This window comes from Amblyomma maculatum, chromosome 4, assembly GCF_055883805.1.
Source record: "Amblyomma maculatum isolate TAMU_Amacu chromosome 4, ASM5588380v1, whole genome shotgun sequence".
Taxonomy (NCBI): Eukaryota; Metazoa; Arthropoda; class Arachnida; order Ixodida; family Ixodidae; genus Amblyomma; species Amblyomma maculatum.
In genome coordinates, this window is record NC_139347.1 from 145,474,375 (window position 1) to 145,612,764 (window position 138,390).

Below are 138,390 nucleotides of genomic sequence, written 5' to 3' on the forward strand. Positions count from 1 at the left end.
TTGATAGAAGAGCCAATAACATTGGTTGGCATATATCTTGGCTCTTCGTGCGCCCCAATCAGACGCCAATATTGACCAATATTGGGACCAATATATCCCAATATTGGACCAGTGGCGGTCCATTGACGGCGTGCTGCTTGGGGAAGCTGATCCATGGCGGATTATGATTGACATTCAATGATGTATTTGCATTATTAGTGGAGTCTTTGCCATCATTAAGTTTTTAGGGCTTATTTTCACTGTGTTGTTGCTAAGCATGAGCTAAGTGTGCACCGTTAATATGTACTCTTATATAACATGAACGAGCACGGAACTGCATGCTGCTGAATGTGGCCAATAGTTCATTACAATTGTAGAAACAAGTTGCGCACAAAAGGACACACACAGGAAAAATAAACACAAGTAGGCAGAAAGACACAAGGCAGAAACACAGGTAGGCATGTTTATTTTTCCTGTGTGTGTCCTTCTGTGCGCAGCTTCTTTCTACAATAGTATGCACCAACTCGCGCAACAAGAAGTTCTTCTAAAGTTGATTACAAGTAAGATCAAAAATTCATAACGAAATTGTTACATCATGCTCTTATCATTGGTGCCTAAAACTACTTAAAAACATGGGTCAGCATGAACAGTATACGCTAATTCTTCGTGAACGTTGAAAACTGACAACAAAAAGCATATAGAAAAAGTAGCACAAAAAGTCTATTGGGCAGAACACAATGCAAATTCTGTTGGCCCTGTAAAGATTGCACTCAGCTAGGGTTGAATGTCTATCGAAATTCAATAAATTCAAAAGGCGGTCAATAGTCCCACCATAGAGTTTCAAAACTCATTTTTGTAAGGGAGAACAAATCTTGGTTAGGAACTTTTACTGGGTGTTTTCCTGCGTTTGGCTTTCTGACAATTTAATTACGTGGTAACGTTCGTTTTCGATAGGGTGCATACGGGAAGCATTAATAGTTCCTGACAGAAACTATCCCTGCAAAAAGAATGTGCTCCACTAGGTATATAATTGCATCGGTTCTGTGCGGTATGCTGTGTGGTGCATATACTCATCACAATATCACGAAACAGAGGCTGATACTAAAGTGACACTTCTGAGGAATGTGTTACGCAAAAATGTCTGTTTTATTCACCGTCCGATACATTTTTACTCAGCTGAGAAATTTTCAAGAAAGCTCTCTTTCTTTTGCAGCCGTATGACAGCGTTTGGGTGGACGTCAATGAATAATTACTTGTTTTTTACACATCTACTCTGCCTTTGGGTATTTTCTTAAATATTCTATCGTCAAAATGATCATGTGCTTTCAATATACTCAAATACATTACTTTTGCACAGACATTTCGTGCGTAGAGGCCTAAACTGCGGGTACGCACAACTGAAACGATCCGGAGAAGCTCCAGCCTTACAGCTGCCCTGGTTGTGACGCGCGAATATTCCTGCAAATACATCTGATGTGCCTTCCTGTAGTCGCGCTATCGAGGGCAAGAAGGCGTCTTTCTGAAGACCTGCGTTTGTTCGTTTTAGTTTTCGGTTTTCTACTCGATGCTGTTGGATTGTTTGAGGCAGCGGCGGCAGGCTGATTCTTCCCATTTATATCAGCGTGTTCTGCGATGCGGTCGACGTGCCGGTGCTTGGACTGCTCAAGTGTCCAGGAAAGGGCTTACGGCGCTAAGATTTTTGCCTAAAGTTCATGGTGTATGTCCTTTCCTTGCCCCTCATCCGACTTCTGATGTATTTAATTTTTGTTTTCGTTCGCTGGTGGCGGGAGCACGGGTGCAGTGGAGGCCGGAAGAGGATACTGGCCTCTAAAGACATGCCGTCTTTCCCGCACCCAGACGCCGTGTATTATCTCGCGGTGGTTACAAACGCGACCGCCTTGCCTAGCAATGTTCATGCACCTATGTCGTTGCGCCCAGTTGGTGGCTTTTAGTAAGGGTAAAAGACAGTTGCTGCGTTCGGTAAAAAGTCAGCAACACACATTGCATTCATTATGGCTGAGAAAGGTTTCTCAGAACCTTGTAAACGTGGTGTTGAAATTGAAAATGATTGATTCCTCCTAGATTCAAGGGGCTGAAAATAGAGGCTGTAAAAGAAGAAGCATGGCAAGGGCATCCACACAAGTTCAACTTGTATGTTCATTTCAAGATGCTAATAATAACAGCTCTTGGTAGCAAACACTTAAAAAAAAATTGGCGACGATTACGTTACTTCCTAATGCGAAATTTGAGCGCAGCTCATCAGATGTGTCACCTTTTCGATAGACAATGTTTTTAATTTTCACACATATTCCTTCAAGAAACACTCCGATAACAGTTCGTGACTGTCATGAAGGAAAATTTGTGGTCGGAAGAGAGCATTTAGGTTATCGGGAGGTCATGGGAGGCAGCGCGGCGTCAGCGACTCACTGATGCCGCTGACGCTGCTGGCGAGTCAAGTTAACGTGGCTCTCCATTTCGGCTTGAGATGTACGCACAGTGATCAGCTTATGCCGAGCCGGCGCTTCGGCAACCGGAGAACACTATCGCTTTCGCGTAGGAAGAAGGGGTAGGGTACACGCAGCAGCAAACGGTGGCGGCATGAGTGACTGCAGCAACCGCAGAATTCGAGGAGGGGGGGAACGCAGTGACGAAAGGTGGAGGCAGAGCCGCAGGAGCGCGGGCTGCCATGGCTGCGAGCTGGTTACGAGCGAAAACGCCGACTGCGAAGGCGACGACGACGCGACGCGCATGAACGGGGCCAAAGAGTTGCGCTTTAAAACGCGTAATACAGCCGCAATCCCATCTTGGGCTCGCGCGCCCAGAATGCCTGTGCCGCTGTTTTCATTCGAGACGTACCCTCAGTTAGCCTTTGAGCCTATGCGTTCCGGGCAAGCCTCGCTTCCTCTGTAGCTTTCTGGCGCCGTCAGAGAGCTTTATTTCGTGTCGTTAGAGACTTCAATTGTAGCGGCGGCTGTGTGAGACCTGAGCGTGTGATCTTGTGCGATGGAATGCATCATGTGCGAGCGAACTGGGAGTCGGGGTAAGGGGACGTATCGGCGGACTGCTTGATGTGATGTACTTGCAACCATTGGCTAAAATGTCGTGTCGTTTAAACGTCGGAAAAAGCCGATTACGCAAACATCTGAAGTTGGAAGAGCAGAACTTCGGAGGCCTAAAACCCTCTGCCGCCCCTTGGAATCCTTTGTCTTCCCAGCTTAACTTGACTAGGAACAATTTGAGGTAATACTGACGTGAAACCTATGAGGCTGACTCGCTCACTCATTTTTATTTCTTGTTTTTATTTTTCTAAATTTCCTAAACGTGCAAGCAACATATGACTTTATTGTCAGTTAATCAAAGAGTTCAACTACAGTGCGTTTCTGCCATTTATCATTTGAGGGCAACGACGGTTTGCTTTTCTTGAATCGTGTAAAAATCGCAAATCTTTCACGCCAATCCTGCAGAAAAGTTGGTATTTGTGTGCACGTGTTGGAAAACTCATTACGAGCGCCTCAATCAATAGAAGCGTTTGACACGTGCTCGCAGCAGTGCCGTACTACAGACGTTTTATTCGCAACGTTCGAAAAAATTCTTTGCACTTAATGGCTTGGCCAGTTGGTTACCATGCTTCTAATAGGCGCAGGTTTTTATGCTTTAGGTTAACACTGATGGCAAAACGAGGGAGAAGGTCGGACAAGCACAAACAGATTACGCGTGCACTGTGCAATGAACATAACATGAGGATCAAAGCTCATGGCGCCGAGTAATTTGGTGACTTGTAACGGTGCATCGGATATTTCTTCTGGTGACAGTTTTTAATGTAGGGAAAATATGCCTCCCGCACATTTGTGAGAACCTCATAATGAGTACGCAAAATCTTTTCAAGACCAAAATATTCGCTTTATTCCCGTCAATTATATAGTTTTGGTTTTGGCCATATACAAGCAATACCGGCATCATGCTTTGAGATATAGTTTTCAGAACATTCCATTTGATAGTGCTGTGAGAAGAGCTTGTGGTGTCCACAGGGATTGAACAAAGATTTCAATGAGTATGTTGACGTACTCGATGAAGGCAGCGTCAGTCTTGCCAAACAAGAGGCTTGGCTATGTTTAATTGCTCAGAAAATATTCATGACATTCTCAGTGAAAATGATTGAGCTAATTATAAACACAGTAGTAGCATTGCTAAATGTACTAGCTTCTCTCTGAAGCAAAGCTGCCGCAACAAGCAATCTGAATTGTTCACTTACATGACTGCAGGCATGTAGCCTGAATATTAAGCGCAAAATTTGCTTTTGCAAGTAATATAGCATTCAGATGTAAGTGCATATATTGTCCACAAAATCCAAAGCTTGAGCCTTTGCAGCATTTTTGCTTTGTATGCTCTTTCCCTATCGTGTTTGGCGCAGCATAGCCTATGTTGCTTTTGTGCCAGAAAGCCCAATATAACTAACTAAATCTTTTCTTAAAGGAAATTAACAAAATTTTGTCCAATTTTGTTTTATGCATAAGTGTCCTAATTTAAATTCTTATTATGAAGGGGCTCTGATAATTTAACATGAAAAGTATTACCTAATATTGTTATACTAGATGATCAATTCCATGTCTTTGAACATGAACGTACACAAGATTACCATTACATTGTCTCTGTAATTACATATAATGAAGCCAAATATATACAGCTCTGCAGTCTTGGCCTTCATATGGTTTTGCGTACCATGCTTATTGCAGTCAGCATATTAGGCGCAAATTATGTGGTTACTTATGTACTACTGTGAAGTCATAATTTGTACGTATTTATATGAGAAGCAGAGAAGGTTGCAAATGTTAAAGAAAACCTGAGACAATGCATTGCAACATGCAGGTTATATCCAGATAATTTTACTTATTTACGAGGGCGAGTCAGGTGAAACCGGCGAACCGGGTCATGTCTATCGGCGCTGTCCCTACCGTCGACTGGGCCTCGAAGGCTTTTCCGCCGATTCTCCGCGGCCTCGCTACGGCGAACGGCCCCGAGCCGTTGAAGATTTCGTCAATGACCAGCGCCGTGGTGTTCCGTCTCATCTGCGGCAATCTCAATCACTGTGGCCCAGGGCTTTCCCTTCGCCATCTCCTGCGAGGTCCTCATGGGAAGCGCAGGGCCGATTGCCCAGCCCCCAGCGGGAAAACTGAAACCAGCGACCTTCGGGGGTAGGGTCGCTGGACATCGCTGCGCGGCAGATCCCCCATCGACGCGGACAAGGAAAGACTACGTATCGACATTGGAAAAGTCCGCGGTTGCCGATTATAACGCTACCTCGACGCCACCACGACGCACCCGCAACGACGACGAATTGCCGGTGGAACCGACGACGCACCAACGCACCCGCCACAACGACGAATTGCCGGTGAAACAGACGACGCAACGATGCACCCGCAACAACGACGAATTGCCGGTGGAACAGATGACGCGACAACGCACCCGCAACGATGGCGAATTGCCGATGGAACGGACACCGCAACAACGCGCCTGCAAGAACGACGAATTGCAGGTGAAGCATACCACGTACACCGACGCAGAGCACTCAAACACTCAGAAGCCTGATGTTCGCGAGCAGCATTCCTTGGACATACCAGTAATACTGGATGGTCGCCATGTTCGAGCTTTGTTGGATACTGGCGCTGATTATTCTATTTTGAGCAGCCAGTTTGCCGCGATTCTCAAGAAGGTTTTGACTCCGTGGGGTGGCACACACGTTCGCACTGCGGGTGGTCATCTGGTTACTCCTCTAGGCATGTGCACGGCAAGGGTTCAAATTCAAGAGTCGACATTTGTGGTAAGCTGCCTCGTTCTGAAAAGCTGCTCACGTGACCTAATTCTGGGCGTAGATTTTCTTCGTGAATATGGCGCAATTATTGACCTCCGGGATTTTAAGGTCTCGTTTTCTACTGAGAAAACAGTGGCCTTCAGCAGTACACAGCGACCACTCAATGTGCTTCGAGTTTATGCGGACAGTGTCACGCTGCCACCCCGAACCAGCACCTTCGTTAATGTCAAATGCAATGCACTTCACGATGGTGATGCACTAGCCGAAACTAACCTCTCGTTACTGTTGACGCCGGGAGTATGCGTGGCTCGCAGTTTGATCCATCTTAACTGTGGTCAGTCCAAGGTACTTGTTACCAATGTTTCTCACGAGTATCGACACATTTTTCGGAATACTTCCGTAGCTTTCGCGGAACGCATATCTGAAGTCTCCGAGTGCTTGTCCACAAAAACCGTGCCACCGCCCACATCCCTCGACAACCTCGATATTTGCTCAGAGCTATCGGTGAGCCAGCATGAACAGCTGTTTTCATTGTTACTCGAATTCAGAGAGTGTTTTGCATCATCCTTAAAAGTACAACAGACTCCCATTGCCAAGCACCAGATCGTGACGTTCGATGACATGCGCCCAATTCACCAGCACCCCTACCGCGTCTCTTCGACCGAGCGCGAAGTTATTAACTCAATTTAAACCAATGCTCGAAGATGATGAATAACTTCGCTGGCCGGCGACCAACCTGGGCTACCACAGCCAACAGTAGCCGAATTTGTTCCACTGCCTGCCATTCGGTGGCACATTCTTAGGTCATGTCCCACTAAATGGCCGTTCTGTACATAATTCAACTGTACATAGTCCATCTTAGCACGTTCATTCAAATATGTAAATTGTTCACTGTGTTTGCGTATTTAAGTGTTATATATTGTTTATTGTGTTTGCTCGAAGATGATGTTATCCAGCCTTCAAATAGCCCATGGTCCTTCCCAGTCGTTCTAGTTAAAAAGAAAGACGGCACGTTACGTTTTGGCGTCGATTACCGCAAGCTGAACGCCGTAACCAAGAAGGATGTTTACCCCTTGCCGCGGATTGACGACTCTCTCTACCGCCTTCGGCGTGCGATGTACTTTTCGTCAATCGATCTGAAAAGTGGCTACTGGCAGATTGAGGTAGATGAGCGAGATCGTGAAAAGACGGCCTTTGTTACACCCGACGGACTTTGCGAATTTAAAGTTCTACCTTTCGGACTTTGTTCCGCGCCGGTCACATTTCAGCGGCTGATGGACACTGTCCTCGCCGGGCTTAAATGGCAGTGTTGCCTAGTCTACCTAGATGACGTGGTGGTCTTCGCAGAATCTCCTAACTTGACACTTAAGCCACATAAATGTCACTTTGGCTACCGAGAGCTTAAATTCCTCGGTCCTGTCGTAAGCGCTGCCGGCGTGAAGCCCGACCCTGACAAGCTTACTGCTGTTGCGGAATTTCCGATTCCACGTGACAAGAAAGCTGTTCGCAGATTTCTCGGCTTGTGCAGTTATTACCGCCGTGTTATCGATAACGTCGCTGATCTTGCTGAACCGCTGACTCGGCTCACCCGGGGAGACACCCCTTTTGTTTCTAGTCACGATCAAGAAGCTGCTTTTACCGAGTTGCGCCTCCGTCTCCAATCGCCGCCTATTCTAGTCCATTTCGATGATCACGGTGAGACAGAAATCCACACTGACGCCAGTAACATTGGCCTTGGGGCGGTTCTCGTGCAACGTCAAGAGGGTGTGCAACGAGTCGTCGCCTATGCCAGCCCGCGCCGAGATGTACTATTCAACTACTGAGAATGAATGCCTCGCCATTATTTGGGCTGCTGCAAAATTTCGCCCCTACCTTTATTTTCGCCCATTTAAAGTGGTCACTGACCACCATTCCTTGAGTTGGCTGGACAACCTGCGTGACCCATGCGGCCGCCTGGCGCGATGGAGCCTTCGCCTACAGGAGTTTGACCTCACTATAGTTTATAAGTCTGGACATAAGCATGAAGATGCTGACGCGCTCTCACGTGCGTCCGTCGAGCTCGCTTCACCACACATGGGTGACTGGCAGTTTCCTCGGAGCTGTTGATGCTTCAGATATGTCTCATCAGCAGCGTGCTGATCCAGAGTTACGAGCCCTGATCGATTATTTAGAAGGTCAGCCAGCCACAATACCTAAGTGCTTTTTTCGGAGCCTCTCAACTTTCTGCCTGAGAAGTGGTGTACTCTATAAGCACAGCTCCAGATCCGAGTCGAGAACCTACCTCCTCGTGGTACCCGCAGCTCTGCGAGAGGAAATCCTTTCCGCGTGCCACGATGAACCCACGTCTGACCACTTGGGCTATACTCGCACACTTGCTAGAATACGAAAAACATTCTACTGGCCCAGCCTTGGCACTATTGTTAAGCGCTATGTTAAGAGCTGTCGGCAATGTCAGCGTCGGAAGGTTCCGCAATCAAAGCCTGCAGGCCTCCTGGTGCCCATAATACCACCACGCGCACCGTTTGATCAAGTCGGCATGGACCTTCTCGGTCTTTTCCCTCGATCCTCCGGGGGCAACCGCTGGATAATCATCGCCACAGACTACCTGACTCGATATGCGGAGACCAAAGCATTACCTAGTGGTACATCATCTGAAGTTGCCCTTTGTACACCAGATCATGCTGCGGCACGGTGCTCTGACCTGTATTATTACTGACAGAGGGACTGCCGCTACTTCACAAATGATGGCCGAAGTTTTTCATCTCAGCGGTACGGCGCATCGAAAAGCTACTGCTTACCATCCGCAGACAAACGGGCTGACGGAAAGGCTTAATAAGACCATTGCGGACATGCTGGCGATGTATGTCGACTCGCAGCACAAGAGTTGGGATGCTATCCTACCATATGTGACATTCGCGTACAATACGGCAGTTCAAGAGACGACACGCTTCACGCCGTTTCACCTAGTTTACGGTAGGGAGTTTCGGACGATGCTGGACGCAATGCTTCCTTGCGAAACAGATACCGAGCTTTCCACCGACGCCGAACACATTGCCCAAGATGCTGAGCAAGCACGCCAACTAGCACGTGTCCACATCGCCCAGCAACAGGACAAGGATTCACGCCGGTACAACCTCCGCCACAAACAAGCTTCTACAACACCGGGGACCAGGTGTGGGTGTGGACTCCTGTTCAACGCCGTGGCCTATCAGAAAAGCTGATTTGCCGTTACTTCGGGCCATATAAAATCTTGCGGCGCCCTCAGCGACGTTAACTATGAGGTCCTCCCAGATGGCTCAGAGCAGAGAGGCTGTCGGCTACCTCGTCCAGAGACAGTTCATGTCCTACGCATGAATCCGTATTTTACGCGGTAACTGAAGGACGGCATCGGTAAACTTTTTTTTTCGTTTGCTTTTGTCCACCAGTGTGCGCGTTTGCCGTGTGCGTCATGCTTAAGGAGGGAGGAATGCCAGGGGGCGCTCGGAGCGAAAGACGTTGAAGTGGCGCTCGGAGAAAAAAAGGACGAAGTGAATCTGCTCTGGACTCGCAGGACGTACCAAAAGCTTGGACCGTGTAATTCCACCTGCACCGGCTCTGATAACCTAGCCCTAGTCGCCAATGCCGTGACAATATGCCAAAGCACCCCGCGCAATATTGGTTCGGTCCATTTTCTGCAGGCATCCGCTTAGCACACAAGCATTTCTCATTTACGAATGTGACACACAAGTGTTAGGTAACACGGCGGCAAAGCTCACAGTGGAAACATCCGAATTCACCGCCACGAAAGAAAGGAAAGGCAGTTGGTTCCGCCGGAAAGGGGCTGTTTACTTTTTTTCGATCGTCAGGGGCCATTACAGATCGAATTTGCTAAGCCTGAAGAGCCGATCAATCGTTTCCGATATTGTAAAACGCTGGATCGCTTCGTGTCGGAATCAAGAACAAACGACGTGGAAATTTGAAGGGGTCGTCTTACTCTACGACAGTGCCCGTCCCCACACCGCTGATGTGGCCAACACAAAACTAGAAATGTTCAAGCAGGAAACGCTGCAAGATACGCCATAAAGGCCAGACCTATCGCCTTGCGACTTCCACATTTTCGGGTAATCGAAAAAATAGCTCGAGGGAACCAGAGCATCCGATAAAGACGTGAAAGAGCCAGTTACAGTCAATTTTGAAGCGGAATCCAAGGGGTATTATAGGACGAAAATAACACGAGTCGTTAGTCAGTGGGAAAAAGGGACAAATGTCTAAATGGTCATGGAGACTACTTTTAAATAAAATACCTCATTTGTCACATATATTCGCGTCTGCTCACTTTCATTTCCCTCGCCCTCATATGTGATCTGCAATAGCTTGCTATACTTGCTTGTGAGGTATTTGATCTCAACTTTAATGCAATGTTCAGGATGCAGGGTGAAGGGAAGCCAGTGATTCTGTGCGTGGTGTTCGCCAACAAGCTCGAACATCGTTCTATGTCCGCCCATACAAGTAATGGTTTGGTTCATGTATATAGAATTCAGCACCCCTAAGAAACTGGGGCTCTGAGAGACACCTTAGGGTAGAGCTCCTGAAAGTTCAACCACACATTTTTTTTTAAACTGCACTGACGTCGCACAGAACAGGGCCGGCTGCTTTTCGCCTGTATATAAGATTGCAGGAACGGCCGAGTTCCGATCCCTCATCCTTGAGTGCAGCAGTTAGCGCCCTAACCACAGCACCACCATGGCAGGGTCATAAAATTAACGTAATTACGGACATTTCCTAAAAGGAAAGGATGTTGTATGTTATTACACATTCAGGCTATTCTTTAGTTTAGATGTGTGCGAATGTATTACATCATACACAGGGTACTTTACAAATGTATGTTTCGAATGGGCTATATGTACTCCGGGAGTGCTATGGCAGGTTGCACAGCCGCCGCAAACGTCCAGATTAGTAGACTGTCTAAAAAGCTAGCACTCAGGGAGGAACCGGTCCAAATAGCGAGATGCTTCCCCGCAGTAACCATTCCTCCGGCTGAGCCAGACAATACTGTTGTAGAAGGAGAAGCTACAATTAAAATTCTCCGCGAACCAGTATATAGGGTTTTTTCAACTCACGGGAAAATACTGAGAAAAGCGCTCTATTGCCTCAGTCTTCATTTTGTAATGATATAATAGACTGTGAGGGCATAAATTATCTGTGTATCGTGGTAAATCTAAGGAAGGCTTGCCACAGCAATTCCATTTAGGTCTGCAGATTTCGGTCCGGGATGCCGCTTGGAATCGGCGGGGTGAATGCTTTCGCAAGAAAGACCAGAAGCCACGTTGTCATGTTGATGGATGCCAGTTTATTTGCCTTCAATGTTTGTTTAGCGAAGCCATTACGTGGCTGTTCTAAGAAGCTAAAAAGGAAGCCATATGTTTAATGTCCAGAATTTTCTTCCGCGGTTAAAAAGCTAGTTGAACAATGTGTCAACACGCCAATTTCTGCGTGAATATGGGTGCTAATGAGTGCTTTCCTAATCAGTCCTGCGTGGCTTTTTGCCCAAATGACGTGCGATGCCGTTCCCCTCTTAATACATGCCGCCATTGGCGCTTTTGACCACATTTAATCGCCTTCATCATCCTTGTCTTCGTCATCCATGATCTCGCTGATCTTGAGGAAGGAACGGATGTGAGCCAGCATGTAGGGGCCAAGTTCGTCCAGCTGGGGAGGCTGCCCAGAACACACGGTACTATCTTCAGGTTGGGGTGAAGGATTGCAGACAAGTTGCTTGCGTACAATGCCAGCCAGACTCCAAAACTATGTGACCAGAAGAAAAAATGACACTATATAAGCAATCATATGTCCAAGCGTCTGTTGCATTCACAGGAAAACAATATACGAATAACATTATAACGGGCCCAGATAGTTCTCGCTAGCATGCCTTAAAAGAGTTCAGCGTACCGCGTTACATGCCGCTGGCCGGGTGCTAAATGTGACGATGTTAATAGATATCTTATGTGGTTTGCATGTTTTACTATATGGGAATGTATTAAACTGATGGTAAGGTCAGAATTAGATCTTGGCAGAAGCATATAACACAAATTATAATCCTTAAGACATGCCAAGTCAGTGACTTCAAAACATTACAAGCCAATCATCTCGCAGTTCTTTGCATACATTGATTGCTTTGGATGATTACGTGTTTTAACATGCCTTGGAGACTCATAAAGGTCGTTGTAGTGCAGGGCTTGGATGCTTCGGACTACCTGGCGTTCTGTAATACGCACTGACATACACTGGCGTCCTGCGTGCACCTTCACGAAATTACAGCTGCCGCGACACGGATCGAAGAGTGTTCCCCCGGCTCAAGAGTCCATCGTGCTTACCACTGAGCAATCGAAGCGGAATTCACGTACATATTTGCCACAAATATCTCTGACAGTTTCAGGACCTCATATGGCTTCAATAACCGATGCCAATTTGGTTTTAAATAAATGTTTGGAATAAAAACCTACCTCGGAATGTCGACTTAAGAGATTAGGAATAAACCGTTAACCCCTTGCTGCATGAAGTTTTTTTCTGCTCTGAAAATTACAGTGTGCTACATTCATAATGCAAGTGCCTATATCAACCTTTGTTTTGACACAAACTCGTGAATCATATATGGTACACCACAGATAAGGGGTATTTTTGGTGAAAATATTAAATTGCCCATAGGCGGATCGAACTGAACGAGTATTACATTATTGATTACCAAACGGCAATTTCATGACAAAACATTTTAAGAGTCCCAAACAGACTGTATCTAAGAAAAGTATGACTGTAGCAGATGGCGGCCATCTTCAACTGTGGCATTTCCTGCAAAGCTTTTTCAAAGGAAGAACTTAGCGATTTTTTAACAAAGGACAAAGCGCTAACGACACATTCACAAGAAAGAAGACACGGACAAGCGCTAGCCCAACAAAAAGTCCTTCTTGAATACCTTAGCGATATGTTTATTCTTTCTACCAACTAGAAATTGTTGTCTTCTTCCTTGGTACTGAGTGCACTTTATAGTGATCTCTAGTGTAGTTTCTCTGCGGCTACCACAGGGTGATGAGTGAGCGATGATCCTACTTTCGGGACTGCCATGCAATGAATACCACAAATGTGACCAGAATCAGTAACCAAATATGAAGGGGAAGTATATCTGAACTCTATAAAGTATGCAAAATCATTTAAGTGCAGGGAATAGATTTCTCGCTTAAGAAATTATGGAACATCATAAAGTGACAAAAATTACCCCTAAACGCATACTGTATCATATCTGATACGCCAGCAAATACCCTTACTGAATATCATTTTTAATGATTATTGTACTGATTATGCTGTATAAAGACAAAGTAAAACCCAATGTTATCCTAATTTTTTACTAAAGCGCTGCTTCCAGTCAGAAAGTAGAAATGTTCCGACTATGTATTTAATTCTGCAAAAAATAAAAAAATGCTATCTCCTTGCACATTTGTAGTTAAAGCATGTAAACACTACATTGTGAAGACTCACGTACTGCACACATGGGTTCCAGACATTAGAACTCTGTGGTACTAATAGCCATCATTTCTTTTGTTGCTGTTCAGAACACTTTGGCACAAATGTACATATATGATACACTATGCGGTAAGGTGTTAACTTGGTCGTAACATGGACAGGTACTGCAGAGTTGTTTAAGTATGGAACGTGGATTAGACTAGAGAAACTGATTCTATAATCGCCTTGCCCCTCGACCTAGCTCATACTGAAATGTTACAGACGTGCTAAAATCATCTTTGTCTGTAAAGAAGAATTCCAATGACTCATATGTTAGCACATAGAAGAGCATATTGACTGTTACAAATAGGGCCTTTACGATGAAGATGGGTATCACAAGATGACAAATAAAATGCAGTATTTTAGTAGTGCTTTCATATAGGCTACACTCTACCGGAATAATTAATTTTATCAATCAAGCAATAAAACAATCGCGCAACATAGGAAACTTCATGCACAGCTTTCACAGAACCGTTTGTTATGCACAGCGTTCGCAGGACACAGCCAGAGGAGGTGCTGACAAAGAATGGAGTCTTTTTCCTACGCCCTCTCTCATCTGTCAGCTTACATGAGAAACGAGGGCAAAGTTAGAAAGGCTCCTAACTCTGTGTTCGGTCGTCCTGTTTGCCTGTTTTTTGTATCCTGTCTCCTGCGCAGTTTTATGTCTTCAGTTAATTGCCTTGCCAACTAGCTCCTCGTAATAACGATAGGTGGCCTTAACTCGTTCGAAACATTATTCGCATTCTGAGAAGCTTTCTGCAGTTGGGAGGTAATTCCTGTTGCAAGGATCATTCAGATTTCTTCCTTTTCGGTTTCTTTGGGCGTTCGTTTGTGTCAGGAGAGTTTCGGCGACAGCTATAACGAGCGACTAAGGGTAGACCGAAAGTATAATTTCCAAGCCGTTCTGAAAGCTGGTCAGCATTCCTTGAAGGAGAACTGTAGGCAGATATGGGAATGAGACATTTCAGACAGAATTAGAAGTTTTCCTTCAACTCCTTTAAATTCAAATTCTACGCTTTCCTTCCCTTGGAATCCAGTTTGTTACCCTAAGCGACCATCGGTTATCCTCTCTTCGCACTACATGTCCTGCCCATGTCCCTTTCTTCTTAATTTCCACTAGAATGTCGGTAACTCGAGTTATTTCTCTGACCAACTCGGCACGCTTCCTATCTCCTAAAGTTGCCCCTACTATTTTTCGTTCCATAGCCCTGTGAGTTGTCCTAAACTTAAGTAGAACCCTTTTGGTTAGCCTCCACGTTTCAGCCCCATAAGTGAGTACAGGTAAGATGCAACTGTTGTATACTTTCCTCTTGAGTGATTCCGGTAAGCTGCAAGTCATAATCTGCGAGTGCTTGCCAAATGCGCTCCATCCCAATGTTATTCTTCTTGTTATTTTCTTTTCATGGTCCAGATCTGCGGTTACTACCTGTCCTAAGTAGACATATTCGCCTACTACTTCCAGCGCTTCGCTATCTAATGTCAACTGCTGTTCCTTCCCGAGGCTGTTAGTCTTCTGCATATTGATTTTCAAGCCTACCTTTCTACTTTCCTGTCTAGGTCACCAATCATTATTTGCAGTTGCTTAGCAAGTTAATGCCATCAGCAAATCGCAGCTTACTGTGGTATTCTCCATCTACCCTTATTCCTAACTGTTCCCAATCCAAGTCTCTGAATACTTCCTCTAAGCAGCTGTGAATAGTACTGGGGAGATTGTGTCTCCTTACCTAACACCTTTCTTTATGGGAATTTTGCTACTGTTTTTATGCAGAACTATGGTTGCTGTGCATGGTTGCAGCCACTATATATATCTTCCAGCACTTTCACATACGGCTCGTCTACCCCCTTATTTCGCAATGCCTGCATCACCGCAAAGGTTTCAACTGAGTCAAATGCTTTTTCGTAATCAATAAATGCTATGTATAAGGGCTGTTTATATTCCGAGCATTTCTCTGTCACCTGATTGATGGTATGGATATGATCGATAGTAGAGTACTGTTTCCGAAAACCTGCTTGATCTTTTGCGTGATTGCAGTCTAAGGTTGTCCGGATTCTGTTAGCGATTACCTTAGTAAATACCCTATACGTAACAGACAGTAAGCTGATTGGTCTGCAATTTTTAAGGCCCTTAGAGTCCCCTTTCTTATGAATGAGGATAATGTTTGCATTCTTCCATGGTTCCGGTACCGTCGATGACACCAGGCACTGCGCATACTGTGTGGCCACTTTTTCAAACACAATATCCCCCCAGTCCTTCAGCAAATCTATAGTTATCTGATCTTATCTAGCTGATTTCCCCCTTTTCATAGTTTCTAATGCTTTCTTGACCTCGTTTTTCGTCACTAGTGGAACGTCTGACTGTTTTTCTCTACCGCCAATCTCTTTACGGTCCTGACTACTTTGGCTACTGCAGAGATCTGTATAGAACTCCTCGGCTACTTTGACTATCTTGTCCATATTCGTGATGACGTTGCCCGCCTTGTCCCTTATCGCATACATCTGGTTTTTGCCTATGCCCAATTTCTCTTTACCGCTTTAAAGCTTCCCCCGTTCTTTACAGCATGCTCAATTTTCTCCGTGTTATACTTCCTTATATCGGCCACCTTGCACTTATTGATTAGCTTTGATATCTCGGCCAATTCGATCTGGTCTGTTGGATTGGAAGCTTTCATACTCTGGCGTTTCTTAATCAAATCTTTCGTCTCCTTAGACTGCTTACCGGTATCTTATCTAATTATCCTACCGCCTACTTCTACCGCGCACTCAGTAATGATATCTCTGAAATTATTGTTCCTTGCCTCTAGGGGCAAGGAACAATATCAATGGGGCATGAATCATCTATAACACGCGACAACACTTCACCACTTCTCTATCTGCTCCAGGGACGGCACAATCTTTCATGTAACATACACATTTAAAGTCTCCCATTAGCCCAACATTCTTATCGCAATCTAGGAGGTTTGCATTGCCTTCGAACATATCAACACGCTCAGCTGCACTATTGAAGGCATAAATATTGATAAGTCTCCATGGCTTCTTGTGGAGCAAACACTCCCGGCTTATTAGCCGCCCTTCAGAGTCCGAATAGTAAGATAACGCGGAATAAGGGAGAACCTTTCGCAAAAACAAGAAGCAACCCACCGAAAAACACAAACCGCATGCGTCAAAATAACATTGTAATCAGACAAAAAGGGTCCTAGTGCCCTCTCTGTATCCTGTTCACTCTCAATCTTTGTTTCCTGGACGGCGACAAAATGAAGCCGCCTGGTGCTGAAAAGTCGGCGAAGTTGTACCTGCTTCTGATTAAATCTAAGGCCTCACAGATTCAGCGTTCCAAACACTAGCTCCTCAGGGGTCGCCATGGTAACCACGCAAATGCTAACTAGGCTTGTATTTATCTCTCCGGAGACTGAGACGCACCCGGCGGACCTCCGCCACGACTGCGGAAACGAGTACGTTGGCACTTCGCCTTATCTTTCGACTTACGCCGGCGGCGGCGATGCTTCACGCTTACCGGATCACCATCTTCAGTTCAGTCAGATGCGCAATGTGCCCGGCGCTATGAAGATGCTCTATAACCTGGGGGATGGCCTCAGTTGCAGGCAGAGTGGCCTGAGGTAGAGTGGCATGACCAGCAAGCTCTTCATCAGCATTGACCTTAGGGGCTGGAGTAACAGGGGCGGCGTCTTTGGTAGAATCGGAGCAGGTGGCAGGCTCCCTACCGTGAGCTGGATTTGCCGTCTCATATTGAGGTAGGGTCTCACGTTCTTCCACTTTCTCCTCGTTGTCCTTTGAGCCAGCCTGAGGAACAACCGATGTGTTAGCTGTGGAATCCGTGTCCACAGTAGCGGCTGAAAGGACACCAGCCGCGTCAAGTACTTTCGTGGTGCCCATTATGTGCTTTTGTAGAGCGTCGTTGGGAGGTCACACACGATGCAGCAGCTTATTCGCATAGGTAACGACGCACTCTTCTGTGGTGTGACCGATATGTCGGCAGTCCTCACAATGCCGCATACGGCAGTGCCTACGAATGCGGCTAACACGGCTACACCCAAGGCATAGCGGTGGCCTGCATGGTTTTAAAACAAGGCTCTGATACCACAAATAGACAGCACATGGAGGACGTCGCCAACTCCGACTCATTTAGTGAGAGACACAACATTCCGGTTTAGCGTTCTCAAATCTTCCATTTGCGCCACTTTCTAGTTTTCCGTCGAAATCGAAGTGACCTTCACGTACGCCTGCAGTGCCTCACGTATAAAGGCGCCTTCCAAAAGCTTATTAAGCCACAGAAGTTCGTGTTCTGATGTTCATGATATAATACAAGAAGTTGCTACTAAGGTAGTTCCAAAGCAAAAGAAATGCAAAAAAGCAAACTGGTTATCTGAAGAGGCTTTGCAAATAGCTGAGGAAAGGAGGATGGCAAAAGGTATGGGGGAAAGAGAAAGATACAAGGTTCTCAATGCGGATTTTCAGAAAATAGCAAGGAGAGATAAGAATGCCTTCTTGAACATACAGTGTCAAGCAGTTGAGGACAACAGCCAATTAAGGAACACAAGAGCTCTGTACAAGACAATCAAAGATATCAAAGGAAGCTTCTGTGCTAAGCTGGGCGTGATAAAGGACAAACGAGGCAAGGACCTCACTGAAGCCTCAGAGATAAAGAAGAGGTGGCAGGAATACACAGAAGAACTGTACAAGAAGGACCCGGATGTGCAAACCCAACATAGGACGGTTGTGATTACTGATCTCGAGCCGGGCATCCTGAAGAGTGAAGTTGAATGGGCCTTAGCCAGCCTTGCTAAGAACAAAGCTAGCGGAATTGATGGTATTCCAGCTGAGTTGCTTCAAAACCTCAACCACGACGCTGTTAACACACTGCATACATTATGTCAAAAGATTTGGAAACCCTGCAGTGGCCACAAGATTGGAGGAGGTCAGTTTACATCCCCATTCCAAAGAAAGGCAGTGCCAAAGATTGTTCCAACTACCGCACGATCGCGCTTATTTCGCATGCTAGCAAGGTGATGTTAAAAATCCTGCAAGGTATGCTGCAGCAGTATGTGGATCGGGAGCTTCCGGACGTGCAAGCTGGGTTTCGCAAGGGCAGAGGAACTAGAGACCAAATTGCCAACCTTCGCTGGATCATGGAAAAAGCAAGAGAGTTCCAGAAACCAATTTACTTCTGCTTTATTGATTATGCGAAAGCGTTTGACTGCGTAGATCACAGCAGATTGTGGCAAGCTCTCCAAGAGATGGGAGTTCCAATTCACCTCATCTGTCTCCTCAGGAACCTTTATGAAGGGCAAGAGGCCACAGTCAGAACTGGGCATGGTCTTACTGATTGGTTTCCGATTGAGAAAGGGGCGAGGCAAGGCTGCATACTGTCGCCCTGCCTATTTAACCTATATGCAGAGTGCATCATGAGGAAGGCCGGTCTGGACGAGTCTTCAGCTGGAGTGAAGATCGCTGGAAAACGCATCAACAACCTTAGATATGCGGATGATACCACTTTAATGGCAGAAAGTGAATTGGATCTCAAGAGACTTCTGATGCGCGTACAAGAAGAGAGTGAGAAGTTTGGGCTTAAACTGAACATTAAAAAGACGAAGATCATGGCGTCTTGCCCTGTCAAGTCCTGGAGCATCAATGGACAAGAAGTGGAAGCTGTGACAGATTTTCTGTTCTTGGGCGCCAAGATTACCTCGGAAGGAGACTGCAGCCATGAAATTAGGAGACGCCTGCTTCTGGGAAAGAGAGCAATGGTTAGCCTTGACCGCCTAGTAAAGAGCAGAGACATTAGTCTGCCAACCAAGATCCGTATAACCCGTGCTATGGTCTTTCCAGTTGTGATGTATGGATGCGAGAGTTGGACTGTGAAAAAGGCTGACCGCCGAAGAATTGACGCGTTTGAAATGTGGTGCTGGCGAAGACTCTTAAGAGTTCCTTGGACTGCCAGAAGATCAAATCAGTCGATATTGTCGACCATAAACCCTGACTGCTCATTGGAGGGTCAAATTCTAAAGTTAAAGCTCAGCTACTTTGGTCATCTGATGAGAAGAGAGGAGTCGCTGGAGAAAGATTTGATGTTGGGAAAGGTTGAGGGTCGCCGGAGAAGGGGTAGGCAGCGAACGCGATGGTTAGATGGCATTCTCGAGGCATTGCAGATGAAGCTATGTGATGTTAAGAAGATAGTGAGAGACCGGAAAGTGTGGCGTGACATGGTCCATAGGGTCACGAAGAGTCGGACACGACTGAACGCCTGAACTGACCACGACGCCACAGCGACGGTCCTTAAAGGGCCACTGTCTAGAGAAGCACCTTCTAAGCAATGGAGCCCAGTGTTTCTATCAGGTACCGGAGATAGTCTGTGGAAAATGTTACAGTGACACGCGTGCTGCAAAGCAATGAAAATACAAATCAAAGCTCTCTCATGTTCTCCTTCGGGAAGCCAGCTTCCTTCTTCCATGCGCTGGCTCGTCGATTGATTAAAATTTAATTTCCACCGAATTAGGAGGCCCCCTACTCCCCGCTCCTGGCACGCAGGCCTGAGGAACGGGGGTTGGAACCTCCGCGACTAAAGATTGGCGAATATACATTGGTTATTCGCGGCCTCAGCCGCAAGGCGGACGGGTATTTGCATGTCAGCGGAGACGTCGCTTCGCAGCAGGGTTACTCAGGCTTCTCTACTTTTAATGTTGTCCCTAGCGCCCGGAGACTGAGGGCATTACCAAAGTATATGGCCGAGGGTCCCCTTCGCTTCGCAGGCTTTACATTTATCATTTTTGTTCTCATCTATCTTGGTGTGAAGCAACCAGACAGGGTTCGGGAAATTTCCGGCTTGTAATCGCCGCCAGACTATGGCCTCTTTATTATTTAAGCTAGGATCCGGTGACGGCATCAGACGTCTTCTTAATCTATAATTTTCGATTATTTATTTATAGGTTTGCAAACGTTCGTCCATCGCCTGGCAGTCGGGTGGCTTCGCGTTTGCCTGGAAGTAAAGATCTCGGGCTAAATCATGGGCCGCCTCGTTGCCGGGGACGGACGTGTGTGCTGGGACCCAAATTAGGATGATTTTGCGATCGATTTTAGCTACAGCTGTTAGAATTCGGGCGGCTTCTTGCGAGATCCTGCCTTTTCCGATATTCCAGAGAGCAGTTTTACTGTCGCTAAAGATCAATCTAGCCTTCGTTTCGACACAAGCGAGTGCTATTGCGACCTCTTCTGCCGGTTCTATGTTTCTGCTTCGGATGGTGGCGGAGACGATTGGTGCGCCGCTACCATCGACTACCGCGGCAACTGCCGCCCCTGATCAGCCGCTTGCAGCATCTACGTAGGCAACTTCTTTTACTCTGAATTCTTTTGCTCTTTTAATCAGTGTTTTTGCCCTCTTCTCCCGTCTCTCCTTGTGGTATTTTGGGTGCATGTTGCGGGGGAGAGGACGGACATTGATGTTCGTCGGGCCGCAGCTACGACATATTTGTCGAAAACGACGTCCATTGGTCCGTCTCGCTGTCTAAGGGTGAAGGATGGGTGCCTATCGCTCGCTGAGCGCTTTTCCCTCGTCACGGCCGGACTGAATCCAACGGCGCGTGGCAGGCGGAGTGCACGCGCCATCTCCCGCCAAACGCGGAGGAGGAAGGGGAATTTGTCTTGCGGAGGCTAGGCGGCAGGGCAGTAGAGTGAAAAACCTTTGCGAGGAAACGGGAGGAGAGAAACACGACAGAATCGGGAGGTTGCGGTGGCTGTAACTGCGGTATTAGTAACTCTTTTCAAAAACATTTTGCGGCCTTCTGTTCTGAGGGCGATCAAGAACCTCAAGTTCTGTTCTGAGGGCGACGTTTCACAGACACCGAGGAAGAAAATCTTTTCGACCGGAGGGTGGACAGTGGGCCTTTCTCTTTTGATTGTGCCACCAATTTCTCTTTTGATTGTGTCGATTTGCAGGTGACCATGAATACAAGGGCATTTGAATTTGGCCAATTGAACCAATTTTCTTGAAGTCACAATCTTCCGAATGAAGTCTCCGAAGTCTTGTGCCCGGTACGGACGCCTGACAAGCTTCGCATGCCAGCAAACGGAGTCCGCGACCTGCTTATCAGTTGGGAGACGGGAAAAAAACAATACAGTAGTCATTACTGCTGAAATTAGGTTGAGAAGTAACTCGGCCAGAGGCCGATTGAAGCCTTTGTTCGGAGAACATTGAGAAACGCAACCGCTGGGAACAGCGTCTTTGTCCCCACGCCACGCCCCGGATCGTGAAACGCTCTTCATAATTCGTCTTGTCTACAGTGAGAATGAAAGCCGGATTCCGCGATTGACGGATACTGCGCCTTTTCTTTCCTGTAGACGAATTATAGAACGCCGGTGAACTTTAATGCGTTCAATGAGATGCTGGTTGTGTTCGACAGGGGGCGCGCGATGTACCGTCACAAGACGCTTTCCCAGAGCGGCCGCGAAAGAGGCTCGGAAGGCTGAATCTTCCTAGAGAGCACTGCCGCGGGCGCTATACGCTTTATGCTACGTATATTTAGACATAGTAGAGCTAGGAGACTGCCCATTGTTTTATAAATATCTATAAAATACGACGTATTTTTATATTTTTCTTTTGTGTGAGATATTCTTGTAATATATGCTCATGTGGTGTGTGTACTTTCTGGAATTGCGTTAGTGTGAGATCGAAAACTGCTGGGAGGGTTACCATAGTGGTAGCGATTGATTCCTCGTGGCAATGCGTGGCATTTGACTCATTATGTCCAGGTGACGGTATTTTTCTTTGAATCGCAGGGGCATGTTTTTTAGCGTGGGGCTTGTTACCTAAAAGAATTCAGGATGGGCATTTTGTAGCTATAAAGTGAAAAAGATGTCTAGACTAAGAGCTGATTTGGAGGATGTATGTACAAGGTAGTGCCTTTCTTCAACCATCTAAGGAGGATTCATTGGCCTCTGCATAGAGGCTGCTAGTGCGGGCTTTCTGTACGCACCGGATGATAACCGTAAACAGAGATTAGAAACTGGATCTGGTCGGTTTGAGTTGGATGGTCTTGCCGAGCCGTATACTATGCCACCGCAGTCCATCTTATAGCGTAATAAAGAACAACAAATTTGTAACAGACATGCCCTATCGGACTATCGGCGATTTCTTACGAGCAGTTTCAAAACATACATTTGTAACAGACATGCCCTATCAGACCATCCGCGTTTTCTTTAGAGCAGTTTCAAAACATCGAGGGCCTGGGATACTATTCTCGTCATTTGTTTATATGTGTTAAAAAATTATTATTTTTTAAAAATGCCTGCTAAAAAATTAGGTTCTTGTTTGAGAGGTAGTGCGGTTTGCTTCAAGTAAAATGTAGGATCAGTTTGTAAACCTCGGTTTAGTGAGAACAGAACGGCGACCGCTTTTTGTCGAGAGAATTTGAATCCGTTTTAACGCGGTAGCGTTAAGGAGCTCGTGTCGCAGAAAAGCCGGTGTCGTCGGTGGTGTTGGCAGTGAGCGATAAATCCCGGCATGCACTACATAAATAAAAAGAAACTTCCCTGTGCGGCGCTGCCCCGACACGTGGCGCGCCACTCGCCCCTGACGTTTCGCCGTGCACCCTCATGGGTTGTAAAATCAAGCGTCTTTCCTTTCTTTAGATCACTATCTTTGCTCACCCGCTTCTCCCCTTCGGGCCGCGCGGGTACCGGTGCGAGGATGCCCCAATACCCTTGCGTTTAATAAGTTTTCCCGCTCTCTCCCCTTCCAACATCCAGCGTGCGTCACTCGACCAGCGGTGTTTAGGCGACGCGGCTCCTCTTGCCGCTCACAGCGCGATTGCTAGGTGCAGCGTCTGATGCCGGACGCCTCTGACGTGATCGCTGCGCCGTGGCGCTTCTGCTGGGAAAGCGTCCCCTGCGATGTAATAACGCTATCGCGTTCCACTCTTGAAGGCGAAGCTTAAGCGTCCTCCAAATTTTTTTTTTGTCCTCCCATGTGGATAGCTTGTTTATAGTCACTGTATTTGTCGCTTGCAGAGGAAGCACATGCTATTTGGAGACCATCTACAAAGAAGGAATACAATATGGAGTTCGGAATTACTTTAGCTATGGAATTAATGCATCTTGGGGTACAAAGTTCTGTTGCCTGAATGGCATGAAGAATGTTGTGCCTAGAGAAACTATATATATGTACGGATAGCTATGAAATCGCCAAAGCAGTTCAGCATCCTGCCATGGATACCTAGCTGTGCTAGATCTCAGAGAGTACCGAACCTCTATGTAGTATTGTAGGCCTTCTCTAGATCGAAGAAGACTCTGATACAATGCGATTTGTTGATGAACACTTCCCTGACTGTGTTCTCAAGGCAGACCAGGTGATCAGCAGGCGATCAGTTGTTGAAGGTGCCATTTGAAACCTGCACTGATGTACATACAGCAGTTGAACTGACTGAAGAACGAAGGTGAGTAGGCAGTTTGCTCCGCTTTTAAAAGAGTTTGTTATGCAGCTAGTTAAGGCCATTGGCATGTAATAGCCAGGGTTTGTAGGGGGTTTTCGAGGTTTCAAAAAGGGTACTATAGTGATTTTGTCATGCGTCAGGTATGACTCCAGTTGTGCGTATTTGAATATAAAACAATCAGCAGGGCCTCTACGGCATTTTCAGACATAGAGCAAGCATAACCTAATGTACGTTGTCTGGGCCTGGTGCAGTATTTTTACTATAGGATAACACTCCATTTAATTCTTGTAATGCAATTGGCTTGTTGTATTCTTAATTTTTGATTGCACGAAAACAAAGTTTCTGTTTTTCCGCCAATGTCTTGCATTTTTAAATATGAAAAGCTCGAAACTTTAGAGAAATGTTCACCTAAAATGTTTGTCTGATCTATTGTTGCTTGTACATCGAGCGTCGTCATCCTAAAAAGCGCGACTTGGGTATAATTGCCACTGAACTTTCGGACCTGTTCCCGCATCTTCTTTGAGGATATAGAGCTGGAAAATACATCTTTATGGCATGATATTTTTTATTTGCTCCTCCGGACGTATATCGCTCTAGCTCTAGCCTTTCTAAATTTGATCAGGTTTTCTGCAGTGGGATATCTGCGGTGGATGCCACATGTCTTGTTCGGTATCTTTTTTCCTGCTTTACATTCCACCGTTCAACGTGCCTTGTGCTTTTTGTTTGTGTGTGTGCTCGGTGGATTGGCTACTAAAGCTGCTGATATTGTGCATGTACAAAACCTTTCATTTATTCCTTCTATAGTTAATTCTCTAGAGTACTGTTCTCCTAATGTGGAATTTGGTTTTTAAACTGCCCCATCAATGAGGTGAAGCTTCAATCATCATGGCCTCCTTGAGATGATGGGTATAGATGATTACTCTTAAATGGAAGGTAAATGGTCACTCCCCTTAAGGTCATCTAAAACATCCGATTTAAAATAGTTAAAAATGGATGGTGGTAAGAAGGCTAGATCAAGACAGCTTCTTTTGACTGGGCTGGGGCAGCCATATGTGGCCTTGCCTATGTTTCAAAGACATGTGTCATTTGATATTATAAAATCCCCCATAATTTGACCTCTTGTGCCAATGTGTTCACTCCCCCAGAAGAGAGAAGAGCTTTAGAATCCCCATTCATCACATATCTCTCCGGTTACTGTTTAGTGAGGCATTCAAAATCGTGAATGGTTACATTGAGGAGGGGGGGGGGGGTGTTTAGTGAGGCATTCAAAATCGTGAATGTTTACACTGAGGGGGGGGGGGGCGGGGTTATATGCACAGAAAATATGGATAGTGCTTTATAATTTATGATGTTTACTACTACACGTTCAAAGTTTGATTTCAGGGATATTTCAGTGGCAGGGACGTCGCTTTGTGTTATTACTGCGACGCCTCCTGACAGTCTGCTGGCCTGGACTATCCGTTCGGAAGGTGTTATATGTTGTACGGATGTTTGTGTGTGGTTGCCGAAGGTTTGTGGCTCTCAATGTGGTGGTGACTTACGTGAAAAACCGCAAATAGCGTTCATAGAAGAAGTGTATCGCCATGCAACTGTCGCGCGGGAAATTGTTTTTGGTAATGTACATGATGATGCGTTTGTGCACGTGTCGCTATTTATATGCAACCGCCGGTAAGATTTGTGAGAGATAAATTGATATGCACTCTATTAATTCAATCATTATTTTCCGCGTTGCCATATGTTCACGATCCCGTCCTCTGGCTGCTGTGTTTTAAAGGAGGGGAAAAGAAGAGGCGTCCGTGTGGTGTGCGATGTCAGGGCACGTTAAAGATCCCCTGGTGGTCGAAATTACTCCGTAGCCCTGCACTGTGGCTTCTCTCCCTCTTTAAACTTTCTCTACATTCTCCTCCCCTCCCTTTCGGCGGAGTCTAGGTGTCCAGAGAAGCAAGTGTGATAGATATTCCGCCTTTCTTTCCAGGAGCTATTTGTCATGAGGTTACACTGAGCCATAGGCGCCGCAATTCACTTCATGTTTTTCCTTACGCTGTTGCTTGGGTGTTCCCGCTGTACCTTTTTTATTAGTTTAATTACTAATAAAGCAGAGGTTGAAAGAAATGGTATAACGTATGAGAGCTGAAGGTAACGAATCGTTACCACGAAAATTTCAAAGTTTATCGACGCAACTGGAGGAACCCAGGCACAACAGTTAAATAATAAAAACGATTTTGTCAAGCTGCAGGGCAATTAAAAAAGTAGAGAAACTTCCAGCAGAAGCTTAACTTTTTCATTCTTATCCAATTTCTTCATTTATTATGCAAATGTGTTGTGCTAATCAGTCATCTCAAGGAAACAGGCTGCTTAATTTTGTATCATAACACAGAACTGTATTCCAAAACAGCCACCATATATGGCGACATAGATTTCAGAACCGAGAACCTTGTGAACCGAAAGAAAATATTCCTGAGCAGCGACGATGGGTAAATTGCTGTCCGCTACATAGATGAGGTAACTATTGTAGCACCGTACGCGAGGTAGAATGAATTTTGTCAGTAGACAGGTGGTCTTGTGGTCAGACGAAGAGAATTAGTGTTGTAAATTGAAACTTTATTGCTGGTGCAGTATAAACTGACGAAAACAAATGTTACTACGGAGTGAAAATATTTGGGGAAGAACTTATGAAATGCAATAAACGTCAATGAAAGAAAACAAAGGGCCTCTCTGGACTGAAAGTAGCCTAGTTGAATAAGGGAAGTGTAATGCTGAACGTTCATGCATTTTTTTAGTTTCGACAAATATGCCTATTATCATAATTCTATGAACGTTTTCAACACAATTATGGCCTCATAGCTCCACGAATATGAACGCCATTTATCTGGAGGACTTATTCTAACAAACTCGTTTTTGCCTGCCTTATGCATTTGCCCTAGAACAAGGTGAACGATATATGATGGTTACCTCCTTATAACGTAATTAAGATTATATAATATTCAGGTACTGGATATGCTTAAGCGATAGCGGTGACGGTTAAGTACAGACCGCACCAGAGGATTCGTGACAGAAGCTGTGTAACAGTACCGACACCATATCATCTTGTTAAAGGTTTCTTAAGGGTAAATCTCCAGAAACTTGAAGCTGTGCTAGTCTTTACATCAGATATTCTTGGTTAATATTTAGCGACAGTAAATCTCACAAGATACTTCAGGCCGTGTAACAGTCGTGGCAGCATATTTCTAGGTCGACGTTTAGTTAGACAAAACTCCCCCCACTTTTGATGTTGCACAGCCGTATAACGCTATATTTGACATAACGGCTACTGACTGACATCCAGAAGCACATTTATTGCAGAATTCTTACCTCATTGCGAACGCGGCTCACGCTTTCGTGAATGCGGTCCCTGGCACCACTTTCATCCACAGATCCAATGCGCTGCACTTCACTTGGAAGAAGCGGATGCATTGACACCATTTCGAAAGATGCCGCTGCACGCTTGACTGAGTTGCCGAGAGCAAAATGAGCTGCGCTCTGCAATAGCCCGTAGTTGCGCCGCACCTGCACAGAATGCGTCTGTTTTAGATGCAGGCTCAAACTCGGAACGCTACACCATTGTTGGCGGTAAATTTTTATCTTAAGGCAGCAAGCACGCTATTGTGCTGGGGTCCTGCACGGGAAAATTGACGCTGAGTGAGTAGGTAAAGGATAGCACATGGCAACTCAAACGTAATCATTTTCCATAATATTCCAAGGGCAAGTTTCTGATGTATTCAAAACAATTTAAAGCTTCAACTCCTACGTGCAAGCCATGGGATTGTCACTAGATTTTGAACCGTTATTCTGCTACTCGTGCGTTCGAATCCTTTGGCTATGATTACTGTTACTCAACACTTTATGGGAAACGAGTTGTGCATTTGCGAGTAAAAGTGCGATACTCAAAAGTACAGCAAACCTTGGTGATAAACAATACAATAATGTCTTCTCAGAATGCGCCACGCACGTTATTATGTATATTATGAGGAATGAGGAACACTTCAAAAATTATTACAAGAAAGAGTGAAGGGATGAACAGTGTCGAAATAGCAGATCTATGTTATGTAGACTGCATTATCAACCGCAAATATTTTTTTTTTTCATTTTGGTGGTGCTTACTTCTGACCCGAGACGCAACCATATGTCAGTATTGAAACACGATTGCAAATAAATTTTTTTAAATTTTGAGACAGCACATTCAAATTTGCACTGCAAGACTTGCGAGCTCAGTGAAGACAGTACCAGGCACTTTTCTGGGCCAATTTTGATTATATCTTCTCAATTTATGAGGTTTTTCTAGTAGCATTGCTCTAAGCCATGATGTCGTGGTGACTGCAGCATAGCAGCAAGAGGTACTGGAGGCTTTCTCAGGTACTTTGTTTGAACTTGCCTTACGTTCGCACGCAGGCACTACTAGCAAACACTGATTAACAGAAAGGCAAAATGCATCACAAAGTAGGACAATGACAATCGCAATGATCTTACCGAATCATTCTCTTTTTATTTTTAGTTTTGACTACTGTCAGGTTTGTAAGAATCGATTAGGTACACATTTTGCTTAAAACGTGGATGGTGTCTAAAACTTTTGTTAAAGGTCAAAGGGTGCATAGTTTTAAGGTGTTAATTTTATATGCAACCACTGCTTTATTACAGGTAAAATAGGTTATTAAAGCTAACCTTTCTTGCAGCAGCTGTGATAGAATCCCCGGACCTGAGGTGATTATTAATTACTAATAGGCTACGCCTTAAACGTATTCAGAGAACGTCGCCCACTTACAAGGTTGACGACATGCTGCCCTTGTGCACAATTCAAGAAACTCTCATCCACGGTGAACGATGTGAGCGTGTAGTTGGAGTCCATATGAGGTGACAATTTTTCCACAACATTTATTTCCTCTCCTTCTCTCAGATTCAAGTTCACACGATGCACCTGCCGGCTGCTTGCCACCCAGCGAGAAAGTACCTCCGCATCTTCTTCGTGCAGAGAGAAGCCTGAAAAGACGCCACAGAAAAGGGATTGGACATTGTTAAAATGTTGCCAAGCTCATATTTGTGTGTCGCCGGTGCGCAAGATTTGATGTGCAAGGAGTCTCAACAGAAATAATATATTCCTTTGCACGATACGACAAATGAAATGCTCGCTATTCAGAGCCGGTAGTACGTATGAATCCCTGGTACCGGATTCCAGGTGGCAAGGGAACAGAAATCTTGACATTATTATGCCTTTTTTCGTTACTCTTCTGGCAAGCGCCTTAAATTTATGGATACAGCACTGCCCCTTGAAGAACAGTATCTTCAAGGGGTATGTTGTTTTCATTGGTGCTGTGTGCTGAGGTGCTTCCAGAATTCATATGACAGGTCGAAAAAGGTGGCGCATGCAAATCAAAACAACGTTCGATTTGTGTACGCAGTGCGGCAGTTGGGGAAAGGACATGCACATAAGTCAAAATTCTGTAAGGTGATGGACATGCCTCCCACTCTGCGTCTTTCCTCCTACGAGATAATATCATCTCGGCTCGCATCCATAGCTCCCACAGTAGTGTCTGAATTAACGGTTGTAGCTGCTGCAGTAGTTCGTAGTGTGGTGGGAAGCGACGATGTGTGTGATTTCTGATGACACGGAAAAGGTATTGATTTAGAGCACTCTACATCCCCTCCAATGCCTATAAATCCAAAAGTAGCTTAAGTCCAAAAAGTGTTTCATTCCGGGAACGAAAGCCAGGAATACCTCATCGCATGTTAACCGCAAATGTAGTGCAAGTATTAGGAGATGATTGGCTTGTGCAAGATATTTGAGAGGTCGCAACCACCAATATGCTTGAAGCACCTAGGCAACTACGGCGATGCCCATGCCAGGATATATGACACCACAAATATATATATATATAGATAACACCGTCATAAAGCTTGAATACATTGGGCATGTACCGAAGCGTGTAGGCTGAGGACACAAGAAAGGAGTCTATGGACTTGGTTGTAGAGGAAAGCTAACCGATATCCCTAATCGAGCGCCTTCAAAACTATTATCGAGATTGTCATAAAGGCTATAGTGGCAGATCTTCCCGCAATTAAACAAGCTTCATTCTTTGCAGTTCTACTGATGAGCAGCGAAATCAAGGCCTGTGCCCACGTGTACCAAACAGCTGGTGCGGGTACAAACGGGTTGTATCAGTCGGTCAAGAGAACTATGTGCACAAGGTGGACTGAAATTTTGTATTAAGCAGAGTGAAAGCTATGTACAGTGATCTGAAACAATTGACTCCTAGAAAATAAACTGAACTAATTTCAGTTCTTTACAAACATAGATAAGTTGGCAAAAGCATGCCTAATCAGAGCAACAAGCTTTAATGATTATTGTTTAATGAGGAGTCCTGGCCCCTGATTAAATACAGGTTTCCTAGTTTTCCCGCACAGGTTTGTTGTAGGACCACTTTAGGCTTATTATTTTTAGAAATACAATTTGTGCATGTATATTGTTTACATTGATAACGTTCAAGAATGTTTTATACAAAGCTGTTACTAATCCTGCTGACCGTGACGGCCTGCAGTATGACACTGGCAGGATTATTGACTCGTGTGATAAATGGGACATGAATGCTGAACTCCGCAAGTTTGCCCATGTATCTTGTAGTAAAAAATGACACCTTGTGAATTTCTTTATAGCATTAGCCCAGTTGATTTGTTTTATGTCACTGACTGCAAATACCTTTTTGCTTGCTTAACTAGTGAACAGAGTTGACCTAAGCAAAATAAACGCATACCTGCAAAAGCAGTTCTTGCGTTATTGGGTAGTATTTATTTATTTATTTGCAAGTACTGTTAGCCCTTCCGGGCTGTTACAGGGTGGGTAACGTACATTTAAGCGGCACAACAGATTTTCAACTCTTTTTAAAATGTTTCTAAACAACAAAATTTTTCAAATACGCTTCGGTCAAGGTTGTTCCATTCAATGATTGTTTTAGGCAGAAACGAAAATTTAAATACATCAACTCTTGGCACGTACGACATCACTGCAAAGGAATGATTAGTGCGAGATGACAGTCTCCCGGGCGGCCGCAAGTACAAGCCACATGAATGCCGACTGTTTTCTTTAAAGACCGGAGGTTTGTTACATACAACTAACTTAAATCTTATACCAGAGTAGGCATATATATTCTACGATCCGAGAGCAATAAAATTAAATATTAAGCGGTAGCTTAGTCGAAATGCTGGCAACTGAGTTGGCACCGAGTGTCAGAACTAATCATGGGTTGCGTAAAAACATCTGATCATGATAATTTTTCGTTGTATTGACTGTCGACTGATTTCTGTATGATAGGCGATAAGGACGTAATTAAACCATTGCAATCATTTTATTCATTTAGGAAATAAAATGGTTATTAGGTATTCCTGGTTTGTCCCTAAGCGGCTCAGGTGATGAGACGCCGTAGCGGAGGGCTCCAGATCCTGGCCCCCAAAAATGAAAGAAACAAAAATATTAAAAAAGAGTGTAGTTGAGTCAGAATGGTGATATTGAAAAGGCAATGCTTGCTGGTGTCAATTTGAAAATGTTAGATCATGTAATTGGTATAATATAAATTGCATTATTTAAAAATAAAATTTAAAATACGTTCAAAGGTGTTAAACTTAGCAGAATGGAAAGAAAAAAATTTTAGTTGTTCAAGTATCGTTGAATACAAAATATGAATATAAAGTGGATAAGCAAAATAACAAGAAATTAAGAAGTGCGAACATGTCCGAGTGTGTGAAACGCTATTAAGTCATACCCTCTGTGAGAGTACCGCAATTGTTTACAAATTTGATAAGGTCCGGAACCTAGATTTTCTTTAAGTTTAAAATAATTGCAGCTGCATTAAATTGTGTCAACCGCTTAAAAATGGTATCAGAATGAGGTTCGCAACAGAAACGGCGTTGGGCTGAAATCCTTCAATGCTGCATTCTAAATCCGGGACTGACGGTGTGAAGACTATAAATCAGCAAGAAAGCACCATATTTACAAAGTAAAACAGATAAAATGCCGGGCACAATTACTAAAAATTATTTTTTTGCAAAACCAACATAGTTTAGAATACATTGCGATATATTATGTTTCAAGAAAATGATAATGAAGTGTTAGACGTACTATTGTGATATTTACACAAGCTTTTGTTGGTACGAAATTGTGCTGCATTATAGGTCATTGCTATTTTTATATTTTCCTGCCACTATGTCAGTGAATACATTGTTACGAAGAAGCAATTGGCAAAACTAATTCATTTACAGGCTATGAGGACGTCGCTGAATGGTAAGCGAGCGGTCAGCTTCGCGGATCGTGTGCCTCTGCTCATCCATCTTTTCATCTTCATCCCGCTGCCAATGAGCGCAAGGCATCAATATTGTACCTCACACTGCGTCTCTAATACCAAAAGGCGCTATGAGGTGTGTAAATAATGCACAAAGAGGTTCTTTGCAAATGCAGGTGGCTTATCCGCGTTCGCAGTTTAAAAACAATTCTCATTCTCAGGACGGAAGCGCGCTGGACGACCGCGGTTAGCTTTTATGTCATACCTTCAAGGCGAAGCTTCACAGTCCGCTTATTTCTGCCTTATCAAACACACCAATGCTGCGAGAGATTCGCAATGTAATTTTTGTTCTCTCCGTTCTTGCGCTCATATAGATAGCTTATTTCTCAACCTATAGCTGCTTGCTCATTTCTTCTCCTCGCCCTAGAACAAATTTTTAGCAACATGGTCTTTAGAAGCTTACTATCCTTTACATACAATATATTTACTAATGTAATCGCTAATAGGATCTGGCCAACTTCAAAGAACCAAATCATCAGACGAGTTGTAGGAAGCGGTACTCTATCATCGATCATATCCATACTATCAACCATGTGATAGGAAAGTGTTCGGAATAAGCAGCCCCACCGCATAGCATTTATTGACTACGAGAAAGCATTAGACTAAGCCGAAACGTCCCCAGTCCTGAAGGCATTGCGAGATCGGGTCTAAGTAAGCCATATGTGAAAGTACTGGAAGATGGCTTTGTTAGCTGTACAGAAACCACAGGTCTGTATAAGGAAAGTAATGAAGTTCAAATGAACAACTGCCTTTAAAGGATCATGAGCTGAAAATAGGTAGTTAAGTGTCTGAAGTGGCAAGCAAATATATTTATTTAGGACAGGTGGTAAGTACCCGCAGATCAAGACGACGAAAGAGAAATAACAGGGATGATAAGATTTGGATGGAGCGTTTGCTAGGTACTTGCAAATTATGACTAGCAGCTTACCGGCATCGCTCAAGAGCAAAATTTATAACAACTGCATCTTACCGGTACCCAATATGGAGCCGAAACATGGAGTTTAACGAAAAAGTTTCCGCTTAAGTCGAAGACATCGGAGAGGGCGATGGGACGGAAATTGGCAGGTACAGCATTAAGGGTCAGGAAGCGTGCAGAGTGAGTAGGAGAAACAACTCGAGTTAATAATTAGTCGAACTAAAAAAAAAGACTGGGACAGGACATGTAGTGCGAAGCGATGATAAGTAAGGGGTGTAAGAGTTGCCAAATGGATTCGAATGGGAGCGAAGCATAGCAGGGGGCGACAGAAAAGTAGGTGGATGCATGAGGTTAGAAGTTTATCAGGGCCAAGTGAATATAGCTAACATAAAACAGAGTTAATTGTGGGAAATGGGAGAGGCCTTCACTTTACAGTGGCTATAGTCTGGCTGATGATGATGATGACGATTTAGAAATGACACCAATGTATAATACTCCTTTGTTCCTCTTCCATCCGACCAGATCCCTGCTATTGCAAGCGGATTTTAGGACAAGGATGCTCAATAGCAATTAGGACCTGTAGCAGCATTCAGAGATTTGCCATTTTTTGCAGTGAAAATGCCAAACGATGCAGTGATTTTGCCAAACGACATTTTTGCAGTGAAAATGCTATTGGTAAACTGCGAGCTCACATTAATGAAATGTCTCAAATGACAGGCTCCAAGAAAGGATCCAAGAAGAATAGTACGTTGCTAACAGAAAGCGTGCAGGCTAACAAGCGGCTTGGTTCTGCGAATACCAGGTTTAAACAATACTTGCAGCGGGAGAGATACTAGCGGCAACCCGCACCTCTTCGTTTTGCTAACTCCTCCCAAAGTGAGTAAGAGCTTGACTATCTCGCCTACAATGGCAAATATCTTCTGTCACTCCTTAAACAAATATGCGCATTTCATATAACAATATAGTATATATATATATATATATATATATATATATATATATATATATATATATATATATATATATATATATATATATATGGGTACACACGCACCTTGCGCCTTGCCTTGGTGTGCATGTCCAGATTAGGGATCGATGCCCTGTCTACTGAGACACCACAAGGGGGTTGCGGTATGCTGACACTGCTAGTCACAACAGCAAATGCATCCCCATCCCGTTGCACAGCAAGCTCTCGCACATCAGAAAGACCAAACCATTGGCGCAGTTCACAGGCATGCAGGCTTAGGTAGTCTTTGTAGAAAAATTGCGTTCATTTTTCAACTTGTGCATCACATGTATAGGTTTAAGAGTCTTCAGACAGGTTTGCTTGGAACTTACCGATTATTTCGACCTCCTGGATCGTGCTGTTCGATACCAGACCGATTATGACTTCATGAGCCGAGGAGGCTGATGCTGAAAACATCACTTCGAAGCGCTTCAGGTGGGGTGCGACGGTAAGATATGCTCCCAAAGCTCTCGCTACTTCACTTTCGTTGTCTCCATTCAAACCAATTAGCTGTAGCGATGTAAGCCAGTCCCCTCGGAGATTTAGGAGTGGGTTGCAATGGCTGAGGGGTGCAGAGAGGATGCCTAGTAAGGCTACAGGATGTGCCCTGATGACTTCATGCTGGACTTGAGCCTTGCGGAGCAGCGATAAGCTCTGGCGTGGTCCACACCTGCACAACAATGTAAGCGTACTCCAAAGAAATTCCGCCGAACATGCCTGTGTGTTAGATTAGATATCGTTAGCTACACTGATAGAAGAATGAATATTAAGATGTCGCGAATTCGGCGCACATTTTCGTCGAGTCAGCGCTGTGCACGCGCGGAATATACGCAAAACATTCTAGAGGATTGGAGAAACGTGTCCTTGTCTTTGCGAGGAGAGCTCGTAGCCCTTGCGCGCATCGGTGTCGCACCCTTCGCATCACTCGGCGGCATCGATGCGATGACTCACCAGGCCGAGAAGGTGCCGGATTTCACAAGAATGCTCTACCGCGCCTAGCCAGTAACGACCCGCGTCTTAGCCGGGGAGGAGATCTATGCAAAGAAAAATTTACGTGCATGCACCCGCAAGCTTTGCCTTGTTCTAACAGGCAAAGGTGGAGATCCCTGATTTTGAGGTCGCGTTGTTTGAATCAGCCCACCAGTGTTAGAGCAAGTGTTGAAAAGAGTATAGCAGTGCTACCGCTCGGCTCCCGGGTTCAACCCGCTGTTCGGAACCTGCGAGACCTGCTAGGCAGCAACGCTCGTGTACAGCACGGCAACATCATGATCTCAAGACATCGGTCTGCGACAGTGCCCGGTGAAAATTTGCTCTTATTTGTTCTTACTATTTCGTGTAGGGGTAATTCTTGTGCAGCTTTAGTTTATTGAAAGCCTCATTAGTTGCATGCTTTGCAATGCCTTACTGTGTGCCGCTTGTTTGTGTATTTTAAGTGTTAGTGTGTATTGTGTGTTCCTTTGTATCGTGTCTTACTGTATGAAGTTTGTTTTGCTTGTTAATTCTGACCAAATTCTGTTAATTCTGGCACCAAACGACCACCCCTTCTGTCACTACTTTGAAACCGGAACAGCTACCTCCACTCTCTCTTTAGGGTGTCTGGGAGTGTGCAAACCAATATTGGTGCATATCTTTAATAACTTATGATTATTAACGGGTGGCATGAGATCATGCCTATTAAAACTGGGGGGTGGCAATTTCCAAAATGGTCGCCTTTGTTTACTGATATCTTGAATCTTGTTACAAATCCGTCTATTATTTCCGCATATCAGTTAACAATCTTTTTCTACCCTTAAACCTGACGGCTTCGCTCTGGATTTCAAAACCCAATCCTCTAATTACGTTTGCTAATTTGCACCGCAGATTCATTCACTGATCACTGGTGTCTCTAAACCCTAGGGCCCGAGGAAGGTTGACTGCGCCTGCATTGACACCGGCTGGATATCATAACACTCGAATATACGATGCTGAATCGTTTCTACTTATCTGTGCCATATTGTTGGTTAAATTTCGTTTTGTAGCTGCGTGTTCTAGGTAGCCAGATATAGCGCAAAAAATTAGCGCGCTGCCACGGGAGATTTAAGCTGCACCATCTACTTTAGAGATATCATACTACTATTGATAATTACAGCCACCTTAGCTATATCAGGTAAATTTCTTCATTATATTAGTTATTAAATTTTATAAAGGTGTGCACAGCAACGTGTCGAATCGTTTGACATTAACCAGAACCCCATCCGACTTGCGGTTTGGCCGTAATATCCGTAGTAAGCTTTAGTAATAGCGGCAATGTCATCGGTCTGAATGCCACACATATTCTGAGCTTCATCTCAATTAGTAGTTCTATAGTAAACATGTTACATCATATGACACACTTCGAACATTTCGAATGAAACTAAAAACATATTTTCTACCACAGAAGCAGTGCCGTCTGTTGCATGAATTGGATGCTAATACTGCGAATTACAGGCACATTCTATATATCTAAAACGTTTATTTACTACGCCAAGTATGACATCGTATAAACATGTACATCTCAACGATAGAGATCGTTTGACACCTTCTGAAACGCTACGTGACAAATAGATCAGCCGTAATAGCTACCCAGTGATCCGCCATAGTAACGGCCTCGCAGCCGAGAGATATTCAGGGACACTCTCCACATATTTTATAAATCCTTTCCATAAGCGATTTTATTCTCGGGAAGGTATTGAATCATATGATCCCAGCTTGGATGTTCTGAGTCAAATTAGAGGTCACGAATTCGATCTAAATGGTGGTCCTGGGAGTGGTCCTCTTATGATTATTGATATATGGTACATATATGAGGAACGGAAGGTATGGTTATCAGTCGAATCACTGTGCGCTCACTGTTGCTATCGAGCTTACAGTATGATCACTTAAGGCGACCTCGGAAATAGAATGTGGTAAGAGCTAACGCTGTTCAACAATATGACTGCACAGCTTAATTTGTGATCTGTATTTTGGTGTGTCACAAGTATGCGCTGGAGATATTTATATTAGCAGGCAAAATGTTCCTTTGCTTTTTGAACTTACGTAATGCACACATTCAGATGCCGTATCCGCTGTGGGTCAAGGTGACATTCCTTAGCATACATGTATCGCCCCTTCCCCTCCCAAAACGCCACATATCGTTCTTACTGGGCCCATGGCATCATTATATCAAGGCCTAAAACTGCAAACCGCTATAACTTCTCCAGTGGGGTAGGCTTAAGTGTCAGCGCATGGGGCGCCATATAGTGTTTTCTTTCTTGGGCAGGTATGCTTAAGGCGATAGCGTTTAATGGCGCGTGGTCACGGATCGTGTCCGTCCGTCCGTAACGCTTTCGTTACATGGGAGCCGGTAGGTGACACCTGACATGACTGAGAACTAACTGGACGTAGGAGTTCGTGACATGACATTTGGCAGAGCTTCCAACTCGAGCCTCTCCTTTCATATGAGATGATGATATCAGAATCAGCCTGCCAAGACCCTTGCATTCATGTTGCCCATATGCCAGGCTGGCACGTTAATATGGCTCGATTAAAGCGCGGCTTTATTGTTGGCTAGTAGCTTAGGCTATCGCGTCACCGCGAAGGTGGGAGTGGAAACAGAAAGAGGTGCCGTAGTAGATGCCTTCGCACCACCACGCGATCAAAGCTTTCGCCTGATCGCAATTTGGTAATCCAAAGTACCCGTCATAAGTTTTTGGCGTTTGTTTATTGGCGTTTGTTTTGACATTTTCTGACTGCTGCTGGTCCCTTTCCCATCGGATATTGTCTCATTATGTTCAATTACATTCTTTGGCCTTTATCGACTCGCGGTAAATGGCAATGTGGAGCGTACATCCCACGTCTGCCTAAACTACATAGATCTGCGAATATGCCTAAGAGCACTTGATGCGGTTCTAGTTGGTTTTGTTTCATAATTAAATAGTTTAACGGCGCAAAAAATTGAGAACACACATAGGACCTGTCACCTACCTATGTGTCTAAATCAATCCGATGGTCCTGTAACGCGCTCTAGAATTGAACCACACCCTGTGCCTCCGAAGGTCACATTACTTCAGCACGTGTACTAGTCCAGAAATATGAAAACAGATTCCAGAATAAATGCACTTGCAGTGCATATACCCCGCGCCCCAGCTCACAACATTCCTTGATACGCTACAAGCTGGAATTTGTATTTTAGACCGAACATATCCGGTATCTAAAATGATGAATTTGAGCATGGCCATTACATTATCCTCCTCGGTCTCACTAAGGATGCTAATGAGAGCAGCAGACTTATTTAGGAAACGTCTTCTACACTTGTCGGAAAGTTTGTGTCGATTACCTGCGTATAGAACACTGTCACGGTATTGGTCGACAACGAGCCGCTTCTTCACGTTCCGCTACGATAAAGTCTCTATACTACTCGTTAAGCTACAGATTCTCATAACCGCCTTCAATATAAGGAAACGAACTTGTTTTGAGGGGGTATTTATGCATGCTGAAAAATTTATCTGAATTTATTTCTAGTTCTGCTAGCTGATCACTAAGTGCGGGATATTTTTTAGCAAGGGCTTTTCTAGTTCCCCACGAACTCTACAGAGCATTTACCCAAATTAAGTATAATGCTTAAAATTTTATTATGCGGCTGTAGAAAAGTGTTGGGCGTTTAATAAATTCACAATGCTTACGCGCCCCATACATCGAAGGGCAAGAGGATGGGCAGGCGCTATTCCTCCTCACCGAAGGCACAAAGGCAGTCCGGCCAGCTCCGCATTATGGGAGGGGGATGACAGATGCAATATGACCACGTCTTTATCAGCGGCATCCTTTAAAACTGGGCAATGAATCCAATGCACTTATGGAGTCCTTCGTTTCCGTCGACATAGCAATTTTGCCACCTTTTCTTGTTTCATACTCCGACTTACAGCCAGCACATTGTGCTGACAATCTGTCCGCCCTAAATCTCAATAACAGATGTCCTGTAAATACATTTCCGTCTTTTGTTTCTATGATCTCATCTCAGCATTCAGGTGTATTAACTTTTAAATACGTCGTAATATGCCGCATTAATGATTCAGAAATCCTTCCTCTAGGTTCTGTATTGGTAACAGCTGACCACCAGGAGTGTAAAGGCTATTAGATCGCTTTTTTTGGGGGGGTGAAAACCTGCACCTTTACCTTCGCGCTACATTTCGGATGCCGAAACAGACTGGTGTGCAAACTAAACATGCAATACATGAAATGGGAGCACTAACGGTAGCCACCCGCTATTTAGGTCCGCGCCATTGAAACGAACCCTGGTTAAAACGGAGAACGCGAACCTTGTGAACACCGAAGCCAATCCATCTGTTTTTCCGCAAAGCTCTGGCAGACGTTTGGCGGAGCTTTGAATGCCCGATAATCATCATCATCATCAGCCTGACTATACCCACTGCAGGGCGAAGGCTTCTCCCATATTGCCCCAATTAACTCGGTTCTGTGCCAGCTGCATCCACTTGACCCCTGCGAACTTCTTAACCTCATTCGCCCATCTAAGTTTCTGCTGCCCCCTGCAATGCTTTTCTTCCCTTGAAATCCAGTTTGTTACACTAATCAATCATCGGTTATCCTCTCTTCGCACTACATGTCCTACCTATGCCGATTTGTTCTTGATTTCCACTAGAATGTCAATAACGTGAGTTATTTCTCTGATCTACTCTGCACGCTTCCTATCTCTTAATGTTAGCCCTACTATTTTTCGTTCCATAGCCCTCTGCGTTGTCCTAAACGTAATTAGAACCCTCATGGTTAGCCTCCACGTTTCAGTCCTATAGGTGAGGAGAGGTAAGGTGCAACTGTTGTATACTTTCCTCTTGAGCGATACTGGTAAGCTGCTAGTCATAATCTGCGAGTGCTTGCCAAATGCGCTCTATCTTAACAGCAGGTATATTGTAAAATTCCCATAAAGAAAGGTGTTAGGCAAGGAGACACGATCTCCCCAGTACTATTCTCATCTTGCTTTGAGGAAGTATTCAGAGATTTGGAATGGGAGCAGTTAGGGATAAGGGTAGATGGAGAATATCTCAGTAATCTGCGATTTGCTGATGACATTGCCTTGCTAAGTAACTTAGGAGATGAACTGCAAATAATGATTGGCGACCTAGACAGGAAAAGTAGAAAGGTAGGCTTGAAAATCAATGTGCAGAAGAGTAAGGTAATGTTCAACAGCCTTGGGAAGAAACAGCAGTTTACGTTAGGTAGCAAAGAACTGGAAGTAGTAGGCTAATATGACTACTTAGGACAGGTAGTAACCGCAGATCCGGATCATGAAAAGGAAATAACAAGAAGGATAAAATTAGGATGGAGCGCATTTGCCCGATTATAACGGTGCATAAAAAAATAACGTATGCCAATTGAGATCGAGAAAGGCCGAAGTGACGCTGTGTTCCGAGAGTACATGCTTGTTGAAAGTGCGCTTCTTTTCAAATTTGTTTTAGCACTTTAGTTTTCAAAGCGACAAGTTTTGTTCTCAGCGACCAATGAACTCAACAGCAGATGGCGCAAGGATCGCGCTGCATGCCGAGTGAGGTCGATGGTGCAAGAAGCAACAGCCCTTCTTAAAGGTAGCCCTAACATCTGGAATTGCGCCGCTGAATGGTGCCCGGCTGGCTGCACGGTTTGACTGCGGCCTCTGTTCAAGCAGTTATGTGCAACGCCTTCGTAGTTTAATTCAACGAGTTCGACGAGAGACAGAGTGCAAAGACGCCTGAATCAGTGACGTTAAAGATCAGGTTGCATCGAGTGAAGGGGACGCTGCGTAGGCCTAACAATCTCAAGTTGCTTTTCCATGGCGAGCTCGGTTAACCGTCCGAATTCTCTGCCGCCACAGTTGAAATGAATACATGAGCGGCGGCACCTTCGAGGCAGCCTCCAATGGCTTCCAAGCGCGACTGAGAATGAAAGGATGCCATTGCGAGTTGTTCACTTGAGTGGACGTTGTGAACGGTGTGTTCGCTTTTACTTCGCTCTGCCTCGACGTCGTTGTGTGCCCACTGGTATAAGTTTTTGTGCGTGCTTTGTCGCGCTCGTGACCTGTGGAATATTTCTGCCTTGATATGGCAGCCCTGAAGGATACGCTTAAAATCCAGTCTTGTGCCTTTTTTGGCGGAAAATATCGTGTTTTTTATTCATTCGTTTGGGCGAAAAATGTCACTTTATTTCTTTATGTTTTGCATCTTAATCGCGCCGAGCTGGCAGTTAAGAGCGCTTGAAGGTACTGCAGAACAGAGGTGGTATTAGAGCAGGTATATTGTTTTAGGGACTCGTCGCTTTGGTCATTTGCATGATTTGTCTGCGTTCAAACGACGCATGTTTGTGCATTGTCTGCGAAGTTCCTGTGGTAAATTTCGCCACGCCCAGATTTCGCGAGATTCAATTAGGCAATCTCAGGAGTAATTATTTTTTTCTTGCATATATATATGCAATATCTGCAGCAACTTGCAACCTTCTTCCCTGATGGCCTACCTGCATGGATGCACGCACCTGCTAGAACTTATTGATTTGAACTGATCTATTTTTTTTAAGCCAGCCTCCGGGGATAAAGTATCTTCAGTGTGCGTTACACGAACTTCTATTGTCTCGACAGATGTTTCTGAAGCGTGTTTTTGTGTCTTTCACGCATAAACTGCCATGCACACTTGCGGTCAGAAATTCAATTAGCTTTTCATTCGCCATAGTTTCAAGTTGACAGTTTCCTGTGGAAAATTGATTTTGTGAATTACACATCACTGTCATAATTGAAAATTATCAATGTCTTAGTTTTCTATGAAATGAAATTACATTTTTGGCTCTGCCTCTAGTTCACGCTCATTCCTTTTCCCTGTTAGCTTATTGTATTTGGGCATTGCGCGTTGATTCCTTTCCTTAAATGCGAGTCCACAGTTCTCGAGTATAACATTGGGGAATGCGTGTTAGCTAGCAAACAGTTATGCCTTAGCGAATTAAATATAGGAAGCACTTCATACTTTTGTTATCTCATGCCATTTGCGCGTTTGCGCGTGGCACTGAAGAACCGTCGAATTTTTTTGTGCGGAATGCATGAGAAAGTTTCGAATGCTGAAGCATGGTGTCTAAAATTTTCGCCACAACTTTTTAATGTTTGCGTGTGCTTTCATTAATTCTTTTGTTCAATTTTTGTATTATTATTACTTATAGGTATTATGTATGGTGTTTTAATGTAAAGCAAATCGGTCTTTTTGGGTCGAGAAAACTTATGCTGAGCCCGGACCTGCACTTATTCTGTGTGGTAGTTATTGTTTTTCATTTCTTGAGAATTCAGGTTTAAATAAAAATACTTTTAACATGGTTTCTAATGCGATTTCCTCTGTTCCTTGTATGGTTTGTGTAATATTTCTCAGCCGGGCAGTAAGCTAGGTAGAGCAGGGTCGAGGGTTGATATAGGATGTTTAGAGAGCAGCCATTGCCACTGCTGTTAGGTTCGATCAAATTTCCTATTTACAAGGCGTGAACTACCACCACGTGCCTAGTTTTGTTTCCGCAGAATAAGGTGATAGGCTGCGCTTGGCTGCGATGTCCTGGCAACACAGTGCAGCAAAATAGGCATTTACTAGGATGCAAAGGCAGCGATCCAATGTGCTTTTGTTTTGACATCTTTTCATTGTTCCTGGATGCACTACTTCTTAAAGATGTGGGTAGAATATTTCAAGTTCATATACCGCATCTTCTAGGTTCTTTTGCGCTTACAGATTCTTAATAGCACACTTCCCCCTGTAATTTACAAACCCGGTGAGAACGCCAAAGGTCAATAATATAGCATCACTACCTTTACCTCTGTGAGGACGACGCTGGGGCGAGATCGTGTTACCATGCACATACACGAAGCCGCCATATACATCATATCCCTTACTTGACAGAGTTGAACCGTTAGACAGGACGGCGGTAAGCGCTCTGTAATTGCGAAATTGAATCCAACCAAATAGAATTGTAGAGGTTGAGGTTAAAACGTCTCATATTAGCTGAAAATTAACGTATTTTTGCGATTAGCATCTGCTGCCTACACCAACCTTAAGTGCTCCGCATATTTTGGAGTGAAAATCTACCCCATATCACCTCCTGCTGAATGCTGTAACTGGTCCGTTATTGGGAGAGTGAAAATATACTCCCAATGAACTCCCGCGGCCACCCTCAAGTGCCTTGGGGTAAAATGTTACCACAAATGTATTGTTCTCAATCGCACCTCGCTTAGGGAGACCGTTAGAGGACAAGCCGTTTACATCGGTCTGGGTGGATTCGTGTTTATTGTGTAGACATTACATAAAAATATTGTTAAGAGGAGTCTTCCACCCTCCTCCAAGTACTTCTGTAGACCCACTATATATCTTCACCAAGTTCGTACAGAAGCAAATCATGACACGACTACATAATTCTCATGGGATATTTGAGTTTGCCATAATTCATTAGCCATAACTATTATCTTACCGTATTCTATTTTGGACTAGACGTGTTACCTTTTGTTAGCTCTGGCCATGTTAATAAACTTTCTACATGCAGCGCAAAGGGGGGGGGGGGGGGGGAGGAGCCAGAAGATAAGGCTGTTCTGATACGTTTCGTGAGTGCAAAAGTGCTGTGGAGATTTTTATGACAGCCAGGTTAGCTCAGTCATTTGATGAGAGTACTGCACTAATGCTCAAACTGTTATGCAATCGTTAAAACAGGCATGTATTGCTTTGTACTCGTCAAGATGAAAACAAAATTGTGTGCGCGTCGTGCACCACCTCTTATGGGACAGACGCACGGCCGCTCCAGTTGCCATGCCGAGCCGTGCGCTCCTCGGAACTGGACCGTCGTCGGAACATGCGCGCGATCAAGGCACGAGGAGCAACCTCTTCTTTACAAACGCTCGTGCTTCCCTTTCCTTCTTTTCTACTCTCTCCGAAAGGCGCATTAAATGCAGTCTCTACCCAGCAACCGAATTGAGAGGTTCCTCGCTCACGGGGCTTCCGATGCCCTAAACATAACAATTACAAAAGTTTCATGGTTGAATAGTGATATTCTGCAACTTTAGGCCGTTTGTAGACACAGATACACGAAACGTTACGACGACTCTGCCAGCCTCACATGAATCCACCGCGCAAAAAAAAAAAGATGAGTCTGAAAATCAAGTAAAACTCTTATGCAAAGGGCGCATTACGTCGCGTAGAACTGCAGCACTTAATAGAAATTGCCGAATGGGAAGGGTTATGCTGCCCAATAGCATGTCCCAGAATTCATTTATAACGACATTCTAAATACCAGTCCCCTCAATTCTACCACCGTCTTGAATACTTACCTTCAGTATATAATTACTAGGCATGGTTCCACGTTTAAAATTAAATGCGCTTTTTTATCGCATATACGAGATGAAATCGCGCTAGATGGAGAGTTAAACCTTATATCCAGCTCGTACAGAAACGTTTGCTGGCCGTAATAATATGCCCATATCTATTCGCTTTGCTACGCGTTAGGGACACCCGCTACCTTACTTTTCTGAAAAATCGCGGTCTTAATGCCCTTTCCATGGAATATACCCGATGAACTATTCATACATGCATCCGGTGACAAGCATGACTTGTTCAATTAGGTGCACGCCCGTCTGGCTAGCATTTCAGTGCTGTAAACTCTTGAAGGGTGTTTGTTGTGCGTACATACATGCCTGAATCCTTGAATGTAATTATATATTATGTAATGTTGAAAACAATTTCAGACAAGGTTCAGACCAGGAACATAAATATTAGTGCTCGAGCTCAACATCTCATAATGCCTCTATCTCTGCGCCAAGGTTGACGCCATATTTAGCAATCTGTATAAAGCATTTCACATAGTACCTCATTATAAACGTCTAGAAACCTTCAACGTAATTTAAGTAATGCTCGCCCAAATGATTGGATTTCCTATGTCCTAAAGCAACGTTCACGGTTCATTGTATTTAGCAGTGCTGCATACTTAGCCATCCATGTCACTTATGGAGTTCGTGTTTTCCAATTAACAATCATCAGAAACACAACCGAACTCAACTTTTCCTGCTGAGGAAGCATGTGTTATTAAGCTTTCAGAAAACTTGTCTTCACCAAGAATTAGCACATCTTCAGTCATTATATACTCTGTAAACGGTTAATTACTAAAAAATGTTTAATTTTTTTGCCTTGCAGTAACTTTTAAGAGCAATATGTGGTTTTCTGAGCACATTGAATAAATCCACGGCAAGCCCTCGAAAAAATTTTACGTCTCCATGGTACGTTATATTAGGCTTCTAGAAGGTAAACTTTCTATGTATAAATATACAGTCTACTATCTTTTTGAGTAAGCGCCCGTGGTCTGCAGCCCGAAATCGTCAGCCTAAATCTGGAGGCTTGAGGCTGTTCATCTTTCGCTGATAGGACCGTAGCTTTTCTGGCTCTTCCTAAATTTTTGTTGTTGTTGTACGGGTTGTTTATTGTATATACAAAAGGAAGGATATCTGATATCTGAAGACTGTACGCACCGTTCCGCACCCGAGAATCTCGCAATACCTGACGCCTGTTTTCCTGTTGCCTGACCCACTGCGGCTTGGTCCTCTGCAAGTCTTGGACTCTTCTGATTGTGAACTGGTGAGGCCGTTCCGCGAGTGGGGGATTTTGCCAGGTTTCCCCTTTGTGGTTTAGGTCCCATGCCTAGCTAGGGCTACGGCCATGACATTGTCTTCGCCGGGCTCAGGTCCGGCAAAATGCTTCGCCAGTTTGCCGGCAGATAACCTACCTCTAAAATGCTTTTCTGCAAATGGTGTCAAACATATCCCCATGGCACCTATCCCTGTTGGAGATGGATTAATTAAAATAAAAAAAAATCCTCGTCTAATCCAAGATCAACTGAAAGCTGCAACCAGCAGATACCTGCAGATTTCGGAAGTGAGAGCTTTTGGTAGAAGAGGTTTATTATGCAAATCTAATGACTTGAACTGCGTTGCTGACCTACTGCATTGCACTACATTTGCCTCATTGCCGGTGAAGGCATTCATTCAAGAACAGCTTGCATGCGTGAAGGGAATAATCCGCGGGGTTGATTCATCCGCTACGCAAGCAGAGATTCTTGAGGACCTTTATAAGGCTGGTGTTGGTATCATGTCAGTGTACCGTTGTAGCAGACAGGCTGGAGGCTCACGCGTACCTACGGATTCAGCAATTGCCACATTTGCAGGGTCCTCTTGTCCAAGTGAAATTAAAGTTTGGCCAATTATATACCGTGGTGACCCTTTGCATCCTCGGCCATTACAATGCAAAAATTTCTGGCGTTGTGGGCACAGTGCCAAAGGGAGCAAGTCGGCAACGCGCTGCCGCGTTTGCAGCGGTGATCATGCTTCAGATCAATGCACATCTGAATCTATTAACTGCTGCCTTTGCCAATGCAGTCACGCAGCGGATGATCCCACTTGTCCAAAGAGGGCCGATGAGCAGAGTGTCCTAGACATTATTCAACGCGACAGGTGCTCGCGCGCCGAAGCTTACGCCCTAGTAGCAAAAAAAAAAAAAAAACAGAGTGCATACGCAAATGTTGTCCGCACCTCAACTCCTGATGTTGAAGCAAGCTTAACAAAGTCGGCTGTCGCTGTAGTAGAGGAGGCTGTTGCTGGGGTGATTGATCGATTGATTAATACATTAAGCGATGCTTTGCAGCAAGTAATTTCCGCGCAGGCTGCATCGCCTTCCTTAGATACTCTAACCCCGTCTATCTGCTCAAATTCATATAAAACATTAGATAACATTCAACCTACCTCCTCTTCTGCTTCCACGCATGTGGAAGCAAACGATACTGACTCAATCTCTGTTTCTACCGCATGTCAGTCAGATGTTGAGATGGCCTGCCCTTCTCAGAAGCGTCGTGCTTCCTCTTCTCCTAATAAATCGGACCATCCGCATGTCAAATCTAAGAAAGGTACTCAAGGAATTGCAAAGAAAGCGGTTGTGTTGAAAGAGGCTGTTGCTGCCTCATTTTTAAAGCAATAATCATGGCGGGAATCTCTTTACTCCAGTGGAATTGTCGCTCTATCTTATCTTCTTTCGACGACCTACAGCACCTTATTCTTGAAATTACCCCGGATATTATGTTACTACATGAAACTTGGCTCTCTCCTAATCGTCCCTTCACAGTTAAAAATTACCGTGTTTTTAGAGCTGATCGCCCACACGGCAGGGGCGGAGGCTTGTTAACATTGATTTCAACAAGTCTAGTTCATCGTGCTAAAGTGGTTCATGAATTTATTGGGCCTGATTGTGAGATACTTGCCGTTGAGTTAATTGTCCCGCAGTGTGTCCCGGTCATAATTGCAAATATCTACTTTCCCACAGGCGTCCGTAAGACAGATTGTTTGGAAGCTTTGCTGAAAATTAATTCCAATGTAGTTTTGGCTGGAGACTTCAATTCCCATCATGTCGACTATAGCGGGCAGTTACTTTGGTCTTGGTTGTCTAGAAATGATATTCAATGTTATAATAGTCGCGCTTATAATTATATGAGAGCAAAGTCTCATTCAGCTATTGATTTAACATTAGCTACATATGGTGTTGGAGTATCATCGAGGTCTACAATAGACTCCGGTACGTCAAGTGACCACTACCCTATCAATTTCAACATTGCATGTAATCCGATTAGGTCAACTGGTGCATCGTGTAAATTTGTCAACATTACCCTGTTCACGAAATGTCTAGGAGAGGCGTTCAGGTCACCTGCCCCGTCTAATAAATCGAATCGCGGTCCTGAAGTATTGTCTTCAGTTTTAGACGCAACTCGGCGATCAGTGTTTACAGTTCAGTCATTAAAAACAAGACTCCTTCGAGCTGGTGGAATGAAGGTTGCGAAAAAGCCTAGCGCCAGAGGAAAGCCGCATGGAAGCGCCTAGCCCATAATCAGTGCCCAAACAACTGGATTAATTACAAATTCTTTGCAGCTTCGTTTAAAAGAGCAATGTCCAAGGCTAAGGAAGAATATAACGCGAATCTGAACACATATTTGTCTAACCCAGTCAACCGGAAATCTCTCTATAGATACATGGAACGTACAAAAGTTTTGCCCTTTTTTCATACCACCCAGTCCACTGTTTTGTCTAAAAAAGATGAATTAGATCAATTGGAATCAATTGCCCAAGGCCTTGCGGCGCGCTGTCAAGCTTGCACTACCTTTTCTTCAAACCCATTGCAGTTTCGTATAAACTTCACTGAGGTAACTATATCTGAATTAATGTCTGTAGTTAATTGCCTGCAATCGGCTGCCCCTGGAGTTGACAGAATATCTGTTGCCATGCTGAAAATACTATTCAAAGACTTTGTCTCGGACTTATTGCAAATTTTGAATTGGTCTTTGGAAAAAGCTTGGATTCCACAAGCTTGGAAAACATCGAAAATCATTTTATTCCTTAAAGACCAGGGGAAAGGGTTTGATCTCGACAACATTCGGCCGATTGCTATCACTTCAAATTTAGTTAAGCTTATAGAACGGATAGTCTGCTCTCGTCTCACGGATCGTGTTCTATCCTTCCAAGGCTTTAGCGAGGCTCAGATTGGATTCCGACAGGGATGCTCGATTGGGAACGCACACGTAGACTTGGAGAGTCGTATTAGGGTTGCCATGAGGCGAAAAGAGATTTCAGATCTAGTTATTTAGGTATTGCCAAGGCGTACGACCGCGTAGAATACAGCATTTTGCTTCATAAGCTAGCTGATCTACATCCTCCATTATACATCTTTGCGTGGATTAGGGAATTTTTAAAGGATAGATCATTCTTCTGCACAAGGCATGAATTAACAGCCAGTCAAGAGGTGTACCCCAGGGAGCAGTCCTGTCCCCATTATTGTTCAATATATTATTGCGTGACATTCCTATTCATCCGGCCGTCAAAGTTTGTGTATGCAGACGATATAGCTTTTTTTGCTTCTGCCACAAATATTCAAACCCTATATCAAATGTTGCAAGATTATCTAAATGCCCTGGAGGAATCGCTAGACAGCCTAAGGCTAACTTTAAATGTCGACAAATGTGCCGTCCTAGTATTCCCACAGACATCCCCCGTTAACATTTCCTTGTATTATCATCCTGTCCTAGTCCCGCAGGTATAATTTTATTAAATATTTGGGTGTATTATACGACCGACAGTTAGACTGGAGGCCTCAAATTAGAAGCCTTGTGCTTAAAGGTGAACGTGCCCTTGGCCGTTTGATAGGAATCAGAAATAAGAAATATGGTATGCGTCGGGACACTTCGCTCTTGCTTTATAAGACCTACGTACGACCAATACTTGAATTCGGCTCCATTCTCTTTTCTGGGTGCCCAAGGTACAGGCTTGAGCCCCTGTTTGTTTTAGAACGACGAGCTCTGCGCCTTTGTTTAGGTCTGCCCAAATCAGTGGCCAATGCATTGCTATACTTGGAAGCTCAGATACCTAATCTAAATTCGCGGTTTCAGCTTCTAACTGTGCGAACATATTTAAGGTCTTTGGAGCCAGTCCCTGGAGTGACTAACCCCATGTTTACTTCGATCCCATCATACTGTTTTGATATTTGGCCTAGGTATAAGCTCCCTCAAGTTGTGTTTACTAATTCCCTGCTGTCCAAACTTTCAGTATCAGCCCAGTCGGAAAAAACTACAAAAAATTTTCTGATGTTACGAAAGAATTTCTGTACGGTTTTTGACGGGAAACCTGTTAAGACAACAGAAAACTCTGTAGTAACATCAGAAATATCTGTAGTTACAACAGAAAAGTGCTACAGAACTACAGACAACAGAAATATACTACAGAAAATCTACAGAACTACAGAAACGTACTACAGAACTACAGAAAAATCTGATGGTTACGACAGAACTGCAGGATATTTTGTCGTATTTTTGACACAGTTCTGTAGTTTTTTTCGACTGGGAGTAACCTCTTTAGCACAAGTTGAACACCGGCAGCCTGATACTATAATTTCATTTGATGACACCCTCCCAAGGAATGCTAAGCATTTGCCTGCCAATGTATTAAATGCCCTTATAGAGGATTACCTAGACAATTTTCCGAGCCATATTGGCATTTTTACAGATGCGTCTCAGCAGGAGAAAAAAGCAGCTATTGGCACATACTCTCCGGCTCTTGACTGGAGTTATTCATTTCGGGTCTCAGACTATGCGCCAATTTTCGCTGCTGAGTTTCTGGCCATTGCGTTGGCCTTGACTAAAATCCCTAGTAATATTTCTAAGGTTATTTTTCTTTCTGGCAGCCTATCCGTGCTGTTATCGCTCGAAAATTCGAAGGACACTCTGCTTTGCCATTCACTTTATTTTTTCCTTCCTCCTCACATTTCAGATTTGCGATTTCAATGGGTCCTAGGCCACTGTGGTATTACATATAATGAAAGGGCGGATTGTTTAGCAAAATCCGCTCTTAGTGGACCTCTTGTTCTATTCATACCTAACACCGTTTACCTAACTTTAGCACGATTTCAAAAATTCCAACGCCTTCATCACCTCAGTAACGAGCCTCTACGTTCTGCACCAGATTACCAGCACCTCCGATGGCCTTGGCGTGGCCGCATGTGTGTTTCAAGGATATGTGAAGTGTCTATGACTCTCTTGCGCTGCAGATTACCGCAACTAAATCTGTATTTATGTCGTTCGGGGCTATCCGCTACTAACCTCTGTGAGTCTTGTAAAGAAATTGAATCCATCGATTATTTTTTTCTCTTCTGCCGGAGGTTCGCATCTCTCCGCAAAATTTACTTAGCAACTCCCCTTTCGAGATTAAGCCTTCCACTAACCATTCCAGTTCTCCTCTCCTTCGGAGCAAGCGTCAAGGGATATGCCTTAAAACCACTTTGCGATTGCATTCATGATTACATAATTTCAACAGGTAGACTCCTATGTTAGGTACGATTTCATCATTTCTTTTCCTTTTTATTTTTTCCAAATTCTAGTTAAAGATCCATATTTATCTAAATACTCCAGTCCTTGAACATAATTATTTACAAACTACAATGCACCCTGGCCAATCCCCCGCCGTGGGTTATGCCATTTTGTCTCAGGTCATCATCATCATCATCATCTGAAGCACCTGAACAAGGGCGGCGGAAATAAGGGGATAGCAAGGAATAGGTAGAAGAAGTTATAGAGGTGCGCGATAGGGAGAAAGAAAGGGTAGGTAAAAATAAAAGAAATATATTTACACGGCAAATTGTAAAGGGGACTGCAAGTTTTAAAAGTGTACATTGCAGTCGTAGTAATCGCAATATTCCAATGAAAATAACACCGAAAATAACATTGGGATATAGTGCATTTCAACAAGTGCGTGCAGATCATGTTGGCAACTTAGAAGTATTTGTCAAGAGGAAGATATAAAAGTTACATCTCAGCAGTACTCACTTATTATGGGCCTGAGACGTGGAGGCGAAAGTTGAGTACAACGTAGAAATATCTTAACCAAACATTTCGGACGTAACTTTAATAGGAAGCGTGTCGAGTGGGTGTGAGAAATAAGTCGAAATAAAGACGAAGCAATTGCAAGGGTAGGACATGAAATGTGATAGGATAACAATTAAGGGTCGCTTAGGGTAACAAATTGGATTCCTCGCAAAGGAAAGCTTAGCAGGGAGGGGCTGGAAATTATGTGCGCGGATGAGGTTAAGGCGTTTGCTTAGTTCAAGTTAGTGCAGCTATAGCAGAAACGGATTGTTTGGAGAAATATTGGAGAGTCCTTCGCCCTGCAGTGGGTATGCTCCCTATAGTAATGATGATGATGACGATGATGATAAATCCTTCCTGTCGCCTCTTGCAGTCGACATACTTAACGTTCTCACTAAAGGAGTATAGACATCTAATGCTTGGGTTGAGGTTTTATCCTTTGTAATGATGTCTGAGGCATTATTGTACATGGATCATCAGGTCACACTCCCCTACGGCTGCTGAATAATTTATAATTGACTTTGTTCTCACCTGTTTTGATCTCGGTTTCAAAGGCCGATTGATGGCTGTTACCTCAACGGGAAGTCTAGGTACCGTGAGGGCTTAGAATACAGCGATATAATCACTCCTGTGTCGTTTGAATTCACTACAATGATGAAGCCAGCCTGCCTCAAGAAAAGGAATCGCTACAAGTGAAGAATCAGCGAATATTTCATTGTTTTCTTTCCGCACGTCACAGCTTGACTGTGACGTCACAGCCAACTCTATGCTGCTGATACGGAAATTGGTGAGAAAAGAAAATTTGGTTATAAATTACTCAGCGGTCGTAGCTAAAACCTACGTTCGGATCAAAATAAAGGAATGGCTTACGCATAATTGAAAAGAAGAAAAATGCTACCAAAATTTCGTGGCTGTAGTCCTTTACGAAGTTGCCACGAAGTAAACATTTCAAGTTTCTAAATCAGGGCAAACATATTTAAAAAATTTCTAGAGGGCAATTTCGGCCACTACAGAGCGATGAGGCGAAAGCCATTATAGCATGGTGGACCTTAGCCCTCCAATGTGGCCCCTATATCTCCCTCTCGTTTTACACTCTCACCTTCTCCCTTTCCTTTACAGCATGGTAAATGGGCCCGCAGAGAACTGTGACACATACTGCGACGTTTTTATGCTGTAAATGTATTTCAAACGCCGCAGATGCCTTCTGTTCTGACGCGTCCTGGAGATCTGTGTGTGCTTCTGTTTGCTGTGGGGTGCGGCATTCGAGGAAGTGGCAAATGAACGACGCCGCAAGGTCGCCTGGATCGGACGCCCGGCGGGGTCAGCTTCGTATATGCAGGAATCGCCTAGTGACACCATCACATGTCAGGACGGTACAACGCGCGCCCCTTGTAGAACACAACCATCATTTCATTGAACGCATCAATGTTCACTGGCGTTCTATAATTCGTTTACAGGAAAGGAAAGGCGCCGTATTTGGTACTCGCGGAATCCCGCTATCATCCTCAAGGTAGACAAGGGGAATTATGAAGAGCGTTTCACGATCCGGGGCGTTGCGAAGTAGGTGAAGCGCTGGGCTGGGGGGGATCCAAGGGATGGAGGTTTGATTCCCGACGGAGACAAGGCTTAATAATTTATTTTTAACTCTCGCTCTCGAAACCGTGACACCACTCGTGACAACCTTCTGTCGACAACGATGAGGCATTAAAGGCGTTCACCTTAATAGTGTTTTTTCTTCGAACAACAGGTGACGAACACGAGATACGGCAGCACAGGGAAACTTCCTCTGAATGAATTTCTTGGTCACATAAAACTAGTTATTGTACTGTACGAATGTCTGTGAGGGTGTTCGGTGTAGCACACGTGTACAGTACCTGCTTATTTCTTTCTTATATTTGTTATTGCTTTAAGGTGTATATGGTGCTGTGTATTGTTTATGCCCTTGGTGCAATAGGCTAAAAAGGCAGCAGTCTGCAAATAAAGAAACTTCTGCAATTTTGCCCGAGCCGTTTTTAAAAAGTTGCGACTATAGGCCATAAAGAAAGTAAATACCTTCTTAGGAGTCTAGGTTAAACGTGCATAATTGAAAAATAAATTGCTGCTTAGCCTAGGAATACGTACCACACGCTAACCTCCTTTTTTCGTTTCTCGTGGTCAAAGCTGTGATTGAGTGGTAATAAAACAAGTTGAAGTCAGTTTGTGTTCAAAATGCCATCGTTAGAGTGACACTAAAGGCAATCTTTATGTCTCTAAGCTCTTGTGTTTCGTTCTCGTGATAATGCTACGTTGCTCAAAAATAAGTATGAAGTCTGAGCTGCATAAACCCAAGGCTTTAAGACCATTTTACTGACCAATTACTCCCAACTAATGTAAATGACAACATATGATGAGCACACGTTCTCTGCTTACAAACTGGTTCTCAGTGAGCGGTGAAAACACAAAGTTGAAAGCTTCAAATGCTCCTTATATTGACGGACTGTCTGAAGACTGCGTACTAAAGAGGTATTTCAAAGACCAATTAAATTATGCTTAGCTCTGTTCCGGAGCCTGCCTCTTTTAGCTTCAAAAAGCCATGTGCTCTGGTGAAAGATCAACTATAGATCATTGCAGTGGCATATGCACAAAGGATTTGAGTGCACTGTCCGAGGGGCTGGATTGGTTCCAGTTCACAGTAAACACATGTCTCTCACTCCAAAATGCAGATACACAAGTCTGCTGTTCGTACTCACCGAATGTCACCAGATGAATGAAATTATTCAGAGCCCTGCACTGTAACATATCATTAGCCGAGCGCGTCGTCACTCAGGATGTATTAACAGACTTCCCTTATTCTGCCAGTTTCCATCTATATGGCGCGTATTTCAAGGCGCCTAAAACATACCCTTTCGAGTATTAAATATGCCCTTCCCGGACACTATTAGCGAACTTGAAAGAGCCACATTCTCATGGAAAACATGCAGATATATACAAGTATTAGAGGACACAGCATACTTTACGGTCTAGAGAGAATGCACTTGGTGAGTGGTATTTTGTTTTGGTCCAACGTAATTGCGCTAACCTCATGCTAAATTAAACTCCTCATCTCTCATTCAAGGCATTATCAATGGGCTTAGCTGGCGGGATGACATCTGAGCGCAATATAAGAGAGCAAATTTATGACCAAGCAAAAGCAGAATTCTGATACAAAATATGCTCCAGAATATGTGAATGATTTATGACCGTGGTAATAAAAGACATCGTAATCATTACCTTGCTTGCCTTTACAAAGTCCAAAGAGAGTTCTTATGCAGCACTGCACCTACATTGCCAAGCAGTAATTTCTATATTCAACAGATCTTACGAAGCGTCTCTTAATCGTAAAAGCACTGACCTCTAAAAGTGAAAAAAAGAACGTAATACTTACATGCCAATAGTCACCTTTCTGAACATTTCCGGTGGTAATATGTTATTACCCCAGCCTAACATGCTTTCGTAGTAAAGGCGAGGAAAGTGGAGCTCCTGGAGCGAGAGGCATCCGTTGGCAGCCGCCAGAAGCAAAAACAGTTCCCATCGAGAGAAACAGAAGTCTACCGCCAGGCGCTGCAATGAGTTAGTAGTCAGGAGGAGGCGAACCAGTTGATGGGTGTGCCCCCTCAGTCCCATTTCGTCTGCCTGCAAATAGTTTCATGGTTTTATACCGCAGTCGGAGTATTATTCTTAAATATACCTGACACGATGTTTACCTTTACGAAGTAGTGGCGACGGAAAAATGCCACATAAAACGAAACCGATTACTACCAATGCCGAATTTATACATCTTGTGTTTACATTCGCGATTCAATTTTTTCTGGCTTCTACCTACCTTGAGGATGTCGATTCTGTTTTGTATTTGCATAAAAATAGACCAGAAGTAGTCTATGATGGAAGAAATGCTGCGCCGCTAAAAGCCGATTGCATATATTTTTTCGCCGATTGGCGCACATCTGCAACAGCGAGCTTGATTGTGGCGTCTTTCCTGACAATATGAAAAAATACCCGTGTTGCATTAACACAAAGCAGGAACATATACTGACATAAAAAGATATAGTGTAATTTAGATACTGCCTCGTTGCTCCAATGTAGCGCAGTGAGTCGGTCTAAATAAATGTCGAACTAAAAATGGCTGTTGCAATCCAAAGATGGAGGTATAAAAAACGTCACCAACACGTTTACCCAGCTGGAACTTCCTTAGGCTGTCGCAAAGCGTTCATCACATATAAAGAAGCTTAACCTTCGTGGTCATAGGAGTACGTTATTAGATCTTATTCATAACTACCTCAGCTACACATTCGGTTTGGTGCAGCAGATGGCTTTCAGTGTGACGTTAAGCTGATTAAATATGGAGCAGTACAACAATCATTACAAGGTCCATCGTTGTTAATGTTATAGATTAGGATATAGTTACATGCATTCGAAAGACAAAACCGATCGAATTGTACGCTGACGACACAATGTTCTTTTTTTCTCTGCCGCTAACCGCAAACTCAATACAAGGTCAGATAACTGGTTGGAAGAACTTTACATTTGGCTCACGTGTAACCAGCTTCGTCTTAATACAAAAGAAGCAAAATGCACACTCTTGCGTGCCAGACAAAAAGCCAATTGAACACGATGCCATTATGCAACGTTTCGGCAATTTTGGGACAAGTTTAAAGGCGTTAATTTTTAGGTTGTGTTTTTCCATCAAATTTGACATCCATGAAATTTGACAAATTTGACAAATTTGACTAATAACAGAAAGTACTCATAAATGCAGTTCGATCCACTGGCCTGATTTATCAACTTCAGCATCTTCTACCAATCTGCTTCAAAAAATAAACTGTAGTAAAACAAATCTTTCATATATTTTTTATATAAGTTTCAGCTGTTACTAACGCTTGTCCTTCCATCTCTACTTTGTCCCCGGTCGTAGTGCTTGTAAAGTCACCGAAGATGTACCGCTTCAAGAAACAACAGTGTGTTTCAGCAGTTTACTCATATTTTAGCTGTTTGCACCGCCGAAGCCTATATTGAATTGAGACCTAATGGAACACTTTGCTATACAACTCGTTAAACTTTTCTAACGCTTAAGCTGTTTTTAGTACTCACAAAAGTTACAGAAAATTACCGTACCAACTAAAATCTACCTTAGCGAAGATACTACTCCTTTCTCGCGGCATATCTCAGTTCAAGTAACCAACTTTGGAAAGCAAACCGTGAATTATAAATTCTTACTAGTAGTGCCCACCCTCAACTAATTGTTACAGCGCTGAAAATTAAAATAGGTTGAAAATTCAAACATAAACGTTTTACCTTTTATATTACTGCATGCTTGATTGTGCCTTTCCCCTGATTTTCTCAATACTCACATATTTTGTGTATTTGCAAAAAAGCATTGCGTTCCCTGTTTTAACAATTGTTTTGCCTGTTGCACAGCCTAACGGCAGATGTCCAAACCGACTGGCGTTTTCTAAGGTGGATTGACATCATGCAGCACACGGGCGCCTAGCTTCTCGTCTCCGCCGAAGAGCAGACGCCGTAGCAGGTATTGGATACCGTGTACTTGGGCAGAGCAGTAGGGCACCCTAACGACTGCTCCCCCAAAGCTTAATTAATTGAGGATTTAGAGTTGCCTTTACGTTTTTTTATGCACATCTAGATTAAAATCAAGTTTTGTTTATTGTTCTCGTTCTTGTTTGAGAAACTGCTGATGAAGCCGTAGCCGCTTCATCTTTGTTGGTCTCTGAGGTAAGGGCCCTGTTGGGAGAACATGCTCCCTCCTATTATTCTGCCTCGCGAGCAAACATTGTATACTACATCCATTTTGAAGAAAATAAATGTATAACACAAATGAAACATAAGTAATAAGTGCAAACCTAATAGTTAACGTCATTTGTATGTCTCAAAATCTTTGCTTAGCGCCACATAACCAGCTGTAATCGAACGTGATTATTAGAAGCCAAGTCGATGATGCGATACCGACCACCTAGTTATACCATTGCACCGTGGTGCTAAAGTATGGCTTCACAAAAAAAATTTCAATGAAATGTGCCGAAAATAAATCTTTATCGGCGTAAACTACAGAAACAAAACGCCAACAGCGCATCGAAATAAAACTAGCGAATGCAGCGACATACTTACCGTTAGTTGGCCCATGTCCCAAGAGCAATGGGCACAGTCGAAATCTAGTATATTCCTGTTCCTCCTGAGAAGCACAGACAGTGACCGGGCGTCTAGCAAGCCTAACGTGAAGCCTTTTAGGCGGAGCTTGGTGACGGTTTGGTTTTCTGCTAGTGCATTCCACACGAGTGCCGTGTTTTGGAGGCCATCACGGTAGCTAAGATACAGCACAGTCAGATCGGCCGGAGCCAATGGGCGAGCAAGTACACTCTTGAATTTCGTCCCGCCTCTGTAGCTGGAAAATGTGGAGTCGAGGACCAGAGATGACAAAGTGGTCATGTGGGACAGGGCATGGAGAACTCTTCTGATGAATTCTCGAGCCGAAGGTTTCTGCATCAGAGGGAGGTGAAGGAAATGAGTAAACACATACTAGATGTTGTGAAGTCATTTCGGTTATGGCATTATCTCTGTCTACTCGCGTGCTGAAATAAGAATCAGTGCTTCCCACAAAGTTATTTTGGTGAAAATAATACCCGTCGTAATAAGAATCGAAAATATGAAAATATTTCAGGGTTACAGAGCAGTACGCGTCACCGTGTTCTGTGGAAGACGAAGACGTGAACGCTGCATTCACAATAAGACATGATAAATATAAAAAAGGCAAATGTTTGATGCGGACAAAGAAATTCTCATTTAACACTCGCATTTGTCTATATACTCCTCTTCTTGTCTACATATATTAGTATCTGAAATCTACTCTGGCCAATCCCCCGCCGTGGGTCTGTGCCATTTTAGCCAAGGTAATCATCACCATCATCCGCCGCCTGCTTGTTTCACGATTCAAACTACACCGCTTGATCTGCAACCGAGACAACTGTGTTACAGTATAGTGACTAGAATATATTGGCTAGTGTGCTGACCGAGGCCTCCTGGGTGGTACCGAGAGCGATGAATGCCGGCGGCCGCCGCCAGGAGCGCTGTAAACTGGGTGGGTACCAGCCACGCTGTCTGCTGCCTACCGTGCTCTCGCATCTTCGGCAAGAGGGCTGCTTGCACTGCATTTCAGCTATCATTAAGTCGCAACAGACCTCAGCTATAACTGAAGCCGCTGACTACAAGTTTCAGGCTGTGTGTTTTGTCTTGGACTGGAAGCGGCGCACGTATTTAACGCTTCTTGCTTGCGAAGGCTTTTGAGCATCTTAGTCCCGGACATCCCGTGCTCACAAAGGGAAACCCGAAATTTCTCTTAACAATTAAAGCATAGGCATTTATTGATATAAAATATATTTGTAATGTTTGGAACAAAGTGAAATGCTTCATTTTTATTGACATGCATATATGGTTCTTTCTGTGCACTGTACACTTGCTGACAAGTAAACACGTACGCGCAGTTTTATTTATATAATGTATATGCGAACAACACAGGAAACAAATTCATGCAACACTCCTCTTATGTATATGTAATAACAAACACAGGCATACGTGGCAGAATCGCATGAACAGCAGAGCACAATACGAGGAACCTTTACTTACAGCGGCTAAGGTACATCGCGGCCTGTGATTGTACACAACGTTTTGCCATATTGACCATCTTTTTAATGAAGAAGCTGATGAAGATTTTTTTTTCTCAGATACACAATAGGCACGAGACGCGGCCGGTTCATCGCGAGGAAGCTCGTTGGTAATGCCGCCCTTACAATGAAACATGCGCCCAATATATAACTGCATCCATATGACATATTTGTAGCGCAAAAGGACGATCGTGGGACACAGAAAAAGTACACAACACAGGTGCTGCCCGTAGCGTCTGATTGTGTATACTTTGTGCTACACACTGTCATAGCTAGAACACCGTATACCGACTCGCCCAAGTTTCTATCCTTGTGAATATGACTGCATGCCCTAAAAATGTTTCTCGCAAACAAAAGCAGTTGCCGTTTACCTTCTGTTCTTTCTATCGATGCTTTGTTCCCATTCTACAGAATGCGTACTTACGTAGCATCAGATAGCGCAGTAATACGTACGGTCCAATTGTTCTAGCGGTAGCCCCGTTTCCCAAGAAAGCAAGTCTTCTCTGTGCACCACCACTTTCTCTTAAGCATTTTTTTCTGCAGTTTAGTGAGAGGCACTAGGGAAACAACAATCAGGAACTGCGCTTCACCACTGGCGACACAGTAAAAAAAGAAGAAGGGATACATGGCGAGCACAGAACGCGCGCACAAAACGCGAAAAAAAAAAAGCCCGATGCAATCGTCGCCGAGCTGGTAGAAGTGCGGAACGACTCGCATGAGCAAACACCTACACCGTAAATGAACTGCTCCACCTTCGTGAAAGCAAAAGACGCTCAGAAGCTGGTTTCACACGCACGCACGACACCAACAGATTGCCGTATTCCGAAGCGAGAAAACTGCGTCATGTGCTCAAGTGGTACCCTCCCGACAAGCAGCGCCCTCTGCCGCTAACAATTGGCTTTCATTGGAAACAGCGCCATCCTCGCCGATAGGGAAGCGCTCGTCACACTAGCCAGTATATTCTAGGTACTGTAGTTACGGTAATGAAGGACACCATGGTCCTTAGTTGTCACGTGAAAACGCCGTGACTGTTTTTCATAGAAAGGTATGGTGCGCAGTTTTACAAGCTTCCTCGCCGTGAGCCGGTTTGCTTGTTAACATCCATCGGCGTCTTTTAGACTGGCATAGCACGCATTACCTTCCACTTCAGAGATCTCAAATGCACCTAAGGTACTGACACTTCAATACATGTGTACGCAAGCCATTGCAGTAGCCTTCAAAGACATCAGCAACTTCAGCCAGCACGTCTTTTGGTTGTGCGCCTGGAAATTTCTACGGAAGGGAGCTGTGAAGCGGCTCATCTCTATATTAGTCTCTATGCCGCCTTTCACTTCTGATGTGGGCTTGCGCTAGGTCGTGTTTGTCATTCCTTAGCTCATGGTACTGTACTTACAGTCACAAAGGGGGGATTGGCCACGGCTCAGTAAGGGGAGCTAAAGGTAATCAATATACTCTATACAGGCTAATGGGAATGCTTAATGTAAAACGTCATTAAAAATAAAGAGCGGGAAAAAGTGGCAGTGAAGATCGTAACACTGAAAGAAAATGATGATACAGAGTGAATGGTGGATTTGGTTTGGTTTGTGGGGTTTAACATCCCAAAGCGACTCAGGCTACACAGGTCTTGTGGAGGACTCCGAAACTTTCGACCACCTAGGGTTCTTTAACGTGCACTGACATCGAACTGCACTCGGATGCCTTGCTTTTCGCCTCCACTGAAAGGCGGCCGCCGAGGCTGTGATTCGATCCCGAGAGAGGGCTGGAGTAACAGACCAAAAAGAAGGAAGTATTTGTTGACACCGGCCCGCCGACCTGGTCGCCTCGTGCGCATCACTCCTCATTTAGCCTGTAAAGGATAAAACTTCCGTCTACCTGCATACGATTACGACCTGCATTTTACATAATTTTGCATGCGACTTGATTCTAAAACTCGATTTCTGTTTCCGTCCTAGGCAAGGCTTTCTCCTGCGTTAAATTTTCTCTTAAATTAAGAGTGGTCGGTACAGTGACTCCAAATTACGTGCAAATTTTGGGCTGATGTCAATACTGTACACGCATCTACCAGAATTGTGAGTAATAGGTGTCATCTAGAGTCGGCTAAGTTAACATGTCTACGTTTAGATGTCAAGTGAATTTTAGGTTGATTCAAACAGCGCAAAATTTTCACTTAAGAGTCTTCATCCAGATTCCAAATACTGGAAATAAATGAAGTTGAACTGGTTTTTGTTGCTTTTATCTATACAACGCCATCAAGCACTGCACACTCGACCAGATTGCTAACTATGCAAAAGGTTGTTCTGCGTACATGAAATGAGCATTATTTCATTGCGGACACTGTCTCCCGTTAGGTTCGAACGCATTCGGACCCACCCAGTCACCGATATCTTCCACACGCTCATGAAATCGACTCTGTCCGACATCGTGGGGATATCCTATCCGATCATGTCCACATCACTTTGAAAATGGCGTCCTATCTGGGAGAACAATTATTGAACCAAATTCAGCATAACTTCGAAATCTAGCTCCGGAAGACCACCGCTCTCGGAAGCTATAATTTTCTACTTATTCATACCTATGAGCTCGTAAAGGGCTCATGGAGTAGCTGCTGTGGTGTTGAAATAGAGTGTGAGCGCAAGAACAATCTCACTTGTGAACTGTTATGAAAGTCCGAGCTTTTGTGCAATCCTAACTTCAAAATACTATTTTGAGAAACCATACACTCAATGCTGTATCAGATATACTATGGTTAGACGTTTAGGATGATTGTCGGGGGGACATGTAGGTCGCATCGCTATTTCTTCTGGCTAATGAGAATTGACAAGATTGGGTAGAACATCGCATTTAACTTCCTAAAGAGATATGAGCCATGGGCACAGCATAGACCTGTGATTGCTTTCGACAAATGGTGTTCGTGAACTGCACATATATGACACAGCACGCTGACGTTATTTTGTTTCACCTCCATCGAAACGCGGCCATCGCAATCGAGTTTCAACACGCGTCCTAGGTTCCATCAGAGAGGCGTCTTAAATTCATACCGAGAAAGCTACTACAAAGGGTACTAGGTGTTTCAAACTTCAGCACCTGGATGGTCCGTGCACTTCAGCGCTCCGGAACAAATATATTATCGCTCAGGCCGGCCTGTATGCGCAGATATCACTTCAGAAAACTTGATAGTCTTCAACAGGTCACAAAGACCTGTATATATATATACGTCCGCCGCTATGGTTGAGGGTGGCGCTAGTGAACGCTCTCAAGGTTCGTATACACACAACATTAATACCCAAGGAAGTAGCAGGGGGGACAGCGGCCGATGTAGCTTATTTGGAAGAGCACCGGACGCGATATTCGGAGGTCGTGGGTTCGGTCCCCACCATCGACACGTTGCCTTTCTTCTACTTTGTGTATAAATATCTTTCCCCTAAACAGTTTACATTATAATTTCTGTGATTATCCAAGTCATATTTAAAAAAAAAGACAAAATACAATCCCCAATGCTTTCCTTGGCCTCGCAGACTGTTGGCTTCTTTCTTATATATATATATATATATATATATATATATATATATATATATATATATATATATATATATATATATATATATATATATATACCGTAATTTTCTAAACGGCGACGAAGAGAACAGTGCAAAAGCGATGGAGGAGAAGACGATGAAGACACAAAAAAGCAGGGCGTTAAAAGAACTGCCATTACAACGAGGGAGAAGAAGAAGAAGAAGAACGGCCATGTTTCTGCTTGTTCTCCTTTACAATGGCGCAGTTGACTAACGGCAGGCCAGACCCAGACCTCCCCTTATCCGCTCCTCCTTCGTAGCGGCCGGGAAGTCACACCGCCGGCTCAATTGGTGCCTGGGACTTCTATCCCGGTTTAGAACGGCGTCCATGCCCCCTCGGCGGATTTGGCCCTTGCCCAATTTTCTGAAGCCCTCTCCACCCTTTGGGAGTTTTCCGCTTCTTTCACTGCAGCGATTGGTAACGCCTCGCTGTCCTCTGGGTGCCCAGTACAGGTGGTACCTCTTCCGGAGTTCCGTGGTTTTTCTGATGACGCCGAAGTGTGGGTTCAACTTGTCGACGCTGCTGCCCGGCGTTCTGCCTGGTCTCCCGCCACCACGCTCGCCGTCGCGGAAGACCGTCTCCGTGGTGCCGCTCGAGCCTGGCACCTGTACGAAAGACACCACTACACCACTTGGTTGGCCTGGACCACTGCCCGCCTTGCCGCCTTAACACCCTTGGCCAGTGCGTACGACGTCAAATTCACGACGATGAGATCGCGGCGCCAGTCTCCAGATGAGGACGTCGCCCTGTACATTTACGACAAGGCCCGTATTCTTCTGGCCTGCAGTATGTAGTGGCCTGCGTCCGCTTCTAAGCAATACATTGTCGACGGCATTCATGATGGCATCCATGCATCCACTATGACCACATTGGACACCAACAGTTTGCCCATCTTCGGCCACAGGGCGGCCGCCTCGCATTACACCGCCACTCGTCGAGGGGTTCTTGCTTCCGCCGGGACATTGGCAGCACCCTAGCATGCTGCCAGCCCATGCATAAACTTCCAGAACCATTCTCTTCATTTCTTGCCGGTGCATGTCGACGGCATCGGGAAGTTGGTTGACACCGGCGCACAGAAAACGGCATTGCTTCAACGCCACACACCTGTCCCGGTGAATCACTGGAGTAATGCCGAAAGTTGGGCGAGTTGGTTAACATTCATGATGGAAAATAGCGCGAAAGTACACGAAGGAGGAAAGGAAGTAAGACACGGCTTAGCGCTTGTCCGTGTCTTACTTCCTTCCGGCCTTCGTGTACTTTCGCGCTATTTTCCATCATGAATCACTGGACCTCGTCTCCACTGCAAGGATTGAGGGGAAGCGCCGTTCCCGTTGGTGCAGTCGATATCTGCATCCGCACTGAGGCTGTCAGCAAAGTCCTGGTGGGCATCCCGGTATTTGCGGAATAGCCTGCTGACCTCATCTTGGGTGGGGACAACCTCATGTCCGGGGGCAGGGCTCTGTCCATCAAAAACGGCGAAGTGCAGCTTCGCTCGTGCCGTACCGCCCTAGCCCACCCGTGGACGAGCATTCTGAAGGTGAGGCTAACCGCATGCAGCACCGACAGGAAGCGGTGCATCACCTGCAGAGAGGCTATGTTTCCCGAGAGCGGATAGGTGGAACAGCGAAGTGGTTTAACGTGATCGGTGGCTACAGCTTCATCAACGGCACCCACACAGGCGAGGACATTTTTGTCCACCGCACCGCGTTGCAACACTCCCGTAAACTTTTCCGCATCCGGAAAGGGCAGGAAGTTGAATACGAAGTAATTCTACGAGAAAAAGGCCTCACTGCGGCCAATGCCAGTGTGCTAGATGTGAAGTCCGCCCAGAAACGCTCCGCGTTTTTCGGGAAGAAACGAGCCCACGTCTACCGGCGTACTGAGTGAAGTTGTGCACGGCACGGCACGGTGCTTCCGGTGGAAACGGTGGCAGCAGCAACAAGTATTGCAGTGAAGCGTTTTTAGTTTTGGTCACCACTGCGGATATCTCACGAGGGCAGTTTCAGATCAGGGAAAACGATCGAATACTGCGCAAGGACAGGTAGTCAAAAAAAAGTAACTGGCATTGGAGAAACTTACAGGAGTATGACTGTCATCAAGACCTTAGCAGAACGGCCAAGTGGCAAGTGCCCAAAGAGTCCCGCACAGAGAGCAAGACGCCAATCGCTGAACCAACAATAATCAAAGATTATCGCTGCGAAAATCATCATGGCTACGCAGGAGGACAGCTCGAAAAAAAAAGAACGCCATGTGCAGCAGATGCGATGTCAGCGATGGGGTGGTGCTCCATTTAAGGACGAACGCAGTCGTGGCCAAATCTGATGTAGTGGGCGACGACGAAGTGAACAGTGCAGGAGCGAATATAGAGAAGATGATGAAGACAGAAAAAAGCAGGGCGCTCCGTTCTCATATATATATATATATATATATATATATATATATATATATATATATATATATATATATATATATATATTGTCGGCGTATCAGTCCCACCATGCCGGAATCTGAACGTGTACAGGTGCTCACAAAATAATTCGGAGCGCCGGACAGGCTGCCGCTCGCTGAAGGAGTGCGCCGACGGAAGAATACAGAGACTCACTGCGCGTGCGCGACCTCCCTTCCCTAGTGAACCTAGATTAGCGCTGCCTTGCTGCAGAAGGCTAGTGCTAGGGGCCTGTCAGTGCTGACAAGAGGTGGGCGGGGCGGTGTCTGTGACGCCATCTGCGTTTACGCGCTGTTCACCGTAATCTGTCACGTGCGGCTTATTTGCGATGTGTTTACCTCTGTATCTGCATTCGTTTCGCGAGAAATTCACTCTTTTTTTTTTCAATGGCTGGCATAGACATAAATGACAGCATAGGTTGTCATTTTTTGAACTCTTTAGCCGGGCGTAAGAAGCCCTACGCTTCTTGCGTTATTCTGTGATTTTCATTTTCTATCGCTAATAAGTCACCATTTTCACAAAATATCAGTGGTTCAATGCTTTGGGTTAAGGAGCGAGAATAAATGCTTTTCTTTTCACAATAATGAATAAGTGCCGTATGTCTATGCCCATATTTTATGCACATGAACTTCACGCTACCGGCTCTTATTATTCGTGTCGTGAGGTGTACGGTTATAATGCAAAAAACGTGTTTAGGGCATATTTGAGATATACAATCAATTTGATCAATGGGATAAATAAACCCAGTGTGATTTCTGTTAAGTATCTGCACAGTGCTCTCTACAGTATTTTTTCCACATTTAACTCGCATGTCCTACTCTCGATTAACATTGTCTCCTCATGAACAAAGGTAATAGCGCACAGGAATACACACAGTCGAGAAAAAGACGAAACAGGACACGCGCTGTCCCGTGTCGTTCTTTCTCGATTGTGTGTGCATTCCCTGCCCGCTATACCTTTCTTCAAGCTGCAATGCACCATCTAGCCCATCTTAAAGTTTTTGGTGTCTCCTCATACGAACAAGAGGCGCGATGAAAGCTAAGAAAACTCGCACATGGACAACAGCGAAGCGACTAGATACTGCAAATAATCAGTGCATAAATATCTGCGGACCACAATGCTACCCTTGAGCTATGATTGAAAACTTATATAGCGCATGAAATTACGTCCTGTGTGTGAAGGAGGAACTAGAAAATACCCTACCTAAATTGATGTATAAATGAATTTTATTGCCGCTAGCCCTCTCACTCCCGCTAACGGATCCGTCACGCCTCGATCAAAATGTTCCTTTTAGTCGCTATATAAAGTGAAGCTCGCAAAGTTTTTCAAATCACTAGAAATAAGGTTTCGCACGCCCAGCTAACGAATGATGTGGCCAGCAGTCCGATTGTAACCCATCCGCAGAGCTCCCAAAGATTGACGGAAAGCTTGGTTGTGTCACTCATTGGATTCAGACACAGGTCCCAACACGCCACGAACAATCAACCTGCGATTAGATATCACCGCGGCGAGCCTGCTACAGCAGCATATCACTGCACCATCTAGCCCTCCTATCATTCCGCTAAAAGGCCCCTAGCGCTAGCATTTAGGAGCAGGGAGAGCTAATCTAGGTTCACTAGGGAACTACGCTTCATGGATAGGGAACCAGCGCATGCGCAAGACGTGGCTCTAACCTTCCGCAGGCGCGCTTCGCCGGCGCCCGGCCGCCTTCGCGGCGCTCCGAATTATTCTGTGAGCACCTGTACACCATGTCTTGAAAGGAATCAAATCAATGGCTTATAACACTCTAGTTGCCCAGAATCCATCAAGTGTTGATTCCATTATTACGACCTGCCAATGCCTCGACCAGCTACATCCCTCCCGTTTGCAGCCCGGCGTCACTACAGTCCCGACATCTACTGACCTCGATCTACGAGCCATGATTCGAGCGATAATGTGCGAGGAGCCCCAAGCCTTCAGCCCTTTCTGCCGGCACGGGTGCGATCTTTCGTCTCCTCCTTCTAATGACGCCGACCTCCGCCACATCATTAAAGAAGAGTTGGCCACTATCAACCACCCTATAAACCACGAACACAGTCTGCCACAACCGCCTCCACCTTCACACGTCATGAATCTCAGAAAGCTGTTTTGTCGCATGACGAAAACTGCCGGAAGAATGTTGAGGAGGTGGTGGTGTACCACGTTTATTGGGATGGATATACTGCGAGTGGATACATTGTTACCAATAAGCTTACCTCACCCCGCAAACGCTACAAAATCGCTGTCTTCATGCACAGGAGTATCGAAATACTCATCTTGAGTGAAGGACGGATATAGGAGCTGCTCATTCAAAGTTGCGAAAGATATTTTTCAATTGTGGTTACGATGGGAACGAGAATTGTAAAAAATACCCACACTGCACAAAAAACGCACTGGCGTAAACGCAACACTATAGGACGGCAGTGAAACATTTGTTTTCTAAAAATCCAATAAAACCCCTAAATTATCTATTCACCATATGTTTATAATATTTTTGTAAGAATGATTACCTTTTGAACGTGAAAACATATTGTCACGTTTTTGTCACAAGGCCATAGAGACCAAGAGAGGATACAGGCGTCATAGTACAGAAATCAACTCAATATTGGGCTGACGTACGCCAACAAAAGAACTAAGCATCTCGGCGGCAGGGATAGCAACAAACGTGCTCGTCGACTTTCGAACTAAGACTTCCGTTTTCACGTGTCAGCGTTCGATTTAAAAGCTGCGAAGAAAGATCGAGAAAAAACCTCAAACGGTGACTAGTACAACCTAGAACATTGCAGAAATATACGCGAGTGGTCGGAATCCTTCAGAAACATCTCAGAGCATCTTGTGCGACAAATAAACTGATAAAGCTGCATCTCGCGACAACGAGCATAATCAAACAGGAAACAGAATTGATAGGCTCGCCAGAATTCGAGTGATAAAGCCCCATGCCGGCGGCTGTCGAAAAATAAACAAATACAGAGTATATTGGTTTGCCGTAATATTGTTACGAAGAAGAAGATAGGTAGTGGCGCGAGAGGAGCCCTCGCGTTAGGCCAACCATTAAATCATCTTTCACCCTATCGCCATGTTGTGCTGTCCTCTTCGCTTGTCACCATGTAACACTTTTGGTTGGAGGTACGGCGTACGTCATCCCCATCCTCGCTTTGGAGCATCGACGCCATCTGTAAGCCGGGACCGTCGACCGAGGGCCCAGGGACATCGCCGAGCAGCTTCGCTTCCGCCCTTCCAGCCCAGACCCGATCAGGTAACACCGCCCAGCCCCAAGCCCGGACCCGAAGACAAGGAGAAAGACAGACCATCCAGAAACGAGACGAAGGACCCGAAAGACCCGAATGACCCGAAGGAACCAATGGACATGAATACGCAACCCCCGCCCAAGCCGCCCGACATGACCTCGAGCTGTCGGTCCCATGGACTCTGGTGACGGATGGCTGAACAGCTCCAGGGGAGGCGGATTACCCACGCATCAGACATCGTGATAGCACGCAAGTCATTCACTCCTGTCTTTCCTTGAACATCCTCACCGTCACGACACCATCACTTTCAATCGGGACTATCGCTCGGTGGCCCGGGAAGTGTTACGAAGAAGAAGATAGGCAGTGGCGCGAGAGGAGCCCTCGTGCTAGGCCAACCAGTAAATCATTTTTCACCCTATCGCCATGTTGTGCTGTTCTCTTCGCTTGTCACCACTTAACAATATCTACAGGCGATTACGATATTCGCCAATGCGGTATTTCAATGAAATATTTAAGCGTTTTTGCGATCACTTGTGGAGAGGAATTTGAGCAATGCTTGTATCATATATATGCAACAAAAAACTGATTTTCTCACTAGCCAACGAGAATATTTCAGAAGATGTAGAAAGAAGAACCATGAGCTCTGCGCCGCTCTCTTCTGGCTACATTTGTTTCCTCACAAATTCTTTTTAGCTTGGGACTCTGTACGGGCTCTTCACGTTTTTTTTTCTCTTGGCTACACCAAGTGACCAACAGAGGTGCGGCTCAACCGTCGACCAGGTACATAACAGCTGCCCACTGCAACTGTTTTGTAACTGTTATATTTGGGCAACGGGAGAGCAGGCCATCTTTTATTTCTGGGAACGTTTGGACGCATTCACAATTTTGGGCTGTCCAGTTTGTTTATTGCGACTCACGTACACTATCTTGGATTTTAGAACCTTTAAGATTAAAAAAAAATTGTTTTTTATGCAACATCTTTGGCCAACATTTACTGTTCTGCAGTAGGTGGATGGCGTGCCCGGAATGCTAATAGCGTCTATGAAGACCTACTGGCTCTAAGAGACGGTGAGATGCTTTGCCTTTAGGCAATACCGAAAAAATGCGAAACGGAGACATTTTTGGTGCACCCCTTTTTGACGTACACAGTGGGCCGAGTTGTCGCGTGTGCACCGCTACCAAGTTTTTGAAGATACGGTAAATTTAATGCGCTGGAGCCGAGGGTCAGCATGCGAATGAAGGCTGTTCATCCTGCAGGCGCTTTACTTTACTCACGAGGATGAGGACACGATAAGAGGAGAACGCGAGCGATTAGGACAGACAAACGCTATAGAGTTCAATGGTATTACCTGAGGTTCGACATGGATTTCGACGATTTTAAGCTTCCTGAGTTCTGTAGCGAGCCGCAGTCCTTCGGTCAAACAATGCAGCGATGTAGGTGTTTCGAGAAAAAAGTGGATAAGGTCCAGCGAGAGTTCTTGCAGATGAAGATTTAGCAGGCTGAATATGACGACAGCAGCTAAGGACGTTGAACTGGGATCCAGTGCACAGTCACTTAGGCGCAGGCTGGTCAGCCACACATTGCCTTTCAGGCTGTCAAAGAGGACCATTTCGCAGCCCCGGTACCCACGCGGTGAAGACACAATCTGGAAAATATGCGTAGAAGCAGCACAGAATTAAGGTGCAGTGAGAATGCGAAGTTGATGCATATTATATCTTTAAAGGCTACAATTGTAGGCCTCATATAGGCCCAGCTTTATTAAAATTCATGTCGACGCTAGAACGCTAGGTGGTTGTAAGCAAAGTTGGAAAAGACATTAAATTTTGGGGGCACCAGAGCAGCGGGAAAAGCCGCGCTTACATTCCTTTTATTAATAGCCACAAGCGGCTTCATGGAATTGTGCTCACCTATTAAACCTGTTGGGAACTATGTGCAGAATAGCGGACAAAGCACTAATGTTCATTTGAAACAAAATTATCTATTTTTGTTATTTTTGATTTCACAAAAGCATTTCATACCATTAACCATAACGTTCTAAAACACCGGAATCTGGGAATTTGTGACACCCCTTTATCTCTAATACGCAGCTACCTTATTGATAGACTTCAGGTTGTTCAATATTCTAATGCTATTTCAAACCAAGCCGTTATTAAATGTGGTGTTCCCCAGGGGTCCCAAGATGAACCCCTGGGGAACACCACATTTAATAACCACAAACTAACTGCATACTCTATGCTGATGACACCACTATATTTACCAGTGATATCGATATTTAACTTAGGCGAAGATCTTCATCGTATTGGATTGTGGTGTGAAAAAAAAAATTACTTCAGAGTAATCCTCAGAAAACTAAATTCATAGTTTTTTATTTCACCAACAAAAATATATACATACCTCCACAGTTTCACTTTATTACTCATGTTATTTGTGCATCAGATAATGCCACATGTCTTGGAATTATGCTTAACACTAGCTTAAAGTTCGACACGCACAATAAATATATAACTTCTAAAATAGCTTTTGGAATTCGCGTATTAATTAGAACACGTCATTATTTTCAGCCGCATGTTCTTCACTCTCTTTATTATTCTTTCATACATAGACATCTCACTTACTGCTTATCCCCCATCGTGGGGAAATACAACACCCACCATTCGTACCTTCGTCATTTGCAAAATTCGTATAAACACAAACCATAACAAGATTTTAAGAACATAACAAACTACTTCTTCCAAAAATTCGTACTAATTATGCTGAGCAGTTAGTATTCCTTGCAGCGATACTCATCTGAATTTCATTACTCACTCACTTGAAATCACTACGCACATCACACTCATTTCATCATCATTGAAGAGCTATTTTACTGCATTAGCACTGTGCTCATTTTCCTTCTCCTTTTTCTTCTATTCTTTTTTTTTACCGCTGGTGATTAGTGTCCGAAATTTTTATGCCCTATCAACTCTCATGTTCTTTTATTTAGATTTTTTTCTGTATTACTGATAAGATTTCATTCCCTCCTCTGTCATTCCTTGACAATGGTATTGGTTACTTTGTTATCGTTTTTTAAAATTGTATTTATGTTTATACTGACGTGTTTTCATGCATCCCTTGTATTCTTTAAATTGTATTTTACGATTTAGATCCTTTGTGTGCACTTATCTTGTTTTGCTGTCTTATATTTGTGTTTTCCCTGTTGTACTGGTTCACAGGAGGCCCCCCTGACGGTTTTCACCTTGGGGCCTCCTTCTGCAAAAAATCATTCACATGCTTAATATGTAAAAAAAAAATACAGTGTACTAGAACAAAACAATTAGCATCACGGGGAGTACGCCTCAAATGTGCTGCTTAAGCAGGGTTTTAACCTGTCTCATATAGGTCGAATTTGTCGCTTAAGAAAAAAAAAAAACACGTGTATATATTGTGCTATCTCAACAGACACAAGAGTTAAAATAAACGTTTTAATAGCTGATTTGGCATCAAGTTTCACTAATCTTCCCATAACGGGAAGTATTTCTGCAACTTCATAAATTTTAATGCATTAGCATATCCTTTAAAACCTAATGCACTTATTGCTCTAGGGGTCGCTAGAACCCCAGAAAACTCTTGAATGAACGACGTACTTGACTGCAGAGTACGCAACAGTCACAGTTGTCTTCAATGGAACATTGGAATACCAACCAACGTATCCTGTGGCAGACTGCCAAGCGCGAGTCTTTCTGTAGTTGTATTCCAGTACTCTCTTTAGAAGTCAGAGCAACAAGTGTCGTGCGCTTTGACAAGAAGAACCTACCAGCCTTAATCCTAATTAATGTCACTAACTGTAAGCGCGATGCGTAATATACAGATTTCATATATATATATCGCGTTTTTACAACCTGTTCTCTCGCCTAGACTATACTGCCTAGAGGGCAAAAACAAAACTAATGCAAGTTTGTACCTGATTGCCTTTATTTTCACCTAGAGGCAGTAGTGGCTAGTTTGGAGGATCATAGCCAAGATTGCGGTTACTTGTCAACGCCCTTGATTGAGGGACAAGCAATATATCTGTCTTTGCGACCATGCTGTTACTGCTCGAGGTTTAAAACACAGGTTCACGATTTTTATGGCGTTGAACAGAAATACATTTTCCGGCTTCCATCCATTCCTAAATGAGACACTTGAGCGAACTAACTAATATTGTTGTTGTTCTAATTTTTATGAGCACTAACTACTTCCGCCAACTTCAGCTCAGACCTTGCTCAATTCTGCCTGCCGCGCTTCCTATTTGCCCGTACACCGGCACTCTTTAAACAGCTCACCTTACTGCCTAGTCGTCACAGAACATTTTGCAAAATTTTAACTACTGAAATACGTCAAGAATATTATCCTTGAACAAAAAAAAAAATGTGTACATCAGGGCTTCTATATCTGAACTCATCCCACTCAGGCTGATTATAGAAGCGAGAGCAATGGACATATATTGCGTGAATTGTTAACGCATTATGAAGCTTTGCAGATAAAAATGAAACCGCGCTTTCAAAACTTCGTTCTATTGTCGACTGTGCCTGTTCCTGTCGCTATAAACTTTGTCTCAACAAGCCCTGTGATAGATCTAAATGTAGTTCTCTCACCTCAACACATTCCACGCAGCGATGAACAGTGAGGATGTCTTGGAGAAAGATGGCAGCATGCTCGCGTATCAGTGCGTCATTGCAATATCCTTGGTGCATAATGCCCTCGAAGAAACAAATGGCCACTTTTTGAGGGGAAATCGCTACTGCTTCAGCCGCAGTCAGATACAGTAGTTCATTGACAGGTATCAGGTTCTTCAGTAGGTGGCATGTCTTTCCAGGGCCATCGGTGCAAAGCAAGGGTAATTTTAGACTGGATGCGCTGTACGGCGTTCGGATTTCCATCCGTCTAGGACTTTGTCCCGGCGTTGGATTGAGACGCTGATTATAATACTTCCGCAAAGCGCTGCGCAAGTCACAGTTTTCCATGCTGCCCTGCAAGAAAGCACACGGAAGCTACAACAGCAGCATGTACAATGTAAGCCATGCGCCCGGCTGCAACACTAATAGCCAAGTGTTTTACATCTAGTCATTTCGCCATTCAAGCCTCTTTCTAGAAATAACAGCTTGTGAAGAATGCTAGCATAGTTTAAAAAGAAAAAGATAACAACAAAGAAGTTTATGGATCAATGAAAAGGGTAGTTGGATTATCATGATAAAGAAGCGAATTTATAGAACAGCGGTATCGATTCAATATTTGCATAAATTCCCCTCTCCTTTTCGTTTCAATAAAGTTTTCATCATCATCATCATCATCATCATCATCATAGAGCCAGAACAAATGCCTTTGTTCCCTTTTCAAACAAGTGTCCCTTTTCCCAATTTCCGAAAGTCTATATGGGCAAAATGTACGGGAATGGGAACGCAAAAGCACCCTAGGAAATAGGAAGAAGCCTTTTCATCGGTGAGTGTGTGGGCTTCGCGCTTTCGTTTTCTGCTCCACCGCGCTTAATACCCAAAATATTAAAAACAAACATTAGGGGCATGCAGTTTACTGATTCATTAGGCACGATGCGTGAAATTTTAATGCCGAACGCCTTATTATTCGAAAGGCTATTTGTACCTGCCGTTCTTTCCTTTTTATTTCATACGCATTTTTCCTGAAGTGACACCATTAGTAGAAACCTCGTTTTCTCAACAATGTTTGCTGCTCAGGAGCAATGCAACGTTTTAAAATATTGTCGAAATTTTAAACATCGTATACAGGAATGGTTATTTTTCTTTTTAAGAGTTAGTATTTTGGCATTCTTTCTAAATTATCTAATAGAACAGTTCTTGTTAAAACTTGTAGAAGGATTACCGAATATCTTCCGCATGTTTCCACAGACCTAAATTCGTTTTTGTGTACCCAGCGCAAGGAAGGTAGCACTGTATTTGTCAACTACATCAAAGACAAGAACAATGAGACGCTATTCCGCTATCAGCGTGCAATGAACGTTCTTTGAACGTCATGGCTATGCAACACTGCAACACGAAACATTTTACAAGAAACTGGGGCAGCTACTTCAGTCGAAAATTGGGGCCGAAGTAAATATCCACGCAATTTGTTATGAAATATGGTGCGCAACCATTCACTGTGGACATTTCAAGGTAGACTAATACCATTTTCCTGCTCGTTTAGTATTCACTTGCTATACACGACGGAGGCTAACTTCAATAGGTGGATTTCACATGATGTCACCACACGGTAAGAAGACTGCTGGCAACCGTGGCAGTGAAGAGGGGGGCGTCGTCCGCCACTGTTTTGGTCGAGGCGACGGGCCGACGCTATCAACTTATTGCATGCCGAGTTCATGACAGACAAAATCGCAAAGCGCTCTTGTGATCCGACATGACCTGATAATAGAGTACTTGAAGATTCTAGCACACTGTTCACGCGCACCTACGTCAGTGATTCCGCTGCTTTGCTTAAATCAGTGAGCACCGCTTTCACAGTTCCGATCCTTCATGAACGACATTGTTTGTATTTGCCTAGGGAAAGCTTTTTAGCCACCCCCCTTGTGCTCAAGCATCCACTACGCAACACGTAATGCACTGAAATGCCGGAGGAATGTAAAGAAACAGGTTTAAGGGACTAATTTGCCCGGGTGCGAAGTAGGCACGAACAGGCGCCACGCTAATCGGTATTCCGATCATCTTAGTCCGATGTTTGTACTGCGCGCAGCGGTATGTCTGTTACCCACAGTCACATAGAAAAACTCGCAAGAGGTCATTGGTACGGTGATAAAGATAGAAGGTATTCATCGCTAGTGCTTTAGCGCGCTTAAGAGCTAACCGCACGAGGCGACAATTCGCCGCGACATGCCGCACGACGCCGTCGCGCGACGGGCTGAGAGCCGCCAAAGCGTTGCCGCTCAGTTTCTGGGTTTTTAGAAAATTTCGCGTGTCGCCCGAAAGTGGCTCGGGAGGCAGCCAATCGCTGAAGGCTTTCGGATGCTCAACTTCCGCTTTGGCTTTTTTTTTCCTTTTGCGTGTGAAGTTTGTTTTCCTAGTCCGGTTTGGGCGAAGAACCTGGTGCCTGCACGCGCTCACTTTGATCACAATTCAGTAAAAACTTGGAAGAGTAGTAAAAGAAAAAAAAAGCTAGGGTGGCTAGATATTGCTAATTTTCGAAACGAGCAGGAGAAAGTCACTGCTTGCAATGCAAGTCGGCATCGCAGTGTAGTAGCGCCCTGCTGCGCTCTGACCCTTCAAAATGCGAAGCGTTACAAGAAATTTCATCAATGTTTTATGGTACTTTTAGTGCTAATAACGGATATAGTCTCTGCACTCCCCTTGACCAAGTGACGAGGCGGCGGTAACAGAGCAACGCTGAAAACGCGCCTCTTTGTCGCTGAGCTCCGCCCCTCCGTGCGGTATGCACCAGCGACAACGACAGGTGTTGGCGACGGCGTCGCGCGACGGATCGCTAGGGGCTGTCGCCTCATGCGGTTACCGCTTTACAGCTACGCTGAATTAGCTTCGGCTTTTACACATAGCGAATGGTTCGTTTCCGAGGGTTGAAAGTAATGTTTATGAAGTTTGTGAGTGCAATCACCTGCTGAACATGAAACCGTCTGCATATTTTATCAGAGTGATGGAGATAGCCACAGAGCAGACATGGAGGAAAAAGAAAACAAGTGCATATAACGCCGCGCCCAACTCTAACAGCTAATTTGGACAACGCGCCCGCGCAAGGCTCTCCCCTCGTGCAGTGCTCTAGAGCGAGAAGTCCACCCTGTCGTCTGTTATTTCTCGTGCCGTGTGAATGCTACCGCGGACGGGCGGATCGCTCTTCAGAGGCGACCGTAAATTGACCACAGTATGATCAAGGAGACCCTATTTCGTCCATGCGCTTACATGGAAGGCATAGTTCCTACAGTGAAAAAGCGCTATGAAGACAAAACCAAATTGTGTGTTCATATTGAACTCCTACAACTTGAAAGGGATGAAATGTGCATTGATATAGAGTTTGTGTCGAAATTTGAGCTTTCAAACATGAAGGAAATTTTGGCTTAAGCTACCAGCTACGTTACCGCTAATATGTCGACCATCGGTTAGCACTGTGCCGAGTCTGCCTCTATGTTCAGTGTCCTAAAATACGGAAATATGCTCTTTCTGAGGCTGCGGATGTGTGTAATATTAAAAAAAGCAGTGAAGCTTATGCTTTCCCGATAGCCGTAGCATGTCATCGCAATTCGAAGTGCGGCTCTTTCGCAATCTTATGTGCGCAATCTCTGCTTCCGAGACGGAATGCACTAGTTTAGTATGCCATTCGATACTTTCACTGTCGCTAGTTTCGCACGTTTGCATGTGTGGTACGATATGCCTGCGGAGATGCCGCACACCACTGGTCTGAAATCTTTCACTCAGCTCAACATTTTTTCTTTACCCGACAGTAGACGCAGACGGCGCAATTCACCTTCATTGCAGCAAGTTATAGAGTTCACACCTTCATGGATCTCCCAACGCTCCCAACTACCCCAACCAAACGACAATGTGACGACGGCGACGGCTATGGCGGACCAGAAGCGGAAGCGGAAAAGTTTCATTTTTCCTGTCGTCTTAATTGCAGTGTGGATAGCAGCCGATACTGAACACGACCTATAGGAATTCGATGCGATGACTTATGTACTTCAGACAAATGCAGGATTCCAGCAAAAGTGAAACCGACACTGCACCTTTCGTTCAACAAAATATATAAAAGTTTTCGTGAAAGGAGTCAGCTGTATGTGATCTTATGGCGCATAAGCTAACGTGGATATCATGCGCCAAACACAAGGTTAGATGTTCTGTTATGTTAGGTCTGCAGATATGATATATAAATTTGAGTGACAATAGAGTAAAATGCATTTTCTTAAGTTCAAGTGATAGCCACGACTTTAAAATGTGATTAACTGTGAGCTCATCACCGAACATACAACTTTCTGGTTTGCCTTTTGTCGTCAGCAGGAGATTATGGGTGATGTTTTTGTGTCGTATGCGTAGATGACATAAAATAACTTCAATAAAACGTTCCTGACGTCGGCCTGATCTCTATTCTCCTACAATGGCCTTTACAGAATGCAACTCTTTCCTTGATTTTCTACAACAGGCTGCCACAAAAGCTTTTCTTTGCTGCTACTAACTTTATACAATTCATGTGTGGCACAGGTTTTATTTCATGGTTCTTGCTTATGCAGAACACATGTGTGGTCCCTCATTAGCATTAAATCCCAAAATGACAGGGACACCAGCAGAATGTAATATGTGTTTTGTGGCAAGACCTTTACTATGTTGTGCATTACGCTTCCTATCAGAGGTGAAACAATGTTTCTAGAGGTTAATGCAGTGATGACACTAAACAGTTTATTCAATAGGATTATTTCTGATGTTTTCATTCCTTACCCGCCCCACAGCGCCACAAACTACATAACATACCATCAGTAAAAACAGATTCACACTAAGGTAGTGTGACTGATTTCACTGCTTCGTCCTGTACTATCGCACTTCTGACATTCTTCAGTTTTTCAGTCATGTGTATAAATGCGGTGTAATTCTGGTGTTTTTTAGCATAGTGTTCCTGCAAAATAAGCTCATGTGATGTGTGCGTTCTCTGAAATTGTGTTAGTGTGAGTTCATAAACATCGAGAAAGAAATACCATGGTGGTAGCTGCTCACACATTGAGACAAAAGTAAATATTTCACTTACATTCATGTCTTGACGTTTTTCTTTAAACACAATGGCAGTGGGTTTACGGGGCTTGTTCCTGATGAGTACTCTGGGTGGGTATTTTGTGACTATAGGATAATAGACGTTAGCTGAGAGAGGACTTTAGGGAGATGTTAACAAGTTAAGGATTCGTGAAATGAAAAGTCGAGGTAATGCATTGCATCTGCTGCTAACGCGAAGTTTGAGCGGTTTCAATATTTTTACGCGAAGTTGATACAGCTGGTTCGGTCAAAAAGCAATCAACGTAGCCCAACCCTAATCTAACATACACTTTCAAAGATATCGTCACTTAGAACCAATCTGGCCAAAGCCTTTCCCTCCGCTTTGTAAAGGCGTTTCAAAGAAAGATGAGCCGCTCCTACGCTTCCTCTATAATACTTGATTGTTGTTGAGCCTCCCTTCTCGACAGGTGTTTCAGCACATTTACATGCAGGAATTTAATGTGCATGCATTTACATGCACATTAAAAACCACATGGTTTTAACTGTCCTTCCAGGTCCAGATCACCCTCTAACCGCAACCCATCTTTTAAGGACTGGGGGCGACCCTCCTCGATTGCTCTAACCTGCCGGTTCAACGGACCTTAGTCGTGTGAGCCCGGGCGGCGGCAGACCCCACTGGGGTCCCGAACTATGGGCTTCCATCTAGTACTTGTGAGGGCTGGACCTGTATGTGTCAGTTCAGTCGTTCAGTCGCGTCCGACTCTTCGTGACCCTATGAACCATGTCACGCCACGCTTTCATAGGGTTTTCTTGGCAGGAAATACTGGAGTGGGTTGCCATCACCTTCTCCAGTGAATCACACTTTGTCAGAACTCTCTGCCGTGACCTGTCTATCTTGGGTGGCCCTACACAGCAGAGCTCAGGACTTCATCGAGTTTCGCAAGCCTCTCCGCCACGACAAGGCAGTGATATGCGTATGTGAATCTGGCGTTATATAGTTCTACCACCCCCACCCTGAACCATATTAGAGTCAGAACTGTCGGAGATTTGTCACCCACGTGATATGGCATCAAAACCATGACGCAATCATGAAACAACAAATTAAAATGTATTTGCGGAAGGCAATTTCAGTACTGAAGCTATGGAGAATGACACCCAGCCTTCCTCCCCCCTAAAGCAACCTATATCAAAAATATAAAAATAGTAGTGGAATGAAAAGACACTCCGTGTAACTTTTAAGGTGAAGGTTGAGCGTGCCCGGGATGCTTTATATGGGCCGATCAATAGTCCTTCAATATCTGCATTACGTTTTGGTGAAGAGATAGATTAAGCTTCAGCGTTCATGCATGCTTGGACACGTAACTTATGACTGCTTTATACTTGGTTATATTGGGTTTTGACAAGCGTTGATAATAGTATAGCTTATATTTTACAGTTCATTTTGAATGCTGGCATATTTGAGGAACCTACAAATCTGCGTAGAATCAAGAAGTGCTTCACCTAAAAGGAGCATGGGGTCTAATGGGATGGGTTTTTGTAAAGTAATGCAAAATATTTGTGCTTAGCGCTAGTTCAGTGCAGGAAATTAAGATGTGGTGACTTATGAGTAAATCATCACACCTTTAGCAGCATGGTTTGTACCGGCTTGTTTATAATTAGTTTAGTTGGGCTTAATGGCACATTGGCTATTAAGGCCGTCATGCGCCAAGCACGAGGTATAGTGTGTTATGCATGTGAAGGGGTTTATAAATGGTTAAAAGCTTAGCTTTCTTTAGGAATGAAACAACACACGATGTATTGACAGGTGAGTCCTTTCCTAAAAATAGACAAGGATGAAAAGAAACATGCTCATTGAAGAATAGTGGGAAGTGTTTTCTTCTCATCTTGCCCAGTGTTTTGCATCAGTATAAAATGTCGATCATTGTCAATTCTTTTCCACACAGTTCGCATGACGGGCTTTCCTGTTTTGCAAGAATAAAGCTCTGTGTAAGGTGTGTGTGTGTTCAATGGGCAAGCGACATACGATGACTTCAATGAAACGTTCTTGATGAGAGCATGACTACCATTCTCATCTGCCATGTTGTATTTAGTGCAGTTTATTTGTCAATTCTTTATTCCATTCTTACTGCCATTTTTCTTTCAACTTGTATCGTACTATCCAGGCTGCCCTTGTAGGGAATGCAAACGTTCTTAATTTTTTCATGTTGTGCTTGTGCAGCACACTCACCTGCTCTTTCATTGCCTTTAAATCCAACATGACTTGAAAGCCAGCACAATGGTATGCTCTGTCCTCGTGCTGTGGTTTTTGATATATTATGTATGATATCGCCGATCAATTGTGTATACAATTTCTGGGGGGAAGGGCTGTTGGTACACTTATAGGGTATCGGTGTAAATTACACTCTTCTTATTCTCGTTTATCGTTTTTTCTACTGCCACGAAGATCGTATAGCACTCGTCAGTGAAAATGGTAGCACACTGAGGTAACCTATTTTTTCTTGTTTGTCTTCCACTATGGCACTGCCTATATAACATGCTATTTTAGAACCATCAGTGTAAAATGATTTATAACTTGAGGTTTGATCACTGAGGGTCGAAAACTCTTGTAACAGGTGCCCGTGTGGTGTCCGGGGTTTGTGGAATTTTGTAAGTGTTGCGTCACATATATTGGGGAAACTGCACCAGGGCGGCAGTCGGTGGGGACAATGCTTAACATCAGGTAGTTTATCGAGTATATTTAATTTTGAACTTCTCTTCTAAACGAAGTAGCAGTGGCTTGACCGCGTGGGACTCATTTTTAAACAATGACCTAGATTTTTATTTTGTAACTGTTGTGTAACAAAGGCGTCTCGATAGTGAACGAGTTTTGAGGATGTACGAAAACGTAAGCATGGTTCTTCGGTATGCAAGAGATGGCTCATTTGTTTCCACGTAAAAGCTTTTAACTGGTGACGTCCTGTAGGCACCAGTGGATAGACAAAAGCCTAAGTTATGAACTGCGTCCTGTCGTTTCAGGTACGAGGGATTCCAAGCTCGAGCGAACAACAGAACAATAAATCTGCAATAGCCATATCCTGTCGGATTCCCAGCGTTTATGGGACAGGCTTTACGTATGTTTAAAGATCGGGAGGATTTCTTTTTGTGTGTGCGTATGTGGGGGAGGTAAGTCAGCTCTCAGTGTAAGGTAATGCCTAAACATTTGTGTTCATGTATTGCAGGTGAAACAGCATTTTTAAGATAGATTTTGCTATCGGTGAGGAGACCGCGTCTAGGTGAAAACACAACAGCTACTGATTTCTGTGTGGAGAACTTGAAACAATTTTTATAGGCCCATGTGGCTAGCTTATTTACACTAAATTGAATTTGTCTCTCGTACGTTGATACACTGGAAGATATGCACGCTATTTCCAACTCATCGACATACGCTGAGTACATGACGGACTTTGGGATCACGTTTTCTATAGAATCACTTTTATTATAAAGAGTGTGGTTCTTAAGATGCACCCCTGTGGAACATCATTCTTCAGTGAGTGTGAAACTTCTTGATAGGGTGGCACCCAGACGTGCTTGAAATGAACGGTGGGACAAAGAGTAATTTAAACTTTTTATCATTCTGCCGCGGATGTCAAGGTCTCGTAGGTCGCGCCGGATTAGGAATCTCTATGTCATGTCGTAAGCTTTTTTCTAAATAAAAAAAAAAAGACTGCGAGGCAGTGTTGTCCGTGTATAAATGTTTCTCGTAATGTATTTTCTAAGCGTACAAAATGGCCAATCATCGAACATGTTTTTTTTAAAACCATATTGGTAGGTATCAAGAAGTTTGCGAAATTGCAGTGTAATCATGAGCCTAATACTTAGGACACTCTCAAAGAATTTTGCGAGGCAACTCGTTAGGGCTATCAGTCTATAACTGCTTGGAGAGGTTGGTGACTTTCCAGGTTTCAATAAAGGAGCAATAATAGCTTTCTTCTAAGCTATCGGTATTTCTCCTAACGTCCGTATTTTATTGAAAAATGTCAGGAGTGCCTCAACTGCAGACTGAGAAAGATGGACAAGCATTTTATAATGTAGTTAATTTGGGCCCGGTGCAGTCTGTTTACCTGAAAAAGGACAATATTTATTTCTTGTAGTGTAAAAGTACTGTTGTATGGCTCTTGAATACTTCCTGTTGTAGGTAACTTTTGGATTTCAACTTTGTTTCTATAGGTACTATAAAATAGATTCCATATAGCGTGATAAACTAGGTACTATAAATGAGTGCTCACCTAAAATATTTGCTTGCTTTCAACTCTTGTCTGGGTATTTGGATCTGTAAGAAAGGGGACTGTAAAAGGGGATTACCTGCCCTCTAATTATTTACTTCCGCTCATATATTCTTGGATATTGCACGATGTTTATAAAGGACATGTAAAGTTGCTAAGTCGCTTTTTCAGCATTTCGACGCACATAGCGTGCTTTACCTCTAGCCATTTTAGAAATGATAAGATTTTCCTGTGTGGGGTATCAACGAGATATACCCCATGCCGTACTGTCTTGTTTCTTCGCCTCCTTACGTTCATGCGCCCACAAAGCTTTATGGTTTTGTTGGACTACTCCTGATAATTGAAGGATAGCAAAGCGTGCGCCAGCAATGACACAAGCGGTAAATTTTCATTTAGTTCGTCAACGTTAAAACCTTCTGATTACAGTTTTTCTAAGTTAGCATTCGTATTAAACAGCTCTCAGACCGCTTAATGGAGCTTCCAACGTCGCGGCTTTGTTAGAATGATTGATGGTGATGTTGTTAAAGTGATTGTGATAGGTAGGTGATTGCTCCCATTTGGACTATTTAGGACATCCCATTTAAAATGGCTAAAATAGAAGGGGAACTGAAAGGTAAATCCATTGAGCTTATTTTTCTTGACCATGGGGAGCAATATGTAGGTTTTTCAGTGTTAAACAGGGGAATGTTACTGCACAAGATAAAGTCCTCTAAAATCTTGTCCCTTGTGTTAATTTTTTCACTCCCCAAGAACGGAGAGTGGGCAATAAAATCTCCAACTAATAATATGAATTTCGCAGTTGGGTTAAAAGATCTTGAATATCATGGAGTGTTATTGTGAAGTATGGATGTATGTAAACACCGCACACTGTGATGGTATTGAATGTAAGAAGTGTGGCAGCTACTGCTTCTACTCGAGTTTGGAGCCAGTGTTCACGAGCTGCGATATGGCTTTGGACAATTATGGCAACACCGCCCGAGAACCTGCTCGCATTCTCTCGGTTACAGTGCAAAACTATTTTTTTAAAGATATTCGTGCGTTGAAGACTCACGTTCGTTTTCTGTAAGCACAAGGCCACAGATGAGTATGTCGTTAATAAGTACTTTATGTCACCTAAGTTATTAAGTAGTCCTCTGCAATTCCAACTTATTATAAAGCCATATTTTATGAGTAGGTAGGAGACGAGGCTGTTTTTGGCCCGGTAATTCGGGCTTTGCACTTTTTCCGATCCAGGGAATTCCGCCGTGGTGCCGGACTACCCTGGGTTGTCGTATCCATTAAATCTTCAGATGCACTGGACGACTGTGGACAACGCACCGGAATGTTTGAAGTAGGCCTCGCTATATGAGGAGAGACATTTGGCCCCGATGACCTGCAGGGTCGCGAAGCCTGCTTTGGAGGTAGTGGAGCAGCGCCAGCTGCATCCACAGCGGGCGCGGATGGCCCGCCACAAGGGTCAGTAAACGTGACCTGGGCAGATGCCGAGGTCTGCTGTGACGCTGTGCCTTGTTGCGTCACCGCAGAGTAAGTTGGATTTTGCACTAACAAAAGCCGCTTTCTTGCTTCTCGGAAAATAATGTTCTCAGTGACTTTCAAGGTAACAATGCCTTTCTTTTTTGATGTAGGCAAGATCGTGAGGAGGCTGGATGATTGCCCTCACAGTTTACGTAAATGGTTGCGCCGGTGTGACAGTTGTCGGTGGAACGTTCGTTTAGGCATATTTTGCACAGGTGAGGTGGCCTCGGAAGCTCTGGGAGCTGCGTCAATATCTTTGGCAATTGTAGCAGCGGCGTGGGTTGGGAATATTCAGTATGAGTTTGAGTTTTTGGTCGCCTACTTTAACAGAGTCGGAAAGGGTGCTCAGTGAAAATGTCAGCACGATGTGTTTAGTTTGAATCTCGTTACTGTCTATCCGGATTTTGATTCGATTGATATTAGTTACATCTCAGTCCCGGAGTCCTAGTAATTCCTCCTCAGATAAATATTTCAAGTCATTATCTGAAACACTCCACGAATTGTATTGAGTGACCTGTGGGGCCTCATTGAGACAGTGATATCTCCGAACGACGTAACTGTTTTCAGCTTCCCACTTTGATGGCTATACATCACTTCAAGGAGGAGGTCACCATTTGGTAGTTTCTTGGTATTGTAGCCCTGACCTATGGCACCTGTGAGCTTCTTTGTCACTAGGAATGGCGAGATCTGACGGGCAGGTTTTCAGGGTATTCAGAGTGCACGTCATGGAAGCGGGGAAAGCTGTGGACATTTTTCGTGAAGAACTTGCCTGTCACATCAATGCGCCTACTCTAAGTGGGGGGGGGGAGGGGGATCAGTTTCAGGAAGAGAAGAGGCCATGTAATTTGATTTTTGTTCGGTTATGATACTAGCCACCCACCATAGAGTCCAAAAGGGGGACGGGACAGGAGCTTGAGCAGGCACCCTGCCCGTGCCAGCTGTGCATCTTAACTATAACCTAATATGAGGCAACACAGGGTAGTTACTCCACGCAAGGTTAACCCTCGCCACCGGCAAGTAAGAAAAAACCGAGAAGAGAGCAGACGACAGGAGACTTTTAGGATAGCAGAGAGGTGAGCGAAAGATTGAGGCGAGGATAGGAAAAGGCGACTGCCGTTTCCCCCGGTCGGGTCAGGCCGGAGGTGCCCTCTATGGGAAGCGTGGGCCAAAGTGGTGTGTTGCCTCCGCCCAGGGGCTTCAAAGGTCCAAAAACCCAATATCGGCTCAGCTACCAGGATTCCAATTTTCCCCTACACGGCGATGCCATGCACGGCTAAGCGTGCTTGCTATGGATCCGTGGTGTCGCGCTGTACACGCAAACGATGGATGGATGGAATATAGGTGCGTCCCCTTTGAAACGTGGTGGTAGCAGCAGCTATCATGCTCATTTTTCTCCCTATATTTTATATATTGATTTAAATTGGTTAACTAAACCATCATTCTATTTATTAAATTTTTGTTTCTACATTACTAACATTAAGTCACTTCTCTGCTTTTAAGCTACCCATCTTCCATTCGTTTTTTGCTAGTTTCCAGCGTCGGTTTATTCACCCAGCCACTGGTATCTCTAAACCTCAGAGCTTCAGGAACAGTTACTGCGCCTGCATCAACTTCCGGGTGGATCCCATTACATTCGAGTATAATAGGGTCAATTGTTTCACTGGAGTTACCACATACAGCACATGCGTCATCTTTATTGTTAAATTTCTTTTTGTAGGTGTGTGTTCTAAGGCACCCTCATCCAGCTTCAAAAAGTAGGGCACTGCCTCTTGAGTTATCAAAGAAAGCTTCCTTCCTGATCTGCATTTTCCACTTTCGGTATAATTCCACACTTTGTTTCTTCTCCATCGAATTGATCCAATTTTTACCTTCCGTGTTTTTCACCTGTTGCTTAATGCTCTTTATTTCTCCGTCCTTGTGACTAGCATACTTACTTTAGTTCCTAGTTCTTTTCCTCCATTGTGAGTCAATTTTTAAGTAGAGGTATTTAAATACTTTAGCTGCCCATCTGTTACTGTCCAATTTCCTCAGGCTTTCCTCATATAATATTTTGCTCTGAGCTTCCCGTACTTCGAAAGATGCCCAGCCCATATCTTCTTGTACCGCCTCATTTGTGGTTTTGCCGTGAGCACCTAGTGCTAATCGTCCAACGGCTCTCTGATTTATTTCTAATGTCGACTGTACCTCTGATTTTAGAGACATCTGCTTTAAGAGATGCCCCCTGCGGGGCGTTTTATTAATTAAGCGACATAAAATTTCTTCCTTAAAACGTTCTTGATGTGTAGTGGACTTTCATTCTGCTAAAAAGGGCTCTAAAGTATAGAATTTGTTTTTTTACTTGCTTTTTTCATGCAGGCGGCCATATATAACAGAATATTTATGTAATAATTTTAAGAAATCTCAGCTGCAATTTCGCTTGTTTTGTTTCAACGAATTGGGCTTGCATAGCACATGCATGTGCTGTTTTATTGTCAACAATCCCAACTTTGCTTGTGACTCAGCAGAACCGAATGTTATGTTTCTGGGATGGGATTTTGACCATGTTATTGGCAATGTTTTCCAATACCTAATAAAGGTTCTTGAGCATTTTCGGATGTAGTGCTGTAAATATGCTCAAGGAATCAGTATAGATGATGCTGTTTTTATTTTTCCTTTGACTATCTTCTCCACAGCAACACATACAACGTAACCCACGGCCGCGAAGATTGAGGTGCACTGCGGCAGGTGTACCATTTTTTTTTCACTTTTGTCCTGGGCTACTGACGATACGACCTGTGTTTGTATTAGAGCCATCTTTGTAAAATTTTGTGTAGTAAACATATTTTCCTTCCATTGTGAAAAATGCTTGCAGTATGTGCTCGTGTGGTATTTAAATGTTGCGTCTAAGTGTGTTAGTGACAAGTCGCATAGAGCTGAGAGGTTGTACCATGGCGGCAGAGGGTCAGTTCTTGATGCAATGACATGTAATGTGTTGCCCAATACTGCCGATTTCTTTCATTTATCTTCGAAACACAATATAAACGGCCTAATACAATGTGTTTTGTTGAAGGAGAAAGTAGCTAAGATGTTTCGGATCAGTACGGATCTTTAACACTTATGTGCGCATCAGTGTAGTTCTCCGATCCTGTAGAGGTGGCTCATTTTTTTCTGCATAACGACTGGCGAAAGGGATGTTCTGAATGCCCTAGGTGATAGGCGCAAATAAGATTATGAACGGGTCCTGTCGGTTCAGGTAGAATGGTCTCACTGAACCGTAAATTATACATCCATAGTCTGATTTGAAGCGCACCCCAGAGTGATAGATTTGCAACAGGCACGATTTATCGGACCCCCATCGTTGCCGTGAGAGCCATTTCAGATTGTTAATGGCACGGCCAGCATTATTTTTGAGACCGTTTATATGGGGTATGCGGATGCAGCTAGCACAGGAATCGGTTAATTGGAAAAATACTTCAGAGGACTTTACCCTGCAGTTGGCATAGTCAGGCTGATGATGAAGCCGATATGGGGTGAAAATGTTACCTTTTTGTCAGTTGTGACCCTGTAAACCTCGTTCGGGTGGAAACAGGATAGCTACACTTTTTTGTGGTAAAAACAAAGCGATTCTTGTCTGCCCCGCGCACCGATTTTATTATCATGTGTAATTGTATTCTGCAGGCAGATTTACTGGAGGAGGTGCATGCTATTTGCAGGTCATTCCTTTTACTAGAGAATTCATTTTTACTATAAAGAGTTGTTCTCAGGATGCACTGCTGTGGTACCCTGTTCTCTTGGGTGAAGGTCGTAGAAAATGTGCTTAGACGGACTCAGTCGGAACGTGCGGCCAACAGGGAAATCGCTCACGTAGTCAGCATCTTCCCGCGGATACACAAGCCTGCTAGGTCGCGGAGGATACCTAACCTCAACGTGAGGTCGCAGCCCTTCTCCCGTTTGAAGAAGATCCCGATGTAGTTCTGCTTGCGGATGAACGCTTCCCGAATTATTTTTGAGGCGAACGAGATGATCGGTATTTAAACATGCTTTCTAAAGCCACACTGATGTCTATCCAGAAGGTGTTGGTTTTGCGAAACAAAGGTGAGCCTGATATTTACAATGCTTTCGAGCAGTTTTACGATGCAACTGGACAGCGCTATTGGCCTGTAACAATTTGGACTGATTTACTGTTTTGCAGTTTTCAGAAAGGGTACTATTACAGATCTTTTCCGTGCCTCTTATATTTTACTAGTTATCCATATTTTGTTAAAAAGGCCAAGAGCACCTCCGTGTTTGCCCGAGAGAGATTTAGAAGCATTCCATAGTGCACATTATCAAGGCCTGGCGCTCTTTTTCTCTGATAAAATTCTAGTTGGTGTATTGTGAAAAGTTGGTTGTAGTCTTATGCAAACCTTCTCGGTTTGTGTACATTCGTGTTACACCATACCTAGTGTTTTGTATGTGGATGCGCGGATGTTAGGGGGATGGCTAAGGCAGAAAGGATGCCTTATGTTTTGATGAGAACGAGGATCATATGGTTATTATAATACAGTTTCGCATAGCTTCTCGGATGTAGAGCTCATACGAGTCAGCAGTACGCATGCGCAGAACGAAAAAGGTCTGCGTGAGTTTAACGGACGTACGTGAAGCTCGAATGTTTATGATCAAGTACAAGGCGCTTGGCATTTGTAACACCGTCATGTAGAGCAGCATCACCGCTAACTCATTGTCCCGAAATTATGTTCTAAGCGGCTGTATTCGCCTCAAATTGTCTTAGTATCACCCTCGCCTTAAGGTTCAAATAGCAAACCGTTTTTGCTTTCTAAAATAGAAGGGCGACTTTTCAACTGTTAAGCATGACAAATATGAGGTTCTCGTCGTCATATCAATGATCTCGCAAGCTCAATGTCTAGAGCAGTGTCTCTAGAAGGAACGCTAAGCAGAAAAGGGAAGGTTATATGCTTTTGTCCCCTTCTCGGGGAATGTGGGCTACCTCATTTGATTCACCTCATCGCACCCCTACTCAAAGCAATACATGCCATGACACAGTGACATAGACGTGTCTCTTTGCGTTTCCGGCCTACACTCTGAACCTTTTTACACCCTTATAAAATGCGACGCTCTCTAGGCCGTATTTCTTTTCCGCTTTTTATTATATGTCCCTGTTAGAGTTTACATAAAGCAGTAAACTTCTGATTGTTAAATTCAGTGCCTTACCCCTGCCCTGCCGTTTCTCACGCAGGGTGTTAGCCCAGGAACACCCGAGCACCCGTTTTGAAGCCAAAAAGGTGTAAATAACTTTAGTGTATGTTGCGCTGCACAGCCACGAAAAGCAGTCCGCTTTTGGTGCTGCAAACAACGCGTAATGTGCGTCGAGCAGGTGTAACTATTAGGATTTCAAACGCATACGCCTAGGCCACGTAGACATCTTTTGTTTTCCCACGTAAGCACACGCAAAATTAAAGCTGCCTATGTTAACGCGTTGTGTACCATCCAGTGTAGATCATCGTGGTGCGACAACAATGACATCATTTCCTGCCTTTCTGTAATGTAGCTTACAATAAATATCTTATAAAGCCGTTACGCAGGACAGCCTGTAGCTCTTGCTGCTTAACGTGATGACGCGTTTTAAGATTATTGGCCTAGGTGGGCAGTATTTAGCTCAAGGGCAAAATGCATGCACCATTGCTGAAACCCAAAATTGTGAAAAATTATGTTCTAGAAAGTACACAAGTGACTTTGTAGCAAACATCTGCCGCACCCATTGTTTGTGCAGTATTAAGGATTGTGTCCTACGTTTTAGCTTCCCTTTTAGTATCCATCTTTAGCCAACTTGAAGGCAAGTTTGGGCAAATCTAACCGACAGCATACGTATGCTTGGTAATTGTAATCTACACTGAGAAGTGAGATACTGCGAGGTTCTTTAACAACAAACTTAAAGACTGAAAATTGGCAGTCCTATCCGTGCTACGCCTAGATTATTCCACTGCAGGAATGCAAGCGTGCTGGCCCATTTTCTGTTCATGTAAGCAAACTCAGATTGCTAGGAAAATGTATTAGTTCTGTGTATGTTAGACCATCGCGCGAGACGGCGAGTAGCGGTATGTGATAACTCAAGGAACACGTACTTCATGCTGGTTACATCGCCTTGTACAAACATATATTTAATACAGGGTATACTTCCGGTAGTGGCTTGAAGCGGGTTTTTACATTTGTGAACCCAAGTAGTTCACGCATGGAGGCTAGGAACCACTGCGATTTCTTAGCATTAGCATTGATGTACCCGCAGATGATAAGGGGAACATCTGTTCTACTTCCGTGGCTAGCGTTCTCGTCTCGCGATCTCACGGCCGGCATCAGAACTCGCGGACGGTTCTGCTGATGACAAGATTATGTGTTCTAATAGCGTCTTAGCGAAACAGGTGGCAATTTACGAGGGGGATATGCAAACACAACATGATCGATCCTACGTCTTGGACAGGTAGCGCCATCTGGTGGGATTATTGTGATTCAAACAATATTGTAAAGCGCTTAACTGCGCCAGATTGCGCGACTAGTTCAGCCTTGACTAGTTTAGCCTTGGAAGCCTTGGCATTTCAGCTTCCATTTACCTGTGAGCGCATTAGTTTTTTTGACATGTAAAGACTTGATAGGAAATGCTTATTTTGCGTGTGTCGCTAGCTACTGCATTTCCTCCTTGTTTCTCGACAAACTTCTGACAAACTTGTTTCCTGCAATTGGCGCTTTGCGCTGGAGTTATGAGTAGGGTGGCAAGCCTCGTGGCGGCCACAAAACACCTGACTGGGTAGTACAACTACGGCATTGCCTATGGTGCAGCTTGTATCTCGCTGGCTTTCTACGCCGACTCGCGCTTTTTTCTTTCCTTGGTGAGCTTAAAAAGACTCGCCATGTATCATGGACATCAATGTGAACCGGCAGTAAACATTAAAAGAAAAGCGCTGCGGCTGCCTTCCGGTGAAATGTTCAAAGCACGCGGCATCGTTCTTGCCATGTACCTCTCCAGCTGGAAACATCTTCAGCGCTGTTATATTGCAGCTTGCGTGGTAGGAAGTCACGGTAAAGTTAATTTCATTCTGCGACTGTATTGCTCTCTCTTTCATAGCCCCACGAAACGGGGCTATGATGTCATTGGCAGGGGCTATCAGGTGCATGCATGCTGTCGCTATACAAGAGAACGCATTTTGCCCTATGCAGGCCGCTCCGTCGGCTCAAGCTGAAATATATCGAATAAAGTAAGCTATGTGTGCCTGTTTATTTGTGATCACGAGTGAAACCGTCGGTTATGCGACTGTTTTCCGCAGCTGCAGAAATGTAAAAACTGCACGCACATACGTAGAAGCAAAAGGTGAGGACAGCAAACTATAGAGCTTACTTAAAAATGTTTGCTATCTCAATAAACACCGCTATGCACTTTCGAGATATTTATAATTGCTAAGCCGCCGACAATAGAAATTTCATATGCAACGCGCGTTCCCGAAGTGACAGTGCGCTTCTAATGTGCGATGTGCCCACTGCGCCAACAGGCAAAAACTCTCGCTCGAGAGCTGCAAGCCCATACCCTAAAGAAGATTGCCAGTTGAGCAGTGGAACGAGGTCAGCGTGCCTTTACTGACATCCGTACCTAAGGTTTCTGCAGTCCCAGCTTCAGCTTTCTGTGTGACGTTCCAGCACGCGCACGCCCAAACATTACGACCGCGACTTATCAGCTAAACGGGGCGAAAAAAGCAAAAACCGGCGTAGGATAAAATTACAGGTTAAGGAACAAGCATGCATTGAAAACAATCCACAGCGGCCCATGCACGGCCAGCAAAAGGTGCATATCGGAAAGAACGCGCCTCAGAAGGCTTATTTACGCAGCCTAGTTGCATGCAAAGTTTTTGAAGAGCTGCACGGAATCGAGCAACACCCGCCGTTCTACATCGACTGGCAGCGCGCCGAGACTTCATCTCCGATCTCTGCACGTCGTATAAAAATTGATATTAGTTTAATGCCTTGTCACATCGTGGCTACCGTGAAAGCATTTCTAGCGCCTTTTATTTTTTATAATTCGAACAAGTCACTAATTGAATCGGTGGATCCATACCAGCTGCATGCATTCGGATTCAGACGCAGGGGATTTGTACTACGCAGAAGACGCCTAATGAGCGCTTTTTAGCACTGTCTTCGTGGCGCCCTTTGGGCAGCGTAAGTCTCCCATACCGACATTACTTGTAGCCCTGCCAAGGTGCACAGTACCGCATGTCGCAAGCTGATGAATATTTTGGTTGATATGCAGTAAGAGGTGGTTTTCATTTCTTTTTAAGTAATTGCTGTAATAGCACTTCTAAAGATCTGTGAAAATTGCGGCTATTTAATAGCACTCATTGCTTATCATGTCAAGCACCTTTAATATACAATACAGCCCGGCCGTGTAACCCTTCCATCTGGATTGATGGTGATGGCATGAAGGGCTGAATCTTCCTGTATGGCAGTTGTTCAAACACGGTTATGTGCTTTGGAGTAGAAATCAGAGTAGAAATTTTCGAAATGACTGTATTGATTTTTCACGTCCAAGAATTTTCTTTGAAATATTGTTGAATGCACGAAGCACTTAATGTTTTTCGCAAGTGCAAAATTACATTTGGCCGGCGTTTTTATGCATGATGCAACGTATTTTTTTGTACGAAAACAAATATTGTAGAAAAAGATGTATTTCATGTATATCTGCTATGTGCTTTAGCCTGGTTCCTGTTGTCGACATGCGGTTTGGTGTTTTCCGGAAAGGAGTGATCATACGTTTGTTTTCAAAGATATATGTTTGCATGGTGGATCCGGATGTGAAAATATTTTTGTGCGTATGCCAATCTAAAGTCTTCACTCAAAACATTCCACATATAGGCTCAAAATAGACGACGTTCTGTATGCACCCAATGAAGATTTCAACCCGGAATAATGTGCATGGTCTAGAGCTTTTAAAGTGGATTTTCGAGCTAACCTGTAGAAATAAATCCATAGTTCATCTTTGAATGGATTAGTGACCTGAGTACTTAGAGTAAACAAAGTATATCGGTATCCCTGTCTTGGGGAATAAATCTCTAAGGATATTTGTCCCTTTTTGTGCACGGAGTTTAAGTTTAATTTGTGGTCCAAAAGTTATTTTTATATTGAACCGCAGACCAAGTAAATATTCTCCTCTCGATGGTATGAGATTCCAATTGATGATTAGGAATAATTGCGGAAGCAGGCGCTGCTTACATAATAATATTAATATTAAACCGATCAATCAATCTTTATTTATTGTGCACAGAAACAACCATGTGGTCTTCGTGCTGCCGCACAAAAATAACAAAGAAGAAAAAAAATGAAAATGCACACACAAGTTTTACACACACAGATAGAACACAAAAGAAGAAACAAATAACACACGAAATAAAACTGAGGCGAAAAGTGTCACGGGAAGAAATACAACAATGAGTAGCATGTCTTATATACACAGAGAATTCACCTGAACACCTGTGGCGACTTTAATGTCGAAGCTAAGAAATCGCTATGGTTGTCAGTCTTCATGCGTGAACTACTTGCGGTGACAACTTTTAATACCAACTTTATGCCACTACCAGAAGTGTATCTTATTTTATTAATATCTTTGGGCAACACGGCTATCATGAATTGTGTTTTACTTCAGATATCGCATGCCGCTACTCACTGTACTGCGCGATGCCACAGCAGAACACACATGATCACAACCATGTTTTCTCACAAACTGTACTTTGTTTATGCCAACAGAACATATGCCAGCACGCATGTATTCCTGCAGTGAAATATTTTAGGCATAGAACGGGTTAGACCGTCAATTTTCGTTTGTTCTCCTTTCTGCAGAGTGCAGTAAATGTGCAAGTGGATCGCAGAATTATTAATGCGAAAGCATTACTTTGGAGCAGTTGTAGTGTAATTGAGAAGTGGTAGAAGTTATTGAGTGGTGCCAGCCTATAAAACGTGACGTAGTATTGTGTCCAAAATAATTAGGCCAATAAGCTAATTAGGTAAATACCTACAGGCAAAAAATGTAAAAGTTGCCCGCATCAGTTGTATTTGAGAATAGGTGGAGGTTAGTCAGGGACGTCAATCAAAAGAGGGTGACGTAATATATTTACGTCACAATAATATATTTACGCGAATAGATTAATTAGGTAATCGCTTAGAGGTAAAACATGCAGAATTTTGCCCGCAGAAGTTTTGAGCAATTGATAAGTGGTAGAGGTTAATGAGTTGTTTAAACCGATAATGGAAACGTAATGTGTCCGAATAAATAATTAGGCCATAAGTGAATTAGGTAATTATTAGAGGCAGACATGTAAAAGTAAAAGCGAAGATGGTCTCATTAACCAAAGGCTTGGCGCCACATTTGAATGTATCGAATACCAAAATAGTTAAATATGTAAATAAGAACGATGTCAAGGATGTGAAGTCAAACAATCTGAAGTCGAGCGAAAAAGCGCATAGGAAGGAATTGGCGCGCAATTTGAAAGTGAGTACCAAAGACTAAAAGTAGATAATTAAGACAATCAATTAGAGTGAAGTCAAGGATGGGACGTCACGCAACCGAAATTCCCAGAGGAAAGAAACTACAGAACTCTCTCAAAAATACGACAAAATATTTTGTAGTTCTGTCGTAAACGTCAGATTTTTCTGTAGTTCAGTAGAATTTTTTTGACTTTCATTAGTTTTTCGGTGATATATTTCGGTTCTCTGTAGTTCTGTAGCACTTTTCCGTTGCAACAACAAAATTTTCTGATGTTACTACAGGACGGTCTGTTGTAACAATTGGTTTACGTTCAAAAGCCGCACAGAAATTGTCGTACCACAGAACATTTTGTGTGTTTTTGTCGTCATTCCGGTAATGCTAGCTTGAATGGTAGTTTTTTATTACACCTTTGTTTCCTACATTTTTTAGGATGCTTTTGTGAACTCCCAAAAGATGCAAGCGGTTCTGAATCAGTGCGACGTTTCCTCCAGTGTTTCTATGTTGTGGGTGGTGACACTAGTGTCTCCCTTGAGTTGTGAGTGAAAAGCAGATACTGATAACTGTGTAAATGGTGTGAGAGGAAGAAACTGCACTGTTTTTTTTTAATTGTCGCGACAACCGAAGTCCAACCGAATGTCAGACAATGACATTGTCAAGCGTGGGGCTTAAGTGCTCGATTTGTTTTCTTTGTTGTTTTCTGGTGCCTTCAAGTGTTGAGTTGATAGGAGGGAGTAGGCGCTCGATCGGAAGGTCTTTGCGGCTTCATTTACAACTCCCTTTGTTCATCACAGTTCCGCCCACAAAATGGCACAGGACAACCGTAGGTGTCCTAGTGTTCGTCAGATGGGTTTCAAAATTTGTCGCCTGTTGTTCTAAGTACCAATAAAAAGTAGCGTGTGGTAAACAAGCACCAACAGCGAACGGTGTTACATTACTACCTACAATAAACGCATTTTGAAGGCAGACGATTTGAACAATATAATAGTAATAATTGGTTGAAGGAAATGTGCAGTATCTGTCACACTTGTTCTGTGGACACCTGAACCGCGCCGTGGGTAAGTAAAAATGTGGAAGTTGAAGTGGGAAGAGAAAAAGAGGCCCCAAAGTTTTGGGCCACTGAGTAATTTGGACCACCTGGGGACCTTTATCGCTCACAACGCACAGGACATGAACGCACCTTCATTTAGCCTAGATCAGTACGCAGCCGTCGGTGGTCGAGTACGAACCACGGTACTCCGGGACAGTATTCGCGCGTCTTAACCACTGCGTCACCACGGCGGGGTTATAAATTGGTTCCTGTGAAAGGGTAGACGCAGTATCTGTCAGATTTCTCCGTGGACGCCTAAACCGTGGCGTTACCGCAGTGCTTGCGCATTACCCCGATGCAGATTCTGCAGTGCTCTTTAATTTTTTTTAGCGTTTTTATGTTCGGCGCTGAAATCCATTTTTCCAACTTTGGTGCATTCTGAAATCGTCTGGCGAATACATATCACACAAAAATGCAATTATTACTTTACTCTGATGTCTATATTTGCGCACTGTTTCATCGCGATTAAACATGCCTTAGTGTTTTCGGCCAGTTTACTATTGAAATCTATCTGCGTACCTAATGTCCTGCATTCACTGCTACGCGTACCGTATACGTTTCGCCTTACATGTCCTGCCATGCTCAATTTTCCTTCATTTTTCCTAGAATGTCTAGATCGAGTTAGGTCCTAGCACATTCTGCACGCTTATCTCGTAACGCTACACTGGTCCTTATCCTTTCCATAGATCATCTTCACGTTGTCCTTAATCTTTCAAAGTACTGTACGACATTGTTAGTCCACATTAGGAAAAGTCAAAAGGTGGTCCTTATACAAAATGGTTCAATACATCATCCTTCATGGCCTAAGCAACTTGGGACGCTATGAACTCTAAACTAAACGAAACCAAACCTAACCAAAGGCAGATTGCGTAGACGGCATAGCAGCCTGTTGTCTTTCGACGTTCCACCATAAGAGGTTACTGTGTTCCATGGTCGCCTACGGGCTAAGTCTCATTGCCACCTCAAGTGACGATGTGTATATTTTGGAATTCGGTTTGTGATTTGATCTTCACTAATTCTTCATTGCATTGAAAACTAAAAACGCTTAAGTACACTCTGTGCTACCTGTTATTATTTGCCATTAAAAAAAAGGATGCATAGAAATCCGAATTCAGGGAATACAGGTACCACAGGTTCACACAATCCGCATTCTAGGACTATACCTGCAGCAGGATGGAAAAAACTGACAATTAAGCGGCTGGACTGTCTTGCAAGGATGTAATATCATGAACATTATGAGCAGGAACAAGTGAGTGCGTGGAAAATAGCCTTGAAACCCACTTGGGGCGGTACGTTGCAGGCGCTATCAGAAGCAAAGTGGAAAGGGCGCCGCGGTTCCGCTAACTGTTGGCACTCCCGCCATGATAGCGTTGTAGTGAAAAGGCAGCTAGCTGATTGCCAGGCACCGGCCGCAAGCAGTGATAAGGCGGTTATGCAGCGAAGCAGATCGCGTACCATGCTTTCGGTAGGTCTACACGAAATACCGCTTTTAAAGGTTTTATTTTTTTTATATAGGGCCATTGAACAAGTTGACCAGAAAATGTTCGTTGCAGAATTTGACAGACACACCTACTTATAAAAAGGCAAAAAAAAAGGTTAACAGCGAGATATGATGGAATTACAGACCACACGGACCGTGATCTGCTATTTATAACCGACTTATCGTCAGCTGCCGTTTCGGAGCCACATTAGCAAGGCGGGAGTGCCAACAGTTAGCGGAACCATGGCATATTTGCCACTTTGTTCCCCACAGCGGCTGCAGCGGGTCGCCCCAAGAAGGTTTTGAGGCTATTTGCCCTGCGCTCATGTGTTCCTGCACATATTCCTTGATAGTACAGCGTGCACACTTTGGACATTGCGTGACCAATCTTTGTTGGTGGCTTTGTAGACAGTGAGTGGGTATATCACGATATTGTAAGTTTTAATGTTGCTTTCATTAGACTAAGTAGCCGTCGCAAAATAAATTCGCAGTCGGCCATATTTGATAAGAAACGGCGCGAGCAGTGGGAGATTTTCTTTTTGGATTCGTGGCTTTACCGCGGCATTTCAAAGCGAGATGCCTTCCCGCTTTCCGCCCTATCCGCACTCGCTGATTTACATTCACTTACATCGCACCGTAAAATGTATCGCGCTGCGTCACCATCGAGGCGCAGTGATTGTGGCTGAGGTGGAACCAGAGTGTCATTTCAGTGACAAATGAGAACAGCTGTAAACCACACAAGTAAACGGACCCAAGTAGACCGCATTAAGTGAGGAAAGCTACGCTAGCAGCATCGAGAATTCATATCGGTGCGTATCTAAGAAAGGGATTCTATCTAGGTTACTCAGAGGCGCACTGCTTGCGCAGACACTTCTATCTTTCCCAGTAGATTAAGAGTACCAAGTCACGTTCATTTCTGTAAGCAAGTATCTTTAGTAGCAGTAAACGCATTGCCGCCTTCGTTATGCTGCTGTGTTTCAAGGCCTAACCAGCTAAAAAAATGGCATGAATTACAACTCTCAAAATGAACAAATTTAGGGTTTAAGGTTCCCAAGGCTGAAACCTTTTATAAGGAGCGCTGTAGTCAAGTGCTATTGATTCATTTAGACCTCCTGGGATTCGTTAAAGCAAACTGTCATCGCGATCAACATCGAAAAACCAGGGAGGAATGCGCTGAAAATAATCAAGAATAAAAATATGGGCGTTGGTTGTCTCGTTTTGTGATGAAGCCATTGCACTGCATGCTTAACGCAGCTTCATATTTCAAAACTTGCGTCCTTGTCAGAAGTCATTATAGTAACGTTTTTGCTTAATGATGACAAAAACGGACAGGAACCACCGTTAAGATGGCCTTGCATCTAGGTCAACAGAACAGCCTAGTGTTATTGATGCGGCTGTATGTGTAATGTTAAGAGCGCTTGTGACGGTTTCATTTTGCTTACGTCTCCCTACACCAACTGGCGGCTGGCTCAAGTATGACTTTCCTACTGGTGCAATGATTTTTTCCCTGCGTTGCTCTTAGCTTGCGTTAGACCTTCTCGAATTGTGACGCTTTGGTTGTTGCGATGAAATCATATTCGTTTTCTACATTTACAGAAGAGGATTGCCTCGCCTAGTGTCTGTGTTTGGCATCATGTCTATGCCGCTTCCCTGCCCTCTTTTCGTACTTGTCTTTGAGGCAGGTTTGTACAACAATCACTCTTCATTTTGTTAGGAATAAAGAGATGGTGACACAAAAGATACTGTGCACACCAGTTTTAAGGACGAATTGCTGTGTGCCACATATTAGAATTTTTGGCTGGTAGGTATTAACACTCGCTAATGCGTTGCTCACCACAATATTAAAAACCAAGTAGGGTACATCAAAAAACGGCTGAGCTGCGTGTGTAATGTAAAGCGGATTCGCTGTACTGCCTAAAAGTATCCGAATTTATAAATAAGGCATTGCGGATAAACTGTGGGCTCAGGAATGCTTCAAGGACAAATTCGTGTGCCACGTGCCCACTGTAAGTCCTTTATGCCACTGCGCTTAGCTTGCCTTCCAGGCTGGTTTCATAACCAAGCATTTAGAAGTAACTGTTGCTATTCAAATGGGACACAAAGATTGTGGCTCTGTGGTTTGAAGCTACTTTGTAATGTTTCGTTTCACACTGCGTAAATGGAAAGTAAAAGTCCCTTTCATCACAAAATTCGTACCTTAACAGCATAGGCCAAAGGTGGTTTGCATTAGGGTTGAGCTTAAGTTTGCTAAAGAAATCTTTTCTAAGACTCATTGCTATAAATGCATCACCTGCCCGCAGGCCAAATTTCTAAAACTCCTTGAACAGCGATATTGAATCAACTAGAACTAGAAGTGAATTGCAGTGGCTCTGTTTGTAAATCAGGTCCACGACAACGGAGAGAGAAAATATGAGCGACAGTGGCCCGGCTAAATACAGCAGAGGTATATAGCTTACCTCTGAGGGCTGAAATTGTCCAGGCTAATTAAGGTTTGAAATCCCACCATCAGCAGCACTGGTCTAGGTGAGACGTCTTGTTAAATACGCGGAAAGCAGTGTCGGCCCAGGAGCAATGTGTTAAAAGGAGCACGCCCTCGAAGAAAACAATATCATCTGAATCGGCTCGGCGACCGAACTGACGCCTGCTGGCTAGTTGATAACGTCAGTTTTAAGATCTGGGTGTTATTTTATTTATTTCTTTGTAGCGTTCTATGAAACTACTTTCGTTCTGCTAATACGAACGGCCTACTTTGCAGTTACGTAGCGATAGTATCCGCACAGAACAGTCGCCCGAAGTATCTTATCAACACAAAAGCACATCAATATCCCTTTTTGAGGGGCTCAGTAAATGCTGTACATCATTCAATCGTTCACATTAGAAGGCTTGGCCGCGATTTGCTGGAATGCGTGGCTCGATTAGCAACTGACGTGGATTTACGAACTGCAGCTTTACACATGGCGGCCCGAAACCGACGCGGCCTGGTGTGTAATCTGAAAGTAAGCAAGTTCGCAAATCTCGCAGCACTGCATGCCACGAAATTACAGCAGCGGTACTACCCACGAGCACCGCGGACGTTGGCGCTCTGGCTATGCTCTACTGCCTGGTCGTCGCAAAGCATAATCAGTTTCAAGAGGCCAGAGTAAATGGCTTAATCAAACACCTGCATTGCTGCCAGTCAAATTATCTTACATATCTAACAGTACAGACAATGTACATACAAGCAGAAAACGAGGCAAGCCACAGTGACGGCAACTTCCCCATAGCGGAATCGTGTGTCGCAGCTATATTTCCTACCAGCAATGCTGTGCGTGTCCGCGATCCTAAAGAAACATGCCCATTATTTATTATTTAAGAAAAGAAATGTTTTAGTGCCCTCCTCTGATGCCGCCAAGGTATCAGCCAAATCTCTGGCGAGACGCCTTGCATGATCGGGGCTCGATTCGCGCCAGGATTTTGAGGCGAAAGCATCAAAATCCCAAGTTTTCAAGCCGTTTTATGCCAGCAGGTTTACGCCAGGTTTTCAAGCCGTTACCATCGAGGCAAATTTGATCTTGAAATGCTTTGAAGGTCAAAAGTTTAAACAGTTGTCATGCGGTGACGGCTCAAGTGCACAAAAAACAAGTGCGATAGATACGGCCCCTTCCTTTTCCTGCGCACCAATTATAATTGAACCTTGAAAACGCTTGAATGTCTAAAACTTACAGGTGGTATGCAGTGCCACCTCGCCGCGGTAGTGCAGTTCTAATCTGTCTTTGGTTTGTCGAAGAGACGTGCTAGCTCAGCCAGAACTCATCCTTAAATGTAATAACATCTACCGGGTGCTTTGCGAAGAGCGCCTGGTAATGCTGAAAAAAGCTGTTTTGATATCATTGATGTCTGATGATAATACCCCTCCCTATTCTATTTCTTCGATGTGATTCCTTTCAGCCCGGGCTTTTTCTAAACCGTGCGCTCCTTTCATTGGCGCTTCACCTGCAGCTGTGTCTTCAGTCATTGCCCGAACCAGCGCTCCCCGGTAACGTTATTCCAACAATTAGTTCTAGCTGTTGTTTGGTTTTCCTTATGTCCTCAATCTATTCACCCGGTGCTCGGCTTTCCTGTTCTACCATTTTATGTGTCCTAAATTGCATTTCATTTTGTTTCTCTTCATGACTTATAATAGCAGATCTTTCAATTACTTTTAATTTAAAGGCTTCTTTACAGAGCTCCGTGAGTCTATTTTTGCTATTTCTTCTCTTACTGCTCGACTGTACAATTCATCCTCACGTTCCTTGTTTAGCTTCCATATTTGTTATGAAAAAACATTCTCACGCTTAACAATGCCTACGCAGCATTAAACCAAACAATGGTCTGAAAGCGACTTCATACTTCATACCTGTTGCATTGTGGAACGATATCGATCAAGGCATAGATGCGGTCTAACCGATCATGGCTTGAGCTCTGGAATCGCGTGTACTTTACTAAGCGTTCTTCCCCCAGACCCTCTGCAATGTCTTCTAGGCTATAGATGTGAATTATTATTAACAGCATTTCAGTGCTCCTGTCACGGAAAGCAAGGCTGCTTGTCCTGTGACGCGCGTTTAGAACACCAGTCGTAATCCCCGATAACTATAAGCCGTCTCCTTCCGAAAGCGCTCTTTGGTATTTTCAGAAATCGGCACGGTCGTAAACAAGATAAAAACATAAAACCTAAACGATGGGCCAACAGCGTTAATAACGACAGAAAAAACCTAGACGTGAAACGTCGCATCATACTCTTGGTCTCTTTTCACCGTTTGCTTTCATTTCTTGCACAGCCAATATACCCGTATCGTACTCCATTAAAAACCTATAAAGCTTGCTTTGTTTTCTTTTTTTTGTGTTGTGCGATGTCAGCGCACGTTAAAGAACCCCAGGTGGTCGAAATTTCCGGAGTCCTCCACTACGGCGTCTCTCATAGCCTGATTTGCTTTGGGACGTTCAACCCCACAAACCAACCAACCAACCTTTTACCTAGCAAACCTCTAATAGTTAGGGTGGCCACTTTAAACGAAGATGCAGCAACCGTTTTTGAATATGAAGAGACTAAAAACACGATGCTTACCTCCAGCGTGTAGCATTGGAGGTGGAGCATGCAATTGATAAAATAAACCCCGTAAATTCCCTTCATGGATAACTGCCTTGTGGCGGAGGGGCTTGCGAAACTCGATGACGTCGTGAGCTTTGCTGTCTAGGGCCACCCAAGATAGATATGGCACGGCAGAGAGTTCTGACAAAATGTGATTCACTGGAGAAGGTAATGGCAACCCACTCCAGTATTTCCTGCCAAGAAAACCCTATGACCAGTCACAATAGCATTAATGATATGGCGCCGGAAGATGAGCCCCTCAAGTTAGAAGGCGTCCTGCATGTTGCTAATAGCTCCAAGACGAATGAACACGGCTGGGCTAAAGCCAAAAGGACCCTCACTTGTGGATGCGTCGAGAAGCGACCGGAAATTCCGATGTTGCAAGGAGATATATCACATAGCAACATGGAATGTAAGATCTATGACGCAAGGTAAACTGGATGTCGTCAAGCGAGAAATGGACAGATTGAACATTGATATCTTGGCTATCAGCGAGCTCAAGTCGACCGGAATGGGAGAATTTAATTCCGGTGACCATTATGTCTTTTATTGTGGGCACGAATGCCGGAGAAGGAATGGGGTCGCTCTAAGTAAACAGAAAAATGGGCAAAGCAGTGCTAGGGTACAGCAGCAAAAACGACCGAATAATTTCACTTCGGATCCAAGGCCACCCCTTCAACATAACAATTATCCAAGTCTATGCACCAACCACTACTGCTGACAAAGCTGATATTGAGAGATTTTATTCTGACCTGCAATGCCTTTTAGACCGCACTCCATCATCAGACGTCCTTTTTCTAGAATGCTAAGGTGGGGAGTGAAGAAATATCCGGAATTACAGGCAAGTTCTGTCTTGAAGTTCGGTCAAGCTGGGCAGAGGCCAGTAGATTTTTGTCAAGAAAACAACCTGACCATAGCGAATATTTATTTTCATCAGCACAAGATGTGCCTGTACACATGGACTTCACCATACGGTCTGCACAGGAATCAGATTGATTATATTCTTTACCGGCAGAGATGAAGAAGTGCTATACAAGCCGTAAAAACAAGGCCTGGGTCCGATTGTGGTACCGATCATCAGCTTCTCGTTGCCAAATTTAAGCTTCGATTGAGGAAAACGCAGAAAACTAGAAGGCCTTTCAGGTATAATCTAGATCAAAGTCCGTCAGAATATGCTGCGGAAGTGAGGAATCGATTTCAAGACTTAGATCTAGAAGACAGAGAGCCTGAAGAGATGTGGACTGATGTTCGTAATATAACACAAGAAGTTGCTACTAAGGTAGTTACAAAGCAAAAGAAATGCAAGAAAGCAAACTGGTTATCTGAAGAGGCTTTGCAAATAGCTTAGGAAAGAAGGTTAGCAAAAGTTATGTGGGAAAGAGAAAGATACAAGGTTCTCAATGCGGAGTTTAAGAAAATAGCAAAATAGGAGAGATAAGAATGTCTTCCTGAACATACAGTGCCAAGCAGTTGAGGACAACACCCAATTGAGGAACACAGGAGTCTATAAGACAATCAAAGGTATCAAAGGAAGTTTCTGTGCTAAGCTGGGCGTGATAAAGGACGACAGAGGCAGGGACCTCACTGAAGCCTCACAGATAAGGAAGAGGTGGCAGGAATGCACAGAAGAACTGTACAAGAAGGACCCGAATGTACAAACCCAACATAAGACGGTTGTGATTACTCATCTCGAACCGGGCATTCTGAGGAGTGAAGTCGAATGGGCCTTAGCCAGCCTTGCTAAGAACAAAGCTAGCGGAATTGATGGCGTTCCAGCTGAGTAGCTTCAAATCCTCAACCATGAAGATGCTGCTAACGCTCTGTATACATTATGTCAGCAAATTTGGACAACCCTGCAGTGGCCACAGGGTTGCAGGAGAGGAAGGCAGTGTCAAAGATTGCTCCAACTACCGCACGATCGCGCTTATTTCGCATTCTAGCAAGGTGACGTTGAAAATCCTCCAAGGTAGGCTGCAGCATTATGTGGATCGGGAGCTTCCGAACGTGCAAGCTGGGTTTCGCAAGGGCAGATGAACTAGAGGCCAGAATGCCAATCTTCGCTGGATCATGGAAAAAGCAAGAGAGTTCCAGAAACCCATCTACTTCTGCTTTATTGATTATGCGAAAGCGTTTGACTGCGTAGATAACAGCAGATTGTGGCAAGCTCTTTAAGAGATGGGAGTTCCAATTCGCCTCATCTGTCTCCTCAGGAACCTGTATGAAGGGCAAAAGGCCACAGTCAGAACTGGCCATTGTCTTACTGATTGGTTTTCGATTGAGAAAGGAGTGAGACAAGGCTCCATACTGTCGCCCTGCATTTTTAACCTATATGCTGAGTGCATCATGAGGAAGGCCGGTCTGGACGAGTCTTTAACTGGGGGGAAGATTGCTGGGAAACGTATCAACAACCTTAGATATGCGGATGATACCACTTTAATGGCAGAAAGTGAAGTGGAACTCAATAGACCTCTGATGCGCGTACAAGAAGAGAGTGAGAAGTTTGGGCTTAAAATGAACATTAAAAAGACGAAGATCATGGCGTCTTGCCCTGTCAAGTCCTGGAACATCAAGGGACAAGAAGTGGAAGCTGTGACGGATTTTCTCTTCTTGGGCTCAAAAATTACACGGAAGGAGACTGCAGCCATGAAATTAGGAGACGCCTCCCTATTGCAAAACCCAGCGTCTCCAGTGCGAAACCAGTAAGATTTTCGAGCTGGTTTTGCACTGGATCTGCTAGGCACGCTGGAGGTCTGCGATATTCACTGGAGCAGTAACGGGAAGACACTGGCTGCACTGGTCCGATGGGAGAAAAACGCTGGGATTAGCCTTTTGACGCTTGGTGTATCACTGGCATCCGCAATGCACTGGGAGAAGCGCTGTATGTGCGCTGGGGCTGCACTGGTCCCAGTGCCCCAGTATCTTTTTTCTAGAGTTTCCATGTTTCAATAGGTCGTTTCGAGCGTTTCAAGAGAGACCACGACCGCCGCGCCTCTATCTCATGACACACTGACGATTAACGCACAACTAAAGCTGGAATTGAATAATGTGGGCTACCATGCATAACGAACTTCACAGCTGATCTTAAGGGCCCTTTAACATATTGATTACTGCCGAAATGTTCGATGCGGGCTCTTCGCAGGCGAGCGTATCCTGCAGCACGGCCCAGTATAAACAGCAGAAAGAAAAACTAAAACTAAAACGAGGAATAGAGCAATTTACCGAGCGATGGGCCCATGAGAGAAAAAACAACAACATACAGCGCTCGTAATGCATAATATTTGGCGTGTTTCTCAAGCTTTCGCGCTCCTCCTTACTCTGCGTATGAAGCAGCCGAGCCCTCGTTCATCGCGATGCTTCCCAAAATATTTACATACAAATAACGTTCAGTTACACGCAATATAGGTTCATCGCTGGTGCGCTGGCCGGTATTAAAGCTCGGTCGCACTTTTTTCCTTGAAGGTTTGTACTACAGCTCCGTGTTCAGCGAAAATTACGCCCATGGTAGCAGAGCACCACCGAAGAGCCGGCGTTGGTAAATTTGCCAGCGATGTCAAACTCCACATGTCAAAATGATTCTAGTGCACAAACTATCGCGCATAGGCACCTAGAACATTAGTTGCAAGTCGTGAGAGCTCACAGCAAGCTCCAATGATCAAGAAGTTGTAATTGTTAGAGCGGTAGCAATGGCCTGTAGACTGCGAAACATGAAGTCCAAACCTTATAAATGCGGGTCATGACATAAAATGCAGAAATGCTACTAAAAATTCCAGTTCTCGGCGTGGCCGAGTGGTTAGCATGGTGAGCTAATGAGTGATATATCCCTAGGTAGTCAGTTCGAAGCACGCTTGGTGCGTTTTTTTTTACTTTTTTTAAGGGTTTTTTATGTACCTAACTTGTTTCGTTACTTTTAACTTATTAATTTTCATTCCACGCCTTTTTTTCTCCGGGCGAACAGTGCCGCCAGTGCGGAGTGTCCCAGTATGCCGCGTCCCAGTGCGCCCAGTTTCCAGCGTCATACTGGGACCATAATCAGGTATGGCGCTGGGGCGCTGGGACCCAGTGGCACTGGTTTTTGCAATAGGGCTGCTTCTGGGAAAGAGAGCCATGGCTAGCCTTGATCGCCTAGTAAAAAGTAGAGACATTAGACTGCCAACCAAGATCGGTATAACTCGTGCTATATGTCTTTCCAGTTGTGATGTATAGATGCGAGAGTTGGACTGTAAAGAAGGCTGATCGCCGAAGAATTGACGCGTTTGAATTGTGGTGCTAGCGCAGACTCATGAGAGTACCTTGGACGGCCAGAAGATCAAATCAGTCGATATTGTCGACCATAAAACCTGAATGCTCATTGGAGGGTCAAATTCTAAAGCTCAGTTACTTTGGTCATCTGATGAGAAGAGAGGAGTCGCTGGAGAAAGATTTGATGTTGGGAAAGGTTTAGGATCACCGCCGAAGGTGTAGGCAGCGAACGCGATGGTTAGATGGCATCCTCGACTCGCTGCAGATGAAGTTATGTGATGTTAGGAAGATAGTGAGAGACCAGAAAACATGGCGTGATATTGTCCATAGGGTCACGAAGAGTCGAACACGACTGAACGACTGAACTGAATTGAAATCCCCTGGACCGGACGGGTTTAGTGCGACGTTTTATAAAGTACCTAAACACGAAATACCCCCCGTCATAACTGTAATCTTTAACGAAGCCTTGAAAGACAAGGCTCTTCCTCTAGCATATGTGTCGTCTCATACTGAGCTCATGCCGAAAAGAAATGAAATAAGTAAGTTGAGACTGGTTATAGCATATCGGCGAATGTCACGAAATCGGCGCACATTTTTATCAAGCCGGCACGGCGCGAGGCCCGCGCGGCGTCGCATGGAAAGCTCCAGAAAAACCTGCTTCCTCGCGCGAGAGTGCGCGTAGCTTTGTACGCGTTGCCGTCTTCCTCTTTCTCATCACCCGGCGATGACGCGGACTCATCAGTCTGGAATACGCCAGAAAGTTCCATAATGTTCTACGGGTCGTGGCCAATGACGACGCGCGGCCCGACGGGAGGAAGAGAGAGCGCTATAACCGGCGAAGCTAAGTGTGTGTGCGCGCTAGCTTCGGAGCGTGTTAACAGACAGACGCGGCGCGCCCTATTTAAAGAGACCGCGCCGCTTGTGTAGTCAGTCAGTCAGTGGTTGCGGCGTGTTCGCCAGTGCTTCGGCTGGACTCCTGGGGATCACCCGCTGCTGCCAAGCCCACGCACCTGCAATGGAGCGGCGCTCGTCTTGTATGGCGGCCACATCGTGACTCTTGAGGCCTCGGACTGCAACAGTGCCCGGTGAACAATTTGGAGTTTATGTAACTCTCTCGTGTTTCACCTGTATTGTAAAGCCTCTAAGTTATTGAATATATCTGTATTTGCATGCTTAGCGTTTGTTTTTATGTGAACCTCTCATCTGTGCAATTTTAGTTTTGTGTGTTCCTCTGTATCGTCTCTTGGTGTGTATAAAGTCTGTTTTGTTCGTTCTGGCTCCAACCCTTACTCTGGCTTGAACCGGCTACAGCTGGGCACCCAACGACCACCCCCTTCTGCCACTACAAGGTAGTTGAATTCCGGCTGAGATTGCCACGCAGGTCGAGAGCATCTCCTTTGCGACTGGAACAGCTAACCCCACTCACTCTAAGGGTGTCTGGGAGTGTGCGCACCGTTAACGGCGCATCGTTGATAATCCCCCTAATTATTAACGGGTGACAGCTAATAGCGCTCACAAACATAGAGTGAACAGTGTTTATGGCGAAGATTGCAGACCGTGATTAGAGACAGAGTTGGGCCTCATCAGGCATGTGGGATTAAAGGGTGCTCCATTTTCACCAATATCCATAAAGCGCGCAGTGCACTAGAATTAGAATACTGTGATGACAGTAATGGTCGGGTGGCCTTTCTCGAGATTGACTTAGCAAAGACATTTGACTGTGTTGCTCACAACCTGTTGTTTGCCATTTTAGACCATGTGAATGTCGGTTCTGTTGTCCATGAGGGCGTGGCTTTGGCGTACCGGAGGTGCACGACACGATTGATCGTCAACCAATGTTTAGAGGCCCCCAGCAGTGCACCGTGTTTCGTACGCCAGGACTGTCCCCTCAGCCCTCTTATCTTCAATTCAATTCAATTCAATTCGGTTTATTTTCCATCAAAGTGGCAGGGGCTCGAACAAAAGTGAAAAACACTTCACTTGACGAGGTTCAAGCCCCTGTGTACAAGGCATACAGCGGTCGTGCAATACAGCATACAGCGGTCGCAAATGTTTAGATAAGCAGTGCATAATCGGCAGGACAACCTTTTATAGAAAAAAAATAAATGTGCAAGGACATTGCATAAACTGAAGCAAACATAATAAAATAAAGCTTCATTTGTATGTTCAAAAATTGCTCAATCAGTGTAATGAACACAATACATATATACAGTATGGACAAAAACAAACAAACAAAAAAAAAGATATAAAGAAATAGTCATCATTATACAATTCTTTATGAAGGTACCATCTCTATTATGATGCAAAAAAAGTCTTCAACGTTGACATACTAACATTTTCTACCGTGATATTGTGAGTGTGGAGATAATTAAGTAACGATGGAAGTGAAAATTCCAACATTTGACGGCTAAAGGTTGTGCGTAAAAAAGGAACTTTCCAAATTTCTGGTGAATCTATAAAGGGTGTTGCAAGGATGACTAAGTAATTAAAAAATGGACTTTCAGAGGTAAAATTATTTTTGTTGCACGAAGTTATCAAAGGTCTGGGCGGGATCTATAAAACGGGTTAGATGTGCTCCTCAGTGGAAAATTAACTAAAATTCGTTAATTACCTTTTAAGTGTAGCAATTGGGGGCATGATTGTAATTTGGAAATTGTAGAGAATCATGAGTCAACCCGATATCGATCGTTAGTTTTATGAAAACTTTATTGTGCAGACAACTGCAGCGCTCAGAAACTCAGCTCTCCAGAGTCTAGCAACGGGCTCCGCGCGGCAATTGAGCGCCGCAAAGTCACGCCCCCGTGTTGATGTCACATATAGTTGTACACATCGCACGCGCGCCGCGCTTTATCTGTGGTTCAAAAGAAAAGTGGCTCGCCGCTACTCGGCCCAAGATAACGCGCTGCTAGCCTGTGGTTTGTACCACTGTGATTGACGTCAACGCGGGACACTGACTTTACGTCGCTCAGCTGCCGCGCGGAGCCCGTTGCGCGCGTCTGGAAAGCAGAGTTTCTGAGCGCTACATTTCTCCGCACAATAACGTTTTCGTAAATCTAACAATGGATATCGGGTTGACTCATGATACCCTACAATTTCCCAATTACAATCATCCACCTAATTGGAATACTTAGAAAGTTAATTAACGAACTTTAGTTAATTATTCTACTGAAGAGCTCATCTAACTCGTTTTATAGAAGCCGCCCACACCCTTGATAACTGCGCGTAACAAAAATAATTTTACCTCTGAAAGTCCATTATAAAATTTTTTAAAGTCTTCCTTGTAACACCCTGTATAGAGACCTTTTGTGTGAAAATACTCAAGAATAAAAGCATTCTGGGATTCAATGTAAAGCAGCCGAAGTAAAGCTGTTAGCGTACGCTGAAGACATCGCAGTTTTTACCGATGATGAGGGGGGCATATGCCAAGCTGTGAATTGTGTTTGCGCCAATTCAGTCACATCAATGGTAGTGGAGTTAACTGGTCGAAATGCCTCGGACTTTGGCATGGAAGGCGGCCATATATGCCTGAACAGTTTACCAGTGTGCCTTGGACGACGACACCAGATATCCGCGCCACATGAGACTGCATGGTTTTAGCCAGCAGAGCTTGTGTACGGGCAGTCACTGTGAACACCTCTTCGCACGCTTCGAGAATCGTGGGAAGGCTGGGGCGGTGACCCAGTTGGGAGTTCGTCTTATGGCTTACCGTGACAGTGAACAGTATTGGAGAGGGCAGGCTAAAGATATAAAAGAGAAAGCCGAAAAGCGGGGAGGGACCAATCTATCTATTTTGCAAGGGCCACAGATTTCAACTTGTTTTTATCAGTAAACTCTGGTATGTTATGCAGGTGTTGCACTGTTCACGGTTAAATATTCAGAAGCTGCTCAGGAATTTCGCCGTATATATCTGGGCGTCTGAATGGGATCGCTGCAGCCGGACTAACTTGTTCAGACGAGTTAAAGATGGTGGGCTAGGATTGGGTCACCATTTTTTGCGACAGCTGGTCAGTCATTATTTTTAGAGACACACGACTGACCCTTTCTTACGCACCGTATGCCAAGTCGGACTGAGGCGGCTGCTACCGGAGTACGTGGTTTAAACTGAAGATTTCTCCGCAGGGATTAAGGGGTTTATAGAGAAGTCGTAGTAAGTTTTCGGTTTCTTTCAGCGCGGTTTTCAAGTGATTATTTTTCTGCAGTAAAACGAAAGAAATTGTACATGCATTGTGCGACGTTATGTTCCTTGTTCCTTTGTACAGTGCCTCGTACGATAGAGGCCCTGGTGCAGATGTTTTAAAAAGAGTGAATAGAATGCCGATGACACCACGAGCAAAAAAAAAACCGTTTTTAAATTGCACATGGGGTCCTTGCCTGTAAAAATCATTCTTGGAGAAAAAGGGATTATACATACCCTGGGGATCACACTGTTTAATATGCAGGAAGCAAGAAACCATACACCATATTTTTTACACTGTTGGGAAGGAGTATATTTTTGGGATGTATAGCAAAGAACGGTAATGAAAGATTTTCTGCTAGAACCACATGGCATTCGGTACTTATGCGAGAAAGTGAGGATGGGGTACAATTAGATTTAATTATGCTCATGGGCCTCCACGGCGCCTAAGAATGGCGGGTTACCATTGCGATAAAGATGCACGGCGTTGGTTGGTTGGTTGGTTGGTTCACAAGAAGGGAAAGGTGCAGTATCTGCCACACTTGTTCTGTGGACACCTGAACCGCGCCTTAAGGGAAGGGAGGAAGGTGGGAGTGAAAGTGGAAAGAGAGAAAGGGGAGCCGTAGTGGATGGCTACGGAGTAATTTCGACCACCTGGGGATCTTTAACGTGCGCTGACATCGCACAGCACACGGACGCCACTTCGTTTCGCCTCCATCAAAACGCAGCCGCCGAGGTCGGGTGGTGTTGGTTCGAACCCGGGAACTCCGGCACAGTAGTCGGGCGTCTTACCACTGCGCCACCCCGCGGGGCATGCACGGCGTGCCAGAATGTATTTTCGGGAAAGCGTGGACAGGTTTTTGGCAATCCAGAAAGCTGCAGCAGAACCTCCCGAGTGGCTCTCAAGGCTAGAGCCTTTGTTGTGTATGCGTGAATTGTAGTGTATCATAAGTAAATAGCGTATGTAAATAGCATTTGAGTGATTTTTGTTGTTTTTATTGCGAAAGCAATACTGCTAGCACTTTTCTGCCGTCGACGGAGGTCGTTCCTTTGCTCCGGCTACCACGTGACAGCGTGTCGTCACGGCTAGAGGAGAGCAGGGGTCCCAGCTCGTCTCTTCTATCTATCTATCTGTTGCTGGAGGAAGGAGGGAGCAAAGCGCATTTCGTCTCTTCGGCCGTAGTCGTTCCTTCGCTCGGCGCGGTGGCTACCGCGTGACGGCCTCCTCGGCCCGCCGCGTGAGGGCGCTCGCTAGAAGAGGTTAAACGGGGCGCCGCAGGCGCGCTCCGCTTAGTCATGTCTGAGGAGTTGCACAAGGCGTCTCTGGAGCGACGTGCTGCGCGCAAACGCCGGTGCCGGGCCGAGGAGTCACATGAAGAAAGGCAAGAGCGGTTGGCTAAGCAACGCGCCTATGCCGCCGAATGGCGAGCCGGGTGGCGTTCTACAAGTTCAGTGAGCGAGCCAGTGTTAAGACTAAGAGTCACTACTTTACGGACCACCAAAGCATGCTTCACTGAAATAAACAAACAATAGAAACCATGCTGTGTCAAGAGTAAATACTTCAGTTGCGCAAAACGCGAAGCCATGCCAAACCACAAGCAGAGCCAAGCGCAGCCAGGGAGATATTGCTTTCGCAATCACTCAGGCTCAACCAGAGCTAAGCCACAGCTAATTTTTTTTTCGTGAAATGTAATGTGTCAAGGCCAAGCAATAAAGAAAAAAAAACCGGCGGTAGTGTAGTGGTTTCGATCCCGACAACCGGCGGCAGCGTTTCGATGGAGGAGAAACGAAGTGGCGTCCGTGTGCTGTGCAATGTCAGTGCTGTTATTTTTGTTGATATAGGTAGAAGGAAAAAAAATGCACGCGTCTGCTACCGGCTCTGTGTGCCACCTTTGCTGCCTTGTGAAGACAAAAGAGATTTATTTAAATGATTTATTTATTTAAAGGAAGGGAAAGGCGCGCTAACTGCCTGACTGTGGACAAAATAGAGACGAAAGAAAAAGAAGAGGAAGAGAAAGACGTGCGCCGCAGCGTATTTGGGTTTGCTCGGTACGGTGGCTCCGCAAGGGACAAAACGACAGTAGAGACGAAGAAAGCGGGCTGTTCCGACTAGCATCTACCGCCCCCAGGAGCCGAGCAGCCTAGCGATTAGCGGCGCATGCTTTTTCAATGGGCAATCATGTTAGACGCGGCACTAGCTTGAGAGAGCCTATAATGCTACTACTACTACTACTACTACTACTACTACTACTACTACTAAATAATAATAATAATAATAAAAATAATACACAAAGTAATATTTCTCTGCTAATGATTATTATTAATATTATTAATAGTAGTAGTAGTATAGAGCAAGACTCGTTTCACGAAGTTGGCACTGAATTGTCTGTAGGTAACGGCCGAATTAGCTGGCTAAATATTATCTTCACAGTTTTAATTAATATTAATAATAATAATAATTGGTTCACAGGAAGGGAAAGGCGCAGTATCCGTCACACGTGTCTGTGGACACTTCAACTACTCGGTAGCTCTCCACTATGGCTCCTCTTTATCTCTTTCCACGTTAACTCCCACCTTCATCCTTCCCTTACGGCGCGGTTCAGGTGTCCACAGACACAGGTGTGACAGATAATGCGCCTTTCCCTTCCTGTGAATCAATTACTAATATTGTTAATAATTAAAACTGTGAAGATATCTAGCCAGGTAATTCGCCCGTTACATACAGACAATTCACTGCCAACTTCGCGAAACGAGTCTTCCTCTATACTACTACTACTACTACTACTACTACTACTACTACTACTACTACTACTACTACTACTACTACTAATAATAATAATAATAATAATAATAATAATAATAATAGTAGTAGTAGTAGTAGCAATAGTAGTAGTAGTAGTAGTATAGGCTTTCTCAAGCTAGTGACGTGTCCAGCATGACGCCCGTTGAAAAAGCATGCGCCGCTAATCGCTAGGCTGCTCGGCTCCTGGGGGCGGTAGATGCTAGTCGGAACAGCCCGCTTTCTACGTCTCTTCTGTCGTTTTGTCCCTTGCGGAGCCACCGTACCGAGCAAACCCAAATACGCTGCGCCGCAATAGCCTTCGTCGACCACCGAAGCGGTGGCGGGTGCAGCGACGGGCTAAAACAGATAAAAATTCGGCGGCAGGCTAGCTCCCGCCACAAGAGGCGGTGACGTGCCTGTCCTAGCCCCATCAGGGCCAGGATCAGCCACCATGCCTCTGCTGTTAAAGATCCCCAGGTGGCCGAAATTACTGCGGAGCCCTCCACTACGGTTCCCCTATCTCTCGTTCCCTTTTCACTCTCACCTTCTTACCTTTCCCTACGGCGCGGTTCTGGTGTTCACAGAGCAAGTGTGATGGCATGTTTTCGTAAAAAGATATTCGGCGCTACACAAAGACACGAACACCGACAGTCAGCAGCTGCAGAGCAAGGTTCATCACCTTCTGATTCACGAAAGGACTGGTCAGCGCCCATCCTGTGTTCTCTTCCAGTGTCCGTGTCTTTGTGTAGCGCTTAATATCTTGTTTACGAAAACATGCTTCACCAACTAGCCCAGCAACGAGTTTTGTTAAGTATGATAGACACTGCGCCTCTGCTTTCCCGTGAAATATTATTAATATTATGCAGTGCCGGTCCCGGTGTCCACAGAAGAGTACGAAAGATACTGTGCCTTTCCTAGCTGTGAACCAATATTTAAAAAATTATTAAAAAACCGCAAAGAGAGTGTGCAGGTGCGTGCGTAGTGAACAGTTGCCTGGACGCAGAGCTATATGGAGGCTCGCCCGATGTGCCGAGTGCTCAGTGACTTAAGACCTTTGCGGGTGGGCCTCAAGCAAACTACTGTATATTGTACCATAGTGTATATATTTCTTTTATTTTTACCTAACTTTTTCTTTCTCCCTATCGCTCAGCTCTTTGATTTACTCTACATTTTCCTCGCTGTCGCTTTATTTCCGCCGCCCCAGTTAAGGTGCTTCAGATATCAGATGGGAGATAACGGGGCTGGCAAACATCTTTTCTTTCCTTTTGTATATACACAAATAACCACAACCAAGGCGATGTTGGTAAAGCTATCACTGCAACACTGAAAGCTTTCGCTCTATCAATAGCTTTCAGCAATGCTTAAACTCCTACAATTTTGAAGCGATACCTTCACTAAGCGAAATAAATTTAAGCTCACCGTGTGCTTCTGGTGACCTTCAAACATCTTTGAAGTCGTTAGAACTTAAGCCACAACCACTTTGGGTATCTATGTTTCCACCAAAGGGTAAAGACAAGGTAAAAAATTCTAGGGGGCACTGGAAAACTGCAGTGCGATGAGGCGAAAGCCGTTATAGCTCGGTGGGTCATAGCCTCTACTAGAGCACCTCTATTTATCTTCTTTCACTCCCCATTTTCTGCCTTCCTTTACGGCGTAATACCTGTGTCCGCGGAATATTGTGAGAGATACTGCGCTTTTTCTGTCCTGTATATCCATTTCGAACGCCACTGATGCCTCTTGTACTAAGACCTTCTAGACATCTGAGTCTGCTTCTGCTTGCTGTTTGGGGCGGCGTTCGAGGTAGCGGCAAATGAAAGGGGCAGTACAGACGCTTGAATCGGACGCCCAGCGGGGTCAGCTTCATATATGCATGTGCGTGTGAACAACTTTTATTTCCACCAGAATGGAGGCCCCCTACTCCCCGCTCCTGGCACGCAGGCTTAAGGGCCCCGCCGCGGTGGTGCAGTGGTAAGACGCCCGACTACTATGCCGGAGTTCCCGGTTTTGAACCCCACAGCGGCTGCGTTTCGATGGAGGCGAAACGAAGTGGCGTCCGTGTGCTGTGCGATGTCGGGGCTCGTTAAAGATCCTCAGGTGGTCGAAATTACTCCGTAGTCCTCCACTACGTCTCTCCTTTCCCTCCTTCCACTTTAACTCCCACCTTCATGTCTTCCCCTACGGCGCGGTTCAGGTGTACACAGGGCAAGTGTGACAGATACGGGGCCTTTCCCTTCCTGTGAACCAATTACTATTATTATTATCAGTCCAAAGGGCCGGGCGCAGATACCTACGCGATTAGAGGCAGGCAAAGAAGTCGATTTCTTGCGGCCTCTTCCGCCAGACGAATGGCTTGCTTCTGAAGAGTTGGGTCCTCGCTCGGCAGAAGGGTTTCCCAGGCTTCTCTACTAAGTATTTTTGTCTTTGCCCATAAAGCTAGCACATTTCCAAATTACGTGGTCGAGGGTCCCTCAAGAAAGCCTTTGATAATATACAACACAGCAATCCTACAGGCACTCACGATTGTCCTAGGGTCTGCAACTACATAAAAGCCTTCCTCCAGCACAGAACAGTCACGCTTCACATCGACAGTCTCCACACCTCACCGTACACACTTGCCAATGTGGGCACGCCGCAAGGCTTCATTTTTTCTGCCTTTGTGTTCAACATCACCCTGATTCTCTTAATCACAGAACTACAAAAAATCCCTCACCTTGGTCACACCGTACACGCTGATGACAAACATTCTGGACGACATACGAATCAGACGGTGAAATCGACGACACGCTACAAACAGCAGCAGATACGATAAATAAGCTCACCGCAACAATCGGACTAGAGTGCGCGCCAGAAAAATTGAAATTACTATTCATACCCCCTAAAGGACGCACCTACCAAAGCCTCATAGGAATCCGAATTCAGGGAAGACAGGTACCACAGGTTTATGCAATCCGCGTTGTAGAACTATACCTGCAACCGGATGGAAAAAACATTGACACAATTAGGCGGCTCAAAAAGGCCGTTGCAAACACCACCCAGCTCATAAGAAGGGTGACAGGACGCGCATATGGGCTCCGTGAGGCAGGACACGCTTCGCCAAGTGCACGGCATAGTCTCAGCTGATTTCTTTATGCTACACCATACCTTAAACTATCATGCAGTGAGTTCCAGCAAATAGACTCCTTAATTCGGCAAGTAACAAAGGCAGCACGTAAATTACTGAAAAGTATCAGCAACAAAACACTATTCGATCTCGACCTGAGATTGGCCGCTACAATTACCGGACGACACATACTCAGTAAGCTAGGCATCACTATTCCCGCAAACAATGCATCCCTAAGAACACTTCCTACCCACTTTTACACTTCAATCTATTCCAAACAATTACCACGGAACATGCACACCCATCATGACCAAGGTCGCAGGTCCACAAATGGTACCGGAAGGAGTCCGATTCAGTTTGGGTGGATGCCGCATGCGATGTGAACGGAGCCACTGCGGTTGTCCACAACACCAACATTTCCCCCCTAACTTTCGAGTTTCCATTAGGCACCATCCCACAGAAAGCCGAGGAGACCGCTATAGCCGCTATAGACCGCTCTGGCATGCACAGATGCCAGTTATGTACTTAGCGATTCAAAGCTGCAATTATAAAATATGCTTGAGGCCGGGTTCATCCTCCGGCACACCGCCGGATGCACATGAGCACCCCCCCCCCTCCCCTGATGGGTTGAGCTCATCTGGGAGCCTGCGCAGTCGGGCAATCCCGGCAACGAGGCTGCCGACTCCTTAGCCCGAGGATCTAGAAACCGGGCACAGGCGGACCTCGTGGGGGATTTCTCGAAGGAGCGCATGCACTCGTTTGCTGAGTTCACTGAAACCTCCCACGCTGAGTGCCTCATCTATCCGTCACCCCACCCATCCCTTACTAACAGAGAACAGTCAATCTGGCATCGCCGGCAGACCCGAACGCTGCCGACATCTGCTCTACAGTCACAATTTAAGCCAATATCCCCCATATGCGCCGAGCCCTCCGTCGCCGCATTTCTAGCCTGTGCCTATTTCACAAATTTTATTGCTCCCAGCTCAAACAGCAGCCATACATCTTCGCACCACCACCACGCACTTCTCCACGCATTGGTCATCCGCTGAAAGTTTCACGCCAGCGTGCCCGTACGACTACATTTTCCAAGTCATTTTTACCACAAACAGCCAGCGACTGGAACGACCTTCCCCATGAAATTGCAGCCATAACCTGCCCAACAACCTTTCTAGATAAAGTTACATCCCACCTGTCATCATGAAATAAATGTTTTGCTTTCTCATGTTAACCCCACCCCTTATGTAAGCCCCCAACAAAGGGGGTCTTAAAGGAAAATAAAATAAAAATAAAATGAAAAAATTATGCACTTTGTGCTCTCACCCCAAAGCCACCCTTACCCACATTCTTTTATCCAGTCCGGCGTCTCTTCCCCCCACCGGGCCGGTGCCTCTCCGAACCTTGGAGGACTGGGAGACCTCACGCGATCAGCGGACCCGGCCATGCAGAAGATCGCCGTCAGTCGGGCCGCATACGTCATGGACCAACATCACATGAACGTTTAGATCGCGCGCGGGGTCGCGCGGAGACCCAGGAGGCCTATGTGCCTCAAATTCTTCTTAAAATAAACTTTTTTCTTCCTCTTACTCCTCATCTCTCCCCACATTGCTTACATTTATCGTCCTGTCGCTCGTCTTTCTGGATGTGATACGCCAAGACGGGGTAGATGTAACTCCTTGCCTGTAGACGCCGCCATGCGGTCACCTCTCTTACTCAGACGCTTATCTGATGGTGACACCAGCTTTCTGCTTTGTATATAATTGTCGACTATTTCTGCGTAATTTAATAGACGTTCGTCCATATTTTGGCAATCAGGTAGCTTAACGGTTATTAGGAAATAGAGATATCGGGATAACTCGTGTGTCGCCCCGTTACCAGGAACAGAGGCGTGTGCTGGAGTCCATATTAGGCTGACTTTTCTATTCAGCTTTTTTCCAGTGAGGATTCTCATCGCTTCTGGTGCGATCGTGCCCATCCTGACAGATGGAGAATCATCGCATGTGGCACCACAGAGTGCCATGAAGAGATTTACGCCCTGTCCCATACCGCCATTAACGGCCACTGAAAAACAAGACGGACATCTCGGCACGGCCAGGCGCTGAACTTGGAACCTACCTACGAAGAGGACATCAACGAAGCTGCAAGGATGTCACCACGCCCACCTCAACGAGCTACCAGCAAGGAGAAGGTCGGGAGAGTACTGCCACTGCCACTGAACCCCGTCTCTCTTCCATGCAACTGCTCCACAGCAAGTTACGCGAGAACACCCCACTAACTCTCCTCTTTTTTTCCAGCCCAGTGGACGAAGGAAACCCCTCTCTTTCAAGCAGTAAGGCCACAAGTAGGGAAGGGCAGCATTTACCGGCTTGTTCCCCGCAGGTAGAAACTGAGACGCAGGCTCACTGGCATCTGTCAACTATTAGCGAAAAAAGAAGCGCATCGCAACTTTAAGACGACGACGGCGCCGGCCATCATGACGCTTTTACAACACATCGGGAACTGATAATTTTTTTTATGAGAAACGGCAGTGCGAAGGTGTGAGCATACGTCTGCTGAGAGATGAAATGGCTTTCGTGCAATCCTGGAAGAGTCCATCACACAGGTTCCAAAGGCGGTAAAGCTGCCGACGCCTCCGGCCGGAAGAAAGCCGCACCTTTTAATCAACCCCGACAACGCTCAGCAGATCGAGTCTCTCTACCGCCGGAATATCCTCCGCGCAGTACTCCGCATTGTCGACGGTGAATTGGCGATGAGATCTGGTCCCTTCCAATACTGCGATGAACACTTCTGTGCAAGATAGGGCCTCAAGGAGGTGGACACCAGTCTTCTTCTCAACAAGGCCAGGAGCAGCGACTTAATAGAGTTCCCAGAGACGTTTACCCAATATGAGGTTCTGAAGAAGCTGCTTAGCTGTGAGAATACCGCACCCGGCAACAACAGAATCACTTACCAGCACTGGAAGATGAGAGATTCTGAAGCTGCCTTCCTTACAGTGGTGTTTATTATCTGCCTCAAGTATAAGTGCGCTGAACGTGGAAAGAGTCCTGGATCATCGTCGTCTTTTAGGTCGCTGGCAGACTGGACTACCGGCCACCTGGAGCAGCTGAATGCAGCCAAATGCAATAACCATCTAGATCGCTGACAAATAAAGTTTTATCTCCCTCTCTCTAGAAACGTGGAAAGAGTCCTGGATCATCGTCGTCTTTTAGGTCGCTGGCAGACTGGACTACCGGCCACATGGAGCAGCTGAATGCAGCCAAATGCAATAACCATCTAGATCGCTGACAAATAAAGTTTTATCTCTCTCTCTCTAGAAAGAACCGCGGAGGATCTCAGGAACTGGCACTCCATCGTACTCGGGTCAACGATTCCCAAGTTGTATTCTGGGTGCCTCGGCACTTGGTTGCAGAGGCAAATCGCAGAACAAGACAATCACCTCAACTCGCTAACCAACGAACTGGAAAAGTTGCACTCAGCAGCAGTGTACTGGCGTCCTCTCCTCGAAGCCTGAACTCAGGCTGAACCCAGCGAAGTGCTGCACACTGCATCTCTGCCACAAGATATTTTACCGCAGGTGCCGACATTCATTCTGATTATCCAGTGCTTCAAGAGTCAGAGGTCCTGGGCTGCCCTGTAAGGTGCAAATTGCTTCCCTAAAAAGCCTCGAGGACGAGACCATGGACCCCGGCCGCCGCCTGCCCAGACCCATGATCGCCCCTTGGCAGAGATCGGATGCTATCAAAACCTTCTTGTATCCAGCGCCCAATTTCTCCATGCTGTGCGGTGTGTTGGGCAAGTCAGAGTTGGTGCACCTCGACAGCGTTCTCAGGATACTAAATAAGAGGACCTAGTATCTCCCAGGCAACGTGGCCAACGTGCACCTCTACTGCCAGGTGGCATCAGGCTCAGTAGGCATCCCCATCGTAACGAATATCGGCGACATCTGCCGCATTGACAACGCTTTTAGGTTCCTCTCATTTCCAAATATAGAGGTACGAGCTTTACCTTTGCACGCCGTTACCACCACGACGACGAAGCGACGAAGCGTCTACATTGACCAGCCTAATTCTACTACCTCACCGCCCACCGGACCGGGGAGACGGAAGGGGACTTCCGAGCCAGGGAAACGCAGGTACAGTCTGTATGGAGCGAAGTTCGAAAGGCTTCCCAGTTCCTGGCTGCCACATGAAAGGTGCAAGAGGAGGGCCCCAGCACCACTCACGCTGACGTGATCGATAGGTAAAAGCAGTGCGCGAAAGTGTGCTGAGATGCGCGCACAAGGTGTCATTCTCCAGGAAGACCTCAACCAGGGGTAAGCGACAGAGGGCGTAATGGGGGACCGTACCTTTTCTCACTACATAAGGAATGGGCTGTTCGCTCGCTTTTCTCATCGGCGCTTGTTCACCGTGCGCGGTTGAATTTGCTACCCCTCAATGCAGCCAGGGCGTGAGAGGTCGCTGCTGACAAGCGATGTCGGAGATGCGGGCAAGAAAAGGAAATAATCAATGCACGTTCTCCGTATTGCATGCGCCAGAGTCGTCTGCATAAGCCGACAAAACCCGATCGCTCACTCGCTGAAGACAGATGCCGAGAGGCGATTCATTGTCACTCAAGAGAACCAGCTTCTTGGTGATACGAACCTCCGCCCGGATCTTGTTATGGCGCTCTGGGAAACTGTGACTGTTATTCATTTAACATGCCCAGTTGACAACCGCAAAACTGCCTACATGCTGCATGAGAGATAAAGACCACAAAGTATAAACCCTTTCGCTAATACCTGCTCCGACATTTCCAGCGAGTCATCATTCAGGCCTTCACTCACATCAAATCACTATTACCTAATGATCCTCAGTTCGGATGTATCACATAAGGGGTGGGTACATATATAAACATATTGATACGTGGCAAGGCTAGTCCAGGATGACACAGCACATAAGAAACAGAAGCGCAGCAGCGTCGACCTCCTTCTAGCATCAACTATTGCGACCACTTTGTCTTCTTCTTTGTCACTGTTGCTCATCGCTGTCTTCTTCAACGTCCAGCGATGCAGGGCATATATGTCACATTACCCCCCCCCCCCCCCCCACGGCAAACACAGTCCCGGTGCGCACTAGGACGAACTACTGCAGGGGTAGTACGGCTTCATTCGGGTGACACGAACAATCTCGGTGCGTGGCATAGAGGACTTTTGCGGCACATGAACAGGGACGATCTCGTATGCACAGGAGTGACTGGCCGTAAAACACGGTAGGGTCCTGCGTAGCGTGGCAAAAGCGTCTCACACAGCCCAACTTTACGAGCGGGAGTCCAGAGCAAGACGAGAGAGCCCAGAGAGCAGTGGACATCCCAGTGGTGAGAAACATGGCGCCGTTGTTCAGAATTTGGGAAAAAAGCAGGTCGGTGGCGATGTTGTTGTTGTTGTTGAAAACTTTTATTGTCCAACAGAGAAGGACCACACCGCCTGGGCCGCTCTGTCTCACCCCCCTGTAAGGGGGAGGGGACTTAGCGGCCCAGCCGCACGGGATGGTCGCATTAGATGCTGGCCGGTTTGGTTTCGCCGGCGGCCTCTGCTGCCAGTTGGACGGCGGTGAGTTGGAGCTCAGGGTCCGAGCTTCGCAATAAGGTTTCCCAGGCTTCCCTACTGCTAATGCTTTGCGCCCTGCCTGGGGAGTAAGCGCACTCCCAAATTATATGGACGAGGGTTCCTCTCGCCCCACACTTTTTACATTTATCGTCCTCGCAGTTCGATCAGATATGTTTATTTAGTACTGGGTTTGTGTATACTCCAGTCTGCAGGCGTGCAATAACACGGGCGGCGTCAGCTCGGGAGATGGCGTCTCGAACGTAGGAACTGGCGTTAGCGGTGGGAGGCAGTACGCTGTCAAACGAAAGGGGAGGGTCGCGGCCGTATAGAAGATAAAAAGGTGAGTAGCCCATTGTGTCGTGACGAGAGGAATTGCACGCAAATGTTACAAACGACAAAGTAACATGCTAGTCACGGTAATCATCTGAGACAAACATTGACAGCTTGTCCGTGAGCGTGCGGTTGAGGCATTCAGTGAGACCGTTCGTTTGTGGATGGTAAGCGGTGGTAAAATAGTGCTTAATGGAGCAGTAGCGAAGAATTTCGTCGGGTAATCGAGCAAGAAAGCACCGGCCACGGTCAGTGAGCAGCTGGCGTGGAGCACCATGGAGCAGGATGACGTCGTGGAGAATTAACGCAGCACGTCAGTTGCACAGCTGACGGGTATCGCTCGAGTGACAACGTAGTGCGTAGTACGATCCGTGGCCACCGCAATCGATTTATTCCCCGACGCAGAAAGTGGGAAAGGCCCGAGGAGATCAAGGCCAACTCGAGAAAACGGGTCTACTGGGATGTCGATCGGCTGCAGGGATCCAGCAGGCATAACCGAGGGCTTCTTCCGTCGCTGACACCGGTCACAAGAAGCCACGTAAGGACGAACAGAGCGATAAAGGCCTGGCCACAAAAAGCGGCGGCGGACGCTGTCGTCCGTACGAGATACGCCAAGACGAAACGCTGTGGGGGCGTCGTGCAGATGTTGATGAACGGTGGTACGCAGGTGTTCGGGGACTACGAGCAGAAGCTCGGCGCCATCTGGTCGCATATTCTGTCGGTATAAGGTGCCGTTGTGGAGCACAAACAAAGCAAGAGTAGCATCAAGGTAATCTGTGCTGAGGCGATGGATAATGCTGCAAAGCATGGGATCTAAGCGCTGTTCATGGCGAATGTATGAAAGGTTTGAGATGGCCAACACATACGTGTCATCGTCACACTCGCTCGCAGGTGGCGGATCTACCGGGTTGCGGAATAGACAATCGGCCTCAGCGTGCAGCCGGCCAGACTTGTGGACGACATAAAAAGTGTATTCCTGAAGGCAGAGGGCCCAACGGCCCAGGCGACCACTAGGGTCTTTGAGCGTAGAACACCAGCATAAGGCATGATGGTCGGTGACGACAGAGAACGGGCGGCCAAACGAGTAAAGGCGAAACTTTGTAATGACTCACACGAGGGCTAAGCACTCACGTTCTGTGGTCGAGTTATTCCGTTGAGCTGCAGAAAGGAGGCGACTGGCTTAAGCATTGACGCAAGTGTGCCGCATCTGCTGTTGGGCGAGTACGGCACCAATACCGTGACCACTGGCATTGGTGCGTACCACCGTCGGTCCGAGGGATTGAAGTGTGCCAGGACGGGCGGGTTGGGGAGAACTGCAATGAGCGAAGGCTTGGGATTGTTCTTGGTGCCAACAAAATGGAGTGTCGTTTTTCAAAAGATTGGTGAGTGGACGAGCCGTCTCCGCGAGTTGGGTACAAACCGCTCAAAAAATGAAGCAAAGCCCAAGAAAATTACGCGCGTCACTGGTACAACGGGGTGTAGGAAATGCACTTACAGCACGTATTTTAACTGGATCTGGTTGAACTCCACGGGCGTCGACCACTTGACCGAGCACTTTGAGTTCACGTCGGCCAAAGCTACATTTCTTTGAGTTCAGCTGAAGGCCAGCTCTATGCAAGACGCCAAGAATGGCATCAAGGCGATGGAGATGGCTCTCGGATGTAGAGGAAAATACAATGACGTCATCGAGATAGCACAAGCACGTCGTCCATTTCAAGCTGAGCAGAAGAGAGTCCATCATGCGCTCGAATGTTGCGGGCGCATTACATAAGCTGAAAGACATCACCTTGAGTTGATACAGGCCATCGGGAGTGACGAAGGCGGTCTTCTCTCAGTCCTGTTCGTCGACAGCGATCTGCCAATAACTGGAACGAAGATCGATAGAAGAGAAATAGCTGGCACCGTGCAAGCAGTCGAGGGCGTCGTCTATCCTGTGGAGCGGGTAAACGTTCTTCTTTGCAATTTTGTTGAGGTGCCGGTAATCAACGCAGAACCTCCAGGTATTGGCCTTCTTTATAACAAGCACGACAGGCGACGCCCAGGGACTTCTCGAAGGCTCTATAATGTTTTTTGCTAACATCTTGTCCATATCATTTTGTATGACTCGACGCTCAGAAATGGCGACTCGTAAGGTCGTCTGTGAATTAGGCTGGCGTCTTCTGTATCGATGCGGTGTGCAACGAGGGACGTTTGTCCTAAGGGGGGTCACCAAAGTCGAAAATATCGCTGTACAAAGTCAGAAGGCTCGTACGTGCTGTAGCACGGTCAGGGCGCAAGTTATGTGCGACCATTCCTGATATGCGGGCCTCCGGAGGTGGGACGGGGCAGGTCGTGTTGACACTTTAGCAGTAGGGTCAGGTAAAAGAGCGGCCACTGTGACATCAGAAAGAGGGGTCAGTTCGGCGAGAGTTATGCACTCATGAAGAGCGTGCACAAAAAGGCCGATGTTCAAGACTGGAATATAAGCGTTGTTATTTTCTACGTGCACGATGTTATGAGGGAGAGCGATTCTACGCTGCAGTGTCACGTCAGTTATGGAGCAAACAACGCAGTCGCCATCAAGAACGGAGGGGAAAGGCGACATGAGCACATACACTGCAGCTTCTGGTGGCAGGCGAGTAAATGTAGAGGAGTGGAGGTGGAGGGTTGAAGTATCAGAGGCCTGTTTGTCAGGCCAGAGTGGTAGGTCCAGAGAAAGCAGTCTAGAAGAACAGTAAACGAGCGCGGAATCTGCAGTTGAAAAGTCGAAACAAATTGGCCTGTTGTCTGAGGTGCGTCACTCTGCAGGATTGCGACTACAGGAACAGGATGCGATGGTGACGAGGGCGGTACGGGGTTGGAGGAAAGGCCGACGTTGGCAAGTTCCTGGCGGACAACAGCCTGTATTATGACCGCGGTGTCGGGCAGTGGAGATGGGAGTGGTGCAGGAGCTAAGGCCTCGAGTTCTCGCCTGACGATCCGAGTCATGGTTGTGGATTGAGAAGGCCGTTGCAGAGGAGCCACATCATCGCAGGATGATGTAGCTGCCATGTTCGGAAGGCGCTCAAAGCAATGTACCAGGCGTCATTGTTTAGCCTGCTCGAATCTTCGGCAGCCTTGAAGCACCGACTCGACGGTAAATGCAATACATGCTGAAAACGACGTTGAACACGTCATCTGCGATTTCCTTGAGGAATGTGGCCTACCTTTTCACTTTCCAGCATGGAGCTGTTCGCCTTGCCACACAACGCGAGCACGTTTTGAATGTATATAGGCAAGTTAGGACTCCATGTTGGATTGGGCGCGAGACGAAAGTTCGGTTTTGGTTGCGAGAGCTCGTCCTATGGGCTTCCCGAACAAGTCGTGAAGCTTTTGATTGCCAATTTCTCAGGTCACCAGCTCGTGCTCGTGATTTCGGAACCACGTGCGAGCGGTTCCTGCCAAACAGAAAATGAGATTGGCCAGCATGATGGTCGCGTCCCAGTGATTGCTTCTACTGCATCACTCGTGTTCATCCAGCCAATCGTCCACATCTGTCTTGTCTTCGCCGTTAAAGATGGGAGGGTGACGGATTTTTGTGAGGTCGAGTGGCTGCGTTGTTGTTGATGTTGTTGCAGTATTAGGAGCTGCATCAGAGGTCATAGTGGCCGTTGTTGACGTTGTGGTCACAGGTAGGTGGCGGCCAGTGCGCAAATCCAGCTTTCGGCTGCCTAAATGGATTTATGTGTGCACACGGGGATCTTTAGTCACCCCCACCAAGATGATACGTGGCAAGGTTAGTCCAGGAAGGTTAGTCCAGGAGGACACAGCACACAAAACACAGAAACACAGCAGCATCGACCTTCTTCAAGCATAAACCTTTGCGACCGCTTTGTCTTCTTCTGTGACACTATTGCTGATCGTTGTCTTCTTCGACGTCCAGCGATGCAAGGCATATATGTCACAATATTATGTTCAAAATAAACATATAATACATACGGCACTTATGCGTATACAATATGTGGAGGAGCAGATGATTTCAGCATTGTGTGTCTTTTATGACTAAATAAGTGTATGGACAAGATCAGGTAATTTTTGCACACAGCCTTCTACAGCATTAGCATGTATACTAAAAGTACGCAGCTCCACATTATCCAGCGTAGATTCGTGCTGTAATAAAATAGAAGCAAGTAGAGTTCAGGCTATCAAAAATTCAATTAGAAGCCTCGTAAATGATTCTGTTCCCTCAATATCACTGATCCAAGACACATTAAGTTTTAGCATTCAGTGTCCCTTAAAATTGGTATACATTAATTATAGCTTTTCTAAAATGATAGTTTTGTTGCTAGATGACTTAATGCTTTGGTTGGCCTGCCGTTGCACGTCCCCTTATTTTGGAAGCACTATACCCGGATTTTCTTCTCTGCATCAAAAAACCGCTCATAGTAGCAAACGTCCAGATAGTAGGGTCTTTTCTGAAATGGAATTACACAGCATGTTAACAGATAGAGAATAAATTACCCAGGCAGCACAGTATATAGGGCCCCAGTAGGTTCGATGTAGGCAAGTAGGGCGGGGGCAACCATCACAAAACCTACATCGGTCACCATTCATCAACCATCACAAAACCTACATCGGTCACTACTACATCGGCCCTATAGCAGCGTTACACGGGCTAATGCAGAACACATTCCTCCATCCGTACCATAAGGGTCCCTTGTCGTATATTTAAAGGCAAATCCAATCTAAACGTCGGCTCTTTATGGAAAAGCCTTCATAGATCCAAAATCAGTCCACCCATATTAAGTCTCTGTAGGACCTATACATCTGCCATAGTGGGGCAAAAAACCGGTATGTACACAGGGTGCCCCACTCGGCCCATTGTAGTTTACTTGAGGGCAGGTGGAATATTAAGGAGGGCTCAATTTGTGCAAGCCCTCATGAAGCCCAATTGAGGCAGCCTTAGCTAAATCGCTTTAGGTCCCACGTCGACCGTAAGAGAATGGAAGGCGGGTGTACACGCATGATAACCGAAATCGACCCCTTGTGGAGAAATTGAAGGCACATGCAACAGCAAGCGGGCTATAGGTTCGAAAACAACATCCCGCCCAATTGTGGCTGACTGCAAAAAACCGCTATGGGTCCCACCGCGGCCCTATTGGGGCAGGAAGGCGAGCGTTCCCGCATGATACAAAAACCGGCTCCTTTCGGGGAACTTGAAGGCACGTGCAATTGAAAGTAGACACTAGGTTCAAAATCAACCCCCCGCCCAATTGATGCTTCCACACAAAACCGCTGAAGACTCCATATTTGCTAAGGCGGGAATAGAAACTCAAGCTTCCGCATATCCGTGAGATTTGTTAAAAATGACTGCTGAGGCAATGTAAATGTGGGCTGCTGTCGCGAGAAATAGGACTATCCCGAATGGGGCTGCCGAACCAGTGCCGCTGTGGGACCTATACTGGCCGTAGCGTGGCTGAACACACCGGAGTGTACGCATGCTGTTTTGCACGCAATCTTTCAATCCTTTATTTGTATTGAGGCCGTTTCACATGATGCGATTCTTGCCGCAGCAAAGTGCGATGTCTGCCGCACACCGACAAAAGGGCACGCTGCTCCCGTCACAGAACGGATGCGGTAGACGTCTAACGAGTTGGTCGCATGCCGCAGTTGTCGCAGCGACCATTGCGAACGAGGCGGCCGCCAGATAGTAGAATTCAGCCTGATGTGACTGTTGTACGCAGTAGCGTACAAAACAAAACAATCAAAAATGTCTATTTTGCATAAAGTGCTTCATATTCTGATAAAGGAACATTAATTAGATACAATTTTAATGTTACGCGTGTTGTACCTATATTGTTGGTAAAATATTGTTACGGTGCGCAATATTGAGATGACGACGACGAACCACTGGTGTGGTGTTGGGAAGAAGACGACGCTCAGGCTAAGCTGGGTTAGTTCTAACGGTGTGGGCTTCTGACAGTTATCTAGCGTGTACCGCTGTGTACGTTTCCCTTAACATTTGGTGGAGGATTGCTGGAAGTGCGCCCGTAGCAAACCTGGATCTCCGTAGTGGACGCCAGAGTGGTACCATCACGATGACATCCGACGCGACATCTACAGCGGCACCACCAGCTACCACAGTCATCATGACGCAGCCTCGTCACCCGGGCACCTTTTGCGGCACCGACCATATTGACGCAGAAGACTGGATCGGTATGTACGGGCGCGTAAGCCAACGCAATCATTGGGGCGCGACCCTCATGCTCGCCAACCTCGTCCTATATCTGGCGGGTACGGCGCGCGTCTGGTTTGAGACGCATGAAGACGATACCACATCCTGGGATATGGGCAAGGAGAAGCTTCGTGATCTATTCGGCAAGCCGATCGGACGCAGGCTCGGCGCACAAAAGACCTCCCATTACGTGCCCAGTCTTCAAAGGAATAATATTTGTCTTATATTCAAGATATTCTAGCCTTATGCCGAAAAGTGGACAGCGCCATGTCCGAGTGAGACGAAGTGGGCCACATATTAAAGGGAATTGCAAACCATGTTTACAATCTGCTGCTTTGCAAAGACTGTCCGACAGTCGACTCAGTCATCCCAGTTTGCCGGCAGTTCGAGCAAGCAAAACACTGTCGCATTACTCCCCGCTTCGACCGCTTGCCAAACACTGCTGCTACGTCTTCGTGCGAAGATAGTCCAACACTGCAGCAGCCATCTCATCCCTCCAACTTGACCAGGATTTTTCGCCGAGAGATAGAAGCTATGGCAGCCGTTGCGTTCGCTCCTCAGCTGGCAGGTGCTACTATAACGTGTTTTCCTTACTCATCGGCATGCTATACAGAAAAAAGTTGAAAGGATGCTGGCGCAAAACATTATTGAGCCTTCCTGCAGTCTCTGGGCGTCCCCTATCGTATTGGTCAAAAAGAAAGACCGAAGTTGGAGATTTTGTGTCCACTATCGCCACCCTAATCAAATAACAAAGAAAGATGTTTATCCTCTTCCGCGAAATTGCGACGTGCTTGACTGCTTGCATGGTGTCACCTAGTTTTCTTCCATCGACATGCGTTCAGGCTACTGGAAAATTGCTGTCGACGAACGTGATCGCGAAAACACCGCATTTGTAACCCCCGACGGACTCTATCAATTCAAGGTGATGCCATTTGGACTCTGTAACGCTCCTGCGACATTCGAGCGCATGATGGACTCCCTCCTCCGTGGCTTCAAGTGGACAACATGTTTATGCTACTTAGATGATGTCGTTCTTTTCTCTTCCACGTTCGCAACCCACCTTGATCGACTTTCTACAGTCCTGGCCGTTTTTCGCCGCGCCGGTCTTCAATTGAACGCCAAAAATGCAGCTTCGGTCGGCGCCAAATCAAAGTGCAGGGTCATTTGGTTGATGCAAAATGGTGTGCAGCCCAATCCTGACAAAGTTCGAGCTGTGTGCGAGTTCCTTACCCCGCGTAGCTCAAGTGACGTGCAAAGCTTCCTTGGCCTTTATTCCTACTTCCGCCGCTTCATTCGGAACTTCGCAGACATCGCTCGTCCGCTTACCTCTCTACTGAAAAAAAAAAGAACGTACCTTTCAAATGGAGTTGTGACCAAGCCTATGCCTTCACGACGCTTATTTCTGCCCTCACTACACCACCTGTTCTGGCGCACTTCAATCCTTCTGCCCCTACCGAGCTGCGCACCGACGCTAGCGGCCATAGTATTGGTGCCATCCTTGCCCAGTCCCAGCATAGGTTCTGCCGTGTCATTGCTTATGCCAGCCGCCTGCGTTCGTCCTCTGAGCGCAATTATTCAATTACTGAGCGGGAATGCCATGCACGTGTTTGGGCGCCGACCAAATGCCTCCCTTATTTGTTTGGGTAGTCCTTCTGTGTAGTAACAGACCATCATGTTTTGTGTTGGCTGTCATCACTTAAGGACCCCACTGGCCGTTCAGGTCGCTGGGCCTTCCGAATACAAGAGTACGAATTTACTGTGGTATACAAGTCCGGCCACTTACACCAAGACGCTGAGTGCTTGTCCCGCCGTCCCGTAGATTCTCCCGATTTTTCCGACCATACTGCTGACGACTACATTTTGTCCATCTCGGAGTTTATAAATATCGCCTCCGAACAGCGTTGTGATCCTGCCCTGCAACCAATTATAGACCAGCTGCGCAACAACCACGATTCTTCCGCCAGCATGTTTGTGCTCCATAACGAGACACTATACAGATCCAATATGTGTCCTGATGGCGCGGACGTTTTACTGGTTGTTCCGGCTCATCTGCGCTCTACTGTCCTCGCCCAACATTACGACGCCCCTAAAGCAGGACACTTGGGAGTATCACGCACGTACGACCGTGTGCGACGCCGATTTTTCTGACCCCGCCGGGGTGGCGCAGTGGTTACGGCGCTCGACTACTGTTCCCAAGGACGCGGGATCGAATCCCGGCCTCGGCGGCCGCTTTTCGATGGAGGCGAAAAGCAAGGCGCCCGTGTGCTGTGCGTTGTCAGTGCACGTTAAAGAACCCCAGGTGGTCGAAATTTCCGGAGTCCTCCACTACGGCGTCTCTCATAGCCTAAGTCGCTTTGGGACGTTAAACCCCACAAACCAACCAACCAACCATTTTTCTGGCTTGGTCTCTACCGCTCTGTCCGTCGCTACGTCGCCGCTTGTGAGCTATGTCAGCGCCGATAAGACACTCTCGCTTCAACCTAGTGGGCCCCAGCAAGCAATCTCAGGGCCGACTAAGCCGATTTCTCGTGTGGACCTCGATCTTTTTGGGCCTTTTCCGACGTCGACTTCTGGAAACAAACGGATTGCTGTGGCGTCTGATTATTCTAGCCGATATGTTGTAATGATGGTGCCGCCACTCGTGCCGCACCGACAGAAATCGCTGGCGACGTAAGCATAAGAAAGGGCTGTTGCGATTGGCACCGCAACGAAACTGCGACTGAACCGAAAATTTTCGTGCGCGTCGCATCATGTGAAACGGCCTTTAGACGTTGCCCTAAATTCTATTCTAGATGATTTGCATAACAGTTGTTAGCATATTCAGTCGGTTAGAAATATTACATGGTTTTATTTCTCACGATCATTCAAATTGCGTTAAAGAGACTGAAAAATACCCTTTGCTGACTGTAGCGCCTTATGTGGTTGCCGTGCAGAGCCAGTAACTCAGTAAAATATTAGTGTTCAGAACATACACCTCCTCCGCCTGAACGAGATTGAACATGAAGTCTTTAGTCTAGATTATTAATATTAGTTCTGGATTTTAATGTTGTAGCTGTTTAGAAAGTACAGACTTATAAAATGTTTTCTTATTGATATCCGTAAATATTCAGCGGATCACATGGACTAGGGTTTCCTATAAATTATCAGCGTCGGACCGCTATGAAAATAATGTGCGCAAGCCTATGTCATTTTTCGAGGGGCTGCCTGAAATAAAAAATGAACGTTCATCCAGAGCGGCTGTCCGAATCCGTTCAAAGTAGGACCAACGGGAGAGTTGGTGGGATGTGCTCTTTTGGCAATGCAGGAAAACTGGGCAGGCGCACAAGAGCTGCCTCCATCGGTCCCAAGTGGGGCCCATTGGGTTATTGTCGGCCGCCTACTTGAAGCGTACGTCGGCTCCTATTGCATCACCCACATTGAACCAACCGGGGCTGTTCTGCATTGCCTTCTTCGGATCCACCGGTTCCCCCATTTCATAGCCTACTTTGTGCTGCTTGAGAACATTTCAATAAAGGCCTTTATTTTTACTTGTCTATAATTGGGCTTCATCAGTTTGGGGGAAATTTGAAAATGTTCGAACGACAAAGAGCGGGAAAGAGATTGTGTTGCGTGCACATATTCATAGAAATTGCTATAAAGTGTGAAAGAATAGGTAGTAAATCTAATGTAGCCTGATAAATTCCGAGAGCAGAGGAGAGTCTGCATTGCAGAAATGGAAAAACCTGGTATTACTGCCGCACATGGTACATCGACGCCCATTCTTGAAGCCAACCAGCCAACGTTGAACGAATCAAAATTTACCGGCATTCTAAAATTGGTTTACAGGAAAGTAAAGGCGCAGTACCTGTCAATCGCGAAGGCCGGGCCGACACATCTCGCGGACAGCACAGCAACGCTCAGGCTTACGCATTACTGAAGTGCACATTGTGCAGCAACCTCGAAAAATTTTGTTCACAGCATAAATGATGCAGTAAACATGATTTTGCTTACCTGTGTTGCAAACACAACTTGCCAGGGGCAGCTAGCAACCCACGACATCACACCGGTCGCACATAGGAATAGGTCGAACAAAAAAGGGGGTGTCCGCGGGCTCCTGCCTAGAAGGCCACGACAAATATCCAGATAATGGTTCCAAGACAATGTAGCTGTTCGGCCGTCATCGCGATGTACGATTTGAGTAAGAGCCAAATTCTCTGTGCGGATTGTAAGATAACTGCCAGTAAATTTTCTCGGGTCTTGGTAGCAGGGTGTCCAGGTCGAAATGGCGTATGAAGTCTGTGAAAATCGCTGACATTGGTGACACAAACTTGCATGGTCTGAAAAGCATAAGGGTCAATTTGAAAGCCAGTCGGCGGGCACGCTTCTCACATCATGACATATCATCCCAAATGGTTTCACAGATGGTGCACAGGAGACTTTGAGATGGAGATTTTTCCATATTGGTGACGGTAGTGACATTTGACAATCGTGTAAATTTCGGTATAATGCGGCAAGCGTCTAGGGTTTCGAATGCCCGGAAGTGCTAAAAAACGTCGATGGCTGAACTGTAGTTTTCCTTGGCAATGAGGAAGTAGTACAAATTTTCAGCAATGGCTTTGAGCAGATGGCCTACTTTATGTTCCCGAGTCATCCGGATTGTCATGACCTTGCAAAACTTAAGTTCCCTTGATGTAGGTGGTGTGGTGAAAGTTTCTTCTGTTGCCTGAGGCCCTCTGAGCGAGTGTTTTCTCTGCCCTTTTCTTCTTCGCTGTTAGGTCGCCGAAGCATTCCATGATGGCTTAGACATAAAACTCTGAAGTGTTCAGGGTTCCCTCGTAATTGTCATACTACATCAAGGCGGTCTGCATAAAGAAGAATACGATATTCTTGAGCTTAGCCACACATGTTCGTAATGAGTGAGCCACCCAACATCGTCTCCTGCTTAACCGGAAAAGGGACGCGGTCTCGAAATGGTAGCGTTGCATCCGTGGCGGTCGGCGAAACATCGCCAGACGGGGGCAGAGGGTCCTGCGTTGATGTTCAGGGCTGCTCGATAGCCGACTGCATAAGCTACAGCGGTTCATGATGTGCCGTGAGGGTAGCCGGCTGAAGCCTGCACTACTTTTTTATGATGGGGGTTCGTTGTCGGGGCGCTGAAGGGATCGAGAAGGCAGACAGCTCAGCTGGGTATCTGCTGGGTGCCCCGCACGAAAGCTTTTTCCAACGTTTTCATCCTTGTATTCTGCTACCCTCTTTACCATTTTCAGGACTGCTACAATATCATGGTTACAGTGTGGATATTCATTTTTGCACTGATGATGAACATTGTGCGTCCTAACTATTTACACAAAAGAGATCAACAGAAAAACAAACCACATGCACGAGACGGGAGCGTGAGTCACGAAGCTCTTCGTTAGTTACTATCGCTACGAACGCTAATCTATTATAGATTTTTGCTGGCTGCGTTGTTGAACTAGCCTGCAATACAGGGGGAGGGATTTAGTTATTGCTGATGCCTTATGCGGTGTGTCTCCATCAGAAGCGGGCACCGCAACAAAAGAAAGTGCATGGTACAGTAGTACACTCCAGGTGTTGTGGCCCATACTGCGGGCAGCGGATTAGAAAAAGCTACTTGCTCTGCTGTGCTTGACCGCATATTCGGCAGAGTTCAGCATGATGTATTAAAGAAGTGTAACATGCTCTCGGTACAGCAGAGTGAGCAGTAATCTACCACGCCGCATGAAGTCGAAGGCACTCTCACTATCATTCTCATAGGTGCTTTATGAAATTGGGGCACAATTTTGCATTCGGTAGAAAATCAGCGCTGAGGTTGTGCACATTGCTATGCGCCACTAGATCGTGCCTCGTCCCGCACGCGTTGTTGCACCACTCGGTACCAGTTCAGCTCTTTTGCCTCCCTCTCTGCCTTAGCAGGCCGAGGTTGAAGCGCGACGTGTATAAGCCCGTGGTTCATGTTATCCGGATACTTGTGAGGAACAGGTACCAGAACACCCAGCGTGCATACCTGCTGCCGCGCACGTTTACAGGTGGCGTTTCTAAGCATGCTTACTCTGCGGACGTGCGCTACGAATGAAGACGAGCGGATGTTACCTTTTATGCCCTCCCTAGCGGCTCGTTTACCTCAGCCTAGGGCAATTCTGGCCACTTTACACTGACTGCGCTCTAAAAAAGATTTTGGTTTGATTGATAGCAGTAGCAGGGTGTTTCTAAACGTTAAGGCGGGAAAATACACCACTTTTAAGGTTCCTAGGCCAGCACGTACTTTTGGCAGTCCCCCGACAGCCTCTGCGCTACAGATGTCTAGCCCTCAAGCTGGAGTGTTGAATGTATTCCTTCTTGTGCATCTGCCTCCATCAGCGATAGCGGAGCTGATGAGTGGACAGAATACTCGTACTCGGAAGCCCCCGCGTTAAGTAGCATTCATCATTGTGCACAGTCACCTCTGAGGCGGCACCTGTGGATCACTTGATGCAGTGACAACGGCGCAACATTAGAACTGCCAACTGCTCTCTGATGTGTCATTCACGTCATTTGCATCCATCCCTCCTAAAAGTAATAACGACGTCATTGGCTAGTCTTTCCTTTGTTCTAAGCTCTGGCGTAACATAATGCACCTGATGGTACTCAAGAGTGCTTGAAATTAATACATGAGCACCATTGCAGCTGTTCTGGCAATCACTGGACATCACTACTGTGCCAAGCTTCCCTGTGGATCTCTCGCAGTCAGTTTAGATTTCGTACATCATAAAGTATAGTGTTTCCTTGCGCTAACAATTCTTCAAATGGGGTGGTGGTGGTGAACTCTTTTATTGCGCCTAAAAACAGGGGACCAGTCAAAGGACCGGTTGCGCTGACTTAGAGGAGGTCGGCGGGGATTCTTTGGGATGCCGCGGCCTCCACCGCGCGCTGAATAAGCCATCGTTGGTCTGCTGGCTCGGAAGTACACAAGGGAGACCCCACCTCTCTGGGGTGTTTGAGTTGTCTGTGTTGTAATGTGTACAAGTCCACACCATATGTATGAGTGTGGCCGGAGTTGAGCAGTCTGATCCGGAAAGATCCTGTTGTATAAAAGGGGGTGTGAGAAGCTGCCAGTTTGTAGTTTGCGCCATTGGACGGCTTCGCGTCTTGTTAGATCGCGGTGTGCGGGAGGATCTATGCACCTTTGGAGTCGGCAGTGCTGGAGTGTGTCCGTGTAAGTGGTGAGTAGAGAAGCGCGTGAGATATTAGTGTCAGCGGAAGCAGGGTGGCTGATCATACTCTCGGCTCGGCAGCTGAGATCTCGAGCGAGAGTGTGTGCCTGGGCGTTTTCGCTGAGCGACTCGTGGGCTGAAGCCCAAAGAAGTACGCGAGATGTGGAAGAGGGTGCTGTAGAACGTAGAATGTGTAACGCCTGGCAAGAGATACGGCCAGCATCGTAATTGCGAATAGCCTGTTGAGAGTCACTGATGACGACTTTGGTATTAGGCTCGGCTAGCGCTAGCGCAATGGCAACCTCCTCAGCTGCGATGACTGTTTCTGCATTGCGAATGTTGCAGACTGTGTACCAGCTGCGGTGAGGGGCGAGAGCTACCGCCACCATCGCTGGCCTCGATGGATGGTAAGAGGCGTCCGTATACTTGACGTCCGGACGTCCGCTGAAGCGTTTTTCGAATTGACGAGATCGGTCGGCCCGTCGCTCGACGTTGTGTTCCGGGTGCAACCGTTCGGGAATGGGAGGAATGCGGAGATTTAGGCGATGTCCCGGTGTAAGTTCAGCGTAACTTGGGGCCGATCTCGGCGGGGAAATCCCAACTTGCTGCAGTACCGCTCGGCCAGCGTGTGTGAGTGAAAGACGCTCATACTGGGCGGTGATGGTTGCCTCGATCAGTTCGCTCACGGTATTGGAGATTCCGAGAGCAATGAGCTTATGGGTAGCTGTGGACATGGGGAGACCTAGGGCCGTCTTGTATGCTTTCGAAGTGACGCCTCTAGCAGTTCGCTTTCGGCACGAGTGAGATGTAAGTAGGGTCCAGTGTAGGTGATGCGGGAGCAGATGAAAGATTGAACGAGGTGCAGGAGGTTGGACTCTCGCATGCCATGATGCTTGTTGGAGATTCGCTTAAGGAGGCGGGCTCTTCGATGTTCAAGAACTGATGTGGCATTGTCTTCTTAATGGTTTTGAAAACCGTTTGATATTAACCGCATAGCTGCCATGATCAAAATAAAATATTTGGTTTTAAACAGTAAGGTAGATAATTGGAGGGATAATTAAACAATATTGCTTCCCCCGCGGCAGAGGGTTTGCTGTTTGAAACGTACATCTTTTTTCCCAGCATTTTTAAAATTTACTAAATTCATTCGTGAGGCAGACTGTACAGGTTTAGTTTGTTGCATGCTTTTTGATGCCTACAAGAGATTCAGGTTATTAGAGACACGGAAGCTTCCACCACCTGGTGCTCCAGATGTGCACTGAAGTCGGACGGCACAAGTCCTCTCAGCTTTTCGCCTTTAATAAAAAGCCACGCCGCGGCCGGTATTTTATCCCCCTGTCTTGGGCACAGCAGTTGAGAACCTTAGCCACTGCACTACCTTGCATGTGGCACAAAGTGGGCATGACGTGAGGTGTGCGGCAATGGGGGCTGACGTCAGCCTATAGTGAGCTGCATCAAACGTCCGGAGGGGTCCCACTTGGACCAACGAAGGATTTAAAAGGGTGCCCACATTAAAGACATCCTGATCCAGAACTTTGTGATCCCCCGATACAAAGGGGAATGGCCGCATCAGCATCAGCGTCATAAAATGGCTACTTCACGCGAACTTTCCCCGGTGGTCGTACTTTGCACAGATTCGGGCTGTCACTCTGGGCAAAGCTTTATGTTTGATTTCGGCCAGCCCTTCTCATAATGACATGTTACCGGTGCGGGTTCTAATGGGCACATCCAACTTGGGCTTATCGACATTATTTCCATAGCAGTCCAATGCAGATAATTCATGCACACGCATAGCCGCAGTTGTCTCAATAAAAATGTACGGCCATAATAATGCAGTTATTTTGCGTCTGCCATTTACTGCAAATAAAGCATGGAAAGAATGCGTGCACAATATAATGTAGACACTGTCGTGGGCTCTGTCCCACTATGGCCAATTTGGGAACTAGACGAGCAATAATTCAGCAGTCTCATTTGGGTGAGCAGTATTTCTCGCCATACAGTCCGCCTTTAGGTTGATTCAGCCATCATTCTTAACATTTTTTACCTACGCAGTACTCACGCGGAATTGCGAGTTTTCACATCCACCAGCACAAGTGGGACCAGCAGTAGGTTTGTGCAGGCGGCTCAGATTGTGCTGGGGGTTCTTTTTCGCATCTAGAGCGCACTTGCTGGTGCGCGTGCCTGTAAATTGCCTACAATTTACCGCTTTGAGTAGCATGCGGTCAGGCGTACCTTCCAGTCTCACTGCAGCCAATGAGGGACATAACGTGGTATACAGATAAGGCTGCCTCACTTGGGCTTCTTGAGGGCTTGTTCAAATTGAGCTCCCATTCATAATTCACCTGCCCTCGAGTAACCTAGAGTGACCGAGTGGGGCAGCCTGAGGGCACTGCCGAATTCTTTCCCAACTACAGCCAAACTATAGACCACAGCATATTGAAGCGGGCGGCCTCTTTTCTGATCCACAACGGCTTTTGCAAATAAGTACATATATAGGTTGGACCGATACAGGAATTATGTCAGTAGCCGCAGCCCTGCTTGCCTACATAGCGCCCATTGAGACCCCCCATCTTGTGCTGCCTGGGTGTATATAAGGCAGATATATTAAATCAAGTGTATGTATAAGTTGAAATATAGTGTGTTGTCCTTGCTTCATATATTGCGCTTCGTAATGTTCTTTATAATTGCAGTTATTATGTATCTTTACTAAATTTAGAGGT

The 138,390-nt window shown here is 45.3% G+C and overlaps 1 protein-coding gene across 3 annotated transcripts; it reads right to left on the reverse strand.

Moving 5' to 3' along the window:
* Positions 1–11,102: 11,102 nt before the first annotated feature.
* Positions 11,103–99,623, reverse strand: LOC146193257 (uncharacterized). Of its 3 annotated transcripts, none has more exons than XM_084602631.1 (9): positions 99,431–99,623; positions 73,060–73,434; positions 69,798–70,094; positions 57,611–57,979; positions 54,876–55,051; positions 34,378–34,715; positions 28,559–28,773; positions 27,112–27,306; positions 11,103–11,572 (listed from the first exon to the last, which is right to left on the reverse strand). In XM_084602631.1, exons 2-9 carry the CDS (start codon positions 73,426–73,428, stop codon positions 11,378–11,380), a joined length of 2,154 nt encoding a protein of 717 aa, XP_084458757.1. In that variant the 5' UTR covers positions 73,429–73,434; positions 99,431–99,623; the 3' UTR covers positions 11,103–11,377. The 3 variants fall into 3 exon arrangements, with proteins under 3 accessions (XP_084458757.1, XP_084458758.1, XP_084458756.1); XM_084602632.1 differs by having other exon boundaries at positions 11,103–11,485; positions 54,876–55,123; XM_084602630.1 differs by having other exon boundaries at positions 54,876–55,123; positions 99,431–99,622.
* Positions 99,624–138,390: the final 38,767 nt, after the last annotated feature.

Bases quoted from the DNA above. Each gene is read 5' to 3' on its own strand.
- LOC146193257 (XM_084602630.1), bottom strand. From the start codon at position 73,428: ATGGAAAACTGTGACTTGCGCAGCGCTTTGCGGAAGTATTATAATCAG. The intron at 28,774-34,377 runs GTAAGTTCCAAG...GCGTCTTTTCAG, and splicing joins CCAGGAGGTCGAAATAATCG to GCTTCTCTCTGCACGAAGAA. The intron at 27,307-28,558 runs GTAAGTGGGCGA...CATTCTGTGCAG, and splicing joins GGCAGCATGTCGTCAACCTT to GTGCGGCGCAACTACGGGCT.